The sequence below is a fragment of the Leguminivora glycinivorella genome, chromosome 1 (genome assembly GCF_023078275.1).
Source record: "Leguminivora glycinivorella isolate SPB_JAAS2020 chromosome 1, LegGlyc_1.1, whole genome shotgun sequence".
Lineage (NCBI taxonomy): Eukaryota > Metazoa > Arthropoda > Insecta > Lepidoptera > Tortricidae > Leguminivora > Leguminivora glycinivorella.
Window position 1 is genome coordinate 13,858,179 of NC_062971.1, and position 136,538 is coordinate 13,994,716.

Sequence of the window (136,538 nt, forward strand, 5' to 3'; positions counted from 1 at the left end):
CCTCAGAGTCGAGGTCTTTCTTAGACTGGATTACATGGTACTCAAAGTCAGACCTGAAAATAAAAAATAAGATTCTGTTATGTTCAGTCGAACGAGATTTCACAGTTGTACTTGTACCTCTCTCCAGCGAGGGTTATAAATTTTAAGTTAAAGTTAATACCAATACGCACTTAACTCGCATAAAACTGCTACTTAGAAGGATACTTATCGGTAAATTTAATCGAGAACAAACATCACTCAACACCATATTCAGAATAGTTTATAGCTAAATAAAATATTACAAACTTACGAACATTGTTTCAAGGTGAATTTCTCCGTGTACGTAAAACTCGCACTGTAACACTTGCACTTGTTAGAAAATAGTACAGGAAATGAATAAGCCAGGGGTTTTATTAATAAAACGAAACTGACGTAAAGTCATGAGTTAACAACCTAAAAGCAAATTATAACTAACATAAACTACAACATTTGCAAAAATACAGTAAGAAACCAATATAATACAAAGGTTGATCATCACTGTAATATAATATTCAACTCAGCTAATTATTGAAAAACAAAAGTGTAATATTTCTTTTGTCGGAAACAAGATCCGCATAAAGGTTCCGGCACTAATCAAACGAATGTCGCCGCGTTAAGACCGCGTTCAATGTGCAAGCTATAATAGCTAATAGCTATACTATATTTTGTTACTACGAAGTTATAAATAGAGCATTTAATAAATTAAAATTACAACAGTTCGAGATTTCAAGCCGGGTGCATTATCAGTTTCAAAATCAGAATGGTATGTATTTTACTTTTATTATATTCTGGTATCTTTGAGTACTTTTATTTGGTGTTGAAATATATTTAACTTGATATTTTTTTACAGGGCTCGCAACCTATTAACCACGCTGCTGAAATGACTGAAACCACACCATTTTATTCGCAAGTTTGTGAAAAACCGAATGATCCGCTCAATTATTCTCAAGACATGGATGCGTACCTGAAATACCAGGATTTGCTCCTGAATCCATCTTTAGAAATTCCATTATCAGGTACACCAGCAAAAAGTCAGAAGAAAATCGCTAAGAAAGGAAAGAGGAAAATAAAAGAAATGGGTTTAAATTCCCATGTCATGAGAAAGGTTACAAAAGGAAAGCGTCTGATTAAAATCAGTATATCCGATTTGGAGCAATCAAATATCGAATCTAATGGGGTTACAGTACAATATGTTGTTCAAGATGACTATGATGAGTTATTAAATGCAACTGAAGGTCTGGTAGAAAAAATTGTAAAAAAGTTGAGTGAAGTGAGTAATTATTAGAAAATTTTATGTTATAAAATGTACTTTACTTTTTAGTTAGTCGTCGTGCTGTAATATTTCTCATTACTTAAATAAAATGGTTTCATGATAAATTAATTGTTTTATTTTTAACATACTAAAACATAGAGAATAAATACGATATTATTTTTAGAGTTTTACCACTCACAATATAGTTGAAATATGTATACTGAGATCTATTTTATATCAAAACCATTTATAATTCATGTAAATCGTGATCATTTTATAAGATAAACATAGCGAGTGAGCAACCAGGTAAACTGACTCAAATTACAACTAAATGAGTGATTGCAATTTCGCATACTGTTCAATGTATGTCATGATTTTAATATAATCAAAATTTGAACCTTATATCTTTATGAAAAGTTCTGCTTTGCAAAGTGCAGCATATGACATACGCTAGCCTTTAATTTATACTGAACTCTTTGTTATGGGTGTCAAAGAAGATCATATTTTATATACGTTATTTTAAACCATATATTACAAAATTCGTAGTAGATATGACGTGGGAGTACGTAATCCGAAACAGCCAATAGCATAACTGGGTCTACATCACACTTATAAAGTTTTTACAATGTTTCATATAAATAAAAATGGTGATGTGTAGTATGTCGGGTTGTGACGACCGACAACCTCAACACGTAAACCATTCCTTGGCTTGGCCAACCGAGGCATGTAGTGTTGAATTCGAGACTTGGGGATCTCTGTATTTACGCGGTCGATAGATATGGAATCCCATACCCGGAGGGGGTCAAACTCAATCGATGCATGTAAAACGCGACTACACCAGAGTTCACACTTTGGGGTCCATTCGTGTTCTGCGACGCTGACGAGCTGATCAGACACGTTGTGTGTAAACGCCACTGTCAATCGAGCAAACGCTTGAGAGAGACCACATCTGAGATTGGCCACCTCGGAGAGTGTGTTGCGTTAAGCTTTTGCTATTTAATATCATACCTAACTTAACTTTACGGCTTACATTTTCGAAATGGACCATTTAACAACGAACACCATACTTCATCTGTTTCAATCAAATGAACGAATCCGAAATGTTAAGTTAAAAATCTGATTGCGCTTTTACAGTTCACAAGTTCTAATTCTAAATATGCAATCGTAAACCTTGTGTGCTTTTTAAACCATCAGAAAACCTATTGAGAGTTTCAAATCATGAGAAAGCCGATTAGGAGTTTTAAATTATCTGAAAACCTATTGAGAGTTTCAAATCATGAGAAAGCCGATTAGGAGTTTTAAATTATCTGAAAACCTATTGAGAGTTTCAAATCATGAGAAAGCCGATTAGGAGTTTTAAATCATCTGAAAACCTATTGGGAGTTTTAAATCACCAATAAACCTGAGTACGAGTCCTAAATATGAAGTGATATTGGGAGTTTTCAAATCTTTGATTTGAAACTCCCAATAATCACCTACTGCCGACGCGTCAAAATACAGGAAACAGTGCGAATTTCACGAAACTTATTCTAGAAACCTATTAATAAGTAAGTGCATGGTCGTAGAAAATGTATTGTATGCAACGGTGTTTAACTGAGTCAAAAAATACTCGTGGCGTCTTTATTAACAATTTTCGGCTTCGCCTCAAATTGTTACTCACGCCACACGCCACTCGTCTTTTATGACCGCACTCAAACGCCAGTTGCATAAAATACTATTATGTATAACAATTTTTTTAATGGACTACTAGACATACTCGTATTATACTTACCTAGCCGGCTTAAATTGTGGCGTAGGCGAGAGGCTGGCAACCTGTCACTGCAATGTCACAAATGTGTTTTTAACCCCCGACGCAAAAACGAAGGGGTGTTATAAGTTTGACGTGTCTGTCTGTGTGTATGTCTGTCTGTCTGTCTGTCTGTTTGTCTGTCTGTCTGTCTGTGTGTGTGTCTGTCTGTAGCATCGTAGCTCTCGAACGGATGAACCGATTTAGATTTAGTTTTTTTTGTCTGAAAGCTGAGTTAGTCGGGAGTAGGGATTGCAATCCGGTCTGATATCCAATCCGGCCGGATCCGGCCGGATTTTACCCCTAATCCGGCGGATCCGGCCGGATCCGGCCGGATTGGCCTTGAGGATTAAAAGTGCCCAAATAGTAATTTTTTTGCATGTTTCAGCAGAATATGAGAAGTATGATGGTATTTTGCTTAACGATTAATAAACCAACAGTTGCAAGCTTAGAAATCAACATTTTTACCAGGTAAATTTTACTATATTAATCAGTCGCAAATCAAATTCGTTTGTTCTTTTTAAACTTTCATAGGATAACAAAATTATTTTTACTGTATTGTTTTACAATAATAGTAATAATACCTATAGAGCTTTTAGATACGATTAAGAACGGACATTATAATATTAATTAAACTAAATGCATCATGAGATCGGTGTTTAAAAAAAGATATGTATTGTGTCATTTTACAATTAACTTTACGCACATGCAAAGTAGAACAATAAATAGTACCTAATACTTATTACAATCATATATATTAAGCATAACTATTAAAAGTCTGCGTTAAGTTTTTCTCAGTATGTATAAAAATATCCAGTCTCGGATTAACAAAACCACAGTAGCTAAATTGAAGTCAGCAACAGTAATTGACATTAGTATTATTTGCTATTGCTGAATCCACAATCTTACTGGATATCTTTTAAAAATGTTCATCTTTAAGCTTTGAATTGTTGTTTTATTTCTTATATTCTCAATATGCCCTCATATTTCTCATATTATGCTGAAAACATGTTGTTGTTCTTGGACCTTGCAAACGGCCTTCACGAGCTCACACCACGCCTTACGATCTTCAGCTACCCTCGTGGCCTCGCTCCCTTGACCCGGTCGCTCGTAGTTCATCCTCGACGGACCGCTTCCATGAGTTTACAGGGTGCCCGGAGCCACGGCTTGCATTTTGCGATTTCCAGCCAAAAGCAATGGTTGCGTTATTTCGTTAGAGGGCACTCTTTGAATTGTGTTGTGTGCTTTGAATGGGTGTTTGCTGGCATATACCTACTCCATATCTAGGTCTTGATTTCGGATAGTGTTTGGCCAGAAAACGCGAAGGATCGACCTCAGTGACATGTTAACGAAAAGTTTTTTCGTATGGCGCTTTGTCACTCTCCACTACGTACTCCACATTTTGCATCCAAGTAAACAATTGCACAGATTTCACTACGGATTCAAAGATGGAAATGTTGACGCGTCACTTGAGCACTTTATTTGACTTCCAACGGCCTATAAGTGCAAAGAACATACGTATTAAATTATTTTTTGATTGGAAATCAGACCGGATTGCAATCCCCTATTGAGCGACGTTCAAATGTTGGCGTAAATTTTAATTTCTTGCACAATTTTAACATATTAAGTTACACTACCGGATCCGGTACCGGATCCGGCGAATTTCACCGGATCCGGTAGCATGAAAAAAGCACCGGATCCGGCCGGATTACCGGATCCGCCGGACCGGATTGCAATCCCTAGTCGGGAGTGTTCTTAGCCATGTTTCATGAAAATCGGTCCACTAGGTCGCGGTCGGGGGTTTTTTCAAAATTTTAATTTTGTGGTTAGGTTATCATTCAATTCATTATTTGCCAAAAGTAGCACTGAAACTTGAGTATAAGTTTCATGTGCTCTGTCTACCCCTTTATGGGATACAGCGTGATTGTATGTACTATCAGCTGCAAAAGTGCATGGCGAATTTATCAATGAATTCATTCATAATTTCTCCATGCGTTTTTGCTGCTGATAATACCTACCCAGTACCTATACCCCTATTGCATGACACACTATATGGTAAAATACCCCATAATGGACGGTGATGCCATTATGGACAAAAAAAAACACAAATCCTTAAAAATAAGTATCTAAAATAAGTTTCTAAAAACTGACGGCTATGTACCATAAACTAGAGTTATAGAGCTGTTTCATTTTGAAGTTTCAGTTAATTCGGTTATTTCTGAAGGATTTGGCGACATGATAAAATTCACCAGTTTACTGAAAAAAATATCAAGACGAATTCTTAGTAATGTTGCTAAGAGAGTTGAGTTCATGTATAAAATAATAAAAAAATAACGCATGGTGTAATCTTGAATGTGTTTTACTTACTGCATTAAGCATGAGATAAGGTATAAAACATACTAGTTTGTTGCTCCAAAGATATAAAGAAATGACGTTATTTTGCGAGTGTCCATTACTGGACCCGAAAAACTGCGTACCTCCTATGATGGACAAGGAATAATTTACAAAACCAAAATTTACCTAAAACAATCCAATGTTAAAATAACCCAAACTAATTGTTTTTATGGTGTATAAAATTGACTCATTGCGTATCAGTTGGCTTTAAAAGTAAAATTTTAAACTTATTTCACTGTCCATAATGGGGGATCCATTACTGGAGAACTGCCGTCCATAATTGGAGAAAAAACACCTAGTTTTAATTTATTAACTATGAAGAAACCAATAGGAGTATCTATTCTGCAATACGCTTGAAATGTAAAAGAAGGATAGGACATTCAAGATTTAACACGCTTAGCCGTAGAATTTTTACATTTATCAGTGAAATATCAAAAACAGGCGAATTTTTTTCTTAAACTGTCCATGATTGGGTCCGTCACGCAGATATCATTAAATACAAATTCATGTGATTCAAATTAATCACATCTATAATATGTACTTTTCCCTCACCTTTGTAGGCGGTAGGGCATAGCGAATGATATTCCGCTTTGTGTGGTAGGGCACAGCACAGCGGATATCATCTCGCTCGAATCTAGAGCAGAACCCAACTGGGGAAGTACCTGCGCCTTACAGAAGACCACAGTCAAATAGCACTAGACCCTACTCATCGTGTTGTGTTCCTGCCGGTGAGTAAGGCTGCCAGAGCTTAACGAGGGTGCGGTGTGCTGGTGACGGAAGGACCTACGGAACTAATTTGTTCCGTCTATTGTCCTTTGAGTCGTCGGCAACCCAAACCCTTCTTGGAACTTGTACACTATTTTTGCTGTGTACTTACTACAGCAAAAAGGAGTGTACGAGTTTCTAATGGGTTGGCAACGCGCACGTGACACTCCTTAAGTTGTAGGCGTCTATAGGTGACGGAACCCGCTTTCCATCAGGCGGACCGTATGTTTGTTTGCCACCGACGTAGTATAAAAAAAAACCTTTAAACCCAATCACGTTTATCACATTGTGATCAGTGAAAAAAACATTGTGTACCTATTTTTGAAACCATTTCCGAGATACAAGTACCTAGAAATAAGCACTTCAGCAGTTTGGTACCACCGATTATCGTCACGCTGACCATCTATTCTGACCGCCGAGAGGCAGGTTAAAGATAGACTAGGCAAAAAACACTACTAAGTAAAATAAAAATTCTAAATGGATAGGCAGTTCGTGCTCAAATGAACGACGCTGGGGGCTCTAACTGTCATAACTTGTCACTCTCATATCCACTTACCTACAGGTCACGTTCGTAAGCGTGGACATTATTTCATTGCATATATCAATAGTGGCTACTATTCTTAATACGTAACTCGATATCGTGAATTCACTGAAAATTACATTCATTCTATGAAGAAAAGAACAGCGCCTCCGAACGGTTACTTATACTAGAACCAAAACTTACATTATATATTATTATTTTATAATTTAAGTATTTAAAGTACGGTTACATATTTAGGACTCATTAAAATGTTAGTTTCAGAGTTTTGTTTAAAACTAACATTTTAATGAGCCCAGAGTTTGTTCGTTGTCAATGAACTGATCTGGATATATGTACCTACATTGACAAAAGAGTTATTTCGTTAAAAGAATGTCCACTGTGTGCAGTGGATGAATCCACGACAAATGAAAGGAACGTGATACTACTTTTTCCGAGCCTGAAAGCAAGTATATTATCGTTGTTACTCGTAGCATCATAATTATATATTTATTAACTCACTAACTTGACAGTCTTAAACGCTAAAATACAGCCATAATAAGTTTCGACCAGACATACAGGATGTAACATTAATGCTGGTGATCCATTTAAGGGCATAACCAGTATCGAATAGCGGTTACGAATACCACTTCCTTTTTTTAAAATAAACACCATGAAAATTAAAGGTACTATAGAAGGTAATGTATAAGCCGTAGGATTTATCTTCGGCAATTATGTTACATAGTGTATAATGAACCACTTCTCGCAACAACTAATGTCAAGTACAATTATGAATTATTTTCAGAAAAACATTTTACTTATATAAATTGTCTAGAAAATACTAGTGCATAAAAAAAACGCCACTGTACTGAAAAAATAGTTTTTCAAAACTACTTATCTAACTACATACCTATTGAACTATACAGATAAACGTTGTACGATACATGTGCGAAGAGGTAATGTGCAACTCGTTCCGTATTTCCCATTTTCCACACGTGCACCGTAATAGGTAATTACTACTTATTACCGAATTTGAAAATAACTTTTTAACTTACCAAGATAATGTAACAGGTTTTGTTTTTATTGCAGAGTAATTAATCAGTTACGCCATTAAAGGATGCTATTAACATTATCTAAGCACTATCGAGCGACTTTGGTAAGGTGCCAAATAGGAGCTTAGCCATATTAAACTTGTAGGCGTCGAAAATCGAAATTTAGGCATAAGTAGCTAGATTATGTGATTTGATTAGATCATTATCTAACTTAGGCATTAGAAACATAAACTTAAAAAATATTATAATGTTTCAAAATATCTATAAGTACTTATAATAATAGTGCCTATACTAATAATAATTAGGGTGTAATCGCCGAACCATCAGCTGCTTTGAGGAACAGTGTGAGATACGAGATTTTTTCAAAGTAGTAACGATTTACCAAACGTTAAAAAATACATATATGGCTAGGAACACTCCAGACAAATTCAGCTTTCAAAAAAAGACTAAACCTAAATCGGTTCATCCGTTCGGGGGCTAAGATGCCACAGACAGACACACACACAGACAGACAGACACGTCAAACTTACAAGACCCCGTCGTTTTTGCGTCGGGGGTTAATAAAACGTAACGAATGATACTGACAGATCATATTTATATCTCATCATTATCCTCCTTGCGTTATACCGGCATTTGCCACTGCTCATGGGAGCCTGGGGGCCCTTTGACAACTAATCCCAAGATTTGGCGTAGGCACTAGTTTTTACGAAAGCGACTACCATCTGATCTTCCAACCCGAAGGGTAAGTAGACCTTATTGGAATTAGTCCAATTTCCTCAAGATGTTTTCCTTCACCGAAAAGCGACTGGCAAATATCAAATGACATTTCGCACATAAGTTCCGAAAAACTCATTGGTGCGAGGCGGGGTTCGAACCCGCGACCTCTGGAACGAAAGTCGCACTATCATATTCTCTATCATATTTATATCTATTCCAGTATTAATACCCAAGTATACCCGTTCCTTTAAAAATATTTCTAAAAGAGCGTGTTAACAGCTAAGAATTTTAGCTATTTCAAAATTGGATCATTGCCTCCGGGTTAAAGCTGGTTAGGTGGGAAGCTTATATACTTATATAAAAATAAAGTGTTGGTAGATGAGTGAGTAAAAAAATACCGTCTAATCGCGAGTCGGACCCGGCCATTGAAGGTTCTGTATTACTAATTAATTTTGTATTATTTTTACTTTTCAAATAAATAAATAAATAACAGAAAGTACCTTATTAATATTGGTTCCCTTGAGGGTATTGTAATACCTATCGTAGGTATGTAAGTAAGTATATATTTTTATACTGCACAAACAGGAAAAAAATATCTCTTTACTTCCACGAAAAAAATAAAAATGTATTTTTTTAAACTACCATAAGCAATGTTTATGTTTTTATTCCACGATTTCATATTTTTTGGAAAGTTACTCGTACAATAATAGTTATTTGTTATACCTACAAGGGGGCAAAGTTGTATTTTAACGCCGAGTGTGAATTGAAAAACGAGCAAGTGAAAGGATTCTATAGTTGAACCACGAGCGAAGCGAGTGGTTCGAGAATAGAATCCTGAACTTGCGAGTTTTTTAACACACGAGAAGTAAAATACATTTGCACCCTAGTGTAACACAAAACTTTTTCCCTCACTATAGCGAGTAATCTACAACGCAAAAAATGCGTTTATCACTGCTTCCAGTAGTTCCACAGGTGGTAAATCATCTTTATTACTAGATTCACCTACTTTTATCAATTTTAAAACAGTTAATTTGACTTTATTCAAGGTCAAATTACTTTACCCACTAGTGGATAAAATGCGTTTTTACCCGCTGGTATTAAAGGACAAAACACGTGTTTCCGAGCTAGTAAGGGGAAAAATATTTTATTTTTCATCGGTTATTGATTCCGGGCCTAGGCGAATTTCAGGAAACTTGGAAGCAATAAAGAATTGAATTGAATTGAATTGAAAGATTAGGCTTAATAAGATGCAGTCTCAGAAATAGTTCGGTTACCCCTTTCGGATAACTGACATAGGTAACGATATATAGGTTTTCTTTTATACCACGTCGGTGGAAAACGGGTGTACGGCCCGCCTGATGGAAAGCGGTCACCGTAACCTATGGACGCCTGCAACTCAAGGGGTGTCACATGCGCGTTAGGTACTTCATCAATTTCATCATCCTTAGTATCCAAAGTCTTAGACAACTTATTCCAAAATTTGGTGTAGGCACTAGTTTTTACGAAAGCGACTGCCATCTGACCTTCCAACCCGAAGGGTAACTAGGCCTTATTGGGATCAAGTACGGTTTCCTCACGATGTTTTACTTCACCGAAAAGCGACTGGAAAATATGAAATGACATTTAGCAGATAAGTTCCGAAAAACGAGCCAGATAGCGAATCAGTGCGAACCAGGGTTCAAATCCGCAACGTCCGGATTGAAAAGTCGCACACTCTTACCGCTATGCCACCAGCGATTTTTTTAGTATAGTTACTATTTTTAACCGCCTCCCAAATCTCAAGGGAAGGAGTTCTCAATTCGTCTGTTTTTTTTTTAATGTTTGTTCCTCGATATCTCCGTCGTTACTGGACCGATTTTAAATTTTTTTTTTGATTGAATGTATATGCATACAGATTGGTCCCATTTTTCTCAGAACCCAGTTCTGGTGGTGGAATCCTGGAAAAATCGAGGGAACTCTTCAAATCTGAAAGGCATACATATGGTGATTTTTGTGTTTTTAAAGGAACAGCATGCATTTACGTACGGAACAGTGATATTTGGTGCAGTGGAACTCCTGATGATGGTCAGAATGGAACTCCTCAAATCTGAACGGCACACTTATAATGACTTTGGTATTTTTATTAGAACAGCATGCACTTACGTCCAGAACAGTGACATTTGGTGCAGTGGAACTGCTGATGATGGTCAGAACGGAACTCCTCAAATCTGAACGGCACACTTATAGTGACTTTGGTATTTTTATAAGAACAGCATGCACTTACGTCCAGAACAGTGACATTTGGTGCAGTGGAACTGCTGATGAAGAGTGAGCCGCCCTTGGTTAGAGTTCCGTTCTGATAATCATGAATTGAATCATGGCTTAGATATTGGTAGTTTTATAAGTATTATTCTTATTAGTATGTAATATTCAACACAATGTACATTGTTATGAATAAATAAATGAAATGAAATGAATCATTCTCATTCTGTAAGTACTTCAGAATCATCCAAATTTCAAAATTGGTTCAGAAATGACGGAGATATCGAATAACAAACATTAAAAAATATACAAACGAATTGATAACAACATTTGAAAGTATTTATCACCAGAACCCCAAAGGAAGGCGGTTTTTTTTTCTTAAAAATTATTCTTAGTACAGTACAGGCCATGTTGACAGAACTACTTAATTTAAGTATAATGAAAAACTACAATGTTATTATCGTTGGCGACATTAATATAAATTTATTTAATAATTGTACTATATCCAAAACGTTGAGTGATACCATTAAACTGTTCGGTCTTCGCCAACTAATTAACGCACCTACTAGAATTACTAAATCTTCTAGCAGTTGTATAGACCATGTATTTACAAATATGCCTAAAATAAATATAAAAAATGTATCATGTATCGAGCTGAATTTATCTGACCATTTATGTACAAATGTAAGCATTCAAACCCATCAGTCATATTACTCGTGCAATAAACACACGCTTAAGCGAAACTTCGCAAAAACAAATGTCGAAAATTTCATTGCTAACCTTAACCTGTATGATTGGAATACAATTCAACAAAAATGTATTTGCCCAGGCGAAAAAATTGACTTGGTACTAAATGTAATTAAACATTATTTTAACATTTGTTTTCCTCTTAGAAAACAATTAGTGAGACCAAATGTAAGTGGTTGGGTCGACGACACAATCAAACAGTTACGTCACCAAATTCGCAAACTCAAATTTAAAATCCAACAAAGCCCTAATGACACCGAATTATATTCCAACTTACAAAATACTGAATCATTGTACTGGACAACCTTAAAAAGTGCAAGAAGCGACTACTTAAATAGCCAAATATCAAAATCCAATGAAAATATGTGTCGTGACATATGGCGAGTAATAGCATCAGAAACTTGTAAAAATAAAAACAAGAAAAACAGCGCTATTAACTTGTTTGTTTTGAAATCAGCTGATCGGTGCGCCGCGTCCGCCGCATCCCAACTAAACCGGTATTACATCAACGCAAATAGCAATAATAAACAGCCGTGCGTTCGGTCTGCGCTTAATTACTTATCTAACTACCTACCCATATCAATACCTAATTTCCAGTTCGAACCTTTCACCCTTGCCGATATCACAAAAGCCTTTAAAAAAATAAAACGCAAGGACTCTAAAGATATCAATGATATGACGACGCGCATACTTGACCTCTTACCACCTATTATTGTATCACTGCTTCTTGTCTTATTTAATGAATGTATCGCAAACGGTGTATACCCTGACTCATTAAAGCAAATTAAGGTTCAACCCGTATACAAGGGTAAAGGAAACACAGATTTGGAAAAATGCTATCGTCCAATATCACTGATACCGATTATCTCTAAGGTATTTGAGTCCCTCATTAGCTCAAGACTTATGGGATACTTTTCAAATAATAACTTACTTAGTAAACAGCAGTATGCATATCAACCGCGCCTATCGACAGCTGACGCGACGCGGGACGTCGTTGCGCGGGTGCTGACGCATCTCGAGGGCGGGCGACAGGTGGCCGCAATATTCTGCGATCTGTCGCGTGCCTTCGAAATGGTTGACCATGCCCTACTGCTGGAGAAGCTGTCGCGTTATGGAATAAATGGACTCTTCCTTGAAACGATTCGATCTTTCCTTACAAACAGGAAACAGCGCACATTCGTACTTGATTCTAAATCAGATCTGGAGTCTATTGGGAACTGCGCTGTCCCTCAAGGTTCTGTAACGGGAAATAACTTATTTTTAATCTTAGTAAATGACATCTCCGCGGCTTGCCCTGAGCTCGAGCTTATAACCTTTGCGGATGACACCTGTGTACTGGTAAATGCCGACAGCTTTGAACAATTAAACATTAAGTTGAATGACGCGATAAAACAAATACATTGTTGGTTTGAAGCAAACGGGATGATGCTAAATATCGAAAAAACATATATAATGCACTTTCAACTGAGAAAAAACGATAAAGAGCTTAACATACTTCTAGACAACGTTCAGGTGCCACAGGTAAATGAAGTTAGGTACTTGGGCTGCACGCTGGACGCCGGCCTCACGTGGGCGCCTCACATCGATACCATGTGTGACAAACTCGCATCAGCGTGCTATGCCCTATCCAGACTCGCGCCTAGCCTTTCACGCATAAACCTACTTAAGGCATACTATGGATACTTCCATTCAATCCTTACGCAAAATGTAGACCTGTGGGCTCTGGCGGCAGACCGTGATCGAGCCTTTAAAATACAAAAGCGCGCAGTGCGGATCATATCAGGAAAACGCTACGATCATCCTGCCAAAGAACTATTCAAAGAACTAAAAATACCTACGCTTCCAAGTGTTTTTGTCCTCACTGCGTGTAGGTATATAAGGGCAAACGTACACAACTATGTCTCCTCTGCTACACGAGATAGAAGCACGCGACGGAGACCCCGTCTGGTCGTCCCACAGTATAAACTCGCTAAAACTAAAAAGTCACTCGCTGTCATTGGGGCTAAATTATACAACGCGCTTCCCACCGAAATTATCGAATTGAACGATTCATTATTCGATAAAAAACTCAAATCGCTATTAATTGAACTGGCGTGTTATAACATAGACGAATTCATGAATAGAGAAGTGGCCAACCCAACCACAAATAATATTAAAATTAAAGTTCATAATTCATATAAATAGTTAATAATAAAACTGTATAATGTATATTTTTATCATGTGAAATGTACTAATACTGATTTACTTAAGTTTAGATTATTGTATTTATACTTACTTATAAAAAATGACGTGTAAAATATCATATTTTATCAATAAAAAATCTGAATCTGAATCTGAATCATGAAATGCGAGAACGGCCCGCCGACAGACTGACAAAGGGGCAGCCTATTAGGGCTTTGGTTGCCGCGGTTTGGTCACGCACGGAACCCTAAAAGGGAACGTGGTCTAATCTAAGGGCACTTTTACCCGCCCGTACACGTCGCTTGCAGTATGCCTAAACAGGATTATGTTAATTATATTTTAACTGGATCAGGTAAATCAGGTGTGATGTCAAATTCACCATAAAACATAACCTGCTGCAAAGTACAATTACCAAGTTAAGAATCATGAATGTAGGTGACTAGGTGTAGGTATGTCTAAAATATTCATACCTAATATGCAAGAATTTTTAGATATATAATAACGGTGTATGACTATCTATGTAGAAGTGGGTATGAGATGAGTTTGAATTAAAGTTATAAGTAAAGTTGTAGTTAAGTAGAAATATATTATCAATCACTATAATAAGAAGACATTTGCTTTAAAATCTTGACACAGGTAATTTATTTATTTTTATAAAGAAAAAAAAACAATATACCTACATATATTTATATTTTTTTGTAAATTTCTGGCTTTCATAAAATAAACTGTAAAATTTTTCGATATCAAGTGAAACCTACGATTTTTTTAAATATGATTGAATTTAAGTACCTATACCTACCTCGTATTGAACTATAGAAGTCAGTGATTATAGAATATTCAACAAGAATGTAATTCATGAAGTCGATCCATGGTTATAATGTTACTTTACGTATGATGATAGCTATGCCAGCCATTGTTTGGACACCTATACTTTTCTGCGATTTAAGCCCAGTTTTGTTTTGAACTAAGTGAAACACTTGGTCATAAAATTAAGACATAAATTAAATAATATAAATTGGCCGTCATGAGCTACAACTTTATAAATTACTAGCTTTTACCCGCGGCTTCGCCCGCGTAATAAAAGTATTCATTAAGATTTTCATTTGGATCCGTAGGGACCGTAGGTTTCTCTGTAGGTATATTTATCTGCGATTATTTCGATTGCACATAATACTTTTGCTTGCAATGATTGTAGAAATATTACACATCGACCACAGCGTAGGTAATTCTATATACGCTGGGGAAACCTTTATAAACATCCCACATAGCCCGTATTTCGACACTATGATCGGTGGGTAAAAAGTACTGTTTTCTATTATCCCTTACAATTTTTTACATTTTTCTTATACTTATCGCAAACGTAATCTTCAAGCAAGCAAACAACGATCGTCTTAGAGCACATTGACTGTAAGAGACCGCCGACCGATTATCCGTATCCCTCTAACGATACCCATATTATCCGTATCCGTATCGCTATCGCTATCGCTATCCCTATCGCTATCCCTATCGCTATCCCTATCCCTATCCCTTATCAAGATGTTCAATGATATAACACTTTAAGTTCTCGCGCTTTGTACACATATTTAAAGTCACATACAGGTCGAACGCGATTAATTAACATTATTTTTACCTTTTTTCCCAACGTTTCGGCCAGGTTGCACTGGCCGTGGTCGCGGAAGACTGACGTCCCAGCAAAATGTCACCGGAGATGTAAACAACACAAAACTACCCGATATTAATTTATATAAATGTTCGGGGTAGACAAATAAATATAATCTACCCGCTTTTAGTTAATGTTTATTTCCCACCATGTTTATTTTAAAGGTAAAAATAATGTTAATTAATCGCGTTCGACCTGTATGTGACTTTAAATATATGTTTAATGATTTCTTATCAAGTGCTAAAATATAAAGTTTCACGGTTTTATCATTTAAAATTAAGAAATCCCATACAAACTTTCAACCTCTTTTTCAACCCCTTCATCCCTTTTTTTCGAAATAAAAAGTAGCCTATGTTCTGTCTCGGGGTCTAAAGATTGTCTGTTCCAAATTTCATCAAAATCTGTTGCGTGGTTTAAGCGGGAAAGCGTAACAGACAGACAGACAGACAGACAGACAGACAGACAGACAGACAGACAGACAGACAGACAGACAGAGTTACTTTCGCATTTATAATATTAGTATGGATGGATTTATTTATACCTACTAAAGTATTATTTTCTCATAAGATCACTACAACATGCCTTTTCATCCTACCTAAGAGTTCATGAAAAATTATAGCTAAAGCTTTGTATGACCCGTATACCAATACAATTGTAATCTAATCTCAATACGTCTGTTATCACGTTGTTAAAATAAGTAATACCTCTCTATATAATAAAGTAACATATTGCTCAAAAACGTATCATCGATAGTGGCATGATTCACATGTTTCCTATAATTACCGATTTTTACGCACTTCTACGCTAACATGAAAAACCAATTAAACTTTTAAGAGTATCGCCTTTACCGTGATTGGTCCTTTGGTTTGCGCGGAGGCGTCCGGGCGCTGTGATTGGTGGACGGGTTGCCTAAGTACAGGAGTTTTCGCGGGCTTTCCATCAGTTGCCGGTAAAGTTTCCCGCGCGTAGCTGCCAGCTGCGTTTTGCAAGTCACAAAAGTTATGACGAGTGCTTGATTCCAGTGTACCAGTTTGTTCACGGTAAGTCGATAGTCATTATTTACTTTACCTTTACTTACTTTATCTATGAAATTAAATATGCTCAGTTTTCTGGTGCCGAACGCAGTTTGCATTATAATGCGCTTAAAATAATTTAAAATAAAGTAATTACTTAACAACTAAACTAAATATGCCGCGTTTTCTGGACGGAGTAGAGAAGAGGATTATAATGAGTTTAAATTAATTTATAATTTAAAATAATGTAATATCGCTAGATTGAAGAAGAAGAAAGTAATTAATAACTTTACTGATCAAATACAATATGCTCCGTTTTCTGGTGCCGAACGCAGTTGAGTATGGCATTATAACGCACTTAAATTAATTTAAAATGAAGCAATTACCTACCGATTCAATAAAGAATGCTCTGGTGCTAAACGAAATTTAGTACTGCATTCTACTTAAAGCGCTTGAAATAAATGCATGATACTACAGCACATACATAATTACATCCATACTAATATTATAAATGGGAAAGTGTGTGTCTGTTTGTTTGTCTGTCTTTCACAGCAAAACGGAGCGACGAATTGACGTGATTTTTTTAAATGGAGATAGTTGAAGGGATAGAGAGTGACATATGCTACTTTACTTTTGTCTCTTTCTAACTCCCCACTTCCCTAAAATGGGGGATGGGGGGTGGAAGTGTTTGTATGGAGCATTCCGCAATTTTCGAATTGAACTCGAGCGAAGCCGCGAGCAAAAGCTAGTATGTTATATTTATGTGACCTTATAGGCGTCAAAATACCTCTACTGTTTTTAAGAAAATAGTGTAATACTCGTAGCATACATTTAAAATTAATTTCAAAAATTAATTACTTAAAAAATACTTTAGAAAAACGAAACGTTTTAATAAGGCTACTAATTAAGCAAATGACTGATCTGTTCATTTAAAATGTATCCCAAGACAGATGAGTTCTGGATCTAGCATAAAAATAATTTATAATGAAGGTTTACAATAAGTATATTCTTTCTAGTCAGTCCTACCGATTTCTACCTACTCTCCTACATACCTAAACAATTCCTTGTGATTTTAATTGTGTTTTCAATAAACTTACGTGTTAAATCACTATTTAGTAGGTATACCTACATCCATACTAAGCTAATATTATAAATGGGAAAGTGTGTGTGTCTGTTTGTTTGTCCGTCTTTCACGGCAAAACGGAGCGTCGAATTGACGTGATTTTTTAAGTGGAGATAGTTGAAGGGATGGAGAGTGACATAGGCTACTTTTTGTCTCTTTCTAACGCGAGAGAAGCCATGGGTAAAAGCTAGTGCATTATATATTTTATTCTCGCTTCAATCAAGCTGACACGTGTAGCATATTATATTTTCCACCCATGTGACCGTATTTTTAGAAAACTGTTTGAAAATGACTTATTATCTAATAGACTTAAGAATTGACAATTATTGCTTATGAACATAGAAAACCAAGAATTAAACGAAACGTATTTTTAATTGATAGAATCCAATGTGCAATTCGATCTCAAAATTGTATGGACATATTATTCAATAAGATACTTTACACTTTTTAGTTTACTATTCAGTGAGCCGAAATTTACAAAAAGGTGGTTTCATCAGTCCTTCATATATTTTTTTGACGCCATCATCATCTTTCTTGCTAATTCCCGGCTTTTTACCATGGCTCCCGGGAGCCTATTAATTATGATCCGCTTAGCAACTGATTCTAAAAAACACTAAATTCAATTTTATACGATAGCGACTGACCTTTCAATTCAACCTGTACTAAGTACCTTGTTACATTAAGAGTAGTCCGGCATTATCGCAATGTGGTCCTTCACAGAAAAGTCCCTAGCAACATAAGTTCCGAAATACTTATTAATACGAGAAACCGCGACCTGGGGCCCGTTTCTCGAAAGGTACAAGCCTTGTATTACAAGTGTGTTTCCATGACAACCCATACGATTTGACAGTTCGCGCACTTGTAATACAAGGCTTCTATTTCTCGAAGCTACAAGTTCTCAAAACTGAAAGTTGCAAGTTAAAAGCGGAAGTCTCTTTCCAACGTGTCATATTAGACATTGACTAGCACTTGTAAATTGTAACTTCGAGAAATGGGCTTCAAATTTCATTAGTAAATCTATTTGTACATAAACTGTTTGTCGGGAATCAATATCTGTTTGAAATAAACCATGTGTCTTACAACCATGTGTCTAATAACAAAGTCTAAAATTAAGTTCCAATAAATTGGAAACTTTCGTCATGTCAATTCGGGATACTGGTGTCTGCCATTCTGCCATTAATAATCTCAAACTTGAGAACCTGCCCGATTGTTTCCAAACAATTATAGAAAGTTGCCACTTGTTATTGACATTCATCATTAAGGTAAAGGTAAAAACAAACTAACTGTTTCTACTGTGTTACTGGTGTTCGTGAAACAATTAATTAACTAGTACCAAGCATAACAATACGAGTATAAAACATAAAAAAATATCTAATAATCTACTTCCCTACAAAATAAACTATTTATTTTTCTATTACTTTATAATAATGTATTTGCTATTTTTCCTTAAACTCTAACATCACTATTTACCATAGAGGTACACTACAATAATTTTATTCCTCAAAGCAGAGAAGTTACTGTATGGTTAATTAGGTACAAATGTATGAAAATAATTATTATTTTCATACAAACAAAGGGCTTCTGTGAGTTTCTGAATTCGGGGATTTTTTTACAACATAAGACACGGTCATGACATGGAACATTATTAAATGTTTCCTGCTCATTAACCATAAATATTTCGTGTGTTGTCACGCGAAGATGAAAGTTGCTTTTTATGCAGAAAGTATAAAGTTTTTCCAGAATATATCAAATAATACATCGTACATGTCAATATTTACTCTGGAAATATAAAATAACCGTAAGCAGAATATATTCAGATGGTAATATTATGAAAATTCTTTTCCTTTACGCCGTTTATCTTAAAACTTTTGCGTTCAAAAAAGGAGTCACATAAAACTGGAACTTGGAGATATTAAACACTTTTCCAACCTTAGAAACATTTTAGTAGTGCCTAATGTATCTTTTTTTAATACCACACTGTTTATGGCAAGCGAGTAGACATTATCATAAGTAGGTAGGTACTCGTACTTATACGTAACTTCAGGGTATAGGTACATAAGTACCAACCAGCACGATTCAAACAATTTAGGTAGTAAAGTATCTTTAGTTCAACTCCTAGTCTCAATTTTGATTCCAAGACATTAAGTTTCATTGTGGCTAGTATTTAAATAATTTTCAAGAAAAAAAAACCGTCGCCTTTCGGGTTCTGGTGAAAGCTACTTGCGAATGTTGGATTATGTAGAAATGTGTAAGTATTTTTTAAAACTGCTTTTAATGCTTTAATTATTAGATGGAAACACAAATGAATATACGTATAACGTTAAGGTTTGAGGAGTTTCCTCAATTCCTCATGAATCCGATTATATTATAAGAAATCGAAGCTTGACAAACTTTGACTTCAAAACATATGCTTAACAAACATAACTAAATAAATGTCACTGTTCTGAACTTAAATGCATGCTTTTCTTACAAAAATACCAAAGTCACTATGAGTGTGCCGTTCAGGTTTGAGGAGTTTGGTTCTGGCCATCATCAGCAGTTCCACTGCACCAAATGTCACTGTTCTGGACGAAAGTGCATGCTGTTCTTATAAAAATACCAAAGTCACTATAAGCGTGCCGTTCAGATTTGAGGAGTTCGGTTCTGACCATCATCAGAAATTCCACTGCACCAAATGTCACTGTTCTGTACGAAAGTGCATGCTGTTCGTATAAAAATACCCAAGTCACTATAAGCGTGCCGTTCAGATTTGAAGAGTTCCGTTCTGGCCATCATCAGCAGTTCCACTGCACCAAATGTCACTGTTCCGTACCTAAATGCATGCTGTTCCTTTATTAACACAAAAATCACCATATGTATGCCTTTCAGATTTGAGGAGTTCCCTCGATTTCTCCAGGATCCCATCATCAGAACTGGGTTCTGAGAAAAATGGGACCAATCTGTATGTATATACATTCAATCAAAAAAAAAAATTTTCAAAATCGGTCCAGGAACGACGGAGATATCGAGGAACAAACATAAAAAAAAAAAAAAAAAAAAAAAAAAAAAAAAAACATACAGACGACTTGATAACCGTCCTTCTTGAGATATGAGGCGACGGTTAAAAATAACACCAGTCATTGCATCGTAACACAATAAATAAAAGAATAACATCAGCAGTCATAGTGCATACGTACCCTTACATAATTCCGTGTGGTAATGTACAGTCAGCTGTAGAGAAAAGTAGACCCCGCCGAATACAAATTTGTATGCAAAGGGGTCTACTTTTCTCTGCAGCTGACTGTACGTAAGCACAGCAGCGGGATTTAGTTACTAAGTAAGTATGCAGCTTAACGTTTTCTCAGTTAAGTGACGCTAGTGTTCTTCACGTGGAGTACAGTCAGCCAAAAAAGTGGTTTACCACTTTTCGACCTTATGTGTTTCAAATAAAGTCGTCTCAGTCTTCGATTTCTTAAGAAATAATTAAGTCAAGTTATTTCATCAAAAGATTAACTTGTAGTGAACGTTTGTAAGTATCAACTTTGATTGGATATCGTGATCATCATCACCACAAGGCCTCGTACATCATGGCAGACGATTTAAACTGCGTCGGAATCCGAGAGGAAACTCCTCTCGTGACTAGTATATTTTTACCCGGGAGCAACATGCGCGTCCGCATTTCTTACAGGTAAATAGTCGTGATAATATTTAGGTAACTATATTTTGTCCGCTTTTTGGACGTAGCATCGCTACGAAATGCTACGTCTCGTAACCCGTAGCTACATCACGGTATGTATATCGTATACTTAGTGCGCGCACGATTCTTACTGCATGTACCTCTATATACTTAATATTAAATCTCTAACAAGTTTACATGAGAGAAGAGGACAGTATTTAACTTATTAACTGCCAGTTACGGTACGATTGTGGCAGTAAAAAATGCCAACCATTCTCGTTTTGTTGACATGACTACTAAACTACTTTATTATGTTATAAACTCATGCGACAAACAGCATAATCACATGCGTCAGTCAGTCTCTTGCTACTCGTAGATAATACATATGTCATTCGAATGTGCACCACTAGGATGATATTCGCTCGCACTGCTTACGGACAATAGTTATTTGTTTTTCGAAAGCTACTGCCAAATGACAATCTGATTCAGAGGGGAGATTATATCATTTTGGGACAAAGTTTAGTTCCCAAATGACGTGACTTGCTCCATATACTTATTTCCGAAAAACTCATTGATGCGATACGGGACACCAAATAACAAAAATTTGAAACCCACTTTGTGCAACTATAGTTTTCGCTTTCGGCATGAATTCTAACAGTAGTTATTTGTTTTACAAGAGGGTAAAGTTGTTGAAAAACCGCACGTGACATTATTCATATTACCGGAGTAAGCAAACGATTCTAATATTGAACCGCGAGCGTAGCGATTTCACGCGGCTAAATCCTGTAGGTAATCAATTATAATTTGACGAATTTGATGACCGGTCGGTCTTGCGTAGTCGGTAGTGACCCTGCCTGCCAAGTCATTTGCCACAGGTTTCAAATCCCGACAAGGGCATTTATACATATCGGAACTAATTTTAAAAAAACTTGTATCTTCTTCTGTAAATGAAGAGAAAAATGTATTAAGTATGTATGGAATGCATGACGTATGAAATGAATGTATACTTACTACGTTTTGTCTTTGAGGAACAGTGTGAGATACGAGATTTTTTAAAGTAGTGACGATATGTGTGATGAACAGAGATCTTTGTTCCCGAGTCATTTTCTATGCATATCGTCGCCTAGCACCGATAGCTTTGATTAGTTTGATCTCTGTCCTCAAAATATTATTTGTAATGAGTAAAAATTGTAAAAGTTTAAATCCTAATCTGTAATCTTTATATAAGGTGAACGTTCATGTCGGGCTGTTTGTTTTGATACAATAGCTCCGTAACCTTTAGTGCGTTTTCACATTATCCGTTCCGATATCGGATATTGGAAGGATTTCAAAGGCAAAAATCAAAGATGGCGGCTTCAATGTACGGGATATTGGTCTTTCATCCGGATAATGTGAAAACGCACTTAGTTCATTCGTAATGGTTATGGACTTATTATGTCAGTTTTGATCATGACAAACTGATATGCTTAGTGCCGTTATGTATACCTAATATCTGTCTGATGTATAATATTGTTATATGGATGCTAGGTTATCGTCAAAGTAGGACTAGGTCGGTTTTTAGCATTTAATAGAAACGGTTTAAAGAAATCTAATTGTGTTATAAATATATTTTTTAGGATCCTTTGAGCTGTAACTTTTTAGAAATACATACTATATGGTAATAGTCACCTACTTCCAACACTAAGTTACTAATCTCACTATACAGAATAGAATAGAATAGAATAGAAATATTTTTATTCGTAAGCACTTAACAACGACGATAACAATATAATATACTCACACAAAAATTAACGACACACCAACAAGTAATCATACATCCACACAAAAGGCTAACAGAGAAAAGTGCCACAAAATGGTCTCATCTCAGCATGTTGCTGGTGACTTCCAGCACTGGTCTTCCGATGAGGCCATTCGCCTATACATTCGCATATACACTAAAATCTGCTATCTACCACTACTGTGTGGAATAAACAGTAAGTTAGTATTTTTCTTTTAATTGGATTAAAAAAATAAACGAATGGTCCAAAAATTAACTAACTACTTACTTTTAATTATGAGCAGGGTCATTTTCACCGATCAGTACATCAATTTGAACACTTTAAAATAGCTGTAATGATATTTTAAATTGACACTCGTGATATAATTAGGTGTTTTAAAGTATGTTTCCATTAAAACAACGCACAGTATCTAAAAATGCGGCGTCAAGCTCATATTTAAGGCGATGAATAAATTATAACTGGAAGCGTTAAGTCTATAAAAGTAGCGTGTGGTACGGAGCACACGTTTTTCGTTGCCAACTTAACGAAGCAAAAGTTTTAATCGAAACATATGAAAATGTTCATAGGTTTTATTTTTTATTACATAAACTAAATTTATTGTCTTTTACAGTACGTATATGCAAGCGCGGATCCAGCTTCGTGCCCAGGGGAGGGTCACGTGGTAAAGGCCCAGGCCCCAGAGGGGGGGTCACTGGTCTATCTGTATGGCCAATGCACAAAGTAATACTTCAAATACATATTTGGCTGTGCCGAAATTAAGAGGCATTTGTAGCATACGAGTATGTACAGTAAAATTTTAAATTTTGAAAAAAACACCGACCGCGACATAGTAGACCGATTTTCATGAAACATGGCTAAGAACACTCCGACTAACTCAGCTTTCAGACAAAAAAACTAAATCCAAATCGGTTCATCTCTTCGGGAGCTACGATGCCACAGACAGTTTTTTCGTACACATCGCACTTTAAAGTTTTTACTACTTTCCGAAGTTGTGTAAAAAAATAACATCACATGTACTGTATGTACCTACAATAATTTTAACTATATTAAACTACGCGTGGGTAGTAAAAGTTGGGAACATTGTGTACGACTCGCAATTCTAGTATAAACCCCGGGACCCAGTTCCCGTTGAAGTTAGAGATCAATTGTAGGCGCTAATCTTGTAATTTATTTGAGCCGAAACTTTGCGGTCTTCCCGCCGAATTGTCCGAAATACCCCCAAACTCTTTTATCAGCTAGGAGCTTTACGGTAAACTTCGTGACGTGACACAAAAACATGCAATCTTATCTTACATTGGTGAAATGTGACGCATTATTCACTTTATACAGTGTGTAGGCCTTATGAACTGATTAGTTAAAAAGTTTTTTGTCCCTTTCTCACAAATACATAAGTAAACATGATAGATAATGACAAACGATTATTAACTAATTTAGGTTTATAAAGCGTTTATTAATATCGCAAATAGAATTTAATAATAACACTTATCATTAATTAAGAGGAGTTCTAAGTTACTACTAAGTTTGTACAAAAATTAAGGAAAAAGTTAATTTTGTTTTTATTATTCCTATTTCGTTACCAAGATTTTTTGATGAATTGAGATTTTAGTAAGTTTTATTTCGTCATTAAGGTTTTCTAGTATCTATATTCTCTTAATTATAATAATTATCCAGTATATATCATACGAAAGTCGACTTATAAATATTACTAAATGTTGGTAAGAAAATAGGATCAATTAAAATTTGCTGACGTGGCTATGTACAAAGTATTCGGAAACTGCTCATCCATACAATACAATACAATACAAATACACACCATTGCACACCTCAATACACGAAACAACATAGCAAGTATAAACAACAACTTAAGAGGTAAAACAAGAGGCGGTCTTATCGCTAAAGAGCGACCATAATGAATTTCTGAAAACTCTCTCAGCAGCAATGTATTATAAACATGTTACGACATGACATACATACTCGTACGCGATATCAGCTTTTAAATATAACTGTCATAGAGCGTTTAACGCGAGTGTGTTTGTATTACGTTGCGGGTCGACTTATTTTGTATGGGTAAAAATTTAATATCCATTCAAAGTAAAAGTTATCAAATTACATTTCTTATGTCCTTTAGGTGATTCGCTCGTATTATTAGCTTTACTTCATTCATTCATTTATTTATTGACAGCGGGTAAAAACGCATTTTATCCACTAGTGGATAAAGTAATTTTACCTTGATATAATCATTTTACCTGCTTTAAAATTGTTAAAAATGAGTGAATCTAGTGATGACGATGTTTTACCACCTGTGGAACTACTGAAAGCAGTGATAAACGCGTTTTTTTGCGTTACTTTCCGCGCTATAGTGAGGGGAAAAGTTTTGTGTTACACTCGGGTGCAAATGTATTTTACTTCTCGTGTGTTAAAAAACTCGCAAGTTCAGGATGTTATTCTGGAACCACTCGCTTCGCTCGTGGTTCAACTATAGGATCCTTTCACTTGCTCGTTTTTTAATTCCACACTCGGCGTTAAATACAACTTTGCACCCTTGTATAACAAATAACTATTTCATGTCAATATTCTTATTTAACTTAATTTTAATTGAGTTTAAATTAGGCACTTATTATTATTATTGGTATTTTACATAAATAAGTAGGCAGATACATTAATTTGCTAGTTTTAGGTCATCGACTACTATCAACAAATTCATATCTATGTCGTAGCACGGGAAATTTGTTAAAAAAGATTTAAGTTTGTTTGCGAACAGTCTATCGCTCTGTATTTCTAATATTTCGGGTGGAATTGAGTCATATAATTTGGCCCCAATGACACTGAAATACCTCCAAGACTTGGCGAGTTTACATTTTGGAATCAGTAAACGATCACGCCTACGAGTACTTTACACATTGTATTATAGTTATTTGTTATACAAGGGGGCAAAGTTGTATTTTAACGCCGAGTGTGGAATTGAAAAACGAGCAAGTGAAAGGATTCTATAGTTGAACCACGAGCGAAGCGAGTGGTTCGAGAATAGAATCCTGAACTTGCGAGTTTTTTAACACGAGAGGTAAAATACATTTGCACCCGAGTGTAACACAAAACTTTTCCCCTCACTATAGCGAGGAAACTACAACGCAAAAAATGCATTTATCACTGCTTCCCGTAATTCCACAGGTGGTATATCATCTTTATTACTAGATTCACAATACAATACAATACAATACAAATACTCTTTATTGCACACCTCAATACACGAAACAACATAGCAAGTATAAACAACAACTTAAGAGGTAAAACAAGAGGCGGTCTTATCGCTAAAGAGCCTACTCACCCTAGAGGCTATTCACCGACTTTTATCAATTTTAAAGCAGTTAGTTTGACTTTTTCAAGGTCAAATTACTTTACCCATTAGTGGATAAAATGCGTTTTTACCCGCTGGTATTAAAGAACAAAACACGTGTTTCCGAGCTAGTGAGGGGAAAAAAATATTTATTTTTGATTTCAAAGAAATTACTATCTAAATATAACCAGAATGTAATAGCCGTAATTTTTCAATCCATTGGTCGATGCGTAAAAATATACGCCCCCAAGAAAAGAAATGGATTATTGTCAGAAACCTAATACTGATTGATTTATAACATTGTCATAGTCAATAAGATAAATCCGCTCGAAACGAAAGTGATTGTTACATTCTGCTCCCTTGAAACCCGCTGTCTTTAATCTGGGAGTCAATATCCGGGAGTGGAATTAGTCTATTCTCTAAATTTTAATGTCAGTCGCTGATAATAAGTTTGATTTGGTTCAGTATTTTCAACAGTGTATTTGATGGAGATGTGCGACAGTTGTACAAATACAGTGATTTTTTTTGAGAAAATAAGATTACTAACCATTTCGTCTGGGTTAGAGATTCGAACTGTAAAGTCTGCAATTGTACATTTTAAAGCTACACCAGATGTCATGGTAATAAATAGTAACGATTGCAAGTCTTCCAATGCATGCAACAACCAACAAGACTATGAATACAGCCAAAGAATATCTTTGTTGATGCTGACTGTTATATCTGTTTATTAAAACAAAGGCCAAAACTTTGAAGTCTAGTAATTGTACAGACTAATATATTGACCTAAACCTGCTGCTGTAATCATGTATCAAGTATCGAGTCTGACGATGATGGCAATGGTCGTATACATATATATGAATAAATAAAAAACAATTTACTTTGCAAACAAATCGAAATTGCTGGTACTATCGTAAATGAAAAACGAAGTGAAATGTTTCACAGGCAATTTCACAAAAAGTGTTCAAAAGATTATAATATACGCTATGAATTATTTAACAGATTTTGGCGAAACATTTTAATTTCTTTTGAATATCAAATGTTCAGTCGTTGTTTTTGTTACCTTTTCGTTTATGAGGGATGGCTGTGTTTACATTATATTCCATGATAGCAGGAAGATATTGTCATAAGACGCTTATGGAAACACTGCGTGGGTACTTACGTACTTATGTTATATGTTATTTGCTAATTTTGAAATTATGTTCAAAATTAAACTTTTCAAATGAATTTAAATGAGGCAAACTTTTGGTAGGTGAGTTTTCATTGTCAAGGAAATATTTTGATCTTACAGCTAACGGAGATGTACTAATAAATAAATTGTTTGTCGTTTGTAGGCGTCCTACAATCCCGGAGGTCAATTAAAAGGTACACATTTACGTCATTTTATTTCTTATTTATTTGAAATTTTCGTAGGTACTGAGTATACTCACTGGCTGTTCGGTGGTGAGACTTACACTTTAAGGAATTAGTTCAAACCAAAACAAACTTTAAAGATTACATTATACGGTAACTTAAATTACTCTTAAGTTCGTTCTAATTTGAGACACCTTACCTTAGAAATAGGAAAATTCTCGAGGCATATAATTTGTTTGTTACTTCCGAGTATATTCACGTACGACTTCACATGAGAAATTCTAATGTGTCCCGCACGGTTAGAATGGAAAATTAATAGTAGTTCCGTTGCAAACAAACTACCACAAAATTTGAGAGCTTTGTACAAAGTGGTGACATCTACATAGAGAGGTAGAATTTTCACCACACCAACTGATAAAGGCTTACTTTGCAATTTTCACTTGATATCTCGAACTGGCTGGTAGAAATTACCTATAAATGATGATTTTGAATTATAAATATTGATTAGTTTGATGTTTTATAGTCAGTATTTTGTTCGTGTTGGTGTAGTGAAAATTTTTGTGTTTCACTCGGCGGCAAAGTTTGTTTAATCTTTGTGCCTTAAAACCCCCGCAACGCTCTCAATATTCCACTTTTTGAATCACTCGCTACGCTCGCGGTTCAATATTGGAATCTTTCGCTTGCTCGGGCTTGTAAAACAAAGAACTATTAACACTTTCGAAACCGGGCTCTACGCGGCGCTACGACATTTTCGCTATATACGGGGAAACCCATGTAATCGGCTACGCTTCTACGAGCGGTGTACCCGACAGTCGGGTTCTTGGTAGCGAAAGTGTTAAAGAGTAATTATGAGGATATTGGAGCAAAAGATGTCTAGTGCTTAATGATTATAGTTTGACCAGAAATATTTGTCAACAGAAAAAGACGGCAAAGTAAAAAATTAAAGACAATAATTTTAATTTTGCATTATTATACTTTTACTGAATGCCATCAAACATAGAGTAAACATTGACGCAAAATTAAAACACACAAAGTAGGTATAATAAATATAAGTACTTACAATTTATTTATTTAATCTTTATTGCACTAAATAAAACAGCGTACAAAAGGCGAACTTAATGCCGTAAGGCAAAGCAGAAAAGTTGTAGGCGGTGCAAAACGTGGTTAAAACAAGACAATTAGGTACTACAATTAGGTACAATTATTTTTTAATGAAGGCTAATAGTTTAAAAACGAGGCATCTATGCTAAAGATACTGTTTTAATCTACAAAACGAACAAAGCACAGTTTTTTTCTGAACAAAATACACTAATAACATCAGAAGAACATCATTTAGGCCGGTAACCGACTTACACCGTGTCCAATAAGTCCGAATACTCACATTTTACCTCAGTTCTAAAGATATAGGGATTACAGGCCATCAAATTCTTATTTAAACTAAAGAGTATATTCCTCTTAATAAAATACAAGCACAAAGTACATGAAATTTCCGAAGTGTCTAAGAAAAACAAAGAGGTAAAGTGCCAACAAAATACTTGCTCGGCACGCAGGTGACGAGTTATTTTTTATAAGGAGAATCTGTATGTGATAAAACAGACGCCACGTGTCCAAAATAAACTATTATGGGTACCGAGGATAGATAACGTTCCGGGCAACTAGAAAAATGTGCCTAGGTTCCAGAGCTCACCATCGGCCCAGGTGTGGGATGCAGTATGTAAGCGAGGTAAACTACCTTCAGTACTTACAGATAAAAGCGTTAAAATCAACGTTTTTTTCTTTAAAACCAAGGGTTTGGAGAAAAAATGCCTTAAAGTTAAAAAGGATGCTTGGGAATGAGTATCATGTGTCCCAACAAGACGCACCTCCAGCACATTCGGCAAATGGTATTCTAGCGTAGTTTCAGACTAATTTGGCAGTTTTTTATCCGAAACATGAGTGGCCACCCAGGTCTCCAGGTTTAGGCGTATTAAACTATTTTGTATGGTCATACATGCTTTGAAGACTAAATTTTTATAAAATCATAAACCTAGATCATTTCAAAAAGGTTATCGAGAGTATTTGGGATGAAATGTGAAGAAAACGGTGCGTGCCGCGTGTGATCCGTTTGAGAAGCGTTTGAGGTTGGTAAACAAGTTAATGCTGGAGTTATTCCAAAACATTTGTTGTGAATGTAGTAAATAAGAGTGCCATTCATAAAATATAATAATAATGTAGTAACTATTTGTTCATTTTGTTTTACTGGCTATTTGTGCTGTATTCAAACTTATTGGACACGGTGTATTGTCGGGTTCCGTTCCCGCTGTATTGAATAACATTTTTATCCCGAGGGATGTCCCCCGCTGCGTTAGAGTTTGGAAGATACCATTTATTGATAATTTCGTTTGAGGTCATGTATTTCAACATTGTTATATCGTGTCAATTTTGATAGAGGTTTCGTAATAGACTTGGAGGAAAGACCACGATTTGGCTTTCGGATTCATACCTACAAGAGCCACACATAGTGACACAGTGTAAATTTTATCTCATTCGAAAAGGTTTTGTTTCTTTTTCAAATTAATTTGTTTGAATAAACTGTTGCCTAAGAGCATTTGCGGGACATTTATTCCGTTTTCACGTTATCCGATCCGATATCGGATGTAGGAAGGATGTCTAACGAAAAAATCAAAGATGGCGTCCTTAATATATAGGATATCGTCCCTACATCCGATATCGGATCAGGTATGTCTTTCCCATCACGGAACAATGGTATTCCGGACCTTTGGGAGGCGTGCGCGGGGCCGAAGCCAACACGTAGAGGCCCTTTCGACACTTTAATGAAATGTAAGGGGTACACCGAGCGGATGTTGCCCTTGCCCGTATCATGGGACACACGCAGAGGCAACACCCGCCAGGGTGTAAGGACTATTTGAGAGTTAATTGAATCTAAAATGAACTGGTCTATTTTGATGAAAGTGATGGACTAAATACTGGGCTATGGATAAAAAACCGGACGCCTGCCTAATAAAATAAAATTGGATACGGTATCCAATTTTATTTCCGGCAGACGGTGACTCGTCCCCACAAGATGGGCCCCCACAAAAAGCGACATCCAGGATGGCTCAAGGGCAACACCGGTGTGAGAACTCAAGGGTGTCGAGAGGTGTACACCGCTTTCTGCCCAGTGGCTGTGAAGCCACTGCACCAACTCGCGTCTTATGCAAATTTTCACTTCCACCCCTGGGGCATGTAGCCCTAACGACTCCACTCTGGACGGCCAGCCAAGGCAAGCCAGAGGTAGAGAGTACTGTCCCACCCACCCGCCTTACGGGTAACAGGACTCCCCAGGAGCACTCGGGTACGTGGGGTCGCGGATCAGGTATTATTATTATTATTTATTAATCAGGCAGGCCGTTGTAACAACTGATAGTTGCCTGTATCCAACTATTCTAATATATTGTGAAAACATGTTTTAAAATGAAATCACTTTAGGTACAGTCAGCCAAAAAAGTGGTTGGTGGTGGTGGTGGTTTACCACTTTTTGACCTTATGTGTTTGAAATAGAGTCGAAAAGTGGTAAACCACTTTCTTGGCTGACTGTACATGATAGCAAAAATATGCTTTGAAATGGAATGGAATCTACAATTTCGAATAAAGTCATCACATTTCAGCATTGATGGCGTTGCGGCTGTCATGTGTTTATGACGGAGCATTTTACACGGCTGGAAATAGAGATTGTTCTACGAGTATATTTTTTCTGTAGCTAATAGTTAAAATTATAAACACAATTTTACTAAATTTTTTTTAGATCTTACAGAATGATACGAAATACTGCTTATATTTGATTCAAATGTGCCTAATGTTTTCATACACAGTTAAAACCTACTTATTAAACTGCGTGCAGTTTATACATAACGTTACTTGTTGCTCGTTAACAATATCCGACTTTGACTTCGATCTCACTTTGGTATAAGAAGCAAGGAAACGAAAGGAAAACCGAACTATACAGACCATCCTGAAAATAGAATTACTAAGTCAGCAATGTGGACGCCAAGGAACCTGTAGGGCTATTATGCTTGCAATTTTATCACTTAAGTATCAACGTGGATAATAAATCTGTCACTCTCACACTGATATACTTGCCAGAACGTAACGGATGATTTATCTATTTGGATAAATGAAAAAATTGGAAGCATCATAGGCCTGCTGGCTGTGCAAGTGTGCTACGTGACTTACGCTCTATTCTCGTTCTGTTCAACATTTAATTTCTTGCAACTTATCAATAAAAGGCCTGGATAAGGCTATGTTTATACTGAAAATTATTATTTTTTAACTTAAAACGTGAAACGAAGGAAAATCTAGGTACCATAATGAAAATGTGTACGGTGGATCAGACGAAACTATAGCAAAATAAAACGCATTGGCCTCTGTTGTACTAATGTTAAAAGAGTGATCGAGGGACATGACTATGATACGCTAGTGGGCGTGATCGATCGGTACATTGCCTATGTATGTAAGTAGATACATATAGGAACCTACATATACAAGAAGACACGGTGCAGTGTAATCATCAAGATCCAAATGGAGTCCCGCTAACTATGTAACTCTTCCATTTCCCAAGTCTTGACGCCACTTCCGCATGCATAGGTGAAGTAATAGTAGGTAAGTGCATTTACTCTATGGGATGAAGATGGTTCAACTATTTTGATATTCATTATACTTTCATATCTTCGATACTTTAATATATCTGTGACGGGCTTAACAACGTAGATAGGTTGTTCTTCTCATCTTATAAGTATTTAAATTTTACCCCCTATTCATAAACGTACTCTAAGGTTATCAAGCCAATAAAGTTCGTTTGTCCTTTTCTATCACACCAATAAGTCGGAAAGGGACAAAGGAACTTTATCGGCTTGATAAATTTAGAGTACGTTTATGAATAAAGGTAAGTCTTGAATATTTTTTAATTGCAATAAATTAGTTAACTGTTTTAAATTAAAACTAACTTCCACATTTCAAATTAGCACCTAAATCTTGTTGCGGCTCATGACAATACACAGAACTCATTGTGATGCATTGGAAGCCGCACACAAAGAGTCAACACAAGTTGTCCGACCAAGTTACGTGATAACTGTGTCCCGGTTGCCTTTGTCTAACGCGGTGGGTTTTTTAGTTGAGTTGCATTGCCTTTCTGTAACTTGAACATGCTTAGGTTGAATGTGGATTTTAACGTATCGAGTACTTTTTGTAGTCATTGGAAACTCAAATTAACTATCTCGCGATGTACAGTAATTCGTGTTATACATATGCGCATTTAAAGATAAATACTTACGGGCCGATTCGAATTTTAAGACGATGTTATGACACGTCAAATATTAAGTTTAGATGCCATTTATGGTTTGGGTCAGTGTCAAATCTGACGTTTTTGTTTAAGGAAACGACACTTTTGATTTAACAAATTCCATGCCAGTGACCAGGTGCCGTAGCCGAATGACATTTCTGCGACGCGAAACGAAAAGGAAACGCCGCGAAAGGTAGTCTGGCTCTGTCGCGCCAATACGCACGAGCGATAGAGATACCTACGAGCGTTTCGTTAGCGTTTGTGCCATTCGGCTACGCACCCTGGGGGCTCACGAAACGAAGCGCTAGTAGATATCTATCCCTATCGCTCTTGCATATTGGCGCGACAGAGCCGGACTACGTTTCGTTTTCGTTTGGCGTCGGAGAAATGCCATTCGGCTACGGGGCCTGATAACCGGGTTCTCTGTTCATAGGCGCTTGCTTTTCGCTACGTAGGTGGTGGCTATCGGCTACGCTCGTAGCGCGTAGCAGGCGCTTGCGCTGCCGGCGTAGCTGGCTCCGTAGCCGAATGGCATTTCTCCGACGCCAAACGAAAGCGATACGCCGCTGGCTCTGTCGCGCCAATACGCAAGCGCGATAGAGATAGATATCTACTAGCGCTTCGTTTCGTGAGCGTTTCGTGAGCGATTGTGCCATCCGGCTAGCCACCCTGAAGTGACTATCGTTGACGCAACGTAGCGATCGAAATGCAATCTGTAGCCGTACGCGTACGTCGAACGTTGGCTAGGACCTCAGGCCCCGTAGCCGAATGGCATTTCTCCGACGTGAAACGAAAACGAAACGCCGTGAAAGGTAGTCTGGCTCTGTCGCGCCAATACGCAAGAGCGATAGAGATAGATATCTACTAGCGTTTCGTTTCGTGAGCGTTTGTGCCATTCGGCTACGCACCCTGATATTTCAACGGGGCACAGAGGGGCGTATGACGCCAGACACGGAGTATCTAGAATTAGAGAATGTTCTCACTCATCATCGCACGTCATTCCACTCCTCCTCCGTCCTCTTGATCAATTTCTTTATTTCAAACGGAAAAGCGTTTTCTTTAGTAAAGTGTCATGTAACTACTGATGAAACTGAAACGGAACTCTTTAAATAATAATAACACATAAGTATTCTTAATTTGCTACAAAATTCCGACAGAGGCAATTACTCCTTCCGTGAATGTCAATAAATCATTAAGGATGTAGCTGTATACCGATAACATTTCCGTTGCATTTAACCAGTTAAATAAGAACAAATTAACTGTGTTTCGATGACTATCAAGTACGCAGTTAATTGGCATGTACCAGACCGTGCTGTGTTATTATTTGACGGGGAATTAAAATCTCTGTTAATTTTGGTAAGTACGTCAGGATATTTTTTTTACTTAAAAACTTAATCCTGCAGTTTATTATGTATAATTTTATGTTCTGATAAAAGTTATGTAAGGTACAGCGGGGCAAATCTCGACTGGGGGGCAATTGTAACTAGTCCTTTTTTTCCATTATTACACTATGATGTTGAGATCTACATGTATCCACTTAACACGCCTACCATATATAACCGGTGGACGCTTTTATTTTTTTTATTTATTAATACAAACATTGTAAAACATGGAAAAGATGGACCAGTTACATTTGCCCCCCAGTTGAGATTTGCCCCGCTGTACCTTACTTATGTTCTGATGAAAGCTTTATTGTACTCGTATTTGTCAGTACCTAACCTAATGTAAATACCTAAACCATTTAAATAATTCAGTGGCACGTATTTATGAAATCAGACGGTGGATGCTAAGATAAAGTAGTTACTTAGTAACTGTAGCTCGCAAACTATAAGACAATGTTACGGGTCCATCGTGTATTTATTGCGCCACGGTCCAGCAGTAATCCAAAACATACTTAAAGTTATTCTATTTCTATCTAAGTTGATGTAAATCTTCTATCAAACTTGGGCTTCAAAACGTGCCTCTGTAGCCTTAATGGAGTTAGGAGTTCCCTGCAGGAATCTACAGCTTGGGAGGTAATAACAATACTAAGAGTTTTGAATGATTCACGGTTAGTTTCAGACTTATATGTATGCACCATGCATCACGGAAAAAGAGTATTCCATGAAAAAGTCTGCAACTTCAGGTACAAACGCAAATTTTCTGCTCAAATTGACTGATGTAAGAGGATCTTTTTCTATGACAATGAGCAAACAATTATCGCCTGCTTTAAGCACTGGAGAAAAAAATTGCAATACACGAAATATGATGCATTTGTACACCCCATGAAATGCTTGAAAACATGAGATACGAGCCAATGACGTACTTATTACTTTCCTTGACAACGTCACATATGATAGGTACATGAAAAGGGATCATCTCACCCCGTTATTGGTTGGTAATATATGTTTTCTATTCACGGTTAAACGATTATCCGGTTCATCGGTTACCACGAGATGTTCTTGTTCGGCCTCAACCGAGGGAATTCATAATTATTTATTATATCCCGGACTTTATGAAAAATGTATTTATCGTTTTATGAATAATGCATAAGAAAGGATGAGATTATATTATAATATTGTTGTATAGTTTTCATATTGATTTCAGTGTAAGTATATCAAACGGTGATGCCGACATCTCGGCGTTTAAATAATGTGTGTCTAGAAACACTTCGAATTAGTAAATATGCTTTCCAAAAACATCTAGATATAAATACTTTTCACCATTTACTCGTACTGAAGAAGGTTTACTTAGCGGTAGGCAATGAAACGAATGACTTCAGGACTAATCGGTGCTCCAAGTGTGTGGGTAAGCTAATATGAATGCAAGTAGCCTTGCGGTAAAAGGGACGGCCCTTTTACCGCAAGGCTACTTGCATTCATATTAGCAAAGGAGTCACTAGCTTTAAGTAATCCAAGAGGATTAAATACTTATCCAAGAGGATGTAAAGATACATCCTTATCACAAATAAGGTAAAGATTTATTTCACTTGTAGGTACCGCTTTAAGGTGGTTCAATTCTACGTATGTAGCTGCGCAGAAGTTAACTTACCCAAAATAGTGTAGTGTGACAGTTTCGGACAGGTACACACATTGATACCGGCATTGGCCTTGTTTTTATTATAAATACGGTTTTGATGATTATTTTCTTACTTTAATTTATAATATACTCTGTCAAACAAGTCTGTCAGTAAATAAGAACAAAGCATATGCATCCTTTTTTTTAGGGTGCTAGAGAAAAGGATACCTAATTTACCTATACTTTTCTTTGTTCTTATTTACTGACAAACTTGTTTGACAGAGTATATTACCTTACCTTTGAAAAAGTACCTAATTCACTTATTTTATGTAGATCAGATATATTATTTATTTATTTAATCAAAAAGTAACACAGCATTACAGCATTATCTGTGTAGGTGCAAAAGTACTATTGGGGAAGGACCCGAAGGACACAGATCAACCTAAAGTAGTAAATAAAATAACATGACAACGACATTTGAAACATTAAAGTTAAGCTTGCTGAGCCGCGGTCCTGGGTTCGAATCCCGGTAAGGGAATTTATTTGTGTGATGAGCACAGATATTTGTTCCTGAGTCATAGATGTTTTCTATGTATATAAGTATGTATTTATCTATTTAAGTAGGTATGTATATCGTCGCTTAGCACTAGGGTTTCTGATTTCTCGACCTATTAGAAGTCTCGAGTTTCGAGAAATCTCGAGCCCAAAGTCTCGAGTCTTCTCGAGTCTCGAGTCTTTTTTTATAAATGGTAAAATTTTGATAAAATAATAAACAACAATATGATTAGTAGTTTTTATTGCACCACACTATTATAAAAAATGCGTAACAGCAATAAAAATCTTCTTTGAAATAAACATAAATCAAATTTTAACAAGAAAACTACAATTATAGTCTTGAAAATAATACCTAATCCTTTAACTTCCCCGCCTGTGCACGGGTTAAGTAAATTAAAATGTCATGTATTAAATCATAATGTCATTGAAATTAAACTTTTAAAATAACTTGTTCTTCTTCCTCGTTTCCTCATTGCCGAGGATCGCGACCACAAGTAGCGTGTCTCCATTGAACGCGGTCATAAGCCATGTGGACTGCACAGTATACGCTGTCGCCACACGATTTCTGCACACAGTCAGACCATCTCTTACGAGCCCCACCCCAAGAATGTTTACCATTAATTCGCCATATTATGCATTGGTGCCATTGGTGCTCTCATAATGTGTCCGAAAAATCTGAGGGTTGCTCTTGGCATATTTTGGAGAGCCGTGTGGTGATATTCAGTTCTTGCAAAATAGAGATGTTTGTTAGTTCTTCTAGCTTTTCAAGTTATACTCGTAGCAGTCTTCGCCAGAACCACATCTCAATAGCGTCAATCTTAGCCACATCAAAACTTTTCAGGGTCCAAGTTTCGGCACCATACATAAATATCGAGATTATCGAGAAGACAAGAGATCGAAATAATCACACTTTATTTTGACGTCGGAATCCTCTGTTCTTCCAAATATTGTCGAAGTTAGCCATAGCACTCTTCGCAGGTTATCAATGACCCAAGATACATAAACGCGCTGACTTTTTCGTAATGACGAATTGCTTTTAAATAACACGAGGCTGTCAAAACTAGGCAAAGTCGCTGCCAGCTTACGTTGGAATGAGAGGTTAGATCGCTTTATCTCGTTATAATTTATGGCCGCCGTTCGACACCGTCCCCACCGCCTCGCGATGAGACCGGGCAGAAGGTAAAAAGTTGCATTTCACTTCAGGTCGTACTTTACATTCGGGACTCGAGACGTCTCGAGTACCTGTCATTTTTTTCTCGTCTCGAATGAAGCCGAAATTCTCGAGAAGTCTCGAGTTCGAGACTCTCGACCAGAAACCCTACTTAGCACCCATAGTGCAAGCTTTGCTTAGTTTGGGGCTAAGTTGATCTGTGTAAGGTGTCCCCAATATTTATTTATTGTTAATTTATTTTTTTAATAGTATCACCCACTCGAATGCATTTAGGTCAATAAGGAATAAAGCCCCAGGTCAATCTAATATAAAGATTTCAAAAGTAAAAATACAATACCCAGCCAACAATGAAAATGTGCACAATAATTGTTCCTTGTCCATCATAGGAGGTACGCAGTTTTTCGGGTCCAGTAATGGACACTCGCAAAATAACGTCATTTCTTTATATCTTTGGAGCAACAAACTAGTATGTTTTATACCTTATCTCATGCTTAATGCAGTAAGTAAAACGCATTCAAGATTACACCGTGCGTTATTTTTTAAACGACTTCAAAAAAGGAGGAGGTTCTCAATTCGACTGAATGTTTTTTTTTTTATTTTTTTGTATGTATGTTACTCGATAGCTCCGAGAATTGTGGACCGATTTTCAAATTTTTTTTTTTGATCGTACGGGTATAACCCCGAGATGGTCCCATTGGCACCAAGTCGGGGTCTGATGATGGGATCCTGGAGAAATCGAGGGAACTCTTCAAATGTTATAGGCACATGTAATGTTCTTAGTGTAGTTTTCAAAGGTACACCAGTATTTACGCCTGATGGTAATAATTTTATGTGGCTGAGCTGATGATGGAAGGTCAACTCCTCAATGGTTAGGAGTTAAAGGATAATTCTTTCACTAGTGTGCATATATTCGGACTGATACATATAATATCAATAGGAACCACTAAAAATCAACAAATAAATAAACTTTTTAACAAAAAATAAAACCGCCTTCAAAAATAAGCGCGTTACAAAACACGGAGAAACTAAAAAGTAAAAAATAATAAACCTTTGAATTCAGATTTCTTATCGTATTGCAATAATCTAAACATCCAAATTATAAACAAATCAATTATTTTTGGAGTCGGTACCAGCCTGTGTATGGTTGGGTGGGGCAAACAGGCAAAAAGCAAGGCGACGAACAGGTCTGGTACCGACTACAGAAATAATTGATTTGTTTATAATTTGGATGTTTAGATTATTGCAATACGATAAGAAATCTGAATTCAATTCTCCGTGTTTTGTAACGCGCTTATTTTTGAAGGCGGTTTTATTTATTATTTTATACATGAACTCAACTCTCTTAGCAACATTACTAAGAATTAACTTCAAAATGAAACAGCTCTATAACTCTAGTTTATGGTACATAGCCGTCAGTTTTTAGAAACTTATTTTAGATACTTATTTTTAAGGATTTGTGTTTTTTTGTCCATAATGGCATCACCGTCCATTATGGGGTATTTTACCTTACATCCGTTATGTTTGTGAGGCTCCTTTTCGAGTACATACCTACATTTTATAAATATGATTGTCATATCAGGCCCCGTACATTTCTACATTGGCTCTGTCGCGCCATAAAGCGCGATAGAGATAGATATCTACTAGCGCTTCGTTTCGTGATTTCGTGAGCGATTGTGCATTCGTGTTGTTCGTTCAAATAATCTATCGGTGCATTATAGTTACAGATCTGTGTAACATAGTGCGGATACGCGGTTAGGTAGTTTCAACTCAGTTGAGGCCACGCACACTATAACACTGTCATGTAAAGACAACGAGATTTTGAAATTAGTGTTCTTACCGTGTACCGACTGCAGATTCAACAGTGAATTGCAAGAAAGACCAAAAAGTTTCTATTAACTATTTTGTTAAGAATTACGTCTATAGAACAATTTTCAAACAAAACAGAAAATAAAATATCTCGTATGTGATTAATTAATTGTCAGATTATGATTGTAACATTAATCGTAGAAATCAAAGATAATATGTAATAGATTGCCTTATTTTATCATCGTAGCTGTTAAAATGGTGTTTACCTATTTTTTCATTACTTATTAGCAGACATAGAAGTCGCGGTAGCAATAACGTCAATTAACATAGGGACATCCTTCCGATATAAAATATATGGATAGCTGAATACTTATTTGGAAGTGAAATTTCATAATGAGCTATAAAGTTCACCGGATAATACCATTACTGCTTTTAATACCATTAATGATAAGTATATAATAATATCAATAACTTTTGTCTGTCCCATCTTCTTCTTCAAAATTTTACAACTCCTCTTTTACTTTCAAAGCTGTTCGACTCTGGAACTCTCTACCTCCGGGCATTAGACGGGCTCAATCTATTTCTGTTTTTAAAAAAATGCTTAAAGAACATTATTTATCTCTCCCTTAGTGATCGTATTGTTTTTTACAAAATTGTTGGTTTGTTACTATATTATATTGGTTTATGTAAGTCTACTCTTATATCAATTTGTGTGTTGGAAATTAGAATAAGTATGATTTTTCATTTCGAAGCACCTACTCTTTCTGATTATGTTTTTTATTTCCGCTACCCAAAGGTTGTCTGGTAGAGATCGCTCTTTAGCGATAAGACCGCCTGTTGTCTGCCTCTACTATCTATCTATCTATCTATCTAATAATGTTTTTCAAAAATATATTAATTGGTTTTTTTACATTCACTCACTCATTTCATTCATTCATTTTTTTGCAATCAGTACTAATCTTCATTTAGCTGTGTATGTTATCATTCACTTCAACCTCCGTGGAATTACCTATACCTTGGCTTTTCTGCGTGACTTTTTTTTAAATTAATTTGCATTAATTTGCAGTTTTCACGCACTAGTGCGAAAAGTGATTCATTTTTTGTCAGGTCGAAACTTCGGAGGGTCATCAGTACTGTAAAACGTTGTACAATGCAGGTGCGAAAAGGAAATTCCTAACTCGCGTCGATATAAAACACTCCCTTCGATCGTATTTTAAGTTATCGCCACTCGTTTCGAACTTCCTTTTTTCGCACTTGTATCGTAATGTACTTACTATTTTCTTTGCTTTATTTTTAGGGTTCCGTACCTCAAAAAGGAAAAACGGAAGCCTTATAGGATCACTCGAGTGTCTGTCTGTGCGTCTGTCACAGCCAATTTCTCCGAAACTACCGAACCGATTAACTTGAAATTTGTCACACATATGTAAACCTGTGACCCGAAGACGGAAATTTAATTTAAGTTAAGAAAATTCAATAATAGGGGGAACTTTTGGGGGGTAAAAGTGAAAATTAAAAATCAAAGTTTCTAAAACTATATTGTGTTACATATCAAATGAAAGAACTTTTAATAAGTATTTCAAAAATATTCTTTTAAATAATTTTTAGTAAAGTAATTTTCAAGTAATTTAAGAAAATACGCAAAAAATGACCCCCCCCCTTATCTCCGAAACTACTAAGCTTAAAATTTTCAAAAAAATACACGAGATAGTTTTCAATCTATAGATTACAGGAAAACCTATTAGAAATCTGTACTAAAGCTTAAGTCGGACTTAAAAGAAAAAACTCAAATTACGAATTTCACTCACTGCCGCTGCAAGGAGTTACTAATTCACTTGAAATTATGTGAGCGCGTTTGAATATTACATATAAACTCATTTCTGTTTCGTTTTGTTCAAAATATCGATTATTCGCAAAAATGACTTAAGTTCCTACTAAAAGGAGGCGCTTAAAGCCTTCTTGTATTTAACTGAATACTTAATTTATACCCATCACTTAGCATTTGTTTTTGTTGAAAATCTTTCGAAAATGAATTAAAACCTAAACCTATAAAACCTATAAAAACCTATCTCAGCTGTTTCAGGAGTTTTATTCGTAATATCTTATATAGCCGCAAATCTGCGGAGCCAGGGGCCGTCATTAAATCTACAGATATCGTTTTAATTGGTTCCGTGATAGCACTCAGTCGTTTTAGAACTTACCAAGGAATAAAATTATAAGAAGACCTACAAAACTTTTTGGAACTGGTGTTAAAAAATAATTAAGATGTTTTATTCAGTCGTGTAGATAATTATAATTATCATTTAATGGCTTATAAGTTATATGTGATGATATTGAATTGATATCTAACGACTGTCATTGTATGACACATTTCAAGCGTAGTTTTAATAACTTATTGATTAGTGGTAAACAATTTAGAAATGTTGATTTATGCACGTAACTGTGGGAACAGTGTACTGATTACTATTCAAAAGTCTCGAAACGCAAGTTTGGTCATCGGCGCAGGTTTCAGATAGTACCGGTAGGTTTTATTTGGTATTTTCTTTATCACTATTTTGTATTGAATTATAAGTAGGTATTAGTATTTCCATCTTCTTCAACCCGGTATGTCACTTGTCAGTTGTTAGTTACAAATCGGTAACAAGTAAATGTCTATAACCATTCAGAAGGTATATAATACCGCGATACATACGTATACCGTAAAAGTTTGCAAATGCGACAGAGAGGCAATACGTCGAACGTAGTTTGCGGTTGGTGCTCAGACCCCGTAGCTAAGAATACAATAGTTCACGTTACGTAAAGTATCGTTGCGATATCTCTCTATAGCTCTTCCGTGTTGGTGCGACACAGACGGTTGCTTATCGGTCATCAAGGAGCATTAACGATTGTATTCTTGGCTACAGGCCCAAGTGTTCTGTCCCCTTCAATCGTCACTGCCGAGCGTGGAGGTCCCGCGAATATCTGGCATAGCAACCTGCGGTGGGCAGTATGCCACACTCTCAGCTTGCATACTTGCCTCTGCTAGCTGTCACTGCGCCACAAAATCTCTGCCGATGTTAATGCTATGACACTACTACTAATCATCATTATACCAAACACTGTGTAGATGCATATGATTTCTTTTATCGAATGGTACCTACATTGACATGATGTGGATATGTAAAATCAGCATCAGGTTAGTATTTTTGTTTCTTTCCTTTTTCAATTGATATCATACTTTTATTTCATATGTAGTGAATATTTACATATCATTTTATAAAAAAAATATAAAAGGTAAGATAAAAGAGCTTACAAAGGTATTAAAGGCATGTATTATTTGTTATCTTAAAACGGCTCATTTATCATCGAGCCAATAGTCGATATAGAATATTCAATGCTTTCGCTTCATATATATCTCTTGTGTCTTTAACAACATACTTGTGAATTAGTATATGTAATAGGTATCACCCAAATGTAACTTTTTCTGAAAAATGTGTGTATAAAACACAAACTTATAAAAAAAATTCTTTTAACCAGTAAAACCACATGTCATTTGCACTTATTTTAAAGCAGAAACGAAACCTCAAAATCATTGTATTACTTCTAATCTATTACCGTTAAAGTCTAACGATAAATAACTGTTATAGTTAGTACATATTTAAAATTGCAAACTTAATCGCTTATTACTATGTTTTAAACACTAAGTCCCGTTTGCTTTTTAAATATGTGTCAAAATCGTGAAAGTTTAAATAACTACTTAAGTGTGTAGTTAGTACAATTGTATTGTATTGTATTGTAAGTGTGTAGTTAGTAGGTACCTTTACTCACTGTATATTCTATTGTGCGGTAAAGCAAATGTGCCGACAATGCACCGTACAGAATAACCGTAGAATGTCGTACTGATGCATCAACCGTTTACCGATAGAGCTGCAACGGTCCACAGCTGTCGTGTGAATTGATAATACACAACGATAGAATACATTTGAATCAACGGTTACTAAAGGTCTCAGATATCGTTCTATACCGAATTAGTGTAAACTAAAAAAACACAAATAAAAAAATTACAAATGGCGGCCTTAATGCCTAATAGTTAATTATTATAATGTATCAGCTACCTATGCAGGTTGTAAACCTAATACGGGCGAGTATAGGACATAAGAAATGTAATTAATTCCCTTTTACTTAAAATTGAAATATATTTTTTATTCATACAAAATAATTCAGCCCGCAATGTACTCAATGCAAACATACTCACGTTAAATGCTCGTTGACAGTTGTCATTGACTGTCATCGCAACCACGTTTGCAGTACCTACATTGCTGCTGGGAAATTATTCAAAAATTCATTATGGGGTGAAAATAAAGAGTAACTCAAAAACACCTCTAAATTAATGATAACACTACTGAAGTGTATGCCTGGTTTCATTTATCGCCCGTATTACGTTTACACGCTGAATAATCACCTCCTTAAATATTATCTGATATAAAAATGACACTGTGTATAAGTTATACAGGAAGGTATCAATATGTACATTCTTATTGTAAATATGTTTAACAAGGTTAATTAATAGGATAATGTTGAACATATTAAATTCTGTCAGAATTAATATTATATAAAAAAACAATTCTCATAGGAACGATGCCTAGTTAAAATAGCCGAGCTTTCAAATACATAAATATTGGGGACACCTTACACAGATCAACTTAGCCCCAAACTAAGCAAAGCTTGTACTATGGGTGCTAAGCGACGATATACATACTTAGATAGATAAATACATACTTATATACATAGAAAACATCCATGACTCAGGAACAAATATACAGATATCTCTCCTCATCACACAAGTACTTAAGTACCCTTACCGGGATTCGAACCCAGGACGGCCACGACCGCGGATTAGCAGGCAGTGTCACTACCGACTGAGCCAGACCGGTCGTCAAAAAAAGCTAAATTGAAGAAAATCTCATCTCATTATTCGTTAGTTTAGTTGAAATCATTATATTCATATGAAAACCGCCGGCGTTGGGATCTAGTACGGTAATGAGGGTATACCTTACGAATATTTAATCAATTAGGTTTTGCATAGATTTTTGCAATACTTACATAAACATAATATATAATATATAAGTAAACACCTTACTTGCTCATTTACCGGTATCTCATTTATTGATCGCCATGCATGTTACACCGTGCAATCCCCTGTCCGTGTCCCCCGTGTTATATACCTACGTCCTTAGCATGAGATTTAAGCACATCTAGCAAAAACTCAAACGATTACAATCAGATTAATAGCTCGGTTACCAAAAGAACATTGTTTATGTCGTTAATAATTGATAAGTTAAACACACAAGCTAAACTGGAGTCGCTCAACTACAGTGCAATGGCAAATAAACCTATTTAGAACAAAATCCAGTCAGCTCTTTCCCAGACGCTGATATCGCGGTTATTTGATTGCGAGTTGAGAGAAACATTGCTTCATAAGAACTGCATTCGACCAAGTGTTACACGATTGCACTAAAGTTGGAATCGTGCTCGTTATGACCATCGAACTCGCTGAGTTGTATTTTTAAATATTATTATTATTTTACCAAGAGAAAAATGTTACCGCCCCTGAAATAATAAAAATTTAACATCGTATTTCCTCCCGTGGGTGTCGCAGAAGTCAACTGTGGGATATAGGTTCTATTGTCCGAAGGCTGTCACTGTTATGTTACAATTTAATGTATTTTCAACCTTTTAATTGCTAAGAGAAGAACTTTAGAGGTTTCATGTACCTAATCTACCTGCCCCTTATGGGTATAAAGGTGTGAGAATATGTATGTATGTATGTATTTATTATCTATGAAAATATGTACCTGACTTTGATTTTTTTTGTGAAAAAACCCTCAAACTTGTAATATTAAATCTCAGCCAGTATCACGCAAACTAATGCTTAGTTTACTCTAACTTTACCTGACTGTCTCATTCTGAAAGCCACTTCTGCGCATGAGCAACTTTTCTGAACAACAAAGTTTGTGGGAACAGATGTAAACCTTTATAAATATTCGTCTTTTCAAAGTTTTCAGCGTTATCGGTGGTATTTTTTCCCATCCTTATCATCCATCGTTTTGTAACATGCCGGCCGGCCCAATTTCAACTTTAGGATAATTTTAAAATATTGACCTAGACCTAATCTTAGTTACACGTTCAGAAATGTTTGTGTCTAAACCAAAGTGACGCTTTGTTGACGTATGTTAACATTATCTTGAAGTTCAGATCGCACGGTTCACCTTCACACATTTTGGTGTGCCTTCATTTTGGCAGTTTTTACACACAATAGAATACCTACATGATTGATTCTAAAAGTATAATTAAGTCCATAGAACTTTTCTTGATATGAAATTATACATGTATTCTAGTCACGAGTGACTTTCTGGTACACCAACCAAGCTGTATGAAAATGAGCCCAATACAATGGGTTGTGAAAGATGAAGAAGTTCGTAGAAGAGGGTTCCGTAGCTGAATGTTTACAATAAACGATAATCTAATTCTAATTTAATCAGTTAATCAGTATGTAGGTAGACGGGGTACGAACATGATGAAATATATCTAAATTTAAATTGTAGATATTTCATATGTTTTTTTTTAATACCTATACCAGCCTAACATTTTATAAGGATATACTTATTTTTATAAAAAATACGAATAACAATAATATTTCCATAGGATTACTTCTATTTTACTGGTTTAAAATCTTTTCATTGAGCCACAAAGGATATCTCAGCAGAAAATTCAATGTTTTTCTAAAGCCAATCTTTGTTATTTTACCATATGTTTTCAGCGGATGTTTGGTTTCCTCTCGGCTAGATAGCTAGGATCTGTAGACCGTTTATAAACATTTTAGACAAAAATATCTTGTCGTGGCTAGGCCGTTAGACAAAGCTCGTGTGGCCTTATCATGGCGACACCTGACTATACGTATCGACTTCATTTGCGTGGAAACAGTAAATGTCATTTTATAACCCGTTTGCATTTTAAATTTCCCTTACGAAATTCCACCCCATGCGTAGGTACATAGGTACACATTTCACATTTTTATCGTTTTAATTATGTAAAAAAATACAAGTCAGTTTTTCTAATAGATGATGTAGGTAACTAAGTTTATAAAATCTACGAACAATTTCAATCCATAATTTGAGATTTACCATACAAAACGGCCCAGAGTGGTGCTACTTTGGCTGCATCCACTGGCGGCGGTAGGGTTTTTTCTTATTGCACTTTTAGTCGCCCACGCCAAAAAAGTGTAATTTAAATCTTCAGGCGTAATGTAATAACCCCGTTGGATTACATTGAAGTGTAACCACTGAAATTAAAAAGGCTGCGAGCTAATTACTTCGTAACAGTCATCCTAGAATTATAGCTTCAAGTTAGCAATGTAATAATTTAAATTAGTGCCTAAATAAAACAAATTAGTACCTATGTATCAACTAAATATAACAAAGTAATTAAATATTTATATATGTACCTATACTTGAATGTTATGGTGTCAACACTGGGTACAACAAAATTATAATATTGAAAAAGTGGAATATGTTGTTTATGATGGACTGACGGGTCAAGAAGCGGAACCAGGATGTCGGGAAACGATAATGAAAAAGAGGAGCAAAAATGATGAACGGAGATCGGATTGAAAAGAGTTGATCCGAAGTTATACCATCCATGAGTTTTACCCATACATTTTTCTCACTCATCGTATAGGTGGTGGGATTTCCCTGATTTTTATGCAAGGACATATAATCGACCATATTAAAGATTTCGTACCGGGGGAAACATAATATCAAAAATAAAATATAATCTAGATTATATTATACTAAAGATTCAGATATATTTTACTAGGGACAGGTTTGGTATGAGTAGTTCAAATACATGTAGGTACACTAAACCTTAACAAATTATGTATCGTGAGCATTCAGTCGGTCACCAATATTGAAAAAAAAACACTGAGCTTGACTTTTAAATGCTTTGGATAATCCAAGAACAACCAAAAAGGTTTTATTTGAGTGAATTTTGTTGATACAAGTGTTGTCAAATAATTCGTCTTACAACACCACGAATGTCATTATCGTCTTTCTCGTTTATTTTGAAGTCATTTTCTTTCGAAGACGTCAACTTCCCTTTACTTATTTTTCTTGTCTTTTAACCTCATATACTTATTGTAGTGTATTAGGTTTTACTACTACAAGTGCGGAAATGAGTAAATCCGAAACGAGTGGCGGTAAATAGAAACACTTGCAAAGGATGTGTTTAAATCGACACATGTTGAGATTTACCTACCTCTTTGCACATTTAATTTGCGACTGTTTACCGGACATGTGGCCATTTAAATAGTATCGTACCGAAATAGGCAAGTAAAGTACTGATTTGCGCCCTAGAGCGGTAAAATATCATCATATGTACTGTAAAACACATACTCGTAATAAACAATGAGTTGTTCGGTATGTTACCTACAGAATTTAACTTTGATTTTCTAGAAAGCGTCCAAGAGTCGGTTAAATTATGTGTTGTGTATGTTAAGCGGCGGAGCGAGTGTATCAGAACTTTACCAAAACAACCCATAATCCATATTCATTAAGAGGGCTTTCATGTGAAAAACGGTGAAATCGCAACCGAGCGCTTGATCATACCATGTGTGGTATCAAATTAAAGGGCTTTGCGAGTAGTTTACTAATATATATCACATTATAGGACTTTTTCTACTTGGTCTAACAAAATATGAGAAAATGTCCAAAAGTGGTAATAATTGTACCGGTGAAGGCTCGTTTTAAAAAATCACTAAGGCAAAACAGCAATTTAAGTAAACGTTGCGGATTAATTAAGTATAAAAATAACTTCGATGTGATGTAATTTACAAAGAAATTGTCACTTAATTTTAAGTAATTTCTGAAAAAAATTGAATTCGTCTTAGCCTCGTTTACTCTTTTTCAAAACCTTATAATAAAAAATGTCTGAGAAAATTGTAGTACAGGATATACGAATTATAAATTTACCTCTTTTAGTATTCAAAATTGTCCAAATTTAACAATTAAAATCGACTAATTCAGCTCTATACGTGAGTTTTTCTAAACGTGTATTAGAGAAAAAATCATAATCAATTCAGTGAGTTACTTCTCAAAAATCCAGTCATTTATTTGGCATAAACAAATGTAAACAAATGTATAGTGTATAGTGTAAGTGTTATGTGCATATCATGAGTTTTTTTCTGAATGATGTAAATGTTAAATGTGTATGGTGTAAAGTAGCAGGTAACTTCACACGTGTGGACCGATAGTAAGCCTCCTAAGACTATCGTTGTTCCCACCAAATCATATCCGGAAATCTGCAACCAAGTACCCAAATGGAATACCATTTGCTTGCTTTTTGAGGAGAATTTTTTTAAAACGAATATTAAAAGATTTTTTGGATTTAAGCTCTCTTAAAGGTGGGGGGATATCATTCCAGCACTTGGTCGCAAGATATCTGAAACAACCGGTAAAAGCAATCGTCCTATGAGGATGTGTTTCTAAAATGCAACGTCGAGTGGATCTAGTGCCGTGTCGATGATGAAAAGAAGATTTATTTAGTTTAGAATATAGATACTCAGGTGATTTGCAATTTATAACACTGAAGAGAAGACAAGCAAGGTGTAAATGTCTTCGTGATGCCATGTTTAGAGTCGAACATTTGTTCAAGTACGGCGTGATATGGCTCCTTGGAGGAATTGTGTAGCAATACCGATAACAAGCGTTTTGGACTCTTTGAATTAATCTACGAGTTTTCTGCTGCAGACGAGGTCCGTACACCACATCGCCGTAGTTTAGCTTTGACAGTATGAGCGATTCACATAATGTCAGACGAACTTGTTCATTTAAAAAGCTTCTCACACGGTACAATATCTTCAGTCTAAAAAAACATGATTTAACCAACTGTGTGACGTGCTTTTCAAACTTTAACTGACTGTCAATTATTATGCCCAAGTTTCTGGCCTCTACTACTCGCTCAATTGGTGAGCCTTTAATATTAAGTTGAGGATTGCCATCTAATACTCGCGAAATCTGAATTTTACTTCCCAAAATCATGAACTTGGACTTCGTGTTGAGACTGTTTTTTTCGGCCCAAACAGAAATTCTGTCGAGATCTTCATTGATTTTTTCAATTGTGTCACTAAATTCACTAGGACGGGCCGAGTAATACATCTGAACATCATCAGCATACAAGTAATATTGACAATGCTCAATAACGTTAACAATGTCAGCGCTATATATAATGAAAAGCAGAGGACCGAGAATGGAACCCTGTGGAACTCCGCGATATAGAGGTTTTGAATCAGACACCAATAAAGTACCATCACACTTTGATATCTTGACAGATTGCATACGTCCAGAAAGATAACTTTTAAACCACGAGAGTGACCCTACATCTACTCCATAATATATTAGCTTAGATAAAAGCAAGTCGATATTTATGCAGTAAAATGCTCGAGAAAAATCTAGCAATACTAAACATGTGGCCCTGCCTGAATCCTGACCATAAATAATATTATCAACTACGTCAATAAGAGCAGATACAGTCCCCATACCCCTACGAAATCCAGATTGTAATTTAGGAAGGATTTTGTTTTCCTCTATATACTTGTATAACTGCTCATAAACAGCTTTTTCGAGTAGTTTCGAAAGAAAAGGCAAAATACTTATCGGCCGAAGATCTTTGACCTCACTTGGGTTATCAACCTTTGGCAGAGGTGTGACTAGGGCATATTTCCACAATGATGGTACCTCACCAGTCATAATGGAACGATTAATTATGGCTGTTAATACTGTTAAAGTACGAGGGAGAGTAAGTAACACCATATCTCTACTGATTCCGTCTGCGCCAACTGCATTTGTGGTAACAGATAGTATATATTTTCCCACTTGACCTTCGTCGACAGTTTTCAATGTGAACATGGATTGACTGAAGCGGTGTTGTTCAAAGTCCAACATAGTGGACAAAGATACCTTATCCCTACCAGGCACATTTAAAAAGTTATCATTAATAACATTGGGATCATTAAAATGATTAGGAAGCTGGTCACGCTTAGTATCAGTCAAAACATTATTTTTAATATTTTTCCAGAGCGTCTTTGGATCATGTACATTTGAATTGATATCGTGGTTATCATATAAAAACCGACTCAAGAACTTAAAATGCTCTAACTGAAACTTGAATTAAATAAATCTATTGGATAACGGAAAGTGTAGTATTTCACCGACTAAAACTATCAATTTAACATTCTTTTGACGTTTTTTTGAAAGCACCCTTAAGTTAAGACGTTAAATACAGCGATACATTATATAAAGGCTGACTAGAAATTAATGACAATACTACGCGCCATGTTGCGGAATTTCATAAGAACTATTTTCTTCATACTATACTGAACTGTCGCAGCATACATTTAGAATAACATAGTCTATAGTCTCTTGCACAGATGTCATATAGCACAGCTTGCGTGAGGTCTTTTATAATGTTAACCAAATTCAACATTTTTTATTTTATTTTAAAGTTATCCAGCCGATAAAGTTCGTTTGTCCCTTTCTATCACACCAATACGTCGGAAAGGGACAACCGAACTTTATCGGCTTGATAACTTAGTGTACGTTTATGAATAACGGGGTGAGTATTACCGTACTGTAAAAATGTAATGAATACGGATTAATGAATTTAATATAGATAGGTAATTATTGATATGTGGCAAAACGAAGGAAATTGTTTACACCTTCGCAATAAGTATCTAATGATATTTTTTTAATTTACCATGTTACTTCACGTACCTACTTAGGTACTTATTTTAAAAACTCTAAAAATGTCTATTGAGTTTCTGTCGCAGACCACCATGTGGCTTCTCCATATTCTGCGCTGTGATAGAGTTGCCATAGTAGGTATGTATATATTGTATAATAGGCAACAAGAGGCAAAAAACATATTGTGCTAAAATATTTAAAATACCTACAGTCATTTCCGAAACGTGTGAATTCATGTCAATACTTTCTTTTATCAGTAATATTACACGGAGTAGGTAAACGTTTCGTGGCAGCGGCAGCGCACACTGCAGAAAGCGCACGTGGACACCGGCGCGGCGCCACAGAATATATAATAGCACAAGTTAAGAAGGCCCACTGCTTTGATGTTTCCGAAATGCCGCCTTTTTAAATACCTACAACATTCTTACAAAGAAACGAGCCGCACGTACGCGGCGTCCGGTGATAGGGTTACCAATGGATCCAAACGAATTAATACTCACATTAAATGTTATATTATTATATTCAAGTCTTGAGTACTTTCTAGGTATATACGCTGTATTTATATATTTTTGTTCAAGGTTCCAACATCACAAGCCTTATTGAACTTTTCCGTGGGACTTAATCAGTAGTAGATCTGTATAAGACTATCTTTTGGTATTTATTTTATTCAATATGTCTATTTAATTAAGTATTATTAGCCATTCCACCCGCGGACATCGCTTAAAAAACCTCGCGACGTAAAGTAACAACAGAAAGTGCGAACGTGCATTCCGTGAGAATGTGCGCCACCCCTGAGTAGGCCGCGAACTCGCGGCCACAGCTCGCGGCCGCCAGGATATACTTGTAGCGCGGCGATAGGATAGCGGAGTGAGCCGCCCCTGGCGGCGCCAGCGGACGCGTCTGTGTGCGTGAGCTAGGTATGCATACAACTACAACTGCTGTAGGCAATTTATAATATTGTTACATATTACACGTCACAATTGATTTAGGTACATAATTATTATATGGTATATTAAAATTAAAATTAGAGTAAGACGACCAATGACCACCTAGACGCGACACTCTTAGTGTAGACCTTTTTTTATACTTTTTGTAAAATACTAACCCCCTTATTCATAAACGCACACTAAAGTTATCAAGCCGATAAAGTTCGTTTGTCCCTTTTCGGCGTATTGGTGTGATAGAAATGTGATTATGTTAAATTATGAATAAGGGGGTAAGTAGTTTAATTTTAGCACTATCATACATTGTGCTATGTTTAAGTTCTACTAAGTGAAACAAAAATACATTATTGATTTTTTCATATACCTACTTTAATTGCCCTTGAAGAAAATCATATGTTATTATTGTATGAAAATATCGATTACAACTCGTGTTAGAACTGTGTAGTATTCATAAGTATAACGTGAAATAAATTTAACATTTCTCTTTTATATATTACAAACAGAATATAATCACAATTACTATACTTCATTACCTACATGTCAAGTCTGTGGGATTATGATGCGATTAATCTATGATTTCGTTCAACAAAATGGCAGCGATAGCTTCGCGTTTGAGGAGCGCGTCCCTTCATTGAAATAATTACTTAAATAAAGATCGATTAACATAGCGTGTATACTAACTGATTAAATGTGACACGTCAGTTTTATTCGATTTTCTCGTATGGCTTAAACAGCATCTTGTTGCGCAGGAAGGCATTTTTACATTTTATTTGCGTGCAGGCAGAAACATAAGTCCAATGGACTTATGTTTGTAGCGCAAACGTTTTGCTCGCAGTGTCCTCTCTAGTATTACCTCAATGAGTTCATCATTATCTTTAGTGAAGTCAGTCATTTTCCATATCAAGACGCCACCCGCCGTCCGTTGCTATTGTACAAAACGAATACAGACCGTCGCGTGCGGCGTGTGACCTTCGCCCGTCGAACCACCCGCCGCCGGCAACGTTTCAAAGAAACCACCCTCAAACATTTCCGAACAAAACATTCGAACGTCGTCAGTCGCGGACCCGCGTAAAAAACCACAACACGTTCTATGAACATTGGTCAAGTGCGAGTCGGTTTTCGACTTTTCCATACAAAGAACTCATGAGCGCCTGAACGACTGTGATGGCAAAGTTAACTTTTCGCACTTTCAAGACTTTACGTATATATCTCGGAAACGATAAGAGATAGAGCAAATTGGACTTCAGATTTGGGCTGTCGTTGGCACAAATTCTATGTTTTCGTCAACAGAGACCTTTTTTTGGACCGATTTGAACAAAATTTTGCTCAATCCACTTACAAACGGTCTTAAGCGCCTCCTTTTTAGTAGGAACTTAAGTCATTTTGGCAAACGAAAAAAAAAATTGAACAATTTCTAAAAAGAATAAGACAGAAATGAATTTCTTTCTAACTGTCCATCACGCTTACAAAATTTTAAGACGTTTAGTAACTGCTTGCAGCGTCAGTGGGTGAAAAATCTTAATTTGAGTTTTTTTCTCGTAAGTCCGACTTACGCTTGACTGTAGATTTCTAATAGGTTTTCCTGTAATCTACAGGTAGAGGGCTATCTCGTGTATTTTTTTGAAAATTTTACGCTAAGTAGTTTCGGAGATAAGGGGGGGGGGAATGGTCATTTTTTGTCTATTTTCTTAAATTGCTTCTAAAATAGCAAAATTAAAAATTAAAAAAAAAATATATTTCAAATGCTCATAAAATGCTCTTTCATTTGATATATAACACAATATAGTTTTAATAACTTTGATTTTTAATTTTCAAGTTTACCCCCCAAAAGTGACCCCTATGATTAAATTTCATTTAATTAAGAGCGCTATGACAAAAAAAGGCGATATATTGTAAAATGTACAATATTTATCGGCAAAATTGTACACTTTACTCATACTAAAAGACAGTAAAAGTACTTGTTTCAGTTAGAAAATCTAATTAACTGTCGGTTTATTAAAAAAACATATGGAAGAAAAAGCTTTTTCAATTAGTAATGATTTTTTTTCTGATGCTCGTTTAGGAAAAACCGCGCGAAGCACAGATTTCGGAGCTCTTATTATGTACAATTTGATAAGCTCACTCTCATAAATGCGGTAAATTTAAATTCCTAATATCTTGTACTTTAGGCCCATTAAACAATATTTATCATTTAATCCTTTGAAATCGAGAAATTGAAAGTAAAACGAACTCAATTTTGTCTTGAAAATACATCGAAACAAGTGATCATTTCTCCGAAAATCTACATGTTATCGAAGTTATTTTAGTATATAAATAATCTGCACAATGTGCTTAAATTGCTGTTATCCACTTGTCGTTATAATATTTTATCATGATTTTTTGCCAATTTTTTGAAAACTAGCCTTCCTGTCGCTATTTTACCGGCGACGGACGCCTGCGATTTCAGTGCCACGCCGGAGCTCGAGGAGGTGAGACGTATGTCGCTTCGCTCTCCGAGTTTTCATCGCAAACGTCGAGAATATTTATCATTGTGTGGGTCGGACGCCTTGTTTATACACGGGCTATCCTCGCATTGTGTGTGTGTAAACAGCGACCAACGAATTTGATCCTAGATCCGTAAATATTTGCTTTTGTAATATTTTGTTATGTTTGAATGTTAAAGTATTACAACGTTATGATGATAAATATGCGAAAATTACAATACGGTCAAGACGATAAGACACATCAAGATGGTACTCGGGATCTGATGATGGAGCCAGAAGGTGGTCACCAGTACCAGTGAACCATGTAAGTAAACGACTTCGTGTTTAGGCTCGTTGGGTTCGTCTCAACAAGACCTTTGACAAGAGGTGGTACTCAGGGTCTGATGATGGAGCCAGATGGTGGTCACCAGTACCAATGAACCATATGACTAAACCACTTCGTATTTAGGCTCAATGGGATCGTCTCAATAAGACCTTTGACAAGAGGTGGTACTCGGGATCTGATGATGGAGCCAGAAGGTGGTCACCAGTACCAGTGAACCATGTAAGTAAACGACTTCGTATTTAGGCTCGTTGGGTTCGTCTCAACAAGACCTTTGACAAGAGGTGGTACTCAGGGTCTGATGATGGAGCCAGATGGTGGTCACCAGTACCAATGAACCATATGACTAAACCACTTCGTATTTAGGCTCAATGGGATCGTCTCAATAAGACCTTTGACAAGAGGTGGTACTCGGGATCTGATGATGGAGCCAGAAGGTGGTCACCAGTACCAGTGAACCATGTAAGTAAACGACTTCGTGTTTAGGCTCGTTGGGTTCGTCTCAACAAGACCTTTGACAAGAGGTGGTACTCAGGGTCTGATGATGGAGACAGATGGTTGTCACCAGTACCAATGAACCATATGACTAAACCACTTTGTGTTTAGCCTTATTGGGTTCATCTCAATAAGACCTTTAACAAGAGGTGGTACTCAAGGTCTGATGATGGGGCCAGATGGTGGTCACCAGTACCAATGAACCATGGAACTAAACCACTTCGTATGTAGGCTCATTGAAATCGTCTCAACAAGACCGTCGACAAGAGGTGGTACCTACTCAGGGTCTGATGATGGAGACAGATGGTGGTTACCAGTACCAATGAACCACACCACCACTAAACCACATCGTCTTTAGGCTCATTGGGATCGTCTCAATAAGACCTTTGACAAGAGGTGGTACTCAGGGTCTGATGATGGAGCCAGATGGTGGTCACCAGTACCAGTGATCCATGTAACTAAACCATTTAGTAATCAGGCTCATTGGGTTCTTACTTCTTCTTAATAAGACCTTTGACAACAGGTGGTACTGAGGGTCTGATGTTGGAGCCAGATGGTGGTCACCGGTACCAATAAACCCATGTAACTGAACCACTTCGTTTTTTTGTTATTCAAATATGCGAGTTGATTTTTGGTGACCACAATCTCTCTCCATCATCAGACCCTGAGTAACACCTTGAAGTAATGAGAATTATATTTGACTTATTTTATCATCATATTAATATATACTTTACTCTAATACTTATCATATAACAAAAGCAAACATTTGGGATGGGATCTACTTAAATATGATCACAGTTTATAATTATTACTTTAAATTTTTAAATAAATTTAAACGTAATTAATATTATTTTGCGCTATATTCTAGTCTTTTCGTACAAAATAATGTTTATTAGAAATCAAAAGTTTATATCGAGATAGTAGATTGTGGTTGTTATCAAAATTCCATAGGAAGGATCAAGATTGTTTTGTCCATTATTGTAGTGCGAGCGAGTGATAAGACGTGCTAGAAAGGGTCGGCATATTGGGCTCGCGCGGCGGGTAAAATACCTAATTTCGCCCGACGCCGAAATGTTATAACGCTCTTAAATTACATGTCCGTCTTTGGGCCACAGGTTTACATACGTGTGCCAAATTTCAAGTAAATCGGTCCAGTAGTTTCGGAGAAATCGGCTGTAACAGAGGGACAGACAGACACACGAGTGATCCTATAAGGGTTCCGTTTTTCCTCTTTGAGGTACGGAACCCTAAAAACGATCTTAGTAAACCCTTCTTCATTTTTAAATACCTACTCAACAATATACCACAAGTTGGGGTTGGAATGAAAAAAAAATATCCGCCCCCACTTTACATGTAAGGGGGGTACCCTAATAAAACATTTTTTTCCATTTTTTATTTTTGCACTTTGTTGGCGTGATTGATATACATATTGGTACCAAATTTCAGCTTTCTAGTGCTTACAGTTACTGAGATTATCCGCGGACGGACGGACGGACGGATGGACGGACGGACGGACAGACAGACAGACATGGCGAAACTATAAGGGTTCCTAGTTGACTACGGAACCCTAAAAATGCCTCGTTACGTGATATTCAATTGCAACAACACAAAAATTATGAACAATCAAGAGCCTGAGACATATTTAAAATTACAGGCAAGAATCAACTTCAGTACAAAATTTGACACGCTCGGCCCCTATACAAATATATGAATTTGTTTCTTCTATCTAAATTAAGTTCTGTGGTCTCTTGACTATAGTCATGTATAAGCTCAGGGGCCCGTTTCTCGTAAGGTACAAGCCTTGTATTACAAGTGCGCGAACTGTCAAATCGTATGGGTTGTCATGGAAACACACTTGTAATACCTTTCGAGAAACGGGCCACTGGTCAGGCTTACATATTTGTTGTTGAAGTTGAAAATAAAAACCGAAAAATGTCTTGAAATTATGTAATATACTGTTACGATTATTATTAAGCGCTGGTAGCCTAGCGGTAAGTGCGTGCGACTTTCGTTCCGGAGGTCGCGGGTTCGAAACCCGGCTTGTACCAATGAGTTTTTCGGAACTTATGTGAGAAATATCATTTGATATTTGCCAGTCGCTTTTCGGTGAAGGAAAACATCGTGAGGAAACCGGACTAATTCCAATAAGGTCTAGTTTACCCTTCGGGTTGGAAGGTCAAATGGCAGTCGCTTTCGTAAAACTAGTGCCTACGCCAAATCTTGGAATTAGTTGTCAAAGCGGACCCCAGGCTCCCATAAGCCGTGGCAAATGCCGGGATAACGCAAGGAGGATGATGACTGTTATGATTATTATTATTTAGGGTTATAAAAGCGCTATATATTTTTTAAATATATAAACTTCCTAATTGGTTTGGGTATATATTTATCTATAAAATAGAACAGTAGCTACTTAATCCTTTACTTGTTTTCAGAATAATTGTGCCGAAGCATTAATGCAGGCTTCTACGCCATTAGGCAAAATAATTCAAAAGAAACCTCCAAAGCGGTGTTGACAGGATCTTAAAAGATCATGTTTTCATTGTTTAACCTTACTTTCACTTTTATTGTTTTTTGCTATATTGACGTTTATTTTTAGCACTGCGAAAATAATAACAATATTTACGCAGGGTGACGTTAAATATTAATAATTACACCTATTCTATAAAATTTAAACATTAGGTAGGTATGTAATTTTTAGACTATTGAAGAAAATCCAACATAAACATTCAATGCCGCTGACCCGATATCGGGTTCTGTGTCCGTAGGCGATATTCGCTACATGCGCATTTACCCATGTTATCGGCTACGCTCGTAGCGCGTAGCACGAACGCCACGAACGTTCACTGTATGTGCTACAGCGCGAGGTTTCGCTGTTTTTTTTGCGATTTTAAACGAGATGCCTTTGCCGCTCGCTTTTTTATATCGCATGTAAAGCATTGGGCCCTTCAGTGGAAAACCACATTATATATTGATTTAAGTACTAAGTGGATTTTAATTGTTATGCATTCAATTCAATTTACGTTTACACATTTTTAATGAACTCAATTTAATTGCTTCTTTAACTAATCTATTAAATTATTAGTTATTATGCGAGAATACAGCCCATTATCTTTAAATCATCCAAGGAAGTGTGAATACTCGCGCACAAAACAGCCCAAGGCGCTGTTGGTTCAGGCAAAACGCTTTCGGCAGGGGCGCAGAACATTGTCGCTCAAGTGGACCGCCAACACTCCACTCTTTGTATTCCAGGGATTGTCAACAATCGGTTCATTAATTTATTTTTAGGCTGAAGTGTGACCATGATTTCATTGAATAATTTTGATTCCTCAAAAATTTTGATTGATTATTATTTAAATTTCCTTACCATATTGTATGATTTTTAGTCTAGATTTTATACTTGATCTTTAAATGTCAGTTCCGACATATTCCTTAGTGACATAGGTACACATTTAAGTGACGTATTTTAGTAATTCGGTTAGCGTCTATTTGTTATTCGGAGCACTCGTCAAACCAAACCCCAGGAGCTCTTAAGGTAACGTAATTATGCGTGTAATTTATGCATTAATGGTATCCGTGATTGCTGTTAGAGGGTTGATCGTATTGCGTAACATCATCGTATTATACGTCCACAAAGAATCATATTATAAGACGATGATGCAGTAATACGCATTATCTAAGTAACTTACTTAAGTTCTGTCACTACACCACCACCCGGACAATAAAGTCACAAACTTTCGCTCTATTTCGTACCACGTCATTGGACACAACGCAAATTGAGTACCTATTTGTGTCACGGACAAAGAAATAAAATTCATAACAGGTAAATAAAAATAAAGTCTTCTAAGCTTTTGTTAGGGCATTTGCAGAAACTGAGATCCACAGTAAGCGTCAGTTGTATACAACAAGCTAACTCGCTGTCAGTTTTGTAACGACCAATTACTTAAGCACCAAATTTCCATAAAAATATTGTTTTTGTGTTAATTACATAAAAACTAGGTATAAGCGATAATCTACATTCAGACCGTGAAAACAGTTGATTTTTAGACAGATTTTATGCTTATTGTAATTACAAAATTGACGACGAGTTGACATTTTGTTCACAACAAACAAGCATATTGAAAGCGGTCACCGTAACCTCCATAGGTAACCTACCTGCAACTCAGGGAGTGTCACATGCGCGTTGCCAACCCATTAGAAACTTGAAAATTTCTGAAAATTCCCATTAAACACTTGGTTAAGGTATTGTTAAATGATTTTCTACGTGATTGCTGCAGGTTTCAAAGGCCATTGTTTGCTTTTGTATACCAAATTAGTATACCAAAATGTTCACTCTTGACCTAAATTATGTATTAGCTTTGCTGGAACAAGTCGTAACTAAGTTATATCTCAATAAAAAAATTGGTAACGTAACAACTTCTATAAAAAGCCATCGTAACAACTGATAATCTATCACTTAGGCTTGTTTTAAATTTGTAAATAATACTTGGGGACTTCAGGCAGTTGCATATTTAATTATTTTAGTTATTTATTCTGTGTTTTTAAGACTTAGTTTAATTTAGATTAGTATTTAATTTAATTGTATTTTATTTTTAATGATTAATATAATATTATAGCCTTATTATGTAAATTGTTAATAAATAATATTGAAAACTCGAGGCTTGATATCTTAATTTTGGACACAACAATCACAGACCATGCCATGGTTTTACTAAACATGGGCAGTTATCGGATGCCTTTACCAACACCTAAGATTAGAACGATCACTAATCTCGAAAATGCTGTGGCTAGCCTATCGAAAGAGAACCTAGCTTTCTTATTAAACATTAATAACCCGAATAATCTTACTGATGCCATCATTAGCAAATTGAAACAATGCCTCGAAATAAATACAACTACGACCTTAGTTCCGCGCAAAAATCGTATTATTAAGCCGTGGATTACATTGGGAATCCTACGATGCATCCGGAATAGGAATAATATGCAAAGGAAACTGCGCCTAGACCCAGACAATGTCACACTACAAATTACGTACAGGAGGTATAGAAATCATTGCAATGGCTTAATTAAAAAACTTAAACGTAAGTACGACAAAGATAATTTAAATAAAGCAAGTAAAAATTCAAGGAATCTGTGGAAAGAAATAAATAAAATTACTCACAGAAAACAAACCAAAAATGACAGTCTGCAATTGCTTGATAGTTGTGCAACTTCTCCTCAATCATCTATTAATTCTATTAATCAATATTTTTCAGACGTCGGTAAATCACTAGCCGAATCTATCAAATCCAATAGTAACTACTCTATAACAAATAATCACGCCAACCACATAAGTACTAATGTAAATTCCTTTGTACTTTTTGACACCAATCCCAATGAGGTTTATCTCATCATCTCCAACCTTAAATCAAATAGCGCCCCTGGCTGGGATATAACATCCCCACTAAATACCTAAAGCTTGCCAGTGCTATCATGGTCCCCATCATCACACACTTAGCAAATATATGTTTTAAATATGGCATATTTCCTGACCCTCTGAAGCAAGCCATCATAACTCCTGTTTATAAGAGTGGGAACAGAAACTTAGTGTCGAACTATAGGCCAATGTCTGTATTACCATGCTTTATCAAAAAAACGTTCTAGAAAAACTTATTAACACTAGACTTATAAACTATTACCTACGTTAGTTATCAAAAACTACGACATTATCATCTAAGGAGTCCAGTCATTGACTACTGACTTTTTGGTTCATATTTAGGTATTAAGCAGAGATTAAAACTTTTTGATTTTTGATTAATTAAAAAAAAAACATTTTCTGCTTTCTGCTTTCCTGACATTTAATTTGTCATGTTGCCGTCAGTGATCAAAATAATAATTGTTTAAAATACCACGATCAACGAATTATCCTCCTAATAAACTCGTTGATATGATTTTGATTTACGGCGAAACTCAACAACGCGGCCGAAGAGCGTTTTTCGGACTATCGAACCCCGAGATACGCAAGAGTGATTGTTTCAGCTATCCACAATGATCTGTCTATCACTATCCTATTATTTGCAACTTTATTATTTTGTACGTTGAGACGTGACCAATTCAAGGAATTCAGGGATTTCTATCAGACATCGATTGTACCGATAAAAGCACGTTCACTAGAAACTGTGTCTGGAACCAACGAAACAACCAATTGGACGCAGGTAAAATCGACTTTTGCTGAACACTCTTTACACCGTCGCTTCATTACTTGCATAGAACAGCGTGGACGCAGACGCGTCCAAGCAGGACGTAGAAGACCTCAAGTATCTACGGTGGCTAAATCGGCATTAGTTCAGAAACCTGTTTAATAAAATAATGAGTTAGCTATTTTAGACTTTTATTGAATAAAATCACAACGTTTCTTGCACTAAATAGCAGAGTATCGAATTGGCTTTGAATTAATTTTGTACACATTAACACCACGTTTGGTATTTTTGTTAAAAAAACACACAAATTAATACTAACATGACATAAGTCATAAACGTCAGGTCATTATGACGATTAGGGAGGTACGCTAATTGATGTGGGCGTAATACATTGCGTGCTGAATTATTATGTATGAAAAAAAAAATCTCATCTATTAAAAAAAAAAACAATGTAGTTAGGCTCCTTAGGTCCGATACTAATCGTTGTTAAAATATTCTCCCGTATGGATTACACACGCTGTATAAATAAGTACAATATTTTAGCTCCTAATCAATTCGGTTTTAGAAAAGGTTGCTCTACCGAAGATGCGATTATATCTCTAACCTCTAAAATAGTTGAAACTGTTGATGAAAATAAAAAGTGTCTCACTGCGTTTCTTGACTTGAAAAAGGCCTTCGACACGGTATCTGTACCCACTCTTATAAAGACATTGGAATTGATTGGCATCAGAGGAACTCCACTTTTGTTATTAAAAGACTATCTCGGGAATCGCAAGCAGAGAGTTAAAATAGACAAACATGTAAGTGATGAATGTGATTTAACCTACGGAGTTCCACAGGGCAGTGTATTAGGGCCCACGCTCTTTCTAATATACATGAATGAACTTTGTAATCTGCACATCGATCAAGGGTCTATTATTGCTTATGCTGATGACACAGCGGTTGTTTTTTATGGAGATACCTGGGATGAAGTACGTAGAGTTGCGGAACTCGGACTAGCCAAAATTTCCCGCTGGCTCCAGTCAAATCTTCTCACCCTAAACACCGACAAATCAAACTATATATGTTTTTCAAAATATATAAGAACACAACCACCCCATATGTACACAATCAGGATCCACAGCTGTAATGACTTAAGTCAAACTAACTGCTCTTCTTGCTCACCTATCACACACACACACACACGCACGCACGCACGCACGCACGCACGCACGCACGCACGCACGCACGCACGCACGCACGCACGCACGCACGCACGCACGCACGCACGCACGCGCACGCACGCACGCACGCACGCACGCACGCACGCACGCACGCACGCACGCACGCACGCACGCACGCACGCACGCACGCACGCACGCACGCACGCACGCACGCACGCACGCACGCACGCACGCACGCACGCACGCACGCACGCACGCACGCACGCACGCACGCACGCACGCACGCACGCACGCACGCACGCACGCACGCGCACGCACGCACACACACACACACACACACACACACACACACACACACACACACACACACACACACACACACACACACGCGCACACCCGAGTGGCGCTTGAAACTAACCTAGTGCTTTCTTCTTTTAATTACTATGCATGATCTCTGTAATGTTAGATTGTTACACTAATTAATTTTTAATTTTCAAATCAAAATGTTATTTTCTTGTTTACTTTTAATAACTTATGTTTGTTATCGTTAGTTAGCAACCCAGTAAGGAAGAGCGGTGTCTCTTGACACAGGTATCTTGTATACTTAAAAAGAGACACCATCATGGATACTGTTAAGTTCTGAAGTTAATGAATAAACCATTTTTATTATTTATTTATTTATTTATTTAATATATAAGTAGAATATTACATTAGCATAATATTACAATCGCGATTTCAAAATTAATGTGTTTATTCGTCTCTCCAGAGTGCTGTGGTAAGGTTCCATATCTCATAAATCACATAATATACCTACGCTGTTACTTCTATCGGAGTGATAATTAATATCATATAATTATAATTGCAAATAAGAGTACCTAATTTATGTCATATTCCAATATTTACTTTAAAACAACATGCAATGACAAAAACTAGGTAACATATTTATTACTAGCGACTTTCAGTTGATATTCCGTTTCAGCGAGGATTTGAGATAGAGAGGTAGAGAATGCCATGTAGCATTAAATCCGCCTTTTGTAACTGTATATTTTTACTGTGCAATAAAGTTTAAATAAATAATAGCGCTAGTTAGGGAATGTATGTAAAGTATGCGAAACTACTCGCCTCTTAATAGGACTAGAGTCATGTACATACATAAGTACTACAGATAACTAGATACCTATAGGTAGGTGGTACATACAACGTGTTACACCATCCACTGAAAACCTGAAAACAGTTTGGTCAGAATCAAGAGTAGAATCGATTAGGCTATATTCTAATGCAGGTTTTTTGTATTTATTTTTATTTTTTGCGTGCCCGGTTTAAAAGTTACAAACATAACAGAGGATTGCATAGGTATCTACTTGGTACTGTTTTAATACTGGCAGTTCTTTTTATTAAAGATTGAACTGTCAAAAGTTCGCTCTTCTGGCTCAGTGATAAGGTTCAATTTAGCGTGGGAAAAATACGACAGTGCAGCTTCTATTACAGGCAATAAGGGCTGTTTTTCTTATAACTTGTAACAAACTATCGCCTAATCGACTTTTGTTCCTGCCCAGTTTGTATGACTGACTGACAGTTGATAAGATACTTAAAGCCTATGTCTTTGCAATAAGGATTACGAATTGCCAGTAATCTGTGTGGACCATGATGATACACTAACGCCGTGGCTTGCGTGGGCGACGGTCGCGCGATGGTCGCGCGACGGAGATGCGACGCATACGAAATCAAACCTTATTGATATGGAAGTATGAGACGCGACGGACCCACGCAAGACACGGCGTAACACGTCACACACACGTAATCAACGAACGTACTAATGAACTAGAATTTCGAAAATAAACGAAACAGCAATATCTTTGGAACTAATACACCGATTTAAGAATAAATTCTCTAGACTAACTCTAAAAAAATGTGTTGGGGTGTCTGAGGTTTTCAGTGGCTGGTGTAACACGTTGTATAAGTATTATATGTATGTATTGTTGCGTGAAGTAAATTCATAAAAGATAAATGTAACGCATTCAGTTAATCATCGGTTCACGCGGGCTCAAAGATACTACACAATCCGTTTATTCAATGCAAACTCATAAATCAAACATTCACATTTAGGATCCGCTGTCAATATTCATTGATTTTAAATTAAGGGTTTTTTTAGTTCAGTTCGTCTCTTTTCTATTTATTCCTTCCAATGATACTTCCGGTGTTTCGTAATATTTCTAACATAATATGTAGCAAGGTTTTTGCCTACTTTGGTACTACATATATTATGTGTAGACTAGCAACGGACTAATCAAACTGCAGGCATTCACAACACAGTGGGAGTTTATTAAGTACTGACAATAAAGTAACCAAAAAACTAATAGAAAAGAAATATGTCGATAAAGAAATATGTTTATAAATGCAGAAGAATTACACTTTAACGATTTTATAAATGGGAAAGTGTGTGTCTGTTTGTTTGTCCGTCTTTCACGGCAAAACGGAGCGACGAATTCTCGTGATTTTTTAAGGAAATAGTTGAAGGGATGAAGAGTGACATAGGCTACTTTTTGTCTCTTTCTAACACGAGCGACGCCGCGGGTAAAAACTAGTACTATATAAATACCTAATAAATAAATAAATATTTGGTGACACCTTACAAGTATATACCTACCTACACCTATACTGTACATACTTACTACCAGGGCCCGTTAAAGCGTTTTCACATTATCCGATCCGATATCGGATGTCGGACCGATATCCCATACATTACAGGCGCCATCTTGGATTTTTTCTATTGAAATCCTTCCGACATCCGATATCGGATCGGATAATGTGAAAACGGACTTACTTTCATGCCGAGGACATGCCTAAATTTGACGTCACGCTGCATATAGGATGATTCAAGAGTATTTAATAATTAATCATTATTCATCAATCATTTTAATCATGACTTCAAACTAGGCTATTCATACGTGAAATAGTTAATACCTACTTGATACTTACGTCAAAGGTAAATTAAATATTGTTTATTTTTTATACCTACATATTAATATCATAGTTTTGTTACCACATTTCAATAAAATAAAACTATGGAAACGGATTAAATCGCGTATAATGAATTTACAATTCATCCGGACGTTTCGAACTAAAGTGTTCGTGGTCAACGGGTGACTGAGGAAAATTACAATGTGCAAAAGCTACCCACATACAAGAAATATTAATAAACCATGACCACAAATAATATAGATTTTTAAGGCAGGTTCACACATTATTAATAAAGCTAGTTATACAATATTAAAAAAAAATAACAATTATTATGTTAAAAAAATAATTAATCAATTAATCTACACAAAATTTACAAAAACAAATTGCAAATGTCCAACACCATACAACACAAATGCCTCACAGTCTTCGTCGTGCTTGTTCCATTATCAGATAAACTACTGGATCCCAAGCCGGTGGTAAAGTAAAGCCATCTTCTCTATTAAAAATTAGTAATTTATTGTAAATTGTTTCATTTTCGTTTCACGTATCAAGTTGGTATTAATTATTCCACGTATGAGTAGAATACTTTTGAAGTCATTTGTACATGATTAAATTGATTAATGAATAATGATTAATTATTACAATAAAACTATTTGAACCATCCTATATGCAGCGTGACGTCAAATTAATGTTATCGGCATGAAAGTTACGGGCCCTGCTTACTACTAATAATAGTGAATATTATTTTAAGTTAGAATCGGATCTAATCTACATAAACGTTAGTAGCACTGCTCCGATAAAACGTACCTGGTGTAGCTTTCAGCTCTGCAAATATCTCATTATGCTCACCTAGGCTCCAACATCGACTAGAAGCGCATTTTTGTATTAGTTCGATTCAGCTATCTTTCTTAACTATCTGTTTTAAATGGGCTTAAATGTATTGATATATGAATAAAACCCATTATAAAAAGGTCTTGAACTTGTTTAGACTTTTAATCAATTAGTACTAGTACGTAGGCATATTGATTAAAATAAAAGGTTGCTAATGATTATGGGACTTATAAATAATCTGTGGGTCTAGTGAAAAAGGGTATTACTCAGATTGACTCGGTGAAAAAGGTCACAAGTCCCACCTCGGACGTGACGTTTTTCACCGAGTCAATTTGGTATACCCTCAGGACAGGAAAATGAGGTCACTCATGATTGCTGGCTTTAAACAAAAAACACTCGTTTCTATTATATTTAACATTGTACCTACCCAATTAACAAAACTGCGAAATCTGGGAATCGAATTAAAGCTAAAATATATATTGTAAAATATGAAAATATAAAAATATCATTTCATCATATCATATTGTAAATTTACTGGAAAAAACTTCATATTTGTGTTTCACTAAAAAGCTCATTCCCAGAATTCATTTTCAGAATAAGTTAATACCATTGTGTGTAATAGGCATTTTAAAAAAACGTTTTTTAAATAATTTTAATTCTAGGTACATATTTATCCAACAAATCTAATCATGATTTGATATCAATTTGCCATTATTGTCAAATACATTTTTAATGATCGAATGCCTCTCCAGGGATGTAATAACGTTATGTAACTGTCAATGACCATTATTAAAAACGACCAAAAAGGTTAATTTAGAAGCACTTATATTATTATCAGTGGGCGGACGGCGGATGAAATTTACGTCAAAATCATGACAATAATATGGATAAGACTACAATTTTTCGTTTTGTAAATATGTTTACCTGACATTTTGTACAAAAGATCGAATCTTTAAAAGTATCGCAAACTAGACCGGTTTATCAAGTATCCATTTATGAATCGTGATTTCATTCACCATAATTATTTGAAATATAAATATCGAATGGAAACTCACATAGTCTCAAGTGAAGACGTCCATACAATTGACAAGTCTAAGACGTAATAGATTAAAGAAATTAAAATAGTATAAAGACTCAAGAGACAATAATTTACAAGTACTATCTTAATATACTAACTAAAAAATATAAAATTAAAGTTGAAATTACTGTAAAATGTAAATCAAATGCTGTAACTAGAAATTTATCCACTTAGATAGTTATTTTCATAGATAATTTGAAGTTAAAACTCTATGTTAGCATTTAGCAATACATCAAAACTGTACCTAGCGTAAACTTTATTTAGATAGTTCTACCCACTTAGATTATGTAAGGTAGTCCCCTCTGCCAACAAACTGTCCTGCAGTTTGGCAGAAGATTTAATATTAAATAATATAAAAGGGTTTATTTTGAGAATAAACGATTTTTTTTTATGTACTATGGAGGGCAGAGATATTATATGCTTACTGATATACGAATAAGAAAAACCTCATATATATTTTCAAAATAAATATTAGTCTAAGTTTAATAAAAGTCTTATCCACATTATGCTTTCGTCACCATATTGCACCTATCGTCCGCTGTTGAACTACTGAAAAATAATAACTATACTTAATAAAAATGAAGGTGTAGAATAAGAAAACACAACACATGTAAAAGAAGTATCACGTAATTGTTATTTCATACAACGATTTATGGTATATATTCCACGATGAAATCGCATGCTCAAGTTGTTTAACCCTTTTACTGGCTAAGCAGACAAAGGCTCGTGCACGCGCCCTGCACGGCCGCTCTATTTTCGGTCTCCGGGCGCCTCACACAGAATAACTAAGCACTATATACCTGCGATGTGTGCAAGCAAGTTGCTATTTCGCTATATTACTCTATTACAAGTTTGGTTTTTGTTTGTAACCAATCTGAAAGTTACATATACTATATAAGTACGTGTTACCAAATGGTTGCTTTTTGCGAATATATCCATACTTATTACTTATCCATACTAATATTATAAATGGGAAAGTGTGTGTGTCTGTTTGATTGTTCGTCTTTCACTGCAAAACGGAGCGACGAATTGACGTAATTTTTTTAAAGTGGAGATATTTAAAGGGATGGAGAGTGCCATAGGCTACTTTTTGTCTCTTTCTAACTCGGGCAAAAGCTAGTTATTGTCATAAAAATGTTTATTATATCTACTTAGTGAATTTCGTGTTCTTATATATACGCATAAAATCTGCAAAGTCTAAGCAAAAATGTTTCTGGATTTCCACTACTACCTATAGCAAAATAAGTAATAACATTAGAAGAAACACGCATTGTGAATGCAATAACTTTGTTATTAATTTCATTGTCCTCTTTTAACGTTTAAAACCAAATCAGTTATACAAATTACCCTGATTTGTAAGAATTAAGCGAAATAAAATAAATTACGCTTCTTGTCTTAAAGCTGGTAAACCCGTTCACGGCGGGACGAAGGATCCGTAATCCGTAGTTTGCCGTAAACAATGATCGCTCGAAACTCGTAAGTCCAAATGATCATATATCTTAAGGGTGCGCTGGCTGCGTTCGTTGATTTGTGTCTCGAATCGTTTATTTGAAATAATCAACCAATAAGAATTTTATTGGATGCACTACTGATCTGATATGTTATTAAAAGGTTATTGCTGTAGCGTGTACTGTAATAATAAATATAAATATTGTTGGACATTCTGACACAGATCGACTGAGTCCCACGGTAAGCTCAAGAAGGCTTGTGTTGTGGGTACTCAGACAATGATATATTTAATATACAAATACTTATATACATAGAAAGCATCAATGACTCAGGAACAATTATCTTTGCTCATCACACAGATAAATGCCCTCACCGGGATTCGAACCCGGGACCGCGGCTTAGCAGGCAGGGTCACTACACGCTAGGCCAGACCGGTCGTCAACGGTCGTACTGTGTACGACGTAGTCTTCAAATTTACTAATCTTTATTCATCGACGTACAATTGACCTACAATAAGGATATTTTTTTATCGTTTGAGTACTAATGTTTTAACTAGGTATTTGACCTTGTTACTAAGTCTAGATATAAATTATGCCATTGGCACAACTTTAATATTGGACTCATTATACTTTATAGAGTCAAAATAAACGTGAAAACTCGTGGCATGTATATTAGCAGTGGCTACCAGTGGCGGCTGTTGAAAATTTCTGTTACGCAACACTGAACAAAAAGAAACCTACCTTAACATTAGGTACTTTACTGTTAGTAATCAATTTTAGGCAAGCCGGTGGGAATCGGCTTGTATAGACCAGCCGCTGCTGGTGGCTACAGAAAGCTTTGTAAACTCTTAAGATGGTTGAAATGTCTAAAACATAAAGTTTACTTGAAATGTTTACGATTAAACTTGAAAGGTGGACCTTCCCTAAATTAGGTTAATACCTGGCTAACTTAAACGTACCTTCTTAGGATGTGATTCGTTTTGAAAACTTTTAGTTTCAAAGGTAAGTAACTGGCTTCAAAGGTAAGTAACTGGTAGCTTTGCAATTTTTCAGAAAACTAAGAGGATTTGGGTCTTTAACATGATTATGCCTTAGTTTTGTAGTTTATCGTTAGTAACGGATAAGACAGAATATTTAGAAATAGCTTTCTATTCATTTTTTAATATAAATAAACAAGGGACAACATTATTTTTGCTGGTCTAAGTACCAACACAACGGGATATAAGTAGGCATCTATTTATAATGCAGTGACCTTTATTTCGTTTTAAAATTAGATAACAAAGTGAAACAAAGGATTCGTGTATACATAAATACGATTTCTAGATATCTGTGTAAAATGTGACGGCAAATATTGATTCACTTTTGACAATAGAATTTTTAAAACGAAACTCCATCAGCTAAATCACAGGTAGGTACAGCAAAACCGAATTTGTAATTCAAATTGACTTGATCTATTTTTTAAATAATAAATATTTTGCTAGCCCTAAAACACCTGGGTGGCTAGCCGAATGGCACAATCGCTCACGAAACGCTCACGAAACGAAGCGCTAGTAGATATCTATCTCTATCGCGCTTGCGTATTGGCGCGACAGAGCCAGCGGCGTATCGCTTTCGTTTGGCGTCGGAGAAATGCCATTCGGCTACGGGGCCTGTTATTTTCTCTATTTATCGCTTTGAAGAGCTGCAAGCTTAACCAACGACACTATCGCTATTTCTTCAACAAACCATCAGATCTGTATCTCTCTATCATTCGCCATGCGAATAACTGAAAATGAAATATTTTTAAAATCTACTCCCTGCCTGTCAAATATATTAATAAGTTTTTTGAAACTAACATGGCAAGTTGAATAAAAGCTTGTAAAATATTATAGAAAAAAAAAACAAAACATAAAACCTTAACTAGACAAACTACATACATTAATAAAACAACCCACCCCACATCGTTCCTGACGCAAAGGTGCCCATCACGCTAGCCGCGTTTCCAAGCTGAACCGCGATGGACAACCTCTGTGCCAAGAACGACCCGGAGTGGGGGTTGATACCCCTCTCCTGCAGGCGACGCCCCAGCTCCCAGGCAAGGCTCGGAACCGGAGACGGCCATGTAATTTAAATAAAAATAAAAATTATAGGGACCACTTTTGGGGGGTAAAAGTAAAAATTAAAAATCAAAGTTTCTAGAGCTATATTGTGTTTCTAGAACTATACATATCAAATGAAAGAGGTTTTTATAAGTATTTCAAAAATATATGGGTAAGTATTTCAAAAATATGAAAGCGTTCCCCTAAAAACCGGTTCTATAATAGCGGTTTTTCGAGCGAAAACGAAATTAAAAGGTTTTACCGCAAGTATACGATAACGGTTTGAAAATTTAACCGGTATCCGAGCCCTGCCCAGAGGAAAGTTTTCAACATTAATGTCAAATGATCACTCCACCTATAATTTTGTGTCCTACCCTGCTGACAATATATTCGAACAAGGCTCGGAACCGGTTTATTTTTTACCGGTTAAAACCGGTTTATTTCGATTTTACTCCGAACTTTGTAAGAAACGCGAACGTTATGAGAACTTTATTTTAACCGAAATAAATCGGTTTATTCGACGAGTGGCGAGACGCACCGGCGCCGCATAAATACCTACGTTCACGCAGCGACTTTTTTGTTTGGTTAGAACAGTATTATCTATCATGCTGCGGAAAAAACCGGTTTATTTTGTTCTAAACCGGTTAATCGAACGAAACCTTTATGAAAGTGTTCCCCTAAAAACCGGTTAAATAATAGCGGTTTGTCCCATTCTATCACACCAATACGTCGGAAAGGCACAAACGAACTTTATCGGCTTGATAACTTTTTAGTGAACGCTTATGAATAAGGGGACTATGTTTAAGTAGGTATTAGTACTATTCATACTCGATATGAAGGATTTTTGGCCAAAAGCTGCATTTTTAGATGGAAGCAAGCCGCTTTGCATGGTGATGGTAGACAACATAGTAAACGATTTTTTCTGAGGATATAAAAATTTCATCCTTTAGGAAGGCGAGTGTAGCGAGGTGTTTTATGAAAAAGAAAAATTCTATCTTTTTATCATATCGTCCGATTTTAACAAAACGTATCTCAAATGAAAGCTATTGCTTTATGTAAACGTATGCTGTATCGTTAGTGTTCAACGACACAGTCAAAAAATGATCCTGCTGGGGGTAATTCGAAACACTCTTTTAGCTGAAATAAAGAAGACAAAATAGGTATCAATTGTATAACGTAGATAATTTAGTAAAATATAGGTTACTAGCGACCCGCCCCGGCTTCGCACGGGTACTATACCTACATGTAAACCTTCCTCTACAATCACTCTATCTATCAAAAAAAACCGCATCAAAATCCGTTGCGTAGTTTTAAAGATTTAAGCATACATATAGGGACATAGGGACAGAAAAAGTGACTTTGTTTTATACTATGTAGTGATAAATACGAAAAACATACAATCCACACACATTGCAATGGCTTCATCCATATCAACACAACAAGAATGATTCTTTTAATATCGGGCCTTCGGTGTCAGCGGTGACAGAGGTCCGCCTTGTTATTCAAATGTGGGGCGAGCCCCATTATGTGGAGCTTAGACTTAGGACCAACACACTCAGGGTGTAATGACGATACGGCTGTTTAGATAACCATGACCCGGAGGGATGTAAAAAAAGTGAAAGGTTAACCAAGAAAACATTGGAATTTGGATAGAGCTCGTAGGCAAGTGACTCCGTATAGACAGATAAACTCAAAAATGTTTTGGCTCGACACATATCATTTTAATGTCGTGTTTCCTTTCGTATGATCGTCGTAAGCAAAAATTATATTTCAAACTTCCTGCTGTATTCCAATCATAATTTTCAAACATCTAGGATAAAGAGTTAAACAGTTAGATAAATAAATAAATAAATATTATAGGACATTTTTACACAGATTGACTGAACCTCACGGTAAGCTCAAGAAGGCTTGTATTGTGGGTACTCAGACAACGATATATATAATATACAAAAACATATATACATAGAAAACATCCATGACTCAGGAACAAATATCTGTGCTCATCACACAAATAAATGCCCTTACCGGGATTCGAACCCGGGACCGCGGCTTAGCAGGCAGGGTAACTACCCGCTAGGCCAGACCGGTCGTCTGATAGATATGTTTGGTTTCGAAAAATAATACAAACAAATATCAGCAAAACATAAATTATCTCATGTAAAGTTTACCTTCAGTGCCCGTTAAAGTCGACTGATTGTTTATTTATGTTATGTGTATTGTGTGGGTTGTGTAAATAGTATTTACTTATGTAAATCCTCTTTTTAAGTAGATAATGCGGATTTTTTTTTGCCGCAAACAGATTTCCCAATGTTTCCTACATTTTGCAGAGTTTGTGTAAACGAGCGATGAAGGAAAAAAAACACAATTTTAAAACTTAATTAAACTGGAAGTAGATAGTTATAAATATTCCTGTTTATATTTACATACATACAATTTTGACATTATTGAATATTCGTATATCGTTCGTACGCATTAAAGTTCGTATCTTATTAAGGTTGTCTGGACCGTATTTTAAATTCATTATTCAGTATTCCACGAATTAATGGTTTCTTTTTTAGCAATATGATTTTCCATAATATTTGAAAATATTTTAATATAGATTGATATATCTGTTCTCTTCAGTAGGGGGTTCTAGTGCAAGAGTAACTCGCATCATTTATTAAACTAAATCCTATGGCTTTGTAAATGTGCATTTAGAATGTGCCAGAGTCGGCCCCCAACGGTTTCAAAGCGACATTGAATTATTGCGGTATATTTGAACACGAATGAATTCAAAAATCGAACGATTCAAATCCAACAGCGCGGCTACAAACCACTAACACCTGATTGATTGAGTTTCCACGCATTGTACTGGTTAACCATATTTGTATAATAATAAAATTCTATCATTGATTTTCACAATGGTTTCATTGATACCTATTGATGATGACTTTGTCTACCGAGATTTTTTCAGGTATCAGATGGTGTTTTTTACGCACTAATGCGAGAAGTGGTTCATTATATGTCAGATCGAAACTTCGAAGGGCCATCTGTACTGTAAAACGTCGTACGATACACGTGGGAAAATCGTAACTCGTGTCAAATTTATCACCACTAGTTTCGAACTCCTTTTTTTTGCACTTGTATCGTAATGTACTATTTTTGCATGGCAGATTCTGGTGAAAATTTATTATTCATATTATTGTCTGACCAACTTTTATATCATATTTCAAACAAAAGTTATTTGTATTATCATTATAAAAAAAAACTTGTAGTACTGAAAGACAACTTACTAATTGCAATAAATATTAATAAGTAAGTCTAGATATTATAAAATTACATCAACTTCATTACCGTCTTATTAAGTTTGTTGGGTATCATTTTCCGATGGCTAAGCCTTTAAAGCCGGTGACCTAGACAGGTGGCAGATAACCTATTTATCTGTCGGATAAGCATCCATTGCCCTCATTCCGTAAACTGCACCGTTTGAGAGTTTTCAGACGGAAGCTTTTGTTTTACCAAGGGATGATGCAGTGTTAAGTTTCAATTCGGAAAGCGAAAGTCCATTATGCCTATATTGCCTATTATCTTATATTATACGCATTTAAATCAATCAAATTTTTATTCGTGATAAGTAAATACGCGAGTGCAAAAACTGAAATAACAATAAAATAAATCCGAACATATAAGTTACCGAAAATGTGTTTTATATAAAAATTCTGTGGGTATACAATACAATGTAGTTTAAGGACTTTTAAGCATTTCTATCTACATGAAAGAACAAGTAGAGCATAGTCGTACAGTAAGTAACTGAGCGAAAAGCACTTACTCAAAATCTTTAATATTTAGGTCACACTGGGTAACTTTTACTATAGAAACAACCCTAAATAGACGGACAGAGTCGCGCCATAAGGGTTCCTTTTGTAAATTTTTGGTACGGAACCCTAAAAATTGTCTGAGGTTGCATTACCTAGCTACATTTTGCTAAATAATGTTTTAGCTATAAGACCGGCTGTTATAAGTCAGTAAATGAAGTAAACACTTTATTGTACAAGAAATTATTAATATAAAATAAAAAGTTTCAGTACAAAGGCGAACTTATGCCTTTAAGGGATCTCTTCCCTGTTATTTACCTTTTATTATGTTGCTGTTTTCTCTTTATTGTTTTTTATTGAAGTGTCTAAATTATCCAACAAAGTATTTAGTATTAGCAAAGAGGATCAAGTATTATAAAGAGTTACTGTCAAAGTAAAATCACAGGGCATAGACTGCCATCTCTCGACACAGGCTTAAAACTTTTAAACTTCAGGTTTGACAATTTTGGTCCATATTCTTAGCTTTATGATGGCTTGATGTGTCATGATGTCAAATAATAATATTAGCGCCATCTAGCCGAGCGTCCCCTAAAGGTGTAACGCCATCTAAGCCACCGTACCTTTTGTTATATGGTTCTGAGGAAAGTTTTATTTTTAGACTGTAGCTGTCTATACGGAGTTATAATATATGTCTTTGGTATTATCAAAGACCTATAGTATAACTTCGTATGGACGGCCAAGGTCTAAGAAAAAAACGTACCTCAAAGCCATAGAGAAAAAGGTACGGTGGCCAAGATGGCGTTACACCTTTGGGGAACGCTCGGCTAGATGGCGCTAATATTAATATTTGACATTTTGACACATATCAAGCTAAGAATATGGGCCAAATTGTCAAAATGGAGGTTCAAAAGTTTTAAGCCGCGAGATGGCAGTCTATGCACTGTGATTACACATTTTACTTTGACAGGAACTCTCTATAATTCTCGATCCTCTTTGGTATTATTGTCCTAGAGCCGTATAGTATTTTTAGCATATAATTTCAACGGTACTGACTCACTTTTATATTTCTAAAACCATTAAGTTATTTTAAAGTACCGATCGTTTACACGCACCGTCAGAAGTAGTAAGTTGTAAAGGTGTCCAACTAGTCCGCAGCCGCAGCCGCGGCGGACAGCTGTGAGTTATGTGCCTTGGAACTTCAGCATCGGTTCCGCCGCTTTATGGGCTCTTTCTTAACTTTCACGCGAATAGGCTGTTGTGTGAAATACTTTGAACGTCCAGTCCAGTCACATACGACGACCGGTCTGGCCTAGCGCGTGGTCCCTGGTTCGAATCCCGGTAAGGGCATTTATTTGTGTGATGACCACAGATATTTTTTTGTTCCTGAGTCATGGATGTTTTCTATGTATATAAGTATTCGTATATTATATATATCGTTGTCTGAGTACCTGCAACACAAGCCTTCTTGAGCTTACCGTGGGACTCAGTCAATTCGTGTAAGAATGTCCTATAATATTTATTAATTTATTATTTACTAGCTTTTTCCCGCGGCTTCGCACGCGTTAGAAAGAGACAAAAAGTAGCCTATGTTACTCTCCATCCCTTCAACTATCTCTACTTCAAAAATAACGTCAATTCGTCGCTCCGTTTGGCCGTGAAAGACGGACAAACAAACAGACACACACACTTTCCCATTTATAATATTAGTATGGATTATTTACATAAACAAAGTTGATTTCTTGGAATATATACGTAAGGCTACGTTAAATCTGGCATGATAATATGCTCTTGGAATAGTGATGGCATACTTGTCATTCTGATATAGGTACAGTGTGTTAACACCACCCGGGCATTTATTTTACCAATAATACAGTCAATTATCATTTGTTAGCGCATATCAGCAAATCATAGTTATTTAAATTAACTGAAAAAATATTTTTCCGAAATCCCAACATTCAATGTAACGCGCGCACTTCTTAATTGTCATCCCTCACATCGCTCATACTTATGAGCTGTCATTGCCCTCACTTTTGACAAGTGTGTGTGCTGTACATTGCTGGCAATAAAATTTTTGTTAGAAAGTTTATAAAGTCAATTTTTTTATTATTAATTAAAGTAAGGGCATGCTTAAGTTAAATAAAGAAGATAAGAGTAATATTACTTTTTTTGAAAAAAAAAATCCACTTGGTTGTAACACACTGTATATTATTAAAAATATCCAAAGAACGTTCTTCATTTTATTTTTCACGTTTCTGGTTGAAGAAATACACCCGTTAGAGTGTTCGATATAAAATTACAGAATAGACATCACTTAAGACGCTACAGGAGGGGTCAACTCTCCATACAAATACTCTCGACTATTTCCTCAATCCTCCCTGGTTTTGAAGATAGAGCATTAATTTTTTCAACACAGATTACTATTTGTTCGTTTAGTAAAATTATGTAAGTTATTATCACGTAAGGTCTATCTGTAAGTGCTGATATGTAAAATAAACAAATAAACTATTCCGACACAGATTTCGATTCCAAAAACGGCGTTATTGATTATGACGTAAAAAAAAGGTGTGGCATTCAAAATTGGTGATAATTAGCCAAAAAAACTAATGGACACAGATTATTACATTTTTATTCAGATTCTCCGTTACGATTGATTAAGTTTTGAAGGAGGAAACAGTAGAGAGCGGAACCTCGATTTTAAAGATATTTTCGCAAAAATTTTTTAACTTAATTTTTTTTTATAAATCTAATTAATAATACTAGTATATTAAATTAGAATTTCCAAACTGAAAGGAGGGCCTTTCCATTTAAGCATTTTCGCTCCTGTAGCGTCTTAACTAGGCGTACTGCTACGCGCTACGGCGTAGAGCGGTGTCTTGGTTGAGCTACGAATACAATAAATATAATTTTATATACTTTTATTTTGTCAAATACTGAATCAATTTTAACTCTCTTTTCCATTTAAGTATTTTTCCTCATCAGAGTTCATTACGATCATTACACTCGAATGACACAGGAACTCACTAGCTTTTGTGTCGAATTACAAGGGATTAAATCTGTGACCAAAATTCAAGAGAATTCGTCATTCCCTAGTTTCGAACTGAATTCACCCAAACAATCAACGAATAATGCCAACAATAAACATTATCGTTTCGTAGGTTTGTAGTCTGTGGCCAAATCTTGGCTATTATTGAAATGTTTACAATCAACCCGTTAGATTTAATGGGCCTGTTAGGAGTTGTCACCATTCACTCTGCTCCCGCCGAGACGAGGCAATCAAAGTCACAATAAACTTGATGGCGAGTGTTTTGAGAATGACACAAGACTAGGACCACCATGTTTCTCGCCGGTACCTAGGACAAGTATAACAAATCTTGGTACTATAATAAATCTTGGTAATTGTTCTGACTATCTAGTACTTGTAATTTAAGTACCTACACCTACATTATCTACCAAAGTTATTGTTAAGAAATAAAGGCCTATTTACATAATCACCATCATATCAGGCATTTGTCGCCCACTGAGCATAAGCTGCATAAGTGTCTCTTCTAGTTCGCCACTTCTCCCGGTCCTGAGCTAATCTCATCCATTTATAACCCGCAATTTTCCGGATGTCGTCGACCCGAAAAGCCAACGGATGCCAGGCACTTTTTAGATTTGTAAGCGGCCACGGCGCGTGAACTCTTCTGTTGAGGTTAGACAATGTTAGCACACCTATCAAATACCGCAATGTACTGAAACTCGAATGTGAGTTCTCGCATCGTGTTAATGGGCCGTTAGGCAATATATGTACCCACGTAATGTATGTATAGAAGCATAAGCACGACGTGCATTAATGTTGAAATCAAATTGATATTATCTATTATTAAATTGAGGATAATGGATTCATTATCCTAAATTTACTTGTTTATTTACACATACATCAAGTCACGCCTGCATTCCCAAAAGTAGGTACCCCTTTTAGAAGGGTTTTGGAAGGGAAATGATACGTTGTTTTTATTACAAAGGAAATAAATAATATGATTATTTTTTTCTACTCCCGTAGTGTTATTCATCATTTAATTACAGTGTCGTGCATAGATCTTTAAAACCCTACATAAACGATGAGCCAGCCGGGGCCCGGCGCCCCGCGCACCCACGCATACGATACATACATACATACAATCACGCCTGTGTCCCATAAAGGGGTAGGCAGAGCACATGAAACTACTAAAGTCTCAGTGCCACTCTTGGCAATTAAGGGGTTAAAAGAAAACGAGAATTGCAGTGACAGGTTGCCAGCCTCTCGCCTACGCCACAATTTTAACCCAAATCCCACAGTTGACTTCTACGACACCCACGGGAAGACAGGGGGTGGTGAAATTCTTAACCCGTCACCACACAGGCAACGCATACGATATAGCTCTTAAAGCATTGTTAGGAAGCCTTTAATATATATAGCGGGGTTCGCGAGGCGCCGGGGGCTGGCGGCGGCGCGGGGGAGTACGGGCGACCAGGGTGAGTGCAGGAACAGAGGGGAGGCCGACAGGTCAAAAATCAAAATACAGGAAACAGTGCGAATTTCACGAAAGTTATTCTAGAAAACTATGAAAAACTAATTGAATGGTCGTAGAAAAAGTACAACGCTGTATTCAACGGTGTAGTATTCAACGGTGTTTAACTGAGTCAAAAAATACTCATGGCGTTTTTATTAAGGCTGCTTTCAAAAAAAACGTCAAAAGAATGTAAAATTGATAGTTTTAGTCGGTGAAATACTATATAAATACTATACTATCTATTCCGTTATCCAATAGATTTATTGAATTCAAGTTCCAGTTAGAGCATCTTATTATCTCGATTTTTATAAGACTGGATTTTTGAAAACTAACTCACTAAATTAATTATGAATTTTTCTCTAATGCACGTTTAGAAAAACGCACGTATAGAGCTGAATCAGTCGATCTTATTTGTAAAATTTGGACAATTTTGAATATTAAAACGGGTAAATTTATAATTCGTATATCCTGTACCACAATCATTTCAGACTAGATTTTTATTTTAAGTTTTTGAAAAAGAGTAAACTAGCCTAAGGCGAATTCAATTTTTTTCAGAAATTACCTAAAATTAAGTGACAATTTCTTTGAAAATCTACATCACATAGAAGTAAGTTTTGTACTAAATTAATCTGCAACGTTTACTTAAATTGCTGTTATGCCTTAGTGATTATAAATTGCTATTATTGATTTTTGCCAATTTTTTGAAAACGAGCCTTCACCGGTACAATTATTACCACTTTTGGACATTTTCTCATATTTTGTTAGACCAAGTAGAAAAAGTCCTATAATGTGATATATATTTATAAACTACTCGCAAAGCCCTTTAATTTGATACCACACACGGTATGATCGAGCGCTCGGTTGCGATTTCACTATTTTTAACACGAAAGCCCTCTTAACAATTTTCGGCTTCGCCTCAAATTGTTACTCACGCCACTCGTCTTTTTTGACCTCACTTAGACCAGTTGCATAAAATACTATAATAAGGCATCGTCATTTGGAAACCCCACTTTAATGGCACTTTACAGTTTTATTGACTGAAGGTAAAACGAGGTCAGAGTATCGGACGTTAAGAGGCTATAATAATTAAGTATTGGTTTATGAGTTTAAATGGATTTGTTACCTCTTTGTGTTTTTTTTATTAACTAGATAGCGGTTTAATGACTTTTTATTTGTTATTAAAAGTGCCTTTGAATTTTATGTAGGTATGTACGTGTCTTCTGGAAGAGAGGTAATTAAACTAAAACATCTCTTAATAATTGCGAAACCTTAAAATGATACTTAAGGTACAAAATTATTAAAAGTCCATAATTATAACTTATCCGCGCTTCTAATCACCAGTATTTTACTAAACTGGCAACTAAATAACTATTTTTTCTCAAACATGGTATGAAATATTGATGTTATGTGCCTTATAATTGGCAGCGAAGTATGACGTTGCAGGTGCGGCTAGGACGATTGATAGATAATGGAATTTCATACAAACCTTGCAGGCCAAGGCCGGCAAAGTCTTCTTTTTAGGGTTCCGTACCTCAAAGAGGAAAAACGGAACCCTTATAGGATCACTCACGTGTCTGTCTGTCCCTCTGTCACAGCCGATTTCTCCGAAACTACTAGACCGATTTACTTGAAATTTGGCACACGTATGTAAACCTGTGGCCCAAAGACGGACATGTAATATAATTAAATGAAATTAAACTAAATTTAATCATAGGGGGCACTTTTGGGGGGTAAAATTGAAAATTAAAAATCAAAGTTATTAGAACTATATTGTGTTACATATCAAATGAAAGAGCATTTTATAAGCATCTCAAATATATTTTTTTTATAGTTTTTATTTTGGTAATTTAGAAGTAATTTAAGAAAATAAGCAAAAAATGAGCATCCCCCCCCCTTATCTCCGAAACTACTTAGCGTAAAATTTTCAAAAAAATACACGAGATAGCCCTCTACCTGTAAATTACAGGAAAACCTATTAGAAATCTACAGTCAAGCGTAAGTCGGACTTAAGAGAAAAAAACTCAAATTGAGATTTTCACTCACTGCCGCTGCAAGTACTTACTAAATGTTTTGAAATTTTGTGAGCGCCATGGACAGATAGAAAGAAATTCATTTCTGTTTAGAAATTGTTAAAAACTTTAATCATTTGCCAAAATGACTTAAGTTCCTACTAAAAAAGAGGCGCTTAAGACTGTTTAGAACTGCACTGACCATAATATTGCCCTAATAGGTCCAAAAAATGGTGTATATATACGAAAACAAAAAAATTGTGCCACCGACAACCAAAATCTGAAGTCTATTTGCTCTATCTCTTATAGTTTCCAAAATGTACTCAAATTTTTGAAAGTACAAATCTAGTGTACGTTGCTATCACATGTCGTCAGGCGCTCATGACCTTTTTGTATGGAAATGTCGAAATCCGACTCGCACTTGACCGATTTTCATAGAAAGTTGTGTTTTATTATAGTTTTGAAGGAGGTTTCATGTTTTTAACTACCAACGCAAAAACGACGGAGTGTTATAATAATAATAGGTTTGACGCTTGACATGTCTGTCTGGCATCATACTCCCGAACGAATCAATCGATTTTGATTTAGTTTTTAATGTTTAAGGTGAATTCGTCGAGAGTTTTTTTTGTACCACGTAGGTGGCAAACATGCATACGGTCCGCCTGATGGAAAGCGGTCACTGTTACATATGGACGCCTGCCACTCAAGGAGTGGCACATGTGCGTTGCCGACTCGACTCATTAGAAACTTGTACAAACCTGTACTTAGAAGGGGCCTGGGTGCTGACGACTCAAAGGACCGAAAGAAGGAGGAGGAAGGAAGGAAGGAAGGAAGGAAGGAAGGAAGGAAGGAGGAAGGAGGAAGGAGGAAGGATCTATTGTCCTAATTACTTCCGTAGGTCCTCCAGTCGTCAGCATACCGCACCCTCGTTGAGCTCTGGCTGCCTTACTCACCGGCAGGAACACAACAATGAGTAAAGTCTAGTGCTACTTGACTGCGGTCTTTTGTAAAGCGGAGGTAATTCCCCAGTTAGACTCTGCTCTACCTTAGAGTATATTCAATTTAGTATTAGAGTTATCAGTCAAGAAATTCAAATGCAGCGCCATCTATTATTAGTTTCGACAACTTTTCATGTGACTTTCCATGCCTAAAGGTTCGCACAAGTCTCAAGTCGCGTAAATTACTTAGTACATTTTGCCTAGAGACGGCGCTAAATACAATAATACTCATTAGAGTACCTATACTTCTAGTCAAAGACATATATAACTCCGTATAGACAGATAAAGTCTAAGAATAAAACTTACTTACCTCAGTACCATACAGAAGAAGGGCTCAGCTAGATGACGCTAATATTAATATTTGAAATTTTAAAACATATTAAGCTAAGAATATGGGCCAAATTGTCAAAACTGAGGTTCAAAAGTCTTAAGCCTACGTCGAGAGATGGCAGTCTATGCACTGTGATTACACATTTTACTTTGATTCTAACTCTATAATACTCGATCTTCTTTGCTTCTTAGCACACCTCGGACACTGGGGATCAAATATTTGAAAGAGGCGCATTCCTAGCACACAGTCTTAGATCGTGTATTTAACATACTTTTTTCACTTCTCCTTAACGACCTACCGGTTGCAATACAGGCTGCCAACATTTTAATGTACGCCGATGATGTTGCTGCCATAGTTACTGCACCAACGTCTGAAAGTCTTCAGCGAGCCTTGAATGAAACGACACCTCAGCTGTCTGCCCGCCGAGTTTCTTGCCGGTCCCATAGTGGATACCCCCCTCCCAACTGAGGGGGGACTGAAATCTTCTCGAGGCTGAGGCGTAGGGTTAGAGCCGGCGTAGCTTTATTTGACGTTCATATGCGCATTGTAATATGCCTACTTGAAAAATAAATATTTCATTTTCATTTTCATTTTCATTTTCATTTTTTTTTTTTCTCAATGGTTCGCATGGAATGGCTTAGCTTTAAATCTCAAAAAGACTCACTTTGTGCATTTTAATCTTTCGGGCCGCATGACCACGCCGTTGATAGTTCATAATTAATGGGAAAATACTTGAACAGGCATCCACGACTACTTTCCTAGGTTTAAAGATTGATCAGGGCTTAAAATGGGACCAGCAAGTAGATAAACCGTGTGGTAGTCGGGGCAGTGCGTGCTTTGCCTTAGGTCGAGTTGCAAAGTCTGTGGCTCCAGAAGTAGCCCGGACATGCTATTTCGCCACTGTCCATTCATTAATACAGTACGGTGCGGAGCTCTGGGGACGTTGTGCTGAATGGGAGAGGGTCTTTTGCTTTCAGAAACGAGCTGTCAGGATCGTTGCTCAGGTACCTGTAGACAGTAGACACTCCGGCCAAAGAACTCTTTAAAAAATAAGAATCCTTACACTCATTACACTGCCTGCAATAGTTATCATGCAGGTAGCCATTTATGTAAGAGAGAACTTGGCAGCATACAAAACCAGGGGCGGCTCACTCCGCGATTCTATCGCCGCGCTACAAGTACATGTCAGCGGCCGCGAGTTCGCGGCCCATTCATTGGCGACGACCTTCGCGCGGTGCAATAATAGTTATTTGTATAATAGTTATTTATAGAATCATGAACTTCCGAGTTATTTATAGAATCCTGAACTTGCGAGTTTTTTAAAACACGAGAAGTAAAATACATTTGCACCCGAGTGTAACACAAAACTTTTCCCCTCACCGTAGCGAGGAAACTATAACGCAAAAAATGCGTTTATCACTGCTTCCAGTAGTTCCACAGGTGGTAAATGATCTTTATTACTAGATTCACCTACTTTTATCAATTTTAAAGCAATTAATTTGACTTTATTCAAGGTCAAATTACTTTACCCACTAGTGGATAAAATGCGGTTTTACCCGCTGGTATTAAAGGACAAAACACGTGTTACCGAGCTAGTGAGGGGAAAAATTCAATGTTGGCTGCTCGCGTGCGGTCCGTTTGTTAATGTAGGTAAGAATTTAGAATGGCGTCATTTTGTGAACATCAAAGGAGTGAGCCTTCTGTACTTGTACTATTATACATATATTCTGTGACAAAACTAACAACATGTGTTCCAAGTACAACATTCGAAATGCCGGAAAGTTAGTAGGTATCGACCGTAAATTGGCGAAATCCAATTTACGGTCAAATTAACACATGTGATGGACCCTGCCGTCTATAATAAATTGCCGCAATATGTGGTTGAAGCGCCTAGTGTGTCGAACTTTAAGTATCTATCGCTTAAAAAAATTGGCTGGTCGAGCACCCGTTCTACACTTATGACAATTTTTTTATTACCTAATTAGAAAAATATTTTTGTGGATTTTTTATGTGAATATTGCCTAACTTTTTTTTTGTAATTTCAATCTTCTGTATATTTATTCTCTAAGTATTATTGTTGTATGAATATTATTTTTTTAAATCAAATCTTGACGTGTAAAATGGCGTTACAAATATGAATAAATGAATATGAGTATGAGTAGTATGATTATTTTAACCATTGAAAGTTTGTACGGAACCCTCGGTGGGCGAGTCCGACTCGCACTTGGCCGGTTTTTAATTTCCAAACACAGATAATTGTGACATAACATCCAGGTATTTAGCCAATTAAAAAAAAAACTATAAGGGGCTTTATAGACGTGCCAACTGCAACTGGTACGGGCCCTAGACAATATTTGATTTTGGGTGCGTTTTTATACAAAAAAAAATTTTTCGTTTTTTTTTGAATTTTTTTTTTAACTTTTTGTTTTTTTAAAGCGTATACGGGGCATCAAAGGGGAACGAAAATTCGATTATTTTTGCGCTACGACGCACCGTTTAGGAGATACAGCCATCCAAAGTTACTATTTTCAGTAGACTTTATTTATTTCATACCATGTTTGAGAAAAGCACTATACATACCCGGCGGGAAATGGGGTTGCCCGCCTCAGACCTATCCGTATCTATATGTCTTCGGCCGGCAACCCCCTTTGTCCTGGCCTCTGTAGTAATGTACTATATTTTGTATTTGTGTATTATCATTACTTCATTTATTTGTTTCCCGTAAATGTCAAGCAGTGGTTATTATATTGTTTGCAATTTATATTCATCTGCAATTTGACCGTGATTTGCAAATCGCACCATCTCCGATTTCGTAATCTATTCATGTTAGTGAGATGCAAATGATGTTAAAGGAATATCAAATCAAGATACAATTAATAAAAAAATGTGAATACTTCGCTCTGGACGTCACGAAGTACGCCACAGCAAGAGCACTCGCTGGCTACTTTCGTAACTTCTAGTAATAAATAATGAGCAAAACAGCCGAACAACTTGTCGTTTAGTAATAATTTGTAAAAGTTTCGCCCTCTGTTTGTATGTATGCCACGTAGAATTGAAAAATATTGAGCTAGAAATAGCTGTTACTAGCAAATTAAAAAGTTTTATGTTAGCTATTCGAACCGTGATATTTGAACAGATTCTACCCCGAGTTTTTGACGTTTTTAACGTACGTAACTTAATAGCGTAGGTAAATGATGCGTAAATGTCGCTGAAAATGTATGTAAGTAAATTTTGGTTCTTTACTAGAACCGTTTGGGGTTGATTAGGTACTTTCTCCATCCGTTTTCCGTGACTTTTATCGGTATCGAGTAAAGTATTCTAGAACACCAAAATTTCTTGGTAGACGCTCTATACCTAAGTTGTTCTTTCTCACTTTTGAGACTGACTCGAGCGAGTTGTCAGACCCGTCAATCATCATACATCAAACAGCGCTGAACGCACGGAGTTAGTTGTCCCTATGTAATGTCTTGTTTATATTGGAAACTCCGTTAAAAGAATATAATAAAAAGTTCGGTTTCTTCTTTGTTATTGTAAACAAATCGGTTAGTACTTAAGTTTTCTTCTACGGTAGGTAACAGACAGACTGAGAAAATAGGTTCTCGTTAAACACGTTTAGCATCTATATAAAATAAACACATTAAAAACGCATGTCGCCAGTATCCTTGGTACAATGCCTCAAGGGCCTATTTTAGACATTAGCTAGCTTTAAGTTTAGTCTTAGTTTCTTATATAATTATGTAAATGAAAACGCATTAAGTAATCGTGATTGATTCTTTGTAGACCTTCGTAAGTTCATAAAATACATATTTATTGACGGATGCCTAAACAAATATGTACGTTTATCATTACCTTTATTACTTAGGTACTTTATTGTTGTCGACACACATTTTGTATAAAAAGGGTAGCTAGCAAGGGTAGGGTAGGTATATATTTGTATGTATTAAAACGATATGACTATCCCACCCGGGAATATTATTTATTATGCCTTTAAAACCGATTTCATATCTTTTTTAAGAGGATACGGTAGCGAAAATGCTTATAAAATGGAAAGGAGCCCCTCTTTCAACTTGGGAATTTTAATTAAATATACAAGTGTTATTAACTAGATTTATCGAAAAAAAATTGTCCATTGAGAACAACTCAGTCAAAAGATATTTCAAAAAAAATCTTTAAAATCGAGGTTCCGCTCTCGACTCTTTCCTCCTTCAAAACTTAATCAATCGGAACGAAATTTGAGAATCTGAATAACAATGAAATAATCTATGTCGGACCGTTTAGCTTTTTTGGTTAATTGTTACCAATCTTGAGTATCACACCTTTTTTTTCCGCCACAATGAAAAAGGCTGTTTTTCTTTCTTCGTAATCTTTAAAAAGCAGAATATCAAAAAAATCAAATCGGTCCGACACAGATAAAAATAATAACAATCTGTGTTGAAAAATCATTGCTCTATCTTCAAAAACCAGGGAGGAAATAGTCGAGAGCGTTTGTATGGAGAATTGACCCCTACCGTATCGTCTAAATACAGTTGCTCAAAAAGTGCCCGTTTTTTGGCTGTTTAGCGTGCGAGAAGTTGTATTTTTCGTAGTCGTGCATATAAAGTATGCGTTCCATTTTACGACTACATACCGAGCTGTTTTAATATTAGTATATTTTACTATGACGGAATAAAACTATAAACATACTATTAAGTGATTAATGTTTAAAACATTGATATTTCATATGTAATTGTTTATTTTTAGTCATACTGAACATAATTTATCATATGGTTTATACTTTGAAAAAGTGGCTCATAATGACCCATATAACCATAATCGGTCGCCGTTCCTACGCAAATCCTCCTATTTTGTGTACACACAGGTCTTCGGGTCTCAATGCTTAGTCGCAGTACGGTCGACGTTTAGTCGCGGCGACCCTAATGGGGACGATTAGTAACAGGCACAAATGGTCACAGAAGTGACAGAAGTGTGCACTACGCGTGCACACATTGTTACCGTTTGGCGACTACTTTCCCAAAATCATTCGTTCATTTCATTTTTTTCAAATGGCGACTGTCAGAGACGTCAAAGTAAAAAAGAAATAAAATCATTTGACATTAAAATGTAATGGCGTAAGAATTTGTTAAAGATAAATATTGTTTGCATTTGTAATATAATGTGGGCTAATTACCATGGCCAATTAAATTGCTCGAGTGATTTCATAAAATAAGTCTAAATTTATCAACGCGCCATCAATTTACCTCAGTTTAACCAGTAATAATATTATTGACTACTCGGTGTTTGCGTAGTTTGGTGAAGTTTTAGTGCTCCGGTGCATATACTATACTGAAATAATAAAAATAATGCCTAGAAAACCAATAAAGTTGTTAAAATATGGATTAAGACGGTAATATTCCATGTAAAAAACAGTCGCCAAACGGTCACCAAACGGTCGACAAACGGTCGACAAACGGTCGCAAAATGGTCGCAGCGTACACGCGTGACCGAAAGCAGTGAATATATATTATATTTTCAAAATGGCTTCTTGTATTAATTTTTTCCAGGTATCCTCAAACTTTATAAACAATTAAATATGCCGTCGTACTCAGTTGCCCTCACTAAAGAAGATTAAAAAAAATTGTAACGTGCGTACCGAGCTGCTGGGTTGTAAAGGATCGGGGATCATATTATTATGGTCTTCTATAGAGCAACTAGTATTTTGCGGCATTTCACAATTGACACTTGTTGAAGTAGTCTTCATTAATATTACTATCAACATTCATTTCAGCGATCTGTACCTCTTTTGTGAAGATGTTTGTATAGATAAGTGTCTACAAATTTGTAATGTTAAAGAGACATAAATAAAACGTAGTAGAGTAAATAATGTGTTTTTTTTTTAACCCAAACAAAATACTTGTAGATACGAGTGCGGAAAAGAGGAAAATCGATACGAGTAGCGATAAATTAATACACGAACGAAGGGAGTGTTTTAAATCGACACGAGTTGTGAATGTCCTTTTCGCACGTGTATCGTACGACGATTTTCAGTACCTAAATCTAAGCTAAGAGTTTCGACCAGACAAGAAATGAATCATTGCTTGATTTGCTCGCACTACTGCGTTAAAAAAGCAGCATCTGTACTGAAAAAAACTATCATTGCGCAACAGAAATTCTATTAATATCACAGTAAATACTCTATTTCATTTGATTCCTACTTTTATTGTGTAAAGCAACACTTCATTTTTATCAATAAGAATTAAAAATTATATATTTAATACATTAAGTAACTATAAAGTGCTTATCTATTTGTATTATCATTCTGCACTTTTCTTAACTTTCCCACATTTCTATAAAATGTCGAAGAGTGCTTAAATGGTCGTCGTCGTTTATTATTATTTAATTCGCTCATATTTAAATGATTCAAAGCAACCAGTCCACAACTTCACAAGACAGTTTGAGAAACCTTCGTATTTCAGATTGTCATTTGCGGATACAGTGGTTTAGGAGCAGTTCGGTAATCAGACCTACACATGTGTGTACAAATTCTGTCAATGTCACTGTCAGAAACCGTTCTGACAGTGACAATGACAGCCACAAATTCGTCCACATGTTGTTACCGTTATGTGTGCAAACGTCGACTAATAAAGTGTCGTTAAAAGTCATTCTGACAGTGACATTGACAGCCACAAATTCGTACACATTTTGTTACCGTAACGAGTGCACACGACGACTACATTTTGTTATTGTATCAATACGGTCGCATTGTTTGCACGACGTTACCACGCGTTATGTCACATTTGACAGTTAGTTACTGATTGGAAGATTTTGCGACTGAAATGGTTGTATGGGGAGTCGTGTAAACAGAACGTGAAATGGAACGAAACGCGTCGTCTGTCATTTAAAGTAGTGGCGTCTTACCAATGTTACCAACTTAATGCAAGCACGTTCAAAAACCTTAATTTTATGTTATTTGCAATACTTCGAGGCATAAATGGTCGATTGAATTAAAATTTAGGTATATATTAAAGAATCGTCCCAAATCGTAAATGTTTATGTTTTATGGCACACAATGAAATAAATAAATTGTGTTGGATGGATAGCAAAATCGAAAATATGAACGCAAGTTTGAAAGCTTCAAAGCTTGAATTGTCAAAAAATGCGTCAATGTCAATGCGAAAATTGGGAGTTCGGATTGTTTATTGTTTTATTTTGTTGTAGTAGTGTTTTTTCGCAACTGTATTAAAAAACGTCGTTCGTCACACGTGCGAGAATGTCATTCTTCACTCGTCTCGACTTTTGCCACTCGCGTGCCGCTCGTGGCAAAATGTCTCGGGACTCGGAAAGTAATGACAAACTTCTCGCACTTATAACGAAATGTACTATTAATTAGCTATATGAATATACATTGATTTTAATGAGAATCCTTTAAAACAGAAGAATCTTTAAGCACAAGTTTCTAAAATAAAATCCAGGTGATTACGGTGCCTAACACGGTGCACTAACCTCGTTGGCAAGCGAAATTGCGACGAGAAAAATTATCACTCGCTAGCAAATTGCGCCCTTAGACAAAAAAGGTCTAAACAGCTGGTAGCGGAGCCGGCGGGATTATTATTACAGATCTAGTTCACGGTGTAATAAAATTACAAGTTAGTTAGGTTTAGTAGCCGTTAATAATAATATGCAAAAACTACCCATTATCCTGTCCATATTTTTAACTACCTATGTACCTATTAGGTATTGTAAAACCATTAGAATTTGACACATTCCGTAAATAAGTAGGCACCTATTTCATACTCTGCCAAAGTGAATCCGTTTTCAGATTCGCCATGTACATATATATACGAAGAGGGAATTTCCTTTGCGCGTGTTTATCGCCACTCGTTTCGAACTTCCACTTTTCCGCACTTGTATCGTAATGTACTCTATTTTGAAACAACATTAATATAATAACAGACAATGACTTGACGCCTGACTAGAAAATGTCGGACTGATTTCACGAGATTTTTTATTTAAAAGGAAATAAGAGTAATCAAGAGTAATGAATCTTTTAAGAACAATAGCCTCTAGGGCATACCTTTAAATAAAACAACGGCGTCTTTAAACATAATTATGACGTTAATTGGACATTCACTTAAATATTAATATGGTATTTTCATTCATTATTGAAGGTTTAATACATTATAACTAAGTATTTACAGTCACCATCTGATATACACCGTGTATTTATTGAATTCCGTTAATTGTAAGGGAAGGTTCTTTAGATCAAATACAATTAATTCTTAATTCTTAATGTTATTCTTAAGGGTCTCTCACACTAATAAATTCATTTATTATATATGAAAACAATGAAACAATTTTTTTTGCTTATTTAACTAAAAGTGATATGAAGGGTGGTTCCTGATAATGAACCTAACGACGTGTCGAATTTAACGGAAAACAAAAAAACCGGCCAAGTGCGAGTCGGACTCGCCCACCGAGGGTTCCGTACCTACAAAACTATTAGGTACTTTTACGTTACTCACATAAGTCTAAAGACTGGGCTAGGCTAGAAGTATAGGTTCTCTAATGATCATAATTGTGTTTAGCGCCACCTCTCGACGAATTCGCGAACTAATTAGCACAGCTTGCGTGAGGTCTTTTATAATGTTAACCAAATTCAACATTTTTTATTTTATTTTAAAGTAGGTGTTTTATGTAAAATTTCGTACACTAAAGTTATCCAGCCGATAAAGTTCGTTTGTCCCTTTCTATCACACCAATACGTCGGAAAGGGACAACCGAACTTTATCGGCTTGATAACTTAGTGTACGTTTACTTATGAATACCGGGGTGAGTATTACCGTACTCTAAAAATGTAATGTATACGGATTAATGAATTTAATATAGATAGGTAATTATTGATATGTGGCAAAACGAAGGAAATTGTTTACACCTTCGCAATAAGTATCTAATGATATTTTTTTAATTTACCATGTTACTTCACGTACCTACTTAGGTACTTATTTTAAAAACTCTAAAAATGTCTATTGAGTTTCTGTCGCAGACCACCATGTGGCTTCTGCATATTCTGCGCTGTGATAGAGTTGCCATAGTAGGTATGTATATATTGTATAATAGGCAACAAGAGGCAAAAAACATATTGTGCTAAAATATTTAAAATACCTACAGTCATTTCCGAAACGTGTGAATTCATGTCAATACTTTCTTTTATCAGTAATATTACACGGAGTAGGTAAACGTTTCGTGGCAGCGGCAGCGCACACTGCAGAGAGCGCACGTGGACACCGGCGCGGCGCCACAGAATATATAATAGCACAAGTAAAGAAGGCCCACTGCTTTGATGTTTCCGAAATGCCGCCTTTTTAAATACCTACAACATTCTTACAAAGAAACGAGCCGCACGTGCGCGGCGTCCGGTGATAGGGTTACCAATGGATCCAAACGAATTAACACGTTCCCTGTGTAACCGACAACCAGAAATTGACTCCTCACGTGCATTTTTATTTTTTTGTAAATTAACTCGGAACTGTATTATATTGTTATATTTATACACAAATACATCTTTTATGACGACCGTTTTCCCTATTTTCCCATTTTTTCGAGTGACCCACATGTGATGCACACACATATAGGCTTCTAAACTAGTGCCCACAATGTGATGCATGCACGTACTATCTCATTGCTGAGTGCATCACTCCTATATTTATATACATATTTTTAAGTAATTTGACGTTCTTTTTGTTTTTATATATGTGGCCTACGTTTGTTTAAGCCATTTTTTTGAAGGAAGAAAGTTTCACAAAAGTTTGATTGGTATATGAATATGCCTAGTCAATTGTCAGAAGAATCATGAAATACTCTTCAAAACTAAATGCGATTAGTTATTTTTTCCATATACCTACTTATGAATAAATATAGATAATTTTAGAGGGAGTGAAAATATCATGGACGAATTGGAGCAAATTGATGGTTCTAACATTTCTGGTGATAGGACCTGTATCGTCCTTGGACTATTGATGACATAAAATACTTTATTAATCGTGATTATCTTGAAGATTCCAGAATCAAACAATTGGAGATTACGTGGCTTTGCAAAAACTTACTAAGACATAGCCTGAACCAGGTTTGCCGCGTCTAGTTCAAAATGCAGAATGTGTACTGCCAGTACCAAATTTGACGTCTGACAACCGACAATCTGGAGCTTTATATAGTTGAATCCTTGCATCACAGTTTACGAATTTATTTGATTAGTCTTTTGTTTTCAATATAACGTGACATTAAACCAAATAATTAATATTGTTTAGTTATTTAAAATAAAAAAATTTAAAATAAAAAGATTTTTTTCATATACCTACTTTAATTGCCCTTGAAGAAAATCATAGGTTATTATTGTATGAAAATATCGATTACAACTCGTGTTAGAACTGTGTAGTATTCATAAGTATAACGTTAAATAAATTTAACATTTCTCTTTTATATATTACAAACAGAATATAATCACAATTACTATACTTCATTACCTACATGTCAAGTCTGTGCGATTATGATGCGATTAATCTATGATTTCGTTCAACAAAATGGCAGCGATAGCTTCGCGTTTGAGGAGCGCGTCCCTTCATTGAAATAATTACTTAAATAAAGATCGATTAACATAGCGTGTATACTAACCGATTAAATGTGACACGTCAGTTTTATTCGATTTTCGCGTATGGCTTAAACAGCATCTTGTTGCGCAGGAAGGCATTTTTACATTTTATTTGTGTGCAGGCAGAAACATAAGTCCAATGGACTTATGTTTGTAGCGCAAACGTTTTGCTCGCAGTGTCCTCTCTAGTATTACCTCAATGAGTTCATCATTATCTTTAGTGAAGTCAGTCATTTTCCATATCAAGACGCCACCCGCCGTCCGTTGCTATTGTACAAAACGAATACAGACCGTCGCGTGCGGCGTGTGACCTTCGCCCGTCGAACCACCCGCCGCCGGCAACGTTTCAAAGAAACCACCCTCAAACATTTCCGAACAAAACATTCGAACGTCGTCAGTCGCGGACCCGCGTAAAAAACCACAACACGTTCTATGAACATTGGTCAAGTGCGAGTCGGTTTTCGACTTTTCCATACAAAGAACTCATGAGCGCCTGAACGACTGTGATGGCAAAGTTAACTTTTCGCACTTTCAAGACTTTACGTATATATCTCGGAAACGATAAGAGATAGAGCAAATTGGACTTCAGATTTGGGCTGTCGTTGGCACAAAGTCTATGTTTTCGTCAACAGAGACCTTTTTTTGGACCGATTTGAGCAAAATTTTGCTCAGTCCACTTACAAACGGTCTTAAGCGCCTCCTTTTTAGTAGGAACTTAAGTCATTTTGGCAAACAAAAAAAAAATTGAACAATTTCTAAAAAGAATAAGACAGAAATGAATTTCTTTCTACCTGTCCATCACGCTTACAAAATTTTAAGACGTTTAGTAACTGCTTGCAGCGTCAGTGGGTGAAAATCTTAATTTGAGTTTTTTTCTCGTAAGTCCGACTTACGCTTGACTGTAGATTTCTAATAGGTTTTCCTGTAATCTACAGGTAGAGGGCTATCTCGTGTATTTTTTTGAAAATTTTACGCTAAGTAGTTTCGGAGATAAGGGGGGGGAATGGTCATTTTTTGTCTATTTTCTTAAATTACTTCTAAAATACCAAAATTAAAAATTAAAAAAAAATATATTTCAAATGCTCATAAAATGCTCTTTCATTTGATATATAACACAATATAGTTTTAATAACTTTGATTTTTAATTTTCAAGTTTACCCCCCAAAAGTGACGCCTATGATTAAATTTCATTTAATTAAATTACATGTCCGTCTTTGGGCCACAGGTTTACATACGTGTGCCAAATTTCAAGTAAATCGGTCCAGTAGTTTCGGAGAAATCGGCTGTAACAGAGGGACAGACAGACACACGAGTGATCCTATAAGGGTTCCGTTTTTCCTCTTTGAGGTACGGAACCCTAAAAATACGGTGTATGACGGCAAGATGGCGTTGATCGCTTCAATAAGGATGCGTTCGAATTACAATGGGGCTGTGTCGCACGGCTGCGTTCGTGGTCTCACAAAATGGTCTCGTCGTAAGATCAGCGCTGACCTCCGAGTCGGCATTATGCTGAGGCGGGACTATTTCATGATAAACTTACCAATCCATTGTACATTTGTAGTTTTAGTAATACTTTTTTTGCATATTGTGTAGTTTAAGTTTATTACGAATAAATATTTTGATTGATCGATTGATATATAGAAGCGGGCAAAGTGGTCACAAATATCGAAACTCTCACTAGAGGCGTGTTCCGATATTTGTGAGCTTTCTTCCCGCGTCGATATATCAAATGGCGACTCTTAAACGGGAAATTATTTTCATGTGTGAGTGGGCGAGGGTTTAAGTTTACAATACTTTATTCTTTGTTAGAAAACTTAAGAGGGCACCCACTGTCTAGTGGGATTCTCATTAGGGGGATTGTGTCTTCAAACTTACCAGCCTATTTCTTTAATCCCTCAGAGATAAGTTGTAGTCCTATTGATTAACTTACTTTTGGTGTTTGTCCCATACGTATTATTTTAAGCTTAACTTTTCGTGTATTTTTTTATTCCTATTTTGCGTACTTCTGAATAATTTATATGCATTGTTATGTACCATATACAAGACAGACTAATAGATATGTGGACAGACGTGACAAAACAACTGATTTTATGTGAATTGATCAATACATGTTGTCCCGTATTTTTTATGAGTACGCACAAGTATTACATTTTTTTTATGTCTTAATTTTAAATCGATTAAAACTTAGTCGAATAGCAGATTTCAAAACGGGACAAACCTAAAACAGAACGCTTTATCAAAGCGAGCAACACTGAAGCTCAGTGTTACCACACGCACTTCTTCTAAACTGAACCCAACCGCCGCTCGCTCGCTCCTCGGAAGCTTGAGCCTATAATTATTATGAAATACGTGCAGCCACGAATCACAAGGAGATTTCTACGTGCCACACAGCCTGTGGACATATGTCTAAAATATCGAAGGATTGGGGGCCCCCTGGAAGCTGGCATTCAGAACCACATCAGGTGAGTCCTATTATATTTGAAGTCTGCTAGATTTCTCACACATAAGTAGTTTTCGAACCGGATACCACTCTGGTATCTGGCATTTTATTAATTTTCTTGTGATATTTGTGCGAACTTGTAGTAAAATTTCCAATTTCTTTGTTCCGTAAGTTAGCGAGAATCTACCTCCACTTACAAATACAAATATCGAGTTTCCGATCGCGTCGGACGATATTTCTCAAAAATACCGATACGTATAGTTAGATCTCAACGAGACGATTCTAATTATATATATAGTTTGATAGGGTTTTAAGCATTTTTTGCGAAATTACATTCGTTTATATTTCCGTCGAGCGGGCGGTAGGTGTGCGCGCGTCGAATCGCCCATTGCATACCTAGGTCTAATCACAGAATATATAATAGTACAAGTACAGAAGGCCCACTGCTTTGATGTTCACAAAATGCCGCCTTTTTAAATGCCTACAAAATTCTAACAAAGAAACGAGCTGCACGTGCGCAGCGTCGGACGATAGGGTTGCCTATGGGTTAAAAGGAATTAATACTCAGATAAAATGTTATACTAGTATAGTCAAGTTAAGGGTACTCTCTAGGTATATATACAATATTTATATATTTTTGTTTAAGTCCCAACATCGCAAGCCTTATTTAACTTTTCCGTGGGACAATCAATAGTAGATCTGCGTAAGATTGTCCTATTTTATTCATGATGGCTATTTAACTAAGCATTATTAGCCATTCCACACGCGGACATCCCATATGAACCTTAAAAAAGTATTTGCGACGTAAAGTAACAACGGAAAGTACAAACGTGAGTTCCGTGAGAACGCGCGCCACCCCTGATTAGGCCGCGAACTCGCGGCCACCAGCATGTACTTGTAGCGCGGCGATAGAATCGCGGAGTGAGCCGCCCCTGGTCTAATTAAAATATTATATTTTGTCGCAATTCCTTTCTTTCATTTTGTACAACGTACACTATATTGCATTTAGTATTTGCGTACTAAGTTGTAATTTTATGGTTCTGATATAACGTATCAGAAAACCAAGTTAATCGGTGCTGTCACAATACAGTATCGAGTAAAACTGTCGCTCGTATTACGTACGGCACAGGGTTCAAATTTCTGTTGCTCGGGTTCTTATCTTTGTAATTTACTTACTTTCAATTTGCGACAAATTATATTATTACACATTTTACTAACTAACTAACTAACATTGTGCTAGTACCTAGCCATTTTAGAGATCTTAATACTTAACATAAACAACATATTTACAAGTTTAGTCATATTTTATTTCGTGACAACTTTATTATTTCTCACAGTACAATAATAAAATGACCGCAATGGAGATTGAACAATTAACTTTCGAACGCGATTTAGCAATTAATAATATTCAAAAAATTGTAGACTGTTCAGATAATGTGGCCGAATTTCGAGTTCGAGTTAAAGAATTAGCGGCAATTAAAAAATCATTTTTCCAAGTTCAAACGAAAATTGAAAAGTTATCGGCAAAGAATGAGTCATTCAACCGCGATGATAATTTAGCTGTGAGAAATCAATTTGATTCCTTGTACTTTAAGGTTCAAGTTGCCTTAGATACGTTTAAAGAAGAGTGTAAACAAAGCCTTACGTCCGTCTGCGGCGGATTTAGTGGGATGTCACATGCGAGTTGCTGCACTCAGCAATCTCAGCAATCACATATTCGTTTACCGCGCTTATCACTGCAAACATTCACAGGTGTTTTGACTGAATGGAATGCGTTTTATGATTTATTTAAATCACTTGTTCATGAGAATACAACTTTATCAAATGTCGAACGTTTTAGGTATTTGTTATTGTTTTTAAAAGATGAACCGTATAATCTTATCAAATCTATTCCTGTTACGGACGTGAATTATGAAAATGCCTTACAGGTCTTAATTTCGCGTTATGAAAATAAGCGAATTATTTCAACAAAACATTTCGATAATATTTTCGACTGTGAATCGGTAAATGAGAAAAATGTACAAATAAGTTTACGTAACAATGAATTGCTATCATGAAAACATAACGGCCTTGAAATCTTTAGGGCTGCCAGTTGACGACTGGAGTTTTGTACTTTTAAATATTTTGCTACGCAAAATTACACCTAATATTCGTAGACGTTTTGAATTATCATTAAAAACTTCAAATGACATTCCCAACGTGTCTGAATTACTCGATTTTCTCGATAAGGAATTGGCGGCATCCGAAGTGATGACCGCGTCCGCGCGTACGTCGAGTACCTCCGCGGGGCCCGCGTCGCGCGCGGCGCCCTCGCTTGCTGCCGCTGGCGGAGCGGCCGGCTCGGCCCGCCCGGCGGCGGTGACGTCATCGCGCCATGCGATGGCGGGAAAACAAGCAATGTCGCTTCCTCGATCGCACTTTGACGTGCAATATAATGCGCCGCGAAATACTAATTCGTCGTTTGCGCGTAGTTCACGTACTATGAGCGTACATGCTACTAGTGCAACGGATTATTTAAATAAATTTAAATGCGTATATTGTAAGGATAATTCGCATCCTATATATAAATGTGAGAAGTTTAATTCGCTCACTTTAAATGAACGAAAACATTTCGTAGAACAAAATAAACTTTGTACCAATTGTTTATTTTCTGGCCACGAGCCTAATGATTGCAAGTCGCGCCATGCTTGCCGCGTTTGCGCTCAAAAGCACCACTCTTCATTACATGAAGACGTGCCTACTCCAAACGTCTTACTGACTACGGAGTCACCTTCTTCCCCTGAGTTACGCTCAGTAGCGGAAACCTCCACGCCCACTCCATTACATGGAGCTATGGGGCAACCTTCTGGTAAGAACTGTACGGTCTTACTCACGACTGCGCTTGTAAATTTACGACCCCTGAACCAGGGGCCTTACACGCCGCGGTCCGTTCGTGCCCTTGTGGATCAAGGAGCGCAGACCACGCTCATTTCTGAGTCGTGCGTCCAGCGTCTTGGCCTGCCACGGTACTCTGTGACTGGCACTACGCTCACCAGCATTGCTGGCGATGTTCATCCTCGTGGTTACGTGTTGTGCGAGGTTACGCCCGACGACAAACCCGAACCTAAACTTCAAATCGAAGCTTTTATTCTACCGAGCCTTACACGCTACACTGCTAATATTCCTCAATCAATTGGGAATATCCAGAGGTTCGAACACCTCCAAAATCTTATTCTAGCGGACCCAGAACTGCGCTCAACGCGACCTGTTGAACTGATACTGGGTAATGATCATCTCGACAGCATAGTGTTACGAGATAATATTATAGGTCCTCCGGGCACACCCGTAGCCATCAACACTGTTTTTGGTTATGTGATAGGTGGTAGAATTTTATATGACAGTATGAAATGCCTTAGTGTCAATTTGAGCACTTGTCAACTTGACACAAAACTGCAACGATTCTGGGAATTGGAATCCATACCAGATTACCCACATCTTACGAAAGATGAGTTGCGCTGTGAGTCGATTTTCGTCGAAACTCACACACGAGATAAAAATGGGAAATATACAGTTTCCCTACCTTTCAAGGAAAACGCTCCGCCTTTGGGCGATTCTCGTGCTATAGCTCTCTCACGTTTAACTAAACTAGAGGCACGCCTGTCTCGCGACCCTGCCTTACGTGAGAACTATAATAAATGTATCCAAGAATATTTAGACTTGGGACATATGGAACCAGTCAGCGACTTAGCGAGTCCTGGCACTCCTCCCTACTACCTGCCTCATCATATTATCGTTGTCTTCTACTACTACGAAATATCGTATCGTTTACGATGCGCCATGCAAGACTACGTCTGGCCGTTCTCTAAACGATAATCTGCTCACTGGTCAGAAATTACATCAAGACATTTCTGACATTCTTCTGAGATCTGACTTCACAAAGTCGTTTTTACGGCTGATCTCAAAATGATGTATCGCTACATAGGTCTTTGTAAAGAACACCGAGACTTCCATCGGATTCTTTGGAGATTTTCTCCCCACGATCCTGTCAAGGAATATCGTATGTGCTCTGTCACATTCGGCGTTGCGTCCGCGCCTTTTTTGGCCTTACGCACACTTCGTCAATTAGCAATTGATGAAGCTGCTAACTTTCCACTTGCCTCGCAAGTACTTCTCAACGAAGTATTCGTTGATGACGTCGTTACTGGAGCTGATACGGTTGAAGATGCTCTCACTCTTCAGCATCAGCTGACCTCCATTTGTAAAGCAGGGACGTTCGAACTCCGCAAATGGACCAGTAATAGTTCCGAGTTTCTGTCGCATCTAAACGATGATGCTTCCAATCATGATGATGCTCTTATTTTGTCAGCACTTGACACTGACACTTCGGTCAAGGTCTTAGGGCTTAAATGGAACCCTAAATCTGATACTTTTACCTACCAAACGGATAAAGTAGCTAACGGCTCACGCAAATGTACGAAACGTATAATGTTAGCGGAAATCGCTAAGATTTACGATCCTCTCGGGTTTCTCAGTCCAGTGACTGTTTTCGTAAAGCATTTAATCCAACTTTTATGGGCATCAGGCTCAGGATGCTGTTCCTCCACAGAATATCAGCGACTTGTGGTTTCGGTTCATCGACGAACTGCCGTTATTACAAGACATCGCGTTACCTCGTCATGTGCTTCCCAGCACACATCAAGTGTCACTTCATGGCTTTTCAGACGCATCTGAAAAGGCATATGCTGCCTGCGTCTACATTCGTGTTGTCGATCCAAACGGTGCTATTAGCACACACCTACTCATATGTAAAACTAAAGTTGCGCCTCTGAAACGCCTAACAATACCTCGATTAGAGCTATGCGGAGCTCATCTCTTATCAAAATTGATAAAAAAGGTCCTCACTGCTTACAGCAGTAGAATATCGTTCGACCAAGTCTACGCTTGGTCCGATTCCACTATAACTCTTGCCTGGCTGCGTTCGTCTCCAGACAAATGGCGGACATACGTGTCTAACCGCATAGCGGAGACAACTAGCAACGTGCCTGCCTCACAGTGGCACCACGTTCAGTCCGCAGATAACCCCGCAGACCCCGCGTCTCGGGGTGTTCTCCCATCTCAGTTGAACCATCAGTTATGGTTTACGGGACCTGCTTGGCTCAGCAAAGATGAGTCTGAGTGGCCTAAGACTAACGTCATATGCCACACCGACGAAGAACGTCGTAAGCATGTTCTTCTCACTCAAATCAATGAACCTAATAGCTTAGAGTTCATTGAGCGATTCTCATCGCTTCCAAGGTTACTACGCGTCACTGCTTATGTATTACGATTCATAAACAAATGTCGTAAAAATGAGAATCCTACGACTAAACATGTAACTGTTCCTGAGACGAAACAAGCTCTCAGTCGAATAATATCACTTGTCCAAAGTGATTCCTTTCCTGAAGACATCTCTCGTCTCAAAGACGACGACCGATGTACCAAACGTCTTCAAAAACTGAAGCCTTTCTTGGACGATGCCGGACTCCTCAGGGTCGGCGGTAGAATAAATCGGGCTAATGTACCGTATGATGCCAAACATCAGATTCTGCTTCCTAAGAAACATCATTTTACAAATCTGCTTATAGATTTCTATCATAAAACACAGTTACATGTGGGACCTCAAACTTTGCAGTTTGCCCTCGCACAGACCTACTGGATCCTGTGTGCTCGCGATGCAGTACGTATGCGTACGCGACGCTGTATATCATGTATTCGCGCTCGACCTGTTGCGCCACAGCCGTCAATGGCTCAATTGCCTACTACTAGGGTTCGATCACTTCGTCCCTTCTTAAACACATCAGTTGATTTCGCGGGACACTTCTTCCTTAAATCAAGTAAACTTCGCAACGCGAAAATTTTCAAATCATACGTGTGTGTATTCGTTTGCCAATCGACGAAGGCAACCCATTTGGAGCTAGTCCCTGATTTATCAACTGAACTGAATCCTTTCTAAACGCATTGCATAGGTTCATATCCCGACGCGGGTATTGTAAAACTATTCGTTCCGATTGCGGACGGAACTTCGTAGGTTGTGACAGGTATCTATCTGAACTCTATGCGTTTCTACGAAACGAGTCCAATCAGACTACTACATGAAATGTATAAATAACCAGCTGACTAACATGCAAATCACCTGGCAATTTAACCCTCCGTATGCGTCGCACTTTGCCGGCCTCGTCGAACGAGCCGTAGGTAGTCTGAAACGACACTTACATCGTGTCATAGGCACACTGAAACTTACACAGGACGAATTTAACACTCTACTTTGTCAAATTGAAGCCGTCTTGAACTCAAGACCCCTGTGTCAACTTAGTAATGATCCCACTGATCCATTACACCTTACTCCTGGACATTTCCTCATCGGGGAACCATTAACGTCTTTACCTGAATTTGACTTGTCTAACGACAATCCAAACCGCCTCGCGAGATGGCAGGTTATTCAACAAGCCGTTCAACATTTCTGGAAACACTGGAGCGTAGAATATTTACACCAGCTACAACCAAGAGGTAAATGGTTCCACGACAATACTAACACATCCCTCCGAGAGGGTTTTGTAGTCGTGTTGATAGATAACACACTATCACCATTGCAATGGCGTCTCGCGCGCGTGCATCAATTGCATCCCGGCGCCGACGGTATTACCAGAGTCGTAACTGTACGCATCGGTAATACTCTTACTAAGCGACCTGTCGTTAAGGTCTGCCCTTTGCCTGTTGAATAGGCATTACTTAGGTAGAGCATTACATGTTTTAGCCCTAAGTTAGCATAGTTTTTTCTAGTTTTTAGATAAAATAACGCATTATTTTATGGTCGGCGGTATATGTCCCGTATTTTTTTTGAGTACGCACAAGTATTACATTTTTTTATGTCTTAATTTTAAATCGATTAAAACTTAGTCGAATAGCAGATTTCAAAACGGGACAAACCTAAAACAGAACGCTTTATCAAAGCGAGCAACACTGAAGCTCAGTGTTACCACACGCACTTCTTCTAAACTGAACCCAACCGCCGCTCGCTCGCTCCTCGGAAGCTTGAGCCTATAATTATTATAAAATACGTGCAGCCACGAATCACAAGGAGATTTCTACGTGCCACACAGCCTGTGGACATATGTCTAAAATATCGAAGGATTGGGGGCCCCCTGGAAGCTGGCATTCAGAACCACATCAGGTGAGTCCTATTATATTTGAAGTCTGCTAGATTTCTCACACACATGTGATATGCAGAGAACATACGTAGGTTGAATTTTCCCCCAAAATCAAACGGAGACCTTCCGTAAAGTTCGGTTAATGATAACTGCAAGACGCATTTTATATTTTATTTGCTAATTATGATATACCTACATACGCTGACATGCTTTACTGAGAAAATCACTAAACTTTGACACTAATTGTGTAAATAAATACTATCAATTTTAACAAGCTGATAACTTAATAATGTTCTGTACAGTACCGAAACTGTCAAACGGGTCTTTTTTACCCGAAAGGGATAATCTGATATGATGGATAGAGTATGTAATGTATTACTATCTTATACTAACAAAGTTTATCGTGTACTGTTATACACAAAAGTGCAAACACATGTTTAAATAGCTATATTGTTCAGCTTATATGAAATTTGTTGGTGAACGATAGCACTTGTTTCATAATTTTGTAAGATGGAGGTACTTCCCCTGTTTGCTCTAGTCATGATTTGCAATAACATCCATTGTGCTGTGCTGTGTCCGACCACATTTTTATGCGACGCTATTAGTATGGAATACTGGCTTAACATAACATAAATAGATACTGTAATTTGATTTTTATATCCGTTTCCGAAACGACTGTACGTATTTTCTACGTATTTTTGTGATTCCCGCGTATCACTTACAGAGCTTTAGTGCCATAAATTAATGAGAGTCACCTACTGCGTTGAGTATTCAATCATTTTACCATACTTAATCATTTTATTTGAAGTTATACTTAGACATGACGATACATACCTACGTATATACGTATCAATCATGAAAATACTACTATTATTAAAACTGCCATGAAATAAAAAGCACGTTTATAGTAGCTAGCAGCCTCGCCTCGGTTTTCTTAATACTGAACCACTTACCATAATATTTTAATAGCAAATCCTAAAAACGTAAAAGTTTGAATAGATCTGTTATAAATGGCTACTTCTCGTTACTTTTATCCAGGTTAAGCATCCTCGTAGTTTTGTGCTCGTAAGATGAAAACAGCATAGAATTTGTAACTTGCACTCTCTAGCCGGGCGTTCTATTGTTTTCATTTTGTTTTAGAAAAAGCTCATTTCGCTGTTATTGTGTTACTAATTATTGTGGTTGGTTCTACAACCTTTAAATTATACCTAAGTTGTGAATTGAGGGATGAGTATGGGTTGAGTCATTGTCGGCCCCTACCTAATACTTACCATGTGGTTGTTTGCATGCTTCATGCATAATACCCATTTTATCAGAATTTTGGATCAAAGGAGATTATTGACACTTGAATTTACTCGTATTTAGGCATGGAATGCAACGAGTTGTGTCGCATAACTTCAAACTTGGATAAATCCATTCTGCTTTAAGGTTGATTATCTCATAGCATAAATACAATTATTTCATATATCTATGTTGATTATATAAAAAAATATAATATTGATCTGAACAATAATCAACCTTATAGCAGAATGGATTTACCCAAGTTTGAAGTTAAGCGACACAGTTATAATTTTGACAGGTGCGTAACAAAATGTTTTGATTCAGTTTTCACAAACCGCCACTTGCGTCTGCGTTAAACGTCTTTACGTTTGATCAAATGGATTTTTACAGGAGTTTTTATTTTGTGTTACGAAACCCTAAAAAAGCTATATCATTATATATAATAAAACTAAGTCGATAAAAGTGTGCGTGCCGATAAAACTTAAAAAGGAGTCCCGGCACGATAAAGGGACTTAAATAGTGTGATAGCCCTTTATCCCCCCTCGAACAAGAAAGTTCCCGTTTTAACCTAAAGGGCGTGTTTTTAAAGATATAAGGGCTTCTTCAACCCTAAGTATAGTGGCGCCATCTGTTGTCGAGTAGTTGAACTTCATTCAGAACAACGATTATTTGGGTTACATTTCGAAAGGCGCGAAATTTAAAATTCCAATTTCAATAGTCTTAAATTACATTTGTTCTGTTATCGAGTATTTGAACTTATTAAAGGGACTTAAATAGTGTGATAGCACTTTATCCCCCCTCGAACAAGAAAGTTCCCGTTTTAACCTAAAGGGCGTGTTTTTAAAGATATAAGGGCTTCTTCAACCCTAAGTATAGTGGCGCCATCTGTTGTCGAGTAGTTGAACTTCATTGAAAGTATTCTACAGCAGCAGAACCTATTGTCACGGCAGACGATAATATCGAGAACATTCTAGAAGATATGAGAAGGAAAATATTCTAAAACTTTCTCGAATATTCTAGAGCCTAGCTCTCTGAATATATAAGAGCCCGGTGTCGCCCGCCAGTTCGATTTGAACAGTGAAACAAGCGATTTCGAAACGAGAAGGAACGAAGTTATCTGTGAGCCTTTATTTTGAAGTATCACGTGTGAGTATTTTTAATAGTGTGTATAATAATTTTCCATTTTGAAGCGAAGAAGAAAAAAGTTGTCTGTGAGCCTTTACTGTGAAATATCAAATGTGAGTATTTTAATAGTGTGTTTAATTAATTCTAATAGATTTCTTTTCTTTTAATTGTAATTTCCTTAAGTAAAATTTTTGCTTTGTCTCAACGTACCCCACGTTTACGTAACAATATATTTGTCTATAAAATGTATGTTTAATTTTATTTTACAGAATACAATGCCTAGACGTAAAAGAGGAGGAGACCTTGCCAGTTCTGCAGCGAAACGGCGGAAACAAAAAGAATATCGAAGAAATGAAACGGAAGAAGAGCGCGAAGCACGTTTACAAAATCAACGAACCAGAATGAGCACATGAAACACTCATTCGTTTAGAAGATAAATGTTTAGCAATAAATAACCAAGCCTTAGTAGAACTTGGAATGCCAACACCACAAAGAAATGCTTTCAATGTGCTAAACTACGAAATTACAAAGGAAAAAAGCTATAACGTCAATGAACTACTTGAGTACATTGCTCACAACAAACCACTTCTCAATGACAATCAAAAAAATGTTTACAACGTTATAATGAACCGAATAAATAATAGCACTGGTGGAATTATTTACTTGGACGCACCAGGAGGCACCGGTAAAACGTTTCTATTAAATCTACTATTGGCGGAAATACGTGCTACAAAACACATCGCACTGGCACTAGCATCATCCGGCATTGCATCCACACTTATGGAAGGAGGACGAACTGCCCATTCTGCCTTACAACTACCGTTGAATATAGCCGAACAACAATTCCCGGTATGTAAAATCTCAGGAATATCTGGACGAGGTCAACTTCTAAAACAAGCTAAAATTATCATCTGGGATGAATGCACCATGGCCCATAAAAAATCACTAGAAGCCATGGACAGAACATTACAAGAATTGCGAAAAAACTCTGAAATAATGGGAGGAGCTCTACTCATACTCTCAGGAGACTTTCGACAAACACTTCCAGTTATTCCCAAGTCAACACCAGCAGACGAGATCAATGCATGCTTAAAAAAGTCACATCTCTGGCCACAAGTACAAATACTGCAATTAACAAAAAACATGAGAGTTGAATTATCAAATACTTTTACAAATAGGCGAAGGTACATATCCTACTGATCAAACGAGCGGCCTCATAGAACTCAATAGTGATTTCTGTAACGTAGCCACCACTGAAAACGAACTAATCGACAAAATTTATCCAAATATTATTCAGAACTATACCAACGTAGAGTGGTTATTTCAAAGAGCGATTTTGGCCACTAAAAATAATATTGTTGACGATATCAATTTTAATATTCTAAAGAATATACCTGGTGAAGAGAAAATATATAAATCAATCGACACGATGGTATCCATTGAAGAAAGTGTCAACTTCCCTACTGAATTTCTAAACTCTTTACAAGTACCAGGAATGCCATTACACTGCCTTCGTCTGAAAGTTGGATCTCCAATCATACTACTCAGAAATCTAAACTCCCCAAAACTATGTAATGGAACGAGGATGATCGTAAAACAGTTATCGAATAATATCATTGAAGCTGAACTTATTTCTGGAAAGTGCAAAGGACACACAGTATTTATACCTAGAATACCACTGATCTCTTCTGAATTGCCATTTCAATTTAAAAGATTGCAGTTTCCAATTAAATTAGCCTTCAGTTTCACGATTAACAAAGCGCAAGGGCAAACTTTAAAATATTGTGGCATCAACCTCAAAGAATCCTGCTTTTCACACGGTCAGCTATATGTAGCTTGCTCAAGAGTAGGAAATTCGAAAAATTTATATATATATACCCCGGATAATAAAATAAAAAATGTTGTTTATAAACAAGTAGTGTAAATGATGAGAAAATGTTTTCAATAAATTTTTTACCGTTTACGTCATAGTTTATTTTTTTATTTAAACTACCACGTAATCTCATATCAACTCCCGAGCGAAGCCGGGTATCATAGCTAGTTTATTTATAATCCTGCGCTTACTGGCCGCCGATGCTATAGGCTATCCGTTGGCCGGATGCATCGCAATATTTGTTTTAAATTTAAAAAGTTTCAATCACGCAGCACGAGTGCGGGCACAGAGTGTAGGCATGTCGAAATATGCCGGTCACGATTTCGGACGGATTTCGGACAAATATACATGTTAGGTTTTTTAATGGAAATTCTGATGGGAGGTCTTGTTTGCCAAATTAACGGTGGGTAATTGTTTATAAATGGTTAAATAAATAATTAATAGAGTCTTTTCGAAAAGAAAAGAGTCGTAAAAGGTGTGGGGTCCAATATTTACATTCCACGACTCTTCTCTTTCCGAACAGACGACTCTAGTAGGAAAGCATCTACGGATTTGCAAAAAGTTTACAGCCCATTAGAGTAAGTAATAATGTTTTGAATTTAAGAGTGCCCAGTTAATAATTAATTCATATTTATTTTATTATTCAGAGATAAAGTACTTAATTAATTTTTATTAAGCAGAAACGTCTGCTAACGATTCTAAACATTTTTATATTAAAGGAAAAAATGGAAAAATTTACGCTTCCGGCGGGACTTGAACCCGCACCATCCTTGAGTCCCGCCGGAAGCGTAAATTTTTCCATTTTTTCCTTTAATATAAAAATATAAAGTACTTATTTATTGAACGTTTCTTGTTAACGATAATTAGGTAAATACTAAAGTTGAATAAAAAACAGGAATAGAATGAGTAACGTCACATGCTTAGGAATAACCTGAATCAAAAAAGCGTAAATAAAGTACGTTATTTAAAAATATTTCATCACAATTTAACACAACACTGTTTAATAGGTAACAAAAAAACAAATTTAAAATGCCTTTGCAAATTATTTTCGGACCGATTTTGGCCATTTATGATTCATTAAATAACAAGAGTTATTCGTTAACGCTGTCGTTCTTTTGTGATATTTTCGGGAATAATATGCTATTAATAAAGTGACAATCACGAGGCACGTGAGCGGGCAAATTGCTCCGCACCTCACCTGCGTCAAAGAAGCCATTCAGAGAAAACGTCTAATTGACTTTTTGAGCCGATTTTTTAGACACGTTTAACCTTTGTTAAATTTTTACGCATGACATTTTTGAAATAGATGATCAATTTACGTTATTCGGAAACTAGTGCGCAACAGTGCCGTTAAAACATGGGTCATACCAACTTGGAAATATATAATGACTTGCATATTGTGGCTGCATATTGATCTAAGCGACACATTTTGAACAATAGGTAAGGTTTTGAATTAAATGTGTGATACGATTCCGCGTATAGAGTATTTAACACTAAAGATTAGGTATCTTTATGGCATTTCAAGCGTTATATTACAGAATTGATTTACTATAGTAATACATTTCAACATAATGAAGTACCTAACAGTGGCGGCTGGTGAAAATTTCTGCTAGGCAACACTGAGCAAAAAGAAACCTGACCTTAACATTAGGTACTTTACTAGTAATCAATTTTAGGCAAGCCGGTGGGAATCGGCTTGTATGGACCAGCCGCTGCTGGTACCTACAAACCTAGCTACATATTTGTGTATGTTAAGAAGTACATATTTTATGTTTCGTTACTAAGGAAATACTTTATTTACATTTTCTTTTTTTTACTAAGTATTTAAATAGAGCTAGGTACTATCTTTACATTGTTTTCGGGCCAGTTACATTTCTATAAAACATGTGGTTAGTTCCATTCTCTTGTTTTGTTGTATGTTAATTATGACACACAAACTTGCAATATCAGATACCTACTAGGATTAGTACAAGAAGGCTGTCTGAATCCGAAGAAATTAAGAATCAATGAAATGTTATAACAACATGCAAGTAGGTATCAAACGTATCTAAACTAAAACTAGCTGTCATTTACAATAATTAAATAGTCAACGGAGGCACCTACGTTGAAGGCGCTACTTATGATTAGACATTAGAATAATTAGAGTAGAAATTGAAATGCAAAATCCCAATTGTCAGCCAATATATTTTAAGTTTTAGCCATCTATTGAAGTTATCGTTGTAAAGGAACTTTCATTTCGATATCTACACGATGTTATCTAAATCCAGAAAACATTCGCTTATTCCGCTCGCCGGCGACCAAATTTATTTTCATTCATTACTCTTTTATACAATTTACGCGGAAGGAACTAATTCGAAACCAATTATTACAATTGTGCACGACGAGAACATCATATTTGTTTTTTTAGTTGACTGCTGTGAATGCATCAACATTTGTCTAACATAGTAAAATGTTATGTATGACTATTTAGGTGTATATCTACATTATTTAGGTTTAATGACCGGTCTAGCCTAGTCGGCAGTGAACTTGCCTGTTAAGCCAATGGTCCTGGGTTCGAAACTCTGTAATGGAGTTTCCTCCTTGAGCTCACCGTGGGGTTCAGTCAGTATGTGTATGTATAAGAATGTATTATATTTATTTATTTATTCATTATCTTCTTTCGTTAAACAAATATTTGAGTAGCACTTTCCGAAGTAGCGATGTGAAAACTTCACTTTTTGCTGAACAACCCGAGCAGAAATTTCAATGTTAGAAAACGGTAAAAGGTAACCTAAATGCGAATTTAGCAGCGTAGTGCAATTGCGATTTACCCTGAGTACCTAGCCAACGACACAATCGCTTACGCTCATATTATTATCGTTTCGTAGCTGCCTCTCCCTATCGCTTTGTCAGTTTGATTGGCTGAAACTGCCTTAATACAGTTAACGCTGAGCTGCAATCGTAACGCTATGTCGTAGCCAATAACATGGGTTTCCCTGTATGTAGCGAAAATGCGACATAGAAGCAGAACGACAAACAATCGCATCATTTCTGTATACATAGCTTTACATTTTACTGTTTCGAACGGCTTTTGACTTTGTACCTATAGTGTGGAGTAGGTAGGTAAAACAAATGAGATGATACATTTTGCGAAAATAAAAAATCATTTAGAGTGATTGATGTCTTTAAAACAGAAAACAGGGACTATCAAACACGAGACTTTTTATGAATATTTTAAGAAGACGAAATGACAACACACCACAAAAAACCGCACAGTAAAAAAATAATTCAACGTTTTTCACGGTTTCATCAGCAGATGGAACTTAAACAACGTCTCTCCAATTATTTGGTAGAAGGAGAACGCAGTGATTGTGGAGACTAACACCTTTACCGACCCCGCTCGTGCATCAGGTGGAACCGCATTCACAACGCGAATGCAGGAATGCTTCCCCTTTTGGTTAGAGCTCGTTGTCTATAAATACTGTACAGTGTACGTGTTTGTTATTCTAGGTTTGCTTCCTTGTTTAAAAGACATACGGAAATAGCTACCTAAATGAACAACCACTTAAAGATTTTGAGAATGTAAGAATGTGTGAGAATGTCCTTATAATATTTATTTATTTATTTATACAGTTGTTAATCTAACTCGTAACCAAAATTAAAAACGCATGATAAATATGAAGGTATCATGTAATCTATAAACATATTACACATACTCGTATTTTCTGATTATTGTCGAAATTTAATTTTTTATATACTTATATATCAATATAACAATTTTTTATATACTTATATATCAATATCACAATATCGATTATCCACACTAACTTGTGTAATAAACATGGTTTGTAAGCTGTACGTTATTTTACAGATAGCTTCTTTAAACTTCATTTAAAACACTTCTTGGATTCGAATCTCAATGTATTACCGCTATAAAGTACCTGCTGAATCATTTCTTCAAATGTCACAACGTACCTACTATACGTAGACAGTTATTTTACGAATGAAATCTATGACGATTCGATGAAATTTTATGTAAATCCTTCAGGAGCATTAACAGTTTTCACTATACCCACAATTATTTTAAAAACTACATACGTCGAACAGAAGTCAATCGATCGCTTATCGGTCGGCAATGGCCGGTGATACAATTTTATTTATCACGAATGGCCGTAAGTGCTCCGACACCGCGATAGCGCGGGTCGACATATTGCATTGTCGTTAACGTCGCGCGACAAAAGTGCTGTGGCGCGATGTGACTTAAATCGCATTTTGGATATTTGACATTGTTTGTATTCATAGGTGGCTAACAAATTTAGGGAATATTTTTAATTTTATTTTAAACAGATCGTTAGTGAGTCCTTTAAAATATTTTGGTTCCAAGTTATATTTAGACGATGAAAACATATAAGAACCCCTTACTTGCCAAGAGTGGCACTGAAGCTTTAATAGTTTCATGTGCTCTGCCTACCCCTTTATGGGATACAGGCGTGATTATATGTATGTATGTAAAACATATAAGAAGGTAATTAAATGGGTTCCCTCTATTTGGCATACCTTTAATTGTCCGAAACGATTTTCGCATAACAGGCTTCGCATAATCGGTTTTCGACGAATGTTAATTTGGCAGAAAACTTTTTTGTCATAATGTAAAAAAATACGAATATTACTTTGTCCGAAAATAAGTTCGCATAATACTGTTTACGCCGATTGTGTTTATGAATAAAATTTATTCGCATAATTGTATTTGGCATATTTCTTAAAATCAGAATAAATTACCCATAGTTAATGCTGTCGGAAGAGTCGGTTAGGTTAGGTTAGAACTGCGACCTCAATAAATACAAAATTTTATCAAGAATGTCGGTTAAGTTAGGTTAGAACTGCAACATTAATATAGTAAATTACCTATGATAATCATTCTGCGTGGTAATTTCGACTAAACAATGTTATGCACAAATAATTTATGCATAAAAACCTTTCGGCGAATAACCTTTATGCACGAAATATATTCGGACACACAAAAATTTGCCTAGACAAATTATGCGTAACTATACTATGCCATAACAGATTATGAGAAAGGTGAATTATGCCAGTATAGATTATGCCAAAAAGAATTCTTGATTATAAAATTATGCCAAAACAAGGGGAACCAATTTAAATAGGTGCCTAGTACCTACCAAGATACTGATATCGCAAAATCAGCGGGACCCTAGACAGAGCATAGCCCGATGTGCTCTTGGTACTGCCCATATTTTGTTTCGCACGGTTCACTACAAGTTAAATCCCTTTAATGGATTTAGGTGAATCCATTTCGAGTTCTTCCCCGCTGCCTCTTGGGACTTAAAATTTTTACAAGAGTTTCTTTTTGAGCAATAAATTTAGTCTGCTCATCGGAAAGCAGTCAATTTTTGTAAAGAATTTTAAATATCCATTATACACATTTCCCATTTTCAAATACTGATATTTTCACCTCACTAGCTCAAAAGGACTTTTTTATTCTTTAAAAACAGATAGCAAAATCGCATTTTATCCACAAGAGTGCAAGGAATATTTGAATTCCGAACGTGTCATTAGTTACTTTTTTAAATATAATTTCTTGTAAAGGCATGTCCCAGACAGGACAATTTTCTCCCTGTGCTTAAATTGTCTTAACGAATCATGTGATGCGAACATAAAAATAATTTCATATCGAATTGTATCCGACTAAAAACATATAATTGAAACAATTTTATAACATGATTTTATCATAAAACACTTGAAATCGTACAAGAAATTGTATTTTTGACTCTTCCTTTGTACTTTTTCAGAACGCACCTTAAGTAACAGTGCAATCTCAAGATGCGTGAAACGGAACGCACCCAAATAGATTTTTCATCTTGATTCTTAATTTGAAAGTTTTGGTGTCGGTCGGTGCATCGTGGAAATTGTAATAAACGCAAATTGACTTATTTCTGTGCAATTATGTCCCAGTTGTTTTTATTGCGTGTTTCCTCGCTTTAGTGAGGTGAAAGGTTATGTGTTACACACGGGATGCAAAGTTATTTTACCTCGTGTGTATTGCAACACTCTCTATGCTCAGGATTCTATTTTTGAACTACTCACTTCGCTCAGGATTCTATTTTCGAACCACTCGCTTCGCTCGTGGTTCAACCATAGAATCCATTCGCTAGCTCGTAGTTCAACCCTAGAATCCATTCGCTAGTTCGTGTTGCAATTCCACACTCGGTTAAAATACAACTTTGCTCCCTTGTATAACAAATAACTATTGAAACATGGTTTTAGAATGGTATTCCAGAGGGAGCGTGCTCTGGCTCTTGGCTTGTATTATCATGCAATTAAATATTAGATTTGACTGCTCAATACTTGCAGGTTGGTGAGTTTTTTTAGATAGAAGTAGTTTTTGTTTATTTAAGTCAGGAATATAATAAATGCTGTAAATACTTTACTTACTTATGAACTTTAGGCTGTGGTGTATATGGTGACGCTGCGTCTTACACTTCCAATGTTTACTTATATTATATGCCATCACGGAATCCACAGCATGTTCCGGACTAAGGCAGGCGTGCGCGGAGCCAAAGCCAACACTTAGATACCCTTTTGCAGCTCAAGTTGAAGGTTGTTTGAATGTATTTATATGCTAGTTTTCCATAACGCGCGATGATCATAAAAAAATATAAAATCTACTTACTGCTGAAGAAGAAATGCAAACTAGGTTAATACCTTTATGAAATGACCCACAGTTATATTCCCGTCTTCTCAAACGCTAAACTTAGTCAAAGTGGGGTGTTTTATACGGTCCGTGCTAAAATACTTAAGTAGTATGTTCGTATACTACTTAAGTAGTATGTTCGTATACTACTTAAGTATTTTAGCACGGACCGTATAAAACACCCCACTTTGACTAAGTTTAGCGTTTGAGAAGACGGGAATATAACTGTGGGTCATTTCATAAAGGTATAAACGCCTTTGCAAAGCAAAGCTGCTCCGTAAACGTGGAAATAATCCTAACCTTGGAAACAAACGCGAACATGCCGGATTATTCTGATAGTTTTTGCTCTGTTTATACGGTCACCATGAGGTTAACATGTTACACGTTACTATTGAGGACCGTTGTATTTTATGGATCTGAATGCTGGGCGACAAAAGCGGAGGATGAAAGGAGAGTGCATGTAGCGGAAATGAGAATGTTGAGATGGATGTGTGGAGTGACCAGAATGGATCGGATCAGGAATATATTAGGGGAAGTTTGAAAGTTGCGCCTATAACGGAAAAGATGAGGAGTGGAGATGTAATGAGAAGGGATGAATGCCATATACTTAGGCAAAAGAATGTTGGAAATGGATGTTGATATTGATGATGGGTGGAGAGGGAGGGGTAAACCCAAACAACTATGGATGGATTGTGTGAAAGAGGATATGAGAAAGGAAGATGTGTGTTGAGATGACGAAAGATAGAGGAGAATGGAAGAGGAAGACATGTTGTACCGACCCCACATAACGTGAGATAAGGGTAGGAGGAAGAAGAAGAAGAGGTAATACGTTACTCAATAGCGTAAACGTGACGGAAAATGACATTTATTGTATGCAGAAAGTAAAAGAGCCTCCAAATGGTTAGGTACCAGAACTAAAAATAACTTTATTTTCCGTGATATTTTCTCTATGGTATGGTAGAGTTTACATACTGTACTGTGTGCTTGTGACGTGTTTTTGATAAGTAAATAGGTACCTACCTAAGAGTTAAGGTTATTTTTGAGGTACCTACCAAAGTTCCTCAAAAATAACCTTAAACTGACAAAGCTTGACATTGACCTGTTGGTTCTTAACATCTCGCTCTAGAGGTTTTTTTGCTGTATATATTATTATATTTATTAAAAAATCGGTTAAGTATTGCTTGCAAATATATCTTAGTATTCAAATCGTGTTAGATGTATAATGTTTGAGATGTCAAATGCATTTGGCGTCACTTATTATTATTAGGCGCATATCTATTTATAGGCCGTATCTTTGGTTGCCACAGGGCACAGATGTAGTGTAAATATAAAACTCTTATAGGTGGTTGTTAGAAATATACTTGTAATTTATAATGTGTAGGTATTTCAGATTACTAACGAAGTTTCAGTTTTTAAAACGCCACACTCCTTATCAAGGCACAACCTAAAATTAAAAAATAATTAAGCAAGAGACAACAGTGTACCTGAGTGACATGCGAGGGGGACACACTTATGACTTTGTGTGTAGGAAAAAAGAGAAGCGGGGGCTCACTAATGAGCCGTCAGCCCTCGTCAGGGGTAAAACAGCGTCATAGACGTATAAGAAGTTTTTTGTTATGTTGACATGTGACGGTTAGTCTGGACCATTATAAAAGTATACAACTTGAGCTCATTTGTATCTCAGTAGAAATATAAATGCAGTCGCATTCATATTTATTTTCATAACAATCTAAGGTACCTGACCCTTATAAGGCCCACCTTATTTATTATTTTAAACACAAAAATAAAGCTATGTATGTATTTTAAGAAAGCGACAGCAAAATTGTTTCAACCATTATCAAATCAATCAATGGCCTTAGCGTCTATTTCAGACGATTTATGGTGCAATGTCCGAGAGACATCGCTTTTGATGACTAAAGAGACCTATGCGAGTGCGACACATTTTGCCACACATCTGACAAGGGAAGCTTGCAACCGATTGCGACGTTTCGCTATGGTGTCTCATATCAACCATTAATATCTGGGCGACCGAGCTTCGCTCGGTTCTATTTTAATATATCACGTCTTTAGATAAAAAAAACTCTTATAAATACAAAAACAAAAAACAAAGACAAAAAACAAAAACTTAATTTCTGGCCGGGATTCGAAACCCTGACACCTACGATCTATCTGCGTACATTAGACCGACCTCGTACGACTGAGCTATGCGGAATCGATGCGCGCGCGTCGAAATTAAGGACCATATTTTATGTTTAAAAACGCGAAAGAAACTAACTCATGAAAACTCGAAAATTCGCGTTTTCCGGGATCTAACGCTACGCTAGATCGATTTTTCACCCCCGAAAACCCCCACATAACAAATTTCAGCGAAATCGTTAGAGCGGTTTCCGAGATCGTCGGTATACATATATAAACAAATAAATATACAAGAATTGCTCGTTTAATAGTATAAGATATTATGTAGATATTGTAGATAATAGCAGCTTTGGCTTACAAAACAATATTTAATAAATTATGGTCACGGTTTTTGTTAAAAAATGAAGCTCAAACCTTCGTTAGACGAAAAATTAGGAGATTTTGCTATGAAACGGTTCTTGTTCATTATAGGAGTAAACACCTACTTAACAAAAGTTTGTGACCTGTCTGATAAAGATGTTCACTTTCCCAAACAATTACCTGCGTCGTAATCAGAAAACATTAGCACCCAATGAATTAACCTTTCTGAACTCGATGATTCCTTGCAAGATAATTATAACTTTAATCCTTTTCAATTTAGTTTGATAATCCATTTAAACTTTTGACCCTGCGATCAAATTTCTAAGAAATTCCAAAAAATTTCGATCAATTAAAAGCAGATCAGATATTTAGGGGATATTTTTTTTTATTATACTACGTCGGTGGCAAACAAGCATACGGCCCGCCTGATGTAAAGCGGTCACCGTAACCTATGGACGCCTGCAACTCAAACAGTGTCACATGCGCGTTGCCACCCCATTAGAAACTTGTACATTCCCTTTTGCTGTGTTAAGTACACAGCAAAAAGGAGTGTACAAGTAATATATCTTAATCTTTAAATAATTCAATTACTTTTACATTAGTTTGTATGATAGCCAGTATCATGTCCATCGGGACTTTCCATCACTAAAATTCTGTAAGATTATTTAACTTTACATCGGAACTTCACATTGATGTTGATATTACGAGTAGGTACCACACTGTTTCTTTGCATATGACATGCAATGTACCTAAGCATTATTTTCCGTCTCTAGCTAATAACTATTTATACCTAAACTCTTCTTCTTTCTTCTTCTTCCTCCTACCCTTATTCCACGTTATGTGGGGTCGGTACAACATGTCTTCCTCTTCCACTCTCCTCTATCTTTCGTCATCTCAACACTCACATCTTTCTTTCTCATATCCTCTTTCACACAATTTGTACCTAAACATATTAATATCTAATACTTTGGTCTTCAGTAACATATTGTCGCTTTAGTTAGTCTCAGTCTAGTCTGATAAATATACAGTTTTGACATTTATTTAAAAATATGAGAGCTGAGAGCTTAACTATGTTTTCGGCAACGTTGACTTTTATTTTTAATATGATTTTCAAGTAGACTATACTACAAAAATAAGCGTGTAATAACTATTGCATGACGTCCGAAGCTTTAAGCACTAATGTTTAGTAATATTGACGCCATTTGAATAAGTTACTGGTCTGTTTTGTAAGATAACGGACATCAGCGTTTCAGACGGTTTTCTAGAACTATTTTGTTTCTTTTCTGAACTAAACCAATCTGATACCAACACATATACCTACAACATACATTTTACACACTGGATAGTGTGATTAGTGTGAATACAATAGTATTATTATGCCTGTTCAATATACATACCTATGTATTGCTTAAGTTAACTGGTTCTGGGATCAATCTTTAAAATAATACATTTCTTGAAACAAAAACGTTGTGTTTAACACTGACATATCATATCTAGCGATAATATCTGACGCATATGTTCGGATTGGGCTGAAAAAGCAATAGGTACTGAGATTGAAAGCTTCACTCTAATTTAAACGAATTAACTAAGTCCTACATTAAAATAAAAGCTCTTCTAATACCTTAAAATTATTAGACTAACCAATAAAATAGGGATATTAATTAATTAAACTGTAACCCTTATTAGTCTGTGACATTCAGATAACGAATTTAACTGCGGACCCCAATAAAAGGCACAGGGTCTGCGATAAACTATATTAATGCCAGCTGACCAAAGTTTACGACTAAATCTTACTTCTGTGTTTTTAGAATACATAGATAAATATAAGTAATACTATTCGTACGGACCTGACTCGTTACTATGTGTAATACATATAATATCAATATTTCTATATGGTTTCGATAGCAAAAAAGGAAAGTTTCATACCAACTTCCTTGAACATTTTGGGACTACCACAACCAGTCAATTTTTATCAATATCGAAGACGTATTTTAAATGTTAAATCTTTGTGAGAATTGGTCATCTGTATGTAGTCTCTATAATTGAGGGTCTTCTCTAACAATACTGTGAGATTGTTACTAATATCTAAGTATGCGGTTTGTAAAACCTCTTGGTTTAGTTGTCACTCGTTGCCTAACTGTAATTTTTGATTGCCCCGAATTATCATAAGATCAACTTGTAATTTTGTATTCGAATAAGGTTTCAGGTTATATTAAAAAAAAAAATAGGAAATGCTTATTAATTATGTTGCACTCCCACGTTACACCCATACAATTACTCACTAGCATCATTTAATTATTCTTAGCCACGGACTGACTTGTGTGTAAAAGAAGACAGTATTCGTAGCCCGCGGATATTCGTTAGAGTGTGTTCGGTCGTGCGTCGGTCCCCGGGGCCGATGTACACTTCGCCGCCTTGTTTAGTTAGACAAGCGACATTTATTTGCGACGGCACACCGCTTCAATTTAAGAGGCTCTTGCTTATGATATGTAGAGTAATTTATGTATTACGTTGGGTCTTTCTGATTTTTGTTTACAAAAATCACAAAAATAGGAATGAGTAGTACGCTAAACGCAAGTTTACGTATGTCTATCGTCTATAAAATAATACTAATTTATTCGTCAACATTCGGCGCCATCGGCAAATTGATATGACACTGATTATTAGATTATGTATGTTATATTATAAGTATAGCTCTAATAGTATAAAACATAAACATAGACACCTAGATCCGTTTATTAATGGTCGTCCATTGTTGTTTCAGACCACCATGAACACGGCCAGAGTGTACTGCCTCCTCCTCGTGGCGAGCGTGCAGCTGGGCCAGCACGCCGCCAGCGCGCAGGACAAGCGCGCGCCCATGGGCTTCGTCGGCATGCGCGGCAAGAAGCTCACCGACCTCGACGACCTCGACATCTTCAAACGGAAACCGCAGTACCACTTCATCGGCGTCAAAGGCAAAAAGGATTACGACTTCGACCAGGAAGTCAAGCGGGCTCCCATGGGATTCCTCGGAATGCGAGGCAAAAAAGATCCTGATTCCTATTTCTTTCCACCCCACTCCTCGTCCGAACTCTACGACGACACTGGGTATTTCAGAGGCAAAATAGACTACTCACCGATACCGATCCCCGACCAACATAACCAATTGCAAAATTACCAGTTAAATGAATTACTGGAGAGGTTGCGTGCGTCCGAAGAAAACGAGGTTTCCATGCCCGAGTCGGCGGAGGATGACATGTCTAACGCGATAAACAAAAGAGCGGCAAAGATGAATCAATTTTACGGCGTTAGGGGCAAGAAATCCCAGCCTTTTGAAGCCAACTTTCGAGGCAGATTTATTGCGGTGAGGGGTAAAAGGGACATGAAAAGCAGCGGAGCACAGGAGATCAAGTTTTAGTTGGGGCAAAAAATAATTAACGGGCCGTGGCCGAAAAGGAAGGCGCAGATGGGCTTCTTTGGCGTCCGCGGCAAGAAATGGACCGACGGTAAACCAGTTCTCTAACTATACTTAGTACCTAATACTATTATATATAAACGAAAAACAATTGGAGTCATCATTAATCATCAAAATGTAAAACAATGTAAAATCTGCAACATGCATCGTCAATAAACTAAACCCTCATAATTGTAATTAGGTACTTGTATTAACGTCAAAAATAATTTGGCTAGTAATCTTCCTCAAATAACTATGATTATGATTTTTCAACGAGCTGAAGTACGAGTTGGCAGTTCATGTGCTATGCCTACCCCTTTATGGGATACAGGCGTGATTATATGTATGTATGTACGTATGTATGAAGTACGAGTAATTACCTACCTACTTAAAATAACCTGGGTGGCTAGCCGAATGGCACAATCGCTCACGAAACGCTCACGAAACGAAGCGCTAGTAGATATCTATCTCTATCGCGCTTGCGTATTGGCGCGACAGAGCCAGCGGCGTATCGCTTTCGTTTGGCGTCGGAGAAATGCCATTCGGCTACGGGGCCTGTACACATGACCTCTTGTATAAACATAAACAATAGGTAACTATTTCATTAGGTGGATTTTTTGACTAATAAAATTAGTAATAGGTAACATGATAAAAAAGGTTCTGGGTCGTATCGTTATACTTTTAAAACGAAAATTACGAGCTTAAGTACTTAATTATTGTACACCTAATTTCTGCGAGCTTACGATACCTATAAACGGCTAAAAAAAGTAACTATCCCTCCTCTCGGCCATCAGGCTTGGGATGTAAGCTGGTTGTCTACTTGATAATTCAATCAATGATTTTCTTGTGGCCTTTTAAAAATTTTTACACGTCCTTTTCTTTGTTTCAGAGTTTAGTTCGGAAGAAGAGCAAGTAAACTAAGTGTCATCAGTGCAGCGATTTGTTCTTGCTCCAAAAGACTTCTTCTCCACATATCTTATTAATTACTGCTCTACGCCCTTCGGCTTTCGAAGTAGTCATACCTAAGCAGTGTTAAGCTTAAACGAATAGCTCTAGGTTAATGAAAACCTTGCTTTCATGACTTTCCAGGAAATTAAAATATGAATGTTGTACGTAGATAGATTAAACTTTTTTTTATTAAAGTGGGCAGTAGCGATACTCTCATAAATAATTGTTATGTATAAATAAATTCTTCTCTTCTAGTCATTATTTTAATAATTGTTAATATGCCTGTTTCTCGATTCGACTTTAAGAAAATGTTATCTTACGAAGTTTTATAATTATTTTAAATGATTACTGTAATGTATTGTACATTTTGTTAAGGCTGGCAAAATGTTACAAACAGAACACTGTAAGTATTATGATTAAATAAATGCAGTTGCCTATTGTCCGTTATTTATTAAACCTATATTTTCAAAACTAAATTACCCAGGAGAAAGATTATCCTTCCTTAATTTCCTTATCAGTTGGTAGTATCAGATGGGTGTTCCGAAATGGAGAATAAAACCATTTTAGAAAGATAGATTAATAAAGGATGTCACAAATCGAGTCGAGGAAAATATGGACAAAAAATTATGAAAAAAAACTCCGTTAATTTCAAGAGTGCATTCCTGTGTCCGTAGCCTACCTAACCTATCTACCTACTTAATAATACTGTACCTAATAATACTGTATTGACGTGTACCTGTATGTTACCAATAAAGATTATCTTATCTTATCTTATCTTATCTCTATCGCTCTTGCCTATTGGTGCGACAGAACTGGACTACATTTCTGCGGCGTTTCGATGGCGTTTCGCATCGCAGCTGAGCTTAAATTGGGTACTTTCGTTAATTTTACAGATACAGATATTGTATGTACTTTTAATATTGAGCTATATGTTAGAGTTAGAGCTAAGATTGAGTTGATGAAATATAAGTTGGGCCAATCTCTTGAACAAGTGAGGCTACCATGAGCTTTTAGTACCTACGATTTTCGATCACGTAAAGATCACGGAAAATACATTCAATGTAGGAAGAAAGCCACTACTTACCATAGAGGAATAAGTAAGGGAAGAGTTGTAACTTCATACATCAGTAAATGCGAGTTATTTGTATAGGCATAGTTAAGTGACATCTAGCGACAATCACGCGTCAAGTAGCGTGAATTATCAGTGCCACTACTCTATGCTATTGTCCCAAAGCTGTAAGAACCTCTTTTTGACACGTGACAGCATCCGAAAAACGTAAACTCGCGCAACCTAATGAAATTTTAAATAAAATCCTGTAATAATATTTAAAAAAATCAAGTACTTAAAAACAATACTTCGCTTACTTTAAACATAGTCTAACACATGTTACATTTTTGCGGATCTTCGTTAGTGAGTATTTTACGATATTAATTGATCACTCAGGATTTACTTATTAAACTAATGCTGTGGCAGAGTCTGTCATTTCGATTCAAATGACATTTCAGTAAGTTGATAGAAATCGTATATTTGTTTAAGCGCCTCCTTGTACATAGGGCCTAATCGATTCAACCAATTCGAAATTAATCGTTAGATTTATAAAAAATAAAAAAAATTAAAAAAAATTGTTTATTTCCAAGAAAATACAGTCATGTATACAATTAAACTGACCTCCACACTAGGCAGATGCCTGTCCCGTGGAGGAGATGGCAAACGATACGTCTTAGCCACATCGCAACATACTTCAAAACAAAAGTGTCAAAAATTTGAACTTACAAATCCAGGACAATAGGTGTCTACAGTGTCTCGTCGGCCAAAATTTTAATATTAGAACAGTTTACAACTTATATTACAAGCATAGAAGGAATTGAAAACATTGAACTACTATGTACTACGTACTAGAAATGACAACTCGAACATATTCTGTGCGCCGACCGGCAGCGGCGGCAGCGCGAGGCGCATGCGCGTGAAGCGAACCGTGTCATAGAGTAAGACTTGACCACCTAGACGCGACACTTTTAGTGTAGACCTTTGTTTTATACTTTGTGTGTGAAATACTAAGTAGTTTATTTTTAGCACTATTGTACATTGTGTTATATTTAATTTCTACTCAGTGAAATAAAAATAAGTAATTGTTTTTTTCATAAATTTTAATTTCCTTTGAATAAAATTAGTTTTGTAAGTTTCTGTCGCTCAGAATAATAATCGCGCCATTCACCTTGTTTTACCTCCCTTAAACACCGGTTGCATTAAATACTTTAATACTATTTCAGTTTTGGTGTCACTATTTTTCGTCAATAATGAGAATTATAATTCAGAAATAATTCAAAATCATGCTTATTGTATAATATTATCGACTAAAATTCGTATTAGAACCGTGTAATATTCAAAACTATAAATTGAAATAAATATTTTTATATTATATATTGAAAACAGAATATGATCACAATTATTATACCTTATTACCTACATGTCATGTCTGCGCGATTCATCTATGATTCCAGTTGTCAAAATGGCGGCCATAGCATCGCGTTTAAGGAGCCCGTCCCTTTATTATAATAATTACTTAAATTAAGTTAGATCAAAATAGCTTGTCTACTAACCGATGAAATGTGACACCGTCACTTTTATTAGATTTTCTCGTATGACTTCAACAGTATCTTAGCACAGGAAGGCATTTTTTCATTTTATTTGTGTGCAGTCAGAGACAACCTCCTCCCACCACGCGCAGAGACTGACTGAGGCAACATAAGTCCACTGGACTTATGTTTGTGGCGCAAACTTTTTGTTCGCCGTGTCCTCTCTAGTACATTATACCTCAATGATTGAAAACAGAATACTGATTAATACTATTGTAATATTAGCTAAAAATTGGTGAGCATTAGACTCTTCTTTCGTCGCGACATCTATTGGCAAGTAGCAGTACTTACTGATAATTTACGCTAATTGACGCGTGATTGATGCGTGATTGATGATGATGTCACTATAACTATGTCTATACAAATAACTCGCAATTACTGATGTACTCTTCCCTTACTTATTCCTCTATGCTACTTACAGTACTTACTTAATAAAACTAAAAAAGAAATCATACATTCCGTGACAATTGCGCTATCGAGTATCGAGCAACGTTTTCTGAAACGTTGATAACTCATGGCTTGGTAGTCACCGGCACATATAACCCACTAATATGGTAAAGTTGTGTAAAGTGATCCTTACAATATCTTTTTAAGACTTTAGAAATTAATATTGAATAAATAAACAAATTAACACATACGAATCAAGTATCGCCCTAGCCCCAATAGTAGGGGGAAATTAGCTAAAATTACCGCATAATTAATGGAAGGTTTTTTTTAATTGAAATATGTACGTTATAGACCGAAGTTATTTTTCATCAACCCTCTCCTCTGCGTCACCCCTCTACCCTCCCTTAAAGTGCCGAAAATGCGGTTTTTCTCGATTTCTGACAAAACTGTTGAAGATACAGAAAAAACGCGTAGGAACGAAGTAATCCTTAATAAATTTACTACAAATCATTCATTAACACTTTGATTCTAGCACTTATAGTTTACGCGTGATCCGTGACGAAAGTTGGTCCTTTGCTGCAATTTTCTTAAGTGAATGTTAAGTTTTCGCCCAAAATGCATACGAAATCGTCGAAATTTGTTTGATATAACTAAAATATTGTAACTCATGACTAAAATAAAATTAAGGGGGGAAAATCACTACCATGGGTGGAATTTCCAATATGTCTTGGAATTCCAGTAACTATTTAAGACGTAATATTTTCACGGTAGTAGTCGCTAGGAGTACCATTGATCTTTATAGTATATCTATGACTGGGGATGAGCTTTTGGTAGCTGTTGGTAGAGCCCTGGAGTATCAATCCAGTAGCCGTGAGTTCAAGTCCCACCCATGGTAGTGATTTTTCCCCCTGAAATTCATTTTCAGTTTATAATATTTTAGTAATATCAAACAGATTTCGCAAGCAATTTGGGAGAAAACTTAACATTAACTAAAGAAAATTGCAGTAAAGGACCAACTTTCGTGATGGATCACGCGAAACCTATAAGTGCTAGAACCAAAGTGTCAATGAACGATTTGTAGTAAATTTATCAAGGATTACTTTTTTCCTACACGCTTTTTCTGTATCTACAACGGTTTTGTCAGAAATCGCGAAAAACCGCATTTTCGGCTATTTAAGGGGGGGGAAGAGGGGTGACGCAGAGGGGGGAGGGATGGGGAGGGTTGATGAAAAATAACTTCGGCCTGTAATGTACATATCCCAATCAAAAAAAATCTTCCATTAATTATGCCAACATTTTCATACATAACTTTCCAGAAACAACGGACTACAAAGCAAAAGCTTGTACTATGGATGGTAGGCGACGATAAACATACAGTGCAGGATGCAGTGTACAAAGTCACATAAAAATCACCATTATTTCCATCATATCAAGATTCCCTTTTCGAAATTACCCGAGCATTTCTGTAATTGGAAATTACCCCAATGCATCTTATATAGTACTTACATACTTACGAGTATGTAACTCGTACCCGCACTATATCCTCGAGGGAAGATCTCTCTTTTGGGAGAGCCACCCACGCCTGATGTGCAACAGAGTGGCAGGTTGTAAAGTATGTACGGTAGGTTTGACTTTAATATTGCCAAATGACAAATTATATGGGCTTTACAATCTTCATACTAAGAATCGATTTTAGAGCGCCACCTATTAAATACTATCATAACTACACTGCGACCCCCCCCGACTGCGACATAGTTGACCGATTTTCATGAAACATGGCTAAGAACACTCCCGACTAACTCAGCTTTCAGACAAAAAAACGAAATCTAAATCGGTTCATCCGTTCGGGAGCTACAGACACACACACACAGACAGACAGACAAACAGACAGACAGACGGACAGACAGACAGATAGACACGTCAAACTTATAACACCCCTTCGTTTTTGCGTCGGGGGTTAATAAAGAAGCATGTCATTTGTTCTTACAAAAAATAAAAAACACGCAAACATATTTGGGGAAAATATGATTTTGGCCACTTTCAGGCTGCGAAACAGCGCCATCTAGTTTTAAACCTAAAAGGCCCATACATTTCAGGGGTACGCTTTTTTGTATGGGCTTTGTCTGGTTTTTTCGTTCACTGGCTTTGTCTGTCCCGGTATTTAAATATCGTCCTTGATATTGCTAAGACAAGAAGGACGTAATAATAGTTATTTGTTATACAAGGGGGCAAAGTTGTATTTTAACGCCGAGTGTGGAATTGAAAAACGAGCAAGTGAAAGGATTCTATAGTTGAACCACGAGCGAAGCGAGTGGTTCGAGAATAGAATCCTGAACTTGCGAGTTTTTTAACACACGAGAAGTAAAATACATTTGCACCCGAGTGTAACACAAAACTTTCCCCCTCACTATAGCGAGGAAACTACAACGCAAAAAATGCGTTTATCACTGATTCCAGTAGTTCCACAGGTGGTAAATCATCTTTATTACTAGATTTACCTACTTTTATCAATTTTAAAACAGTTAATTTGACTATATTCAAGGTCAAATTACTTTACCCACTAGTGGATAAAATGCGTTTTTACCCGCTGCTATTAAATGACAAAACACGTGTTTCCGAGCTAGGGAGGGGAAAAATACATGACATGATATTATTGTCATACTAAGGGCCAATTATATTCAACTAAATAAATCTAAAGTTATACTAAAATTAAACTTAAAATAAAAATTAAACTAAATAAATGTAAAATTAAACTAAAATAAATCTAAAAACGGCCCCTGTGGCAATAGAATTATATTTTTAACGAACGCTTTAACGGTGACAGACGGTTTGATGCAACCGGCCCTAAGTATGCTATGTTGCATCAATGCAATTGGTCACCAAGGACCAATTGGTCATTACTCGAGCGCGAGTTAGGTAGGTATGTTGTTGCAAGTACCTATTTTACCTGGACCATTCTGCCGGACTATACCTGTACGTAGGTAAGGATGTAATTAAGTAGTAGTAGTAGTAGTAGTAATCACTTTATTGTGTACAACAGATTCATATACAGTTTACAGGAACAGAGGTACAAAGGCGAACTTATCCCTATAAGGGATAAGTTAAGTTGCATGTTGAAAGAAAGTTACTATTAGCGTCGATTAAAACTTGTATCAAAATTGAAATTTCTGTACTCACCAACGAAAAACCGCCGTAACTATGTATGTACTAATTACCAAAGAGGATCGAGTATTATAGACACAGATAGAGAATTACTGTCGAAGTAAAATGTGTAATCAGGTAATCACAGTGCATAGACTGCCATCTCTTGACACAGGCTTAGAACTTTTAAACCTCAGTTTTGACAATTTGGTTCATATTCTTAGCTTGATATGTGTTAAAATGTCAAATATTTATATTAGCGCCATCTAGCTGCGCGTACCCCAAAGGTGTAATGCCATCTAGGCCACCGTACCTTTTTCTGTATGGTACTGAGGTACGTTTTTAGGGTTCCGTAGTCAACTAGGAACCCTTATAGTTTCGCTATGTCTGTCTGTCTGTCCGTCCGTCCGTCCGTCCGTCCGTCCGTCCGTCCGTCCGTCCGTCCGTCCGTCCGTCCGTCCGCGGATAATCTCAGTAACCGTTAGCACTAGAAAGCTGAAATTTGGTACCAATATGTATATCAATCACGCCAACAAAGTGCAAAAATAAAAAATGGAAAAAAATGTTTTATTAGGGTACCCCCCCTACATGTAAAGTGGGGGCTGATATTTTTTTTCATTTCAACCCCAACGTGTGATATATTGTTGGATAGGTATTTAAAAATGAATAAGGGTTTACTTAGATCGTTTTTTGATAATATTAATATTTTCGGAAATAATCGCTCCTAAAGGAAAAAAAGTGCGTCCCCCCCCCCTCTAACTTTTGAACCATATGTTTAAAAAATATGAAAAAAATCACAAAAGTAGAACTTTATAAAGACTTTCTAGAAAAATTGTTTTGAACTTGATAGGTTCAGTAGTTTTTGAGAAAAATACTGAAAACTACGGAACCCTACACTGAGCGTGGCCCGACACGCTCTTGGCCGGTTTTTTTCTTAGATTTTATCTGTCTATACGGAGTTATATAAGTCTTTGGTACTACAAATACATAATTATAAGGGGTTCCCAGTTCCCAGACCCCAATTAGTTATTTTCTAGGTCACGTAAGAGTATTTCCAACATGTCCTTTGAATCAGATTATTCACTAATTGGTTTGCGGAATTTTCGGATTGAGATTAATTTAAGTGATTGTCGAATTCGCTTATGGAACCGCACACCAGAAATTGTGTTAAGAAAACAAATTAGGCCATTCAAGTATTTTATCTAATGTAATAGAAATACAAATTGAAGTTCATTTAGATGGTGCGCGAACTCGCATGCGATTTTAGATACATTGCGAACTACTTACATGAAGACACAAAGCCGCCCAACAAAGGTGCTCCGTTATATAGAACATATTTCGTCTTACCCCTAAAGAAAAACTCTTCAGTCCTGCCTCATCATACTAACATCCAATTCACCCAGCCGATGAAATGCCGCATTGCAATGAAAAAATGAAACTCGCGTAGACCCGTACCGTGTAAATCAGCCCTTATAAGTACTATGTCCCAATCCAACATAATATGTAATTGGTGTACTACAACTAATGCACGCAAATGTCCAATTACCTGCGGTAACCGATGCATACTCGAGCCTCGAGGGGGCAAACGCATGATGTGATTAAAAAACCGGCCAAGAGCGTGTCGGGCCACGCTCAGTGTAGGGTTCCGTAGTTTTCCGTATTTTTCTCAAAAACTACTGAACCTATCAAGTTCAAAACAATTTTCCTAGAAACTCTTTATAAAGTTCTACTTTTGTGAATTTTTTCATATTTTTTAAACATATGGTTCAAAAGTTAGAGGGGGGGGAGCACTTTTTTTTCCTTTAGGAGCGATTATTTCCGAATATATTAATATTATCAAAAAACGATCTTAGTAAATGCTTAATTCATTTTTAAATACCTATCCAACAATATATTATCAGGGTGCCTTATTGGTAAATAAACTTAAAGCTCCGGCTGTACAAAATTAAGGACACAAGTGATAATAATAGAAAAAAATACTAAAACTGAAAATAATAAAAAACGGTGTCGAAATAAGCTTGCTAGGGGAAGTATATGGTGGAGATAAATAATTTAAGATTTTGTATATTTTATAATATTTATTTATAAAGAAAATGTTTGCCAAAATGTGTTTGTTCAGTTGGTTCTTAATTTAGTTACTTACTGCGCTAACCGTGTGAAAACTGACCTATAATTCTCTTGTTCGACACCAATGAAATGTACAGAGCTCAGCGGGAAGCTAGGTCGCTTAAAAGGGTTCTAAGTAAATTTTCACACAAGTTATCTTAATTTTTAACTAGAAATTATACTATTAAAATACCTAGGTATCAGTTCTCAAAAATATTTGCTTGCTCTAAATTACTGACTATGAATTTAATCTAACTAAATTGCAGCTGACGCAGTTGCCCTGACCATTAGAAGGATAAATTGGACCGACCTCTAAGATGGTGAACCTTCGGGAAAGCTGTGGAAGGTGGCACGGGACCTCCCGGGGAATGTTGGCTGCACTGTGGAGACTTTTCAACCCGGAACGCGTGCCACGTGGACACCGAGACAAATGCGGCAGAGGCAGGCCTTCCTCCAGCGAAACAGGACCCAGAACTTGCGCCGGTCACAAGGATTTCCAGAGTTGCATAAGATTTGAATCAATTTGATGTTCAAGATATATATTATGAAAATAATCTTTTTAATATCTATCCCGGCTCCTGAAAGCGACATAAAAATACATTAGTCTAATGCTCTCAAGACCAGCATGACAAAATAAAAGACAATCTGATTAATTAGCTCACCGCTGAAGGTCAAAGAAATTTCCTAGCGGAGCGCTCCCAATCCCACAGCAGAAGACAGATCATCCCTGTGAATAACCAAGCACATGGTTAGGAACAAACCCACAACGTTTCACGCCATTATGGAGTTGATCAGAACAATTCAGATACTCACTCAATCCGAGGATTATTGCAGGCCTTCTGCTTCCACCGTTTTGACCACCATGCGGTATGGTCTTGTGGAGAAAGTGCGTGTGCACCCAAAAGGGTCAAAAAGGAAATGGACCACCCAAGATCATTAACCTATTTGCATATGGAGCAATCAAGGACATAGGGTGACAAACCCAGGAAGACATAATATATCGAATTAATATATTATATTTATTTGAGACTCCATCAGAGTCATGAAAGATTTACTATGATGTACATAGCAAGATTGTCACTCCAGACAGGCCTCTTATTTAGAGTATTAATATTACAGTATTTTGTTAGGTATTTAAGATAAATTTCTGCATTATTTCTATATAATTATATTAATTTAATTTATAAAATGTACTGGAGTAACAATTAAAAAATCTCATACAACCCGTTATTTTTAGCTATCTGGCAACCCGCGCACAGATTATGCAGAAAGTTGCATACATGTGTGGATGCAAGTATTTTTGCACCAATTGAGGATTTGAAACAAAATAAAATTAAAGAAATTTCGATTTATAAAAAAATATTAATTACGACCAAGAAAATATACTACGTTACAATATCACACGTTAGGGTTGGAATGAAAAAAAATATCAGCCCCCACTTTACATGTAGGGGTGGTACTCGAATAAAACATTTTTTTCCATTTTTTATTTTTGCACTTTGTTGGCGTGATTGATATACCTACATATTGGTACCAAATTTCAGCTTTCTAGTGCTTACGGTTACTGAGATTATCCGCGGACGGACGTCCGTCCGTCCGGACAGACAGACATGGCGAAACTATAAGGGTTCCTAGTTGACTACGGAACCCTAAAAAGATGACATTGCCAACTTTGGCGGCAGACTCCTTGATTTAGATGAGGTACATAATTTACTTATCTCAGTAATAAAAACTCATACAGGGTTGGTACACTTCCGTAGTGTAGGAAAGAAAATCGTGTCAAACATACCTACTTCTCGTTAAAATAGACATAGGGATCGATACGAATACCTAATTCACATTTATTTTTACAGGCGAAAAAACAGCTTGGCTCTAATGGGATGCGGAATAGGTTGGGCCAGCAAGACAGGGCAGGCCCAAACGTCGTGTGTTTCACTCTGATGTGGAAAAAAATTTGGTTTTCACTCTGTGGCAAAATTTGTTTAACCTACGAGCCTTGAAACCCCCGCAATGCTCAAGAATCCAAATTCTGAACCACTTCCTACGCTCGCAGTTCAATACTCAATATTGGAAATTTTTGCTTGCTGTGTGTTTCGAGAGATGTGTTGTCGCGTGCGGGGGCGGTGTGGACGCTCTGCGCGCGGCGCGCACAGGCGGCGACGGACGACCGGCGACGCATGTATGTATGTATTATGTGTTGTTGTGATGTCTTTATTTGCACTTTGTTCCTTGTTTACGCGTCCCGCGCAGTATTATTATACTACTGGATCGTGACAGACGGGATAATATAACATAGAGCCCACCGAACGGGGAGTACACAACTATATTGACTTGTGTTTGTTGTTGTCACCACGGCCAGTTCACGGCACTTCTACATAATTGTGTTCATTTTAATCTATCATTTAGTCATTAATGCCATTATCTATATCAATTTTGTCAGATTACAAAGGCCATATTTAATTAAAAGTAGTTACATAGCTTTAATCGTTACTAATGGTAAAATGACGGATATGACGGAGAGGGGTCGATTCTCAATACAAATCTCGACTGTGTCCTCCCTGGTTTTTGAAGGTACAGCAATGATTTTTTTTCGACACAAATGTTTTTTTTTTCGTCACGGAAATCACCCTATGGTTATTTATATTCCGGAACTTTGGGAGGCGTGCGCGGAGCCGAAGACAACACGTTTAGGCCCTTTAATGTAACGGGACATCGATTTATCCGTCTGTCTATCTGTATCGAATTGTTTTGCTTTTTTGATATTGTAATTTTTAAAGGCCATTATTTTCAGCAATTAATTTCCATAAACGGCCTAATTAAAAAAGATGTGATGTGCAAAATTGAAACAATTAACCAAAAAACTTATGCACCAGCAAACGATGCCAACAATTGATTTTTGGTCGGCGAAAGCCGTTTCCGCGTAGACAGGTTTGGGGAGACCCTTAGGCGATGTTGATGAAAGGCAAATATAACTTAGGATAAAGATTCATTATTCATTAACAATACAATTTGACCGTTTATAGATATCCTAAGCACATATAGGTACATATCCGAATACCTAATTAGAATAGAATATTAGTTATTTTTGTTATACAAGGGGGCAAAGTTGTATTTTAACGCCGAGCGTGGAATTGGAAAACGAGAAGTAAAATACATTTGCACCCGAGTGTAACACAAAACTTTTCCCCTCACTGATAGCGAGGAAACTTACAACGCAAAAAATGCGTTTATCACTGCTTCCAGTAGTTCCACAGGTGGTAAATCATCTTTATTACTAGATTCACCTACTTACTTTTATCAATTTTAAAGCAGTTAATTTGACTTTATTCAAGGTCAAATTACTTTACCCACTAGTGGATAAAATGCGTTTTTACCCGCTGGTATTAAAGGACAAAACACGTGTTTCCGAGCTAGTGAGGGGAAAAATACTTTATTGCAAACCATGGTAAACATTTGATAAAATAATATTTTATGTAACACATGGCACCCTGATAGGGTATTGCAAGTTAATCTTATGTCTAGTTATGTTAGTACACAAGCACATAGTCATACCTATGTACAATAAGACACAATTCGTCTAGACTAATGTGTAGTATGTATGTATATATGTATTTTAAAGAACAACGACTTTGTACCTACACATATTTAAAGTCACATACAGGTCGAACGCGATTAATTAACATTATTTTACCTTTTTTCCCAATAAAAAAATAATGTTAATTAATCGCGTTCGACCTTTATGTGATTATGTGACTTTAAATATGTGTACAAAGCGCGAGAACTTAAAGTGTTAAACGACTTTGTACATTTTTTTCCCTAACCTAATATTCCTATGGAAGTAGTAAATTATTAATTATGTAAAGTTTAGTTATCCTCTATATATTCGCGTAGTCAAGTACTTAGCCCTGGGCGCGTAGTCAAATGTTTACGCCCTGCAAATAGCGTTATCTCTTCCTACCTGTGTCACTAATACGGAAGGGCGAAAGAGAGATATACTATACGCTATGTAGCGTGTACGTTTGGCTATTTGTCTACGCGTTGATATAAACTGTGGGCGGACAGACACATGACATAACTATAACGATTCCTTATTAACTACAGAATATTAAAAGTGGTAGGTATTAAAGGAACATTATTACAACCCACATTTTACCTTTTGGCTTGTTTTCCGCCTACTCGCACTATCAAGCATTCACAGGCATAACCTGTTTAAAATTATCATAACTAATTTTACGATATTTGAAGAGATGGACACCATCCCTTAGTTTTGCGGCGGCGGCGTGACGGTATTTTTTTACTCTGGAGCGGCGGTGCAATATATTCCGTAGATATTACCTGAGCAGCGAGATATAACCTGAGGTCTACGGTTAATGAAGTCAGCTAACACTTGCTACGTGAGCTACGAGCGTAGTTCACGTGCAGAATGCCATATAGAAAACATCGACTACGAACAGAGAACCCGATTATCGGGGAGTGACCCGGTATAGACTGTGCTCCTTAACTTAGGTTAATCGGCGTCACAACGTGTAAAAATTTGGCGTCGGCGCGGCCGTGCAGAAGTTAGCAAATAAGGCGCCCACCTCTAGTTTTAACACATGAAATTAGCCTTATCTGTTATGTGGCAGATCTTCAAGCCGCAAGCTCAGCTTCAGTCACTCTTCGTCCTCGAATAGATGTGGACGTCTCAGTGTGCCAGCCTGCAGCCGTTTCATGCCCGAGACGCCTGACGCGCTTACGCTTAAGTGCTGCTACGTCGGAGCGCCGCTACATATTGGACTTAGAACTACGGTCGACGGCCTAATAAACTTTGTTACGAAAGCGCAATGAAAAAGGTGAGAGCGATATTTAAACAACTATGCCAACTTAACAAAAACCAAATTAGAATATAGGTAATTACATTTTTTAAATAATAAGCCCACTTATAGATCATTTTGAACACTACTTTAGTTATTATATAAGGGTATAGTAGTGTTTTCTAGCATATTTTTAGATAAGGAAAATAACTGATATTAGAAGGAAATTTTAAATCAACCCCCCTTATCTTTGAAGTTTACCAACGAAAAATTATAATGTTTAGATACAAAATATGAGTAAATAATTTTGGCCCTTGGCTGTTTTTTGTTCTACAGAGCAACGACGAAATAAATATTGTTGTTATTCGGTAGGTATCTACTATTAAAATCGGTCATTTGAATAACGCTCATTGTTACAGAACACCATGATCAAAGGCACCTGTCTACTTTTCATCGCCTGCGTGTATTCTAACCATCTAGACATGGCTGCAGCAACATCTGGCTTCCAAGGGTTTCAAGGAACACAGTTTTTCATCCTTGCGGATCTGGACATATCAAACCATGAAACTCATGAGAATACAGACTTCCCCACAGTTAAAGGCTACAATGATTTCGATCTTTCCATGCCTACCAACAAAAATAGTGGCGAACCTTCGCAAGCTAAAAGCTATAAGGCCCCGGTTATAGTTTACAAGCTGTATGATCGTAATCGATTGGCTCAATTATTAAGCTCGTTGCCAAGTATTGAAGTAGGACAATCCACGTCTGACATAGCGGAAGAAAACAAATTTAGAACTAAAAGATATGAGATGGTGAAAACTGCCACTAGCCAAGGAGTATCCCCCACGAGAGGTAAAAAAAGTTACAACGAATATGAAGACTATTAAATTAAGCACCTAAAGGTCGGTTGCACGTGCACGTATAGAAATCGTCGGAATGGGTTATTGGCAAACAAGATTTGTCAGTAAAAATATAATGAAACTGTACTCTAGTCATTCCTCTTGGCGTTACAAATACCTAGTATTATGTGATCTGTGCAAATACTAACTTAAAAATATATTATGCATCTGCTATTTCCTATAGGTAAGTACATACATTTAAACAAGTGCCAAAGCAACGAACTGCAATAACTATAAGAGCAACATTGTAGATTTCTTGAATTTTTGAATAATTGACTTTTCACCACACCAACTGATAAAGGCTTACTTTGCTATTCGAAAACAGATAGCAGAATTGCATTTTATCCACAAGAGTGCAAAGTATTTCATACAAATTTTAACTTGATGTCTTAAGCGGGCAGCCGGCGTATCATGCTGCACATTTTATCACTTATCCACGTGGAAAAGACACCTGTCACTCTCACACTGACATACTTGCTAAAGCGTGACGGATGCTTTATCCACGTGGATTAAGTGATAAAATTGGCAGCATGATACGCCGGCTGGTTGAATTTACCAATAAATGATGATTTTGAATCATAAATATTGAATAGATTGATGGATGTGATTTAGTTTGATGTTTTAAAGTCAGTATTTTGTTCGTGTTGGTGTGGTAAAAAATTTTGTGTTTCACTCGGTTGCAAAATTCGTTTAACCTTCGTGCCTTGAAACCCTCGCAACGCTCAAGATTGGTTAAATATTGGAATCTTTCGCTTGCTCGGGCTTCAATATTGGCACGTGCGGTTATAGTCATACTAGTTATGAAAAAAAAGCTGCACTTTTAGATGGAAGCAAGCCGCTTTGCATGGTGATAGTAGACGTCTTAGTAAACGATTTTTTCCGAGGATATCGAAATCTCATCCCTTAGGAAGCCGAGCGTAGCGAGGTGTTTTATAAAAATGAAAAAAATTCTATCTTATTTATTGTATCGTCCGATTTTGACAAAACGTATCTCAAATGAAAGGTATTGCTTTATGTAATTAAAAAAAAAATTAAACAAAAATTATTATAAAAAAAGTAAGAAAAAAATTAAAAAAAGGAAATTTACGTCTCGCACTGAATAACTTCAAAGAATGACAGACAAAATGTACAATTTCGATATATGAGTTTTTTTTTAATCAAAGACAGATAAATACATAGTTGAAAACTAAAGACCGCACATCGAAATCGGATTAGCATTTTTTAAGATACAAGTTGCCAAAGTTGGGAAAATTTGCTTTATATGGCCACTTTGAAATTCCTTTGCCAGAAAGTCAGAAATAATATATTTTTCTTACACAGAAAAGTACATAGTGACAGTACAACTCAATATAAAATAAAAAATTCCGAGGATATCATAATTCATAATTTCATCCCTTAGGACGACGAGCGTAGCGAGGTCTGATATGATACGAAAACCGAAAAAAAAATCTAATTTTTTGTACGTCGTCCGATTTTGACAAAACATATTTCAATTGAAAGGTATTGCTTTATGTAACTTAAAACAAATATTGAAAAAAATTGGAAAAAAAATGTAAAATTTTTTTTTGAACTTAAATTTTCGTATCACACTAAATAACTGCAAAAAACGGTAGACACGATGTATAATATCGATATATGATTTTTTAAAATTAATGACA

General features: G+C 36.5%; 2 protein-coding genes across 2 annotated transcripts; both read left to right on the top strand.

Annotated features, from left to right (window-relative positions):
• Window positions 1-407: 407 nt before the first annotated feature.
• Window positions 408-1,343, top strand: LOC125233297. Its single transcript, XM_048139260.1, has 2 exons — window positions 408-781; window positions 869-1,343. The coding sequence occupies exons 1-2, from the start codon at window positions 779-781 to the stop codon at window positions 1,301-1,303; spliced, it is 438 nt and encodes a 145-aa protein (XP_047995217.1). The 5' UTR covers window positions 408-778; the 3' UTR covers window positions 1,304-1,343.
• Window positions 1,344-16,275: 14,932 nt separating this feature from the next.
• LOC125229203 (tachykinins-like) lies at window positions 16,276-119,938 on the top strand. Its single transcript, XM_048134000.1, has 2 exons — window positions 16,276-16,370; window positions 119,298-119,938. Exon 2 carries the CDS (start codon window positions 119,304-119,306, stop codon window positions 119,931-119,933), a length of 630 nt encoding a protein of 209 aa, XP_047989957.1. The 5' UTR covers window positions 16,276-16,370; window positions 119,298-119,303; the 3' UTR covers window positions 119,934-119,938.
• Window positions 119,939-136,538: the final 16,600 nt, after the last annotated feature.

Bases quoted from the DNA above. Each gene is read 5' to 3' on its own strand.
- LOC125229203 (XM_048134000.1), top strand. From the start codon at position 119,304: ATGAACACGGCCAGAGTGTACTGCCTCCTCCTCGTGGCGAGCGTGCAG.